At 39.2% G+C, this 144,179-nt stretch overlaps 4 protein-coding genes and 4 pseudogenes across 8 annotated transcripts in view; 4 read left to right on the top strand and 4 right to left on the bottom strand.

Moving 5' to 3' along the window:
* Positions 1-24,880: 24,880 nt before the first annotated feature.
* On the top strand, positions 24,881-25,717 carry LOC143556987 (chaperone protein dnaJ 20, chloroplastic pseudogene; annotated as a pseudogene).
* Positions 25,718-45,698: 19,981 nt separating this feature from the next.
* On the top strand, positions 45,699-47,206 carry LOC143556986 (uncharacterized). 2 transcript variants are annotated; one of them, XM_077046167.1, is made up of 2 exons: positions 45,699-45,816; positions 46,042-47,206. In XM_077046167.1, the coding sequence occupies exon 2, from the start codon at positions 46,045-46,047 to the stop codon at positions 46,933-46,935; it is 891 nt and encodes a 296-aa protein (XP_076902282.1). In that variant the 5' UTR covers positions 45,699-45,816; positions 46,042-46,044; the 3' UTR covers positions 46,936-47,206. The 2 variants fall into 2 exon arrangements, with proteins under 2 accessions (XP_076902282.1, XP_076902280.1); XM_077046165.1 differs by having other exon boundaries at positions 46,034-47,206.
* A 1,437-nt stretch (positions 47,207-48,643) lies between these two features.
* Positions 48,644-52,249, top strand: LOC143557003 (cyclin-C1-2-like). Its single transcript, XM_077046179.1, has 9 exons — positions 48,644-48,767; positions 48,858-48,964; positions 50,069-50,108; positions 50,688-50,732; positions 50,924-51,042; positions 51,143-51,257; positions 51,446-51,490; positions 51,599-51,746; positions 51,872-52,249. The coding sequence occupies exons 1-9, from the start codon at positions 48,736-48,738 to the stop codon at positions 51,974-51,976; spliced, it is 756 nt and encodes a 251-aa protein (XP_076902294.1). The 5' UTR covers positions 48,644-48,735; the 3' UTR covers positions 51,977-52,249.
* Positions 52,250-52,410: 161 nt separating this feature from the next.
* LOC143557001 (serine/threonine-protein kinase MHK-like) lies at positions 52,411-56,922 on the bottom strand. Its single transcript, XM_077046178.1, has 18 exons — positions 56,711-56,922; positions 55,980-56,321; positions 55,822-55,900; positions 55,590-55,658; positions 55,365-55,454; positions 55,144-55,282; positions 54,955-55,057; positions 54,783-54,835; positions 54,602-54,668; positions 54,398-54,506; positions 54,135-54,200; positions 53,954-54,022; positions 53,812-53,872; positions 53,303-53,407; positions 53,146-53,177; positions 53,004-53,049; positions 52,856-52,931; positions 52,411-52,738 (listed from the first exon to the last, which is right to left on the bottom strand). The coding sequence occupies exons 2-18, from the start codon at positions 55,985-55,987 to the stop codon at positions 52,618-52,620; spliced, it is 1,293 nt and encodes a 430-aa protein (XP_076902293.1). The 5' UTR covers positions 55,988-56,321; positions 56,711-56,922; the 3' UTR covers positions 52,411-52,617.
* A 5,553-nt stretch (positions 56,923-62,475) lies between these two features.
* On the bottom strand, positions 62,476-128,614 carry LOC143557002 (chloroplast envelope quinone oxidoreductase homolog; annotated as a pseudogene). Its single transcript, XR_013139492.1, has 4 exons — positions 128,549-128,614; positions 128,312-128,453; positions 63,338-63,429; positions 62,476-63,263 (listed from the first exon to the last, which is right to left on the bottom strand). The product of XR_013139492.1 is annotated as a chloroplast envelope quinone oxidoreductase homolog (transcript).
* Positions 68,089-70,221, bottom strand: LOC143556985 (chloroplast envelope quinone oxidoreductase homolog; annotated as a pseudogene). The gene is made up of 4 exons (XR_013139487.1): positions 70,162-70,221; positions 69,929-70,070; positions 69,736-69,827; positions 68,089-68,789 (listed from the first exon to the last, which is right to left on the bottom strand). The product of XR_013139487.1 is annotated as a chloroplast envelope quinone oxidoreductase homolog (transcript).
* Positions 124,721-127,374, bottom strand: LOC143556980 (chloroplast envelope quinone oxidoreductase homolog pseudogene; annotated as a pseudogene).
* A 14,738-nt stretch (positions 128,615-143,352) lies between the features above and the next one.
* LOC143557000 (peptidyl-prolyl cis-trans isomerase FKBP62-like) overlaps positions 143,353-144,179 on the top strand; it is a 3,770-nt gene continuing 2,943 nt past the window's right edge. The window contains exons 1-2 of one of the 2 annotated variants that reach the window (XM_077046177.1): positions 143,353-143,684; positions 143,758-143,844. In XM_077046177.1, the coding sequence (XP_076902292.1) occupies positions 143,507-143,684; positions 143,758-143,844 (265 nt within the window). In that variant the 5' untranslated portion in view covers positions 143,353-143,506. The remainder of the gene's footprint in view (positions 143,685-143,757; positions 143,845-144,179) is intronic. The other variant, XM_077046176.1, reaches the window with a different exon arrangement.

The following is a 144,179-nucleotide window of genomic DNA, read 5'->3' as shown; positions in this document are numbered from 1 at the left end:
CACATGCTCGTGCATATCACATCTGCCCAGACACACATGCTCGCGCATCACATATGCGCGCAGCGCATCAGCGCGCGGCGCATATCACATGCTCATGCATATCACATCTGCGCATGAAATATCTGCGCGTGAGAATAAAGAGAAGACCTCGCGCATCCTCAGGATGGGCGCATATCACACGTGCGCATAATCAACCTCGTCCTTATCCCAATCAGGATTAGGGCAACCTTGATTGTGCATGTGACATCTGCCCCGATCCGACCCGACCCAGGTACCCGTTTCTCTGACCCGATCTCTTTCTTTTATGATTTAATATTTATTTATACTTATATTTTACTTTTAATAATAAAAATATATATTTCCTTCCCGCCTTTTTCTCTCTCTTTCTTTCCGCCGTCACCTCCCCCTTCCTTCTCTCTTTCCGCCTTCTTTTCCCTCTTGTCGCCGTCCCGCCCTTACGCCTTGTTTCCCTCCTCTTTGCTTGTCCTTTGGTTCTTCCCGCCTAAGGATGTCTGCAGCTCCACGCGCCAGACTCCTTACATGGAAGCCTGCGTGAAGACATCTTGTTCCTGCGATGCGTGAAGAGAACTCTTCTCGCAGCGCGCTAAGAATGCATGTTCTTCCCGCAATGCGCTAAGAATGTATGTTCTTCCCGCGATGCGCTTAGAATTCTAGTTCACGCAGCACGCTAAGGATTTGTGATTCTTCCCGCAGTGCGCTAAGGATTGTTGTGCCAGCCTTCGCGCTCGCGCACTCAGCCTTCTCGCGCTTAACCCTTGTATCTTCTGTTTAAATCTAGCCGTTTGCTTTTGTGTTGTCTTATCTGTTGTGCTGTTGACCTAACCTATCTAATGTCTGAATAGTTACTTTCGGCGCAGCATGCGTACCAACCCCCATTGGTTGGTAGAAAAAGTGACTGACATTATCTTTTGAGATCTGCTTTTGCCATGCTTGACCAGTACCTTTATCTGATCCGCCCATGCTTTTTACTGTTCCCTGTCAGCTTTATCTTGCCCCCTGCAGCTGCCATATCTTTTGATATCTTTACTTTTCAGAACTTTTTACCGTTGATATCTTTTCTTTTACTTTTTGAGATCTTTTCCCCCTTTTTTCTAGGGTTTGTGTCTCCTAGGGTTTTCCTATAAATAATAATAATATTTTCATAACACATCACACACAAACACTTAATCCCTCCTGTTCTCTTGCTCCTTGCTCTCTCTGCCGTCTTCCTCTCTGCCTCCGTCTTCCTCCCTGTTCTGCCCTGCTTTTCCGGTAATATATATATATTATATAATAATTTACTTATTAATTATGCTAACTTATTATCAAGACTTAAAACAGATCGTTAAAACAATAATCTTATTTATAGGTTAACTTGTGCTTGTTTAAAGTTGGTTCTTGCTTTATCTTACACCGCATCGTTTATCAAGTGAGTTATCTCGTATCTAATCCCTTTTTATTTTAAATGCTTTGGGATGTTCATGTGTTCATACAAAACTTGAGTCTTAAACTGTTTATGAACTTTAGTCGCGCAGTATCACATGTGTTGAGGACGTAGACTTGGCTGTTTATTTGTATGTGTGGATCATTAACCGTCTTGTCGGTCTATTCCGCAGTTTTCATGGTACCATTAGATGAACACGGGAGAACATTCGTTTATGATTTTCTCTTTTGTTACACTTGCACAGTTAATCTTGTTTGTGAGCTCAATTGTGAGCACTGGCAGTCTTGTCTCTTAGAGTTGGTCCCGATCAGATTACACCCTTGTTGAAAACCAGACATACACATGTTGCGCGCAGATTTTATTGTTATCTATGTATTGTATTAAACTTGATCTCTCACCAACACGCAAGTGTTTGACGTTTATTTTAACACATGTTCAGGTTTGCAGTAGCTGTTTTGGAGCTTGTGGACACGTAGGACGTTTTTACTTTTGGACCTAGAATTAAAATGTATCAGGACAAGTTAATTATGTTTGAATGTTATAATTTATAATATATTGATTTATGTTTGATTTATGTTCTTTATTTTCCCCGCTGCGCGTGCGCGATAAAATGTGTATTAATAAATATTGACACCAATAGTGTCGCGAGTAATGAAGCAATATGTGGCGCCCCGATGTATAATCCGCCTTTGGTCGGGGTGTTACAGATTGGTATCAGAGCTCGTTGACTTTAGGATAGGTGGTTAGACGTAACGGCCTAGAATACCTAAGAGTCCCTTCTCGCGCCTGAGAGAAATCTCATGTTTGCGCGCTTATTGTTAATTACTCGTTATTTATGAATATGCTCGCACTTGCGCAGTATATGATTTTATGTTTTATTTCGCGATATTTCGATTTTGGTTGAATTTCGATTTTTATTGATTTTACTTACATATTCGTTTGTGGGATTTGAAAATCCGAAAAGTCATGGTGATACATGAATAGTTGATTTTCAATTTCCATTTACGATTATGTTCTGAGGTTGGAGACTTGAAAAGTCATGGTGATACATGAATTGTCAACCTCCAATACTCATTTTCTTGTATATTTTATATTGAAGATTGGAAAGTCATGGTGATACATGAATCGTCAATCTCCAATACTCGTTTACTCGTATATTTTAAATTGGGAATTCGGAAAGTCATGGTGATACATGAATTGTCGATTTCTGATTCGAATTTGTTACCTTTATTAAGTCTGCAATTAGGGTCATTTATTTTACTTTAACTTTTGATAGCATCTAACTCCGTGAAACCAAGCTTTATAAGATTAAAACTTTGCGCTAAAACCAAGATATTAACTAAAATTAAAATTTTTATAGAATGCCTCCGCTATCTCGCCGATTTCAGAGAAGAGAAGCCTCGCGCATGCGTAGACAGCAACGTTCCCAGGAAATGGCCGCCGCAATAGCCCAAGCTTTGAGCCAAAACAATACCAACACCTCGAGTTATAACATTAAGACATTTAATGCGGGTAACCCTCCAAAGTTCACAGGTCTCGAAGGAGCCACCGTGATGCTCCAGTGGCTCGAGAAGATGGAAAACACTTTCCTCCATACCCAATGCCCCTCAGACAGACGAACCCTGTATGCTTCCAGTGTCCTGGAATCTAGAGCGCTTACATGGTGGAATGGAGTAGCTCATGCGCGTGGCGCAGAGGCTGCTTCTAGCATGACATGGGAGGAATTCAAGGAAATTCTGACGCGAGAATTCTGCCCTCCCAACGAAATTAAGCGCCTAGAGGAGGAATTTTGGAATCTTAAGCAATACAGCGGTGAAGCGCGCGAGTACGCGACGCGCTTCCACGAGCTAAGCTTACTGGTCCCTCACCTTGTTACCCCTTCACGCCGAGCAATCGAGAAATTCCTTGGGGGTCTCCCCATGGAAATTCAAGATTCTGTATGGGCCAGAAACCCAGTTACCCTCTCTGACGCCATTGAGTTGGCCGCTGTGCTCAGCGACAACCATGTCAGAGCAGGAACTCTGTTCCTGCGGGGAACTGAGAAGACCAAAACCACCAAAACTGTCCCTGAACCCGCAGAAACCAAACCAGAACCCTCAAACCGTAACAACCTCAAGCGCAGGCGCAAGGCCTATGCGCTTACCAGCCCACCCATAGTCCAGCAACCCATTTACCAACCCCCAGTTTACGCGCCTAACCCACTGTCAACCTACCCAGCACCTCCTGCAGTCCATAACTATGCCTTAACCAATCCAGCACTCCCTGCCCCGCCAACTAAGAAACCTTACACAGGAAACCATCCCTTTTGCCCAACCTGTAGACTCCACCACCCACCTCAAGTCCCATGTCGACTTTGTACCCGATGTGGCCGCGCTGGTCACCTTGCAGAAAACTGTAGAGTCCCTCTCGCCAACCCAATTGCGCCTACACCACCAGTCTACCCGCAGAACCCACAACCAACCTACCAAAACCCACGACCCAGATCGTGCTTTAACTGCGGTGATCCCAGTCATTTCCGGAACGCGTGCCCGAGACTGCAAGTGCAAATCACACAAGCGAATCCGGTGAACCAGATTTCGAACCAAGTGACGCGTGGACGAGCTTTTAACATAACCGCGCACCAAGCGCAAGCGAATAATGACGTAGTTAATGGTACATTTTTACTTAACGGATTTTATGCTTCTGTACTTTTTGATACTGGCGCCGATCGAAGCTTTATCTCTCGCGCCTTCGAGCAGAAGCTTGCGCGACCGCGCAACGATTTAAAAGAAGATTTTTCAGTTGAATTGGCTAATGGTGAAATTATTTTAATTAACTCAGTGATTAAAGATTGTACGCTTAACCTTAACGAAAACGATTTTCTGATTGACCTCATCCCCATGCCTCTTGGAAGCTTTGATGTTATCATTGGTATGGACTGGCTTACGCATAATCGCGCCGAAGTTATTTGCGCCAAGAAAATGATTCGCATACCTCGAGAAAATGGTGATCTTCATATCTACGGCGAAAAACCCTCCAGTGGTCTTAAGCTTATGTCTTGCGCCGAAGCCCAAAGGCTCATGCGGAAGAAGTATATTGCATTCCTAGCCCATGTGGTTAAGCCTGCTGAAGAGAAGAAGCTTCGCGATATCCCTGTTGTGCGTGATTTCCCTGAAGTTTTTCCTGATGATCTTCCTGGTATCCCTCCCGCTCGTGAAGTCGAGTTCCGTATTGATCTTGTCCCTGGTGCTTCCCCCGTAGCTAAATCTCCTTATCGTCTTGCACCCGCTGAGATGCAAGAATTGGCCAGCCAACTTCAAGAGTTGACTGCTAAAGGATTCATTCGCCCTAGCTCTTCGCCCTGGGGTGCTCCGGTGTTGTTCGTTAAAAAGAAAGATGGATCGTTTCGCATGTGTATTGATTACCGCGAGTTGAACAAACTCACCATTAAAAACCGGTATCCCTTACCGCGTATTGACGACCTCTTTGATCAACTCCAAGGTGCCTCTTGTTTCTCGAAGATTGATCTCCGCTCTGGTTATCACCAGTTGCGCATCCGCGATGAAGATGTTCCGAAGACTGCTTTTCGAACTCGTTATGGCCATTTTGAATTCTTGGTCATGTCCTTCGGTCTAACCAACGCACCCGCCGTTTTCATGGATCTAATGAACCGGGTGTGTAGGCCTTTCTTGGATAAATTCGTGATTGTGTTTATCGATGATGTTCTGGTGTATTCTAAGACCAAGGCCGAGCACGAGCAACATCTTCGGTTGGTGTTGCAAAAGCTTCGAACCGAGCAGCTCTATGCTAAGCTTTCCAAGTGTGAATTCTGGTCTGATGAAGTACAGTTTCTTGGCCATGTTGTGAACAAGATGGGTATTCATGTCGACCCATCCAAAATTGAAGCAATCAAGAACTGGATTACGCCATCCTCTCCTTCTGAGATCCGTTCCTTTCTAGGCTTAGCTGGTTATTACCGGCGCTTTATTTCGAACTTCTCGAAGATCGCTTTGCCTTTAACAGCTCTGACGCACAAAGGTAAACCGTATATTTGGGGCTCGAAGCAAGAAGAAGCCTTTCTGACGCTCAAGCGTTTGTTGTGTAAAGCTCCTGTTCTTGCGCTACCTGAGGGTAATGATGATTTTGTCGTGTATTGCGATGCCTCCAACCAAGGTCTCGGTTGTGTTCTTATGCAACGAGGCAAGGTTATCGCTTACGCATCAAGGCAACTTAAGGTTCATGAAAAGAATTATACGACTCACGACCTCGAACTTGGTGCAGTTGTTTTTGCCTTGAAGATCTGGAGACACTACCTTTATGGTACTAAGTGTATCCTCTACACTGACCATAAAAGCCTTCAGCACATCTTTGATCAGAAGGAACTTAACATGAGGCAACGCCGATGGAACGAACTCATCAGCGATTACGATTGTGAGATCCGGTATCATCCTGGTAAGGCTAATGTGGTAGCCGATGCGCTCAGCCGAAAACCCTGCCAACTTAACTGTATCTTGCCGCGCACCCAGCTTCACTTCGCGCCGATTCAAAGCAACCTTGAATCGCGTATTCGTGACGCGCAGCGCGCATCCATCAGTAATGGTGACCTTCGCGCAGAGTTAGCGTGTGGCGCGGAAGCACTTTTTGTCCCTAATCTGAGTGGAATTCTCTGCTATCTCAATCGCATCTGGATTCCCTTTGATGAGAATCTTCGCGCTGATATCCTGAGTGAAGCGCATAAATCTCGGTATTCTATTCATCCTGGCGCTGATAAGATGTACAAGGATTTGCGCATAACTTATTGGTGGCCCGGTATGAAAAAGGATATTGCTGTGTTCGTAGCTAAATGCCTGACTTGTTCTAAAGTGAAAGCTGAACACCAACGCCCATCTGGTTTGCTCGAACAACCAGAAATTCCTACGTGGAAATGGGAATGTGTAGCAATGGACTTTATTACCAAGTTACCTTTGACAGCAAGCAAGCATGATAGCATTTGGGTAATAGTGGATCGATTGACTAAGTCTGCTCACTTCCTGCCCATTCGTGAAAACTACCGTGTTGAGCATCTCGCGCAGCTTTATGTCAAGGAAATCGTCTGCCGCCATGGTACTCCTTTGAGCATCATATCCGATCGCGATGGCCGATTTATATCTCGCTTTTGGAAATCTCTCCAATCTGCGCTAGGAACTCGCTTGGACATGAGTACGGCATATCATCCTCAGACTGACGGTCAGTCTGAGCGAACTATTCAAACTCTTGAGGATATGCTCCGATCTTGTGTTCTTGATTTTGGAGGTAATTGGGATTCGCACCTGCCTTTGATTGAGTTCTCTTATAATAACAGCTATCATTCCAGTATCGGTATGGCCCCATTTGAAGCACTTTACGGTCGTAAGTGCCGCTCCCCGATTTGTTGGAGCGAAGTGGGAGAAGCTCAAATCACAGGACCCGAACTTGTTCAAGAGACAACTGATAAAATCGCCAAGATCCGTGATCATCTGCTGACTGCCAGGAGCCGACAGAAGAGTTACGCAGATCGTAGGCGAAAGCCTCTCGAATTTCAAGTTGGTGATCTTGTTCTCCTCAAAGTGTCGCCTTGGAAAGGTGTTGTCCGCTTTGGGAAGAAAGGTAAGCTTGCTCCTCGTTATGTTGGTCCATTCAAGATTCTCGCGCGTGTGGGAAAAGTTGCCTACAGACTTGACCTGCCGCCCGCGCTCAGTAATGTGCATCCAACGTTCCATGTATCCAATCTCAAGAAGTGTTTAGCTGACGAGAACCTTCACATTCCACTTGATGAAGTTCAAGTTGATGAAACTATGCATTTCGTTGAGAAGCCTGTTGAGATTATGGATCGCGAGGTTAAGCAAACCAAGCGCAGTCGTATCCCTATCGTGAAAGTTCGTTGGGAGTCCAAGCGCGGAGCCGAGTTTACATGGGAAAGGGAAGATCAAATGAAGATCAAGTACCCGCACCTGTTCTCTGCGCAACCTACTTCGAGATAAATTTCGGGACGAAATTTCTTAAAGTAGGGGAGACTGTGACATCTGCCCCGATCCGACCCGACCCAGGTACCCGTTTCTCTGACCCGATCTCTTTCTTTTATGATTTAATATTTATTTATACTTATATTTTACTTTTAATAATAAAAATATATATTTCCTTCCCGCCTTTTTCTCTCTCTTTCTTTCCGCCGTCACCTCCCCCTTCCTTCTCTCTTTCCGCCTTCTTTTCCCTCTTGTCGCCGTCCCGCCCTTACGCCTTGTTTCCCTCCTCTTTGCTTGTCCTTTGGTTCTTCCCGCCTAAGGATGTCTGCAGCTCCACGCGCCAGACTCCTTACATGGAAGCCTGCGTGAAGACATCTTGTTCCTGCGATGCGTGAAGAGAACTCTTCTCGCAGCGCGCTAAGAATGCATGTTCTTCCCGCAATGCGCTAAGAATGTATGTTCTTCCCGCGATGCGCTTAGAATTCTAGTTCACGCAGCACGCTAAGGATTTGTGATTCTTCCCGCAGTGCGCTAAGGATTGTTGTGCCAGCCTTCGCGCTCGCGCACTCAGCCTTCTCGCGCTTAACCCTTGTATCTTCTGTTTAAATCTAGCCGTTTGCTTTTGTGTTGTCTTATCTGTTGTGCTGTTGACCTAACCTATCTAATGTCTGAATAGTTACTTTCGGCGCAGCATGCGTACCAACCCCCATTGGTTGGTAGAAAAAGTGACTGACATTATCTTTTGAGATCTGCTTTTGCCATGCTTGACCAGTACCTTTATCTGATCCGCCCATGCTTTTTACTGTTCTCTGTCAGCTTTATCTTGCCCCCTGCAGCTGCCATATCTTTTGATATCTTTACTTTTCAGAACTTTTTACCGTTGATATCTTTTCTTTTACTTTTTGAGATCTTTTCCCCCTTTTTTCTAGGGTTTGTGTCTCCTAGGGTTTTCCTATAAATAATAATAATATTTTCATAACACATCACACACAAACACTTAATCCCTCCTGTTCTCTTGCTCCTTGCTCTCTCTGCCGTCTTCCTCTCTGCCTCCGTCTTCCTCCCTGTTCTGCCCTGCTTTTCCGGTAATATATATATATTATATAATAATTTACTTATTAATTATGCTAACTTATTATCAAGACTTAAAACAGATCGTTAAAACAATAATCTTATTTATAGGTTAACTTGTGCTTGTTTAAAGTTGGTTCTTGCTTTATCTTACACCGCATCGTTTATCAAGTGAGTTATCTCGTATCTAATCCCTTTTTATTTTAAATGCTTTGGGATGTTCATGTGTTCATACAAAACTTGAGTCTTAAACTGTTTATGAACTTTAGTCGCGCAGTATCACATGTGTTGAGGACGTAGACTTGGCTGTTTATTTGTATGTGTGGATCATTAACCGTCTTGTCGGTCTATTCCGCAGTTTTCATGGTACCATTAGATGAACACGGGAGAACATTCGTTTATGATTTTCTCTTTTGTTACACTTGCACAGTTAATCTTGTTTGTGAGCTCAATTGTGAGCACTGGCAGTCTTGTCTCTTAGAGTTGGTCCCGATCAGATTACACCCTTGTTGAAAACCAGACATACACATGTTGCGCGCAGATTTTATTGTTATCTATGTATTGTATTAAACTTGATCTCTCACCAACACGCAAGTGTTTGACGTTTATTTTAACACATGTTCAGGTTTGCAGTAGCTGTTTTGGAGCTTGTGGACACGTAGGACGTTTTTACTTTTGGACCTAGAATTAAAATGTATCAGGACAAGTTAATTATGTTTGAATGTTATAATTTATAATATATTGATTTATGTTTGATTTATGTTCTTTATTTTCCCCGCTGCGCGTGCGCGATAAAATGTGTATTAATAAATATTGACACCAATAGTGTCGCGAGTAATGAAGCAATATGTGGCGCCCCGATGTATAATCCGCCTTTGGTCGGGGTGTTACAGTGCACGTCAGACAACCTTCCAGAAGGCATCTTTTTAAGGAGAAAGAATATGCTGATGTTGAGAGCTGCCAAATGAAAGGTCGACAACTCAGCATGACACATGTGTTACCACGTGATTACAACCAACGAGAAAGCGCCAGGTGTCCCAGAGGACACGTGGCGCAATGCGATTGGAGGAAGCCAACGAGGTTGAGCCCAACCGGTGGTAACCCTAGCACTATAAATACAGCATCAACTCCACTTTGATGGGACATTCATACTCAATCATTGACAGTTACAAGCAGTGATCACACATTCAATCATATTGAATCACATTCATTCACAGTCAGTTACATACAATCACACAGTCTCACAACCAAAGGGTATTGAGCAATTAAGCAAATACTCTTGAGATTCTCTGACACATTATTATCTTCTCCACAAATATACTGATTCTCACGCCGGAGGGTTACCCCAAAGAGGACCCCTCTGTCCCTTTCTGAGGGGTAAGTAACGGCGCTGTTCATTTTGTAGGTGGAAGAACACTGATCCAGAGGAACCATCGGTGAAATAGTATAATCACACCCGAGGAAAGTAGATCTGCTACCAGTGAGTAGATCCACGTTTCTTCATTGGCGCCATCCACTGTTACAAACGGCAATCAGATCTCATCAGATCTATAAAAAAAAAAAAAATCAATCACCATGGTTTCTGGAGTTCGTAACGTTGATCAAGCTCTGGAGGATATTGAACGTGAGGGTGTTAACGACGGACAGCAGGTTCTGAGGGTTCCGCGTGATTCTACGCGTACCACCAGCAACCGTCCCTTCGTCACAACCCCTCACGGCCAGACTGAAACTCCTCCAGACGATCTCACGTTACAAAATATGGCCGGCGCGAAGCTGAAAGGACCAATGGGTCCAGAAGATGAAGCAAATGATCCGAATGAATGGCTCATAAACGAGCAGCGGCGTCTGATTGAAAAGTACAACGAAATGGTCAAGCAGAAGAAGCTAGCCGACCAAACACAAAGGCAAGCTTTTGATAAGCAGACTACAAAGAGGCCGCGCGCGCCGGAAGAAGGACATTCTGTTCACACTGCACACACTGAGTTCAGTGATGAAGAAGTGCATAGCATGAGGAAGACACGGGATACTCATGCAGGAGGCTCACAGCTCCGCGCGCCTGTGAACATGGCGCCTGGAGCCAGAGCAGATCTGGATCTGCACATGCCGTACAGCCCACCGGTCAGAGGGCAAGTAGACGTAACCACGCCCTACAGACCAGCCATCCTGGTAAAACACTCAAAGTTTACTGCGCGCATCGCGCAGGCTCCCATCCAGCACAAGACAAAGATGCCAAGTGGTCTGGGCAAATATGATGGCACAACAGATCCAGATGACTTTTTGCAAGGTTTCTATAACACGGGAAACCTAGAGAGCTGGACGATGCCAACATGGTGTCATATGTTTGCTCGCTGCCTCGCGGGCGCAGCGCGGGTATGGTTCGAGAGCTTGCCGACAGGGCAGATTGATGGGTTTGAGGAACTATTAGAAAAGTTCCAAGCCCACTTCGTACAGCAGCGCAGGCACACGCGCGATCCTGATGACATCATGCACTGCATACGCAGGAATGATGAAACGATTGAAGATTACATCACTCGTTTCAATCAGGAATCCCTGGCAATCGGGGGTATAACTGAGCAGCTCCTGCGCGTGGCCTTTATACAAGGCGCGCGCAGTGATCAACTCCGCCGGGCTCTCGTAAGCAAAGATGGTATGCCCACCACGTGGGCCAAGTTAATGGAGGCATCGCGAGTTTTCGCGAGAAATGAGAAACAGATTGCCCAAGATAGGGCAAGAGAAAGAGCGCATCAGGCAGAATCACCGCGCAGCAAAGAGAAGAGGGCCAAACAGAACTCTGTATGGTCCAGGTTGCAGCCAACAAGTTTTTCTTCCGCGGAAAAACAAGCGCAACCAACCTCACCACAGCCCCAAAAAGAAGTTCGTAATCGCGGGGAGGGTGACAAGAGGGAGGGCGGCAGAGATCCTAGCAGACCTCTGCCAAGAATATGGACGCCCCTCACTAAAACACCTTCACAGGTGTTAAGTACTGAGAATGTCCAATTCAAGCCCCCCAAGCAACTACACTACAAGGGACCGCAAAACAGTGGCAAATATTGTGAATTTCACAGGTCCCCGGGCCACAACACCGACGCATGCCATCATTTAAAGGATGCGATCGAGAAGGATGTAAAGTCAGGCAGGCTGGCTCACTTGGTAAAAAACCAAAGAATAGAAGATGAGCAACCGGAAGGAGCCTCTGCCAGCAAGAAATACAAAAGAATCTGTGTGGCTGAGGGGGGACGACAAGGGCAGACGTCAAAAAAGAGAAGCGCACGGAGATTGGCGCGAGCAGCAAGTCATCTTCCCAAGAATCAGGGGAGGCCCTTCAATAAGCAGTCCTCTCGTCATCACCACACACATTGCTCATTACGAAGTGTCAAAGGTCCTGGTGGACACTGGAAGCGAATCTGACATTATGTATGAGCAGTGTTTCAGAAAGTTAGACCCGGCAGACCAAGTGCGGCTCGAAATTGTGAACGCACCAATCTGTGGTGTCTCAAATGAAATCATACATCCCCTAGGCCAGATTCAGTTTGAACTAACTATGGGGGATGATGAGCACAAGCGAGCCGAAGTTGTCAACTTCTTGGTCTTGCCCACCACGTCATGCCACAATATGATCCTGGGTAGGGGAACGATTGCTCAATTTAATGATGTACCGTCGCCAGCGCACGGCGCATTGGGGTTCCCTACACCAACAGGCGTAACATTTGTTTACCGCGATCATTTGTGCGCAGTGACAAGCACGCCGCGGGAAGGGAGAATGAAACTTCCAATGGCTGACAATGCGCCAGAGAAGTGGATTTTAAACCCAAAATTCCCAGAGCAAACGGTCACAATTAGCGCTACCATTTCAGACGAAACGAGATTGAGAATGAAAAAGTTGCTCACAAAATACACGTCGGTTTTCGCGTGGCAACACTCCGATATGACGGGGGTCCCGCGAGACTTGGCGCAACATTCTCTTAACACGTTCAAGTCGGTGGAGCCAATTGCTCAGAAAAAGAGAATCATGGGGGATGAAAAGGCGAAGGCCATGAATGAGCAAGTGGAGGACCTGTTGCGCGCAAACATCATCCGCCCGATCCGATACCAGACATGGGTAGCCAATCCTGTGATGGTAAAGAAAAGCAACGGGTCATGGAGAATGTGTATTGACTTCAAGGACCTCAACAAAGCATGTCCGAAAGACTGTTACCCCCTCCCAAACATCGACGCAAAGGTGGACTCCGTGGCGCCATTCAAGCTCAAATGTTTCCTGGATGCCTACAAAGGCTATCACCAGATTCAAATGGCACCACAGGATGAAGACAAGACTGCCTTCAGAACCGACAAGGGTGTTTTTTGTTACACAAAAATGCCCTTTGGTTTAAAGAATGCGGGCGCAACCTATCAGAGACTTATGGATTCGGTTTTCAGTGAACAAATCGGAAGAAATCTAGAAGTCTACGTTGATGATTTGGTGATCAAGAGCAGGGAGGAGAGACAAATGCTCAAAGACATCGAGGAAACTCTTCAGCGCCTAACGGAAGTTAACATGAAGCTCAACCCGAGCAAATGTACTTTCAGTGCAGAAGAGGGGAAATTTCTTGGTGTAATGGTCACTAAGGATGGTTTCAAGGTGAACCCTGAAAAGGTGGAAGCCATCCTTGACATGCCTTCACCATCCACCATGAAAGAGGTTCAGAAGCTGAATGGTAGATTGGTGTCAATCAACAGGTTCCTAGCGAACCACGCCAGCAAATCTACTCCATTCGTTAACACCTTGAGGAACTGTTTGAAGAAGAGCCAATTCAAGTGGACGCCTGAGGCTGAGCAAGCTTTCACTGAGATAAAAGAATGTCTCATAAAGTTGCCAGCGCTCACAGCTCCACTTCCTGGCGAAACCCTTACATTGTACCTGTCAGCTGGAGACCGCGCGATCGGCGCAGTATTATTGGTGGATCGCAAGGGGATCCAAACGCCAATATACTATGTGAGTCGGGTGCTCACAGACCCTGAGACGCGCTATTCCATCATGGAAAAGTTAGTTTTGTCACTAACACACGCGTCGCGCAAGCTCCATAGATACTTCAATGGTCATCTTATTGAAGTTCTGACTGGTTACAACATCCAGCAAGTCTTGCGACGCCCCGCGCTCTCCGGAAGGCTGACAAAGTGGGCGCTGGAATTAGGTGAACACACGATCACTTATAAGCCCCGTCCAGCGATAAAGGGTCAAGTTTTGGCGGATTTCATCACGGAAATCCCAGAGGGAAAGATTGAAGAAGCTCAGCGCGAGGTAGACCCTCCGCGAGCAAATGATGAAGAAAATGTTTGGAGGCTATTCACTGATGGAGCCTCCAACAGCGAAGGGTCCGGCGCAGGCCTCAAACTGGTGGACCCTGATAATCATGAATATACTTATGCTATTAGGTTGGACTTCAAGAGTACCAACAATGAGGCTGAGTATGAAGCCCTGCTGGCTGGTCTGCGCATTGCGCGCAAGTTTGGAGTTAAAAGGCTAGAGGCCCATGTTGATTCTTACTTGGTAGCTGCTCAGGTCAACGGCCTATATGACGCCAAGGAGAACACAATGCCTCCATATCTAGAGCAGGCAAAAAAGTTCGTTGAGCAGTTTGACTTCTTCAGAATCATACACATCTCGCGCAGCGAAAACAAGTCCGCTGACGCGTTGAGTAAGATGGCATCAACTAATTTTGATCACTTTGGCAAAGATGTCAGGGTGGAAGTGATGAGCAACCCGTCAGTACAAACGCAATCGGTCCTTGTAATTCATACAACCCCTTCATCCTGGATAACTCCAATAATGGAATTCCTGAAGGAGGGGACGTTACCGGATGATCGCGCACAGGCGAGAAAGATAAGACACAAGGCGCAGAACTATGAACTACTTGATGGTACATTATATCGGCGCTCTTATCTTGGACCGCTCATGAAATGCCTGGATGCTGAAGAAGCAAGCTATGTGATTAGGGAGATTCATGAAGGAATCTGTGGAATACACGCTGGTCCGCGCATGGTGGTTGCCAAGGCAATGAGTTCAGGCTACTATTGGCCAGGCATGTACTTGGATGCGCTAAAAGAAATCCAAAAATGCAAGGCATGTCAGAGCTACGCGCCAAACACCATGCGTCCAAAGAACAACTTGATTCCAGTGACCTCCGCATGGCCTTTCCACAAATGGGCCATTGATATTGTGGGGCCCCTGCCGCAAGCGCAAGGGCGGGTGAAATTTTTGGTAGTGGCGATAGACTATTTCACAAAATGGGTTGAGGCCAAGCCACTAGCAAAAATCACAGCTGAGGCGATGAAGCAATTTATCTGGAGCCACATCATTTGCCGTTTTGGCCTTCCTATGGAAATTGTGAGCGACAATGGCAAACAATTCACTGACAGGAAGATATCAAGCTGGCTCAAAGAATTGCACATCAACCAAATCTTCACGTCCGTCTACCACCCTCAGGGGAATGGCCAAGTGGAGCGCGCGAATCAAAGTTTGCTAAATGGGCTGAAGAAAAGGTTGGAGGGAGAATCCCATTCTTGGGTCGAAGAGTTACCTAATGTCCTGTGGGCGCACAGGACATTAAGCAAAACTAGCAATGGCGAATCCCCGTTCAGCCTAACCTATGGGACAGAGGCTATGATCCCAGCAGAAATTGGATGCCCATCCCATAGGGTACTCATGATGAGCAAAACTGATAACGAGCGCGAAAGAAGATTGGACCTTAACTTGCTTGAAGGGCGCAGAGAAGCGGCTATCATTAATGAAGCCAGATACAAGAAAAAGCTGGAAAAATATTATAATCAGCGCGTTAAAGAGTGCCACTTCAAGAAAAATGATTTTGTCCTTCGAAACAATGAAGCTAGTCGCGCAATACCCCCAGGAAAAATGTCCCCCAATTGGGAGGGACCTTATCAAATTTCAGAAGATTTGGGGAAAGGCGCGTACACTTTAAAAGATTTGAATGGAAAAAAGATACCGCGCGCGTGGAACGCGGCACAACTTAGAAAATGCTTCATGTAAAAAGTTCAAATATGTAATCAAGGCTTTTAAGCCATCATTAATGATGATTCGCGCTATCTTTCAATATTTGTCGCGCTATCTTTCAATATTTGTTCTATTACCTTTGCATACATGTTTCACACTTCCTTTATTAATTTGGAACAATATGACAACACTATATTGACTTCAAAGCAAAATAAAGCGAAGTAAAACATACATGCGCGAGCCTTAGCTCAAACGCGTTAACGAGTCTTAACTCTAAAACGCCAGGGCCTTAGCCCAAACTTACGAGCCTTAGCTCAAACACGTTAATGAGTCTTAACTCTAAAAACGTCAGGGCCTTAGCCCAAAACAAAGAGCCTTAGCTCAAAACACTCACAAACATCCATCTTACATCCCGCGCAGCCTGATCATAAAAATCCTTAAACACAACTAAGGCAAAGTACATGCCATATCATGTTAAGGTCTCAGGTCGAGGTCGTGCGCGGAATCATAGTGGATATCTGAGTAACACACGCTGACATGTAATGGCTAAACTCATACTTCCATATAAATACCGCGCGACAACGACGCGCAAAAAAGAAATAATGAAAAGTAAGCGCGCATGTCAGCATGAGCAAGATACTGCGAAACCACAAACAAAATAGAACAGAGGTTAAGTGAATAATTTCCTTACAACCTTGTTCTTATTTTAACGTGCAAGCATATCTTATATCTATACAAGCAAACATGAAGAGATGAATGGAAATGCGCAAGATGTGAAAAAGAGAAAACAAGTTTCATTCCATTGGATTGAAATTTACAAGTATGATGAGTTACAAATTACAAGTATAAAAAATTAAATATGTAAAATTTGATGAAGGGCTTCTCAAGTCTCCACGTCGACGTCAGCCACTTCATCACCTTCATCATCTCCCGCAGCATCTGACGCGGCCTGCTCCTCATCTCCGAACTGACCATAGTCAAGTTCTTCCTCCTCATTGGAGTCTTCTATCACGACGGTGGCAGGAGCAGATTTATTCGCAGCGCCAGAGCCGCTGGCAGGGGCAACACCCCCCGCGCCACCATCATCGCCACCAGCCCTCTCGCATTCATCGAGCAACTTCTTTAGCGCGCCGAGGTCGGGCTGGTCAGCAAGCGCAGCTATCTGCAAAATCATTAGAAAAATATTGAATACAAAACACTTGGAAAAATTAGTCAACTAAAACTCATTAAGGTCAAGGTACCTGCATAAGGATGGGGATGGGAGTATTCATATACTTTTCCCCCACCGCGGCCATGTCCGCGCAGGCCGCGTCGCTCTTGTAAGGGTACTCGGATGGGTTCTTCTTCAACATGCCATAGTCATACCCATCCGTAAACCCTTCAGCTCGGCCCACCAAGCGCGCGGCGGCATTGCAGTCCATCACAAGGGCCTGAAACTCGGCGGAATATTTCATCGCCAAAGCGCAGCGAGTTATGCCCTGTGACACCGGCCATTGGCGATCCTGCGCTAGGCCAGCAACAGACGTCTCGAGGACAGGAACCTGGGAGTTTAATAACTCAACAGTTTCCTTAGTCTTTTGTAGCTTCTCCTTATCAGACGCTGCTGCCGCCAAGATTTTTTCTTTTTCCGCCTGCGCAGCACCAAGTGCTTCCTGGCTGGACGCCGCCGTCGCCAAGGCCTCATCTCTATCGGCCTGCGCGGCCGCCAAGTCCCTCTTCAGGCGCGCAACCTCGCTCTCCAGTGATGATTTTTCAGTGATACTCTGGACGATAGCTTGGTCACGCGCCTCAGCCTGCTGTTCCAAGACACGCACTCTGCGCGCGTACTTGGCAACTTCGGCCTCCGCCAACTGCTGCTTCTCCCGCGCAGCTTGGAGCTCATGCCCGCGCTTAATATAGGCGGTGTTGGCACTTGCTCTATTTTCGCTGAGCTCCGCCTGGAGTTTCTCAGCTCGTGCGCGAGCATCAGAAAGGTTCCAGGCAGCCACCTTAGCCTCTTGCTGGGCTGCCACAAGAGCATCGCGTACTTTAATATAATCGCGATGAAGCTCTTGGGAGGCAGCAAAGAAAGCTGACCCAGCGAAAATGTGATCGTTGAGCAAGTCAGCGCGAGTGCGCTCCTCCTGATACCTCCTTTCAGTAGGAGGCACGGCATGAGCCCAGAAGTCCTCGCATACGCCCATGGATTGGAAGGAACTTTCTTCATTAATATTCCATCTCGGGCGATAAACGTGGTCACCATCCTACAAAACACAAGAAATGTTCTAAGTCATAAAACATACTTATATGGAGGTACGCGCAGCGGAGCAACAAATTAAAACATACCTGCGGGGATGAAGCAGAAAAGTCAGCGCCAGCCCCACCAGAAGTATGCGCTGCGAAGACTTGTGGCATCGCAGGGCTGGCGCGGTCTCCCAAGGAGCCCTCAGCTTGAGCCCCCTCATCCTCCTCATCTTCTTGAATAGGCCTCTTCTCCTGCGACCTGGGGGGCTCCAAACCAGCCTCGCGGAGAGGGCTGCGCGTAAGGAGGAGGCGAGGGAGGTCTCGACGCCGCCAGTTCGGCGCGCAAAACGGCTTCCTGCTCTTTTGTAACCCCAATAAGGGGAGAATCAGCACTAGCAGGAGCAGGACCAGAACCAGCGGCGCCGCCAACGGCGCCAGGAGTGTCGCCAGCAACTTGTACGCCAACTACAACTCCTATGAACAAATCAACAAGGAAAAATGGTTTATGACTGAATCCAAAAGAAAAATAAAGAAGACAAGTGTGCAAAACATACCTTGGCGCAATTCTGTTCGCGCGGCGAACATCGCCATAAAATTCATTCTACCCTTTTCAGAGGGTAGAACAGGGGACTCCGAAGCAGCCCCCGGCGCAGCCTCAACACCTTGTGGCGCCTGTGGCTCATCTCCTACCGTCGCCGGTTCTGCAAACATTCAAAGGAGGAAAGGTTTAATAACAATTCAGCCAGATGAAGATAAATAAAGTATACCTGTTGCAGGCGCGGCACTGCTTCTCTCTTCAGCCGCGCGAAAGGAGGAGGCGACGCCACCATACCTCAAGTGGACAGGAGGTCTGCCCACTCTCACAGGCAGGGAAGCTAAAGAAACCTTTGTGGTAAACACTTGGGTTTCCTTAGGTCCCTTCGTTTGAGCATGGGGATGAGCGACAGGGGTGTCATCTTTCTTCTGTTTCTTACTGGCCCCTGCGCCAGATTTCCCCTTAGCTTTGCGCTTTAGTAGGGGCGCCTCCTCTTCCTCCTCCTCCTCTTCCGCGAGCTCTAGCTCGTAGTTTTCAAGCGCATCTACAAAAACAACCAACAGAACTGTTAATAAACTTGGGTATTCTGAAGGAATGAGCATAAGTGCGAAGGCTTACCAGGCGCGTCACTGTCAAAGTCAAATTCCAGATCCACTGGGATGAACATGTCATCGAAGCGATCTGGGAAACCAACTTCCCCAGCGCCAAGCGCGACGGAGCCACCCTCCACTTGTTCATCATAAAGCGGCAAGGACATAATCCTTGGTGACTGCGCAAAAACAAATCAAGTGATATCAGCAAAAGAATTATGTTCGATCAGAAAAAATAAATAAACCAATGAAATAAACTTACACAACCCGTCGACTTGGATAACGGGCTCAAGCGCGCTATCGGCCCAAAGCTTACTCATGCCGACCCCAACCAGCGCCTCCTCGCAAATTTTCTTCGCGGGGGATGATTCGGCGGTCAGTTTCTTAACCCAGGCGCCAGTTGGGTTCTTGAGGACACCCTCATCCGCAGGCGCAGAAAAGATAGAGCGCATGGTCATACGGATGGGGATCACACCAGCCCTTATGTAAAAGAACCTCTCAGACCAGTCATGAAGGCTCTTGAATGAAACAGTGGAGCACTTCACCTTCTGACTGCGAGGAATGAAAGAGATCCAATTGTCCTGGATCTTGGGCTTGTAAAAATATTGAAAGCGCCGAGGAGTGGGTTCCTCGCGCTGGGATTTGCACATGAACTCAAAGTGAGTCACGCGCACGAGTCCAAACGGATGGACTTGGGATATATGAATCCCATAGAACTTCAGCAGTGCACCCACAAACCTTGTCATCGGGAGACGAAGGTTGCAGTGGGTGAAAAAGTGGCTATATAGGGAAATATAGCCGGCAGGCGGGTCCGCCGCCGTTTGCCCGGACCTAGGCAACATGCAGCCAAACAGGGTGGGAAAGCCCTGAGAGGCGATGAGGTTGTCGAGATCGGCCTGCTTCAATTTGCAGAGGATTTCATTCCACCTTTTGGTGGCCTTGGTCCTCCCTACTTCCTCCGATGTGGTCTCAACAACCCTCTTCCCTTTCCCCTTTTGCTTCAATGTCGACATCACCACAGATTTCACACGGCGTCTTCGAGAGGCAACAGAGGTGATTGAGGGGCTAGACGAGTCTGAACTATCAGACATACAACTGCAGCAGCAGATAATCGAGAAATCGAAAAGATGAAAACACTCAATTCAGAATATGAAAGGCAGAAACTCGAAAATTATCAACAATGAAGATGAAGATAAAAAATTTCCTAAGGGCCTCCTTTTATAGGCCCAGGAGAGAGAAATGTGGCAGCTGATCGGATTTCACGCGCCCCCACTCGCGGGTGCAAGCCAACGAGGGCGCGACACGTGTCCCTAACACTGTTGAGGGGACATAAAATTGTAACCGACCTGCCACGGAGCAGAGACGCGCCCCCACTCGCAGGTGCTAACCAATGCGAGCGCGACACGTGTTCAAGACAGCTGTGTGAGGGGACGTGAAAGGCAACTGTAGCACCTCGAGCACACGAAACGTCTGACATGTTTGCGGCGCACGTCACCACCAACTAACCACGTGTTCGACCCGTCGTTTTCAACCCTTCGTTTTCAACCAAATGGATAGAAATTCGCGCAACGATGGAAGCAACCAGGAAAACGACAAAACCCCGTTTAAAGACAAAAATCAGTAAGTCTAATATCCATCTTACCGCGCTCGCGCGAGATAAGACACACATTAGACTGGGGGGGCTTGAAGAGGTATGTACCCGCCTCAACACCGAGCAAGGCGGGTCAACCCACAAGATAAAGACATTATGAAGACACAAAGCCAAAACCTATGCGCATGGCGCATACAAAACATCCTCAGGCATCATATGCCCAGGCACACATATGCTCGCGCATCACATATGCGCGCGGCGCATCAGCGCGCGGCGCATATCACATGCTCGTGCATATCACATCTGCCCAGACACACATGCTCGCGCATCACATATGCGCGCAGCGCATCAGCGCGCGGCGCATATCACATGCTCATGCATATCACATCTGCGCATGAAATATCTGCGCGTGAGAATAAAGAGAAGACCTCGCGCATCCTCAGGATGGGCGCATATCACACGTGCGCATAATCAACCTCGTCCTTATCCCAATCAGGATTAGGGCAACCTTGATTGTGCACGTCAGACAACCTTCCAGAAGGCATCTTTTTAAGGAGAAAGAATATGCTGATGTTGAGAGCTGCCAAATGAAAGGTCGACAACTCAGCATGACACATGTGTTACCACGTGATTACAACCAACGAGAAAGCGCCAGGTGTCCCAGAGGACACGTGGCGCAGTGCGATTGGAGGAAGCCAACGAGGTTGAGCCCAACCGGTGGTAACCCTAGCACTATAAATACAGCATCAACTCCACTTTGATGGGACATTCATACTCAATCATTGACAGTTACAAGCAGTGATCACACATTCAATCATATTGAATCACATTCATTCACAGTCAGTTACATACAATCACACAGTCTCACAACCAAAGGGTATTGAGCAATTAAGCAAATACTTTTGAGATTCTCTGACACATTATTATCTTCTCCACAAATATACTGATTCTCACGCCGGAGGGTTACCCCAAAGAGGACCCCTCTGTCCCTTTCTGAGGGGTAAGTAACGGCGCTGTTCATTTTGTAGGTGGAAGAACACTGATCCAGAGGAACCATCGGTGAAATAGTATAATCACACCCGAGGAAAGTAGATCTGCTACCAGTGAGTAGATCCACGTTTCTTCACTCTTTTTGGTATTTTTAGTAGAAAAAAAATACATGGAGTGGAGGAAGATGCGGCTGATGTAGATGAAAGAAGGAGAAGAAAGTTTTTGGAAAATAATTAATTTAGAACAAGGCTTTTTATGAATTAAATCATGTATAATAATAATAATAATAATAATAATAATTTTATTATTATTATTATTTTATAATTTGTAAAATCCACATAGACAAAAAGTGTGGTGTCTAGGTGGCGGTTGGTTGGGGTTATCGACTGAGACGTGAGGATTAGGTTGGACCCAACATGGAATTATTTGCTGGAAAGAAAATACTATTTTGAAAAAAAAATAAATATCTAACTTTGTGTAGAACGGCAAATGCTTTTCCTTCCATCTCATCAAATTACATGTACACTGATACACACATGTCGGTACTGTTACAAAAACTTATTTTGTAAGATGCATGAACATATGCATGTGGATTGTTTTATAAGTAAATGCTATTATGTCTGTATCCATTTGTGAAATTGGGTAAGTAAATGAATGTCTGATCAAAAGTATTTACACAACATTTGAAACAAATTGCACTTTAGTTACGTCCTCATATTAAATATCAATTTCATTATATATTAATTTTATAAATAATTGATATATGCACAAGTTTTTTTTTTTGAATGGCTAAATACACTAACATTCACTGACATAACAAGAAAACTAGACAGGAAAAATGGTAAAAAGTTACAAAATCAACATAGGGTTTTGTAATTAATTAGCTAAATGATTCTACTATTAAAGCAAAAAAACGAGTGATGAACCATATACAAAACTTATTTGAGTGTAAAATGGTGAAATAATTTGTAAGAATTATTTCATAAGTTGATCTATTTATATTTTGATATTGATTATATATTATTTGTTATTATTTTAATATAATCATAAATGTGTAAACTGTAATGCTAATAGAGTATCAAAGGTGAACAACGTCTTTAGATAATATTATTGTTTCAACTAGGATTTTTCGTACCATAGGACATTTTGTTGCTGATGCCACATTCTTATCCATGTTCAATAACGAGACAAAAGCCAACTTGCAATATTGCAACAATCGTGGGCCTTGAGGCTTATTTAATAAAAAGATTTACTTTTCCTTTATATAATTGTGTTAGTTGTACAGAACCTTAGTTCATAAGGTTTCTTTCATACAATTAATTTAGTTTCCTGTGTAGTATAGACCAATTTCAATTAATCAAAGACTCAACTATGTTGTGTGGACCTTGTTACGATCCTCGTTCGTAAATCAAATGGTTCAAAGAAAATAGACGGAAACCAGATTAGAAAATAGAGAGATAACAAGACTTAAATTCATATTCTTCATTCATAATTCATATGGAAATTACATAGTCTTTTATAGACATATAAAGAAACTACCAAATTATGCACTAGGCCATTATACTACCCATGATCACCTAAAATTAGTAAACAAACTACTAAATTAACTAACAACTAAATTAGTGGAAGAATAAACGTGGGAAGGCACATATCAGACCCACGCGCTCTGCTTGGAGATGAAAGTTAAAGATGACAACGGCTTTTGAGTGAAGTTGTTCGTGCAAGATGCCATGGAGGTTGGCAGACACACACACAGCGTAAAACATAAAACTGCAGACGCTTAATCGTAAATAAAAGACCTTACTACAAAACTTTTAAATCTTTTACACTTTTACATAGTTATTGTGAACAAAATGATACATGCCTTAACTTATTCTAACTTTGGACAGGTAATTAGTAAAAATGTTTTTTTTTTCCTTTTTAATTTGTGAGATGTTAGATTTCTATCCATTCGAGCTTTGTGTCTTCCACTATGAGCATCACCATCCACCAAACACTTCATACCAAATTGGCCACCAACACCTCCCTTTGTTCGCCCTTGTCCAAGATGATGGATACATAAAGTTTCGTTTATTGGGTTAGTAAGTTTCGGTTACCAACAACTTTTTTTTATTGAACCCTGTCGAGTAAACAAGATAAAACCATATTTCAATAATAACATAGTATTTAGGGATGACAACGGGCCGTGCTCGGGTCGGGTAATTCTAATCTCATACCCATGCTCGACTGTAAAATTCAGTCACAATCACGGCTCATTACCCATCGGGTATATGTCGGGTAACACCCATTAGGTATACCCGTTAGTTTGTTAAAAAAGTTTCTTAAGAATTTTCAAATATATTTTTTTTACTATTATAACTTATATATTTGTTTAATTATACATGAACAATTGTTACAAATTTTAAAATATAACGCATTACGTATATATTAACGTTATCATAAATAAATAATTACTTTAAAATTTTATATAACGTTATTGTAAACTTCATAACATATAAAATATGAATAATAATTCTTAAACACATCTTAAATACAAAATACATTTTTTTCGTATAACGAACCTACAAAAATGAAGTGTTATTAGAGAAAGGTTAAGAAAAAAGTAAAATTATTAATTAAAAATTTTCAGGTTTATAATTCGGGTATATATCTCGGGTAAACGGTATGTGTTTTTGGGTAGGGCTGGGTATCATCAAATCCCATACCCATGAAAAATTTTCAAAACTAATTCAATACAATACTTGACCCAATACCTGTGCGGGCTTTGGATATACCTTTCCAGGATGCTTCGGGTATACCCGTCAAGCTCGGGTTATTTTGCCATCTCTAATATTATTTGTGATGAGACTTCCTCCTGTCTTGATTTGTAGTTGATACATAATCCAATGTGAGATGAAGGAAAACACTTTATAAGGCACTCGTAGTGGGCGACATTAATTCTGTGGGTGAACACCCCCCATGCGATAAATGGGGCGATGGGGGGAGGGGTGTTTTTTTTGTCACTGGTGATTGTTTGAATAATATTATTGTATTTTTTTGTATGTGGTATATATATTACATATATATGTGTGTGTGTGTGTGTGTGTGTGTGTGTGTGTGTGTGTGTTTTAGGCTATAATATCACTACATCTCTAAAATAAAAACCAGACTTTGTTGATTGGACGTCACATAACACAAAACGTCTCATTTTATAGCCCCTCAACTACACATGACGGAACGTTAACAGATGCAGATACTAAAAAAAATATGTAGATACTAAAAACCTTATAACTATAACATGTATTGTTGAGAATCAGAATCTTAATTGAAATAGAAAAAGAAAAATATAATAGATCCTTCGAAACCTTCTCGTGCGTCCAAGCACTAAAACGGCGGTCATCACACGGTAAACACCCAATGTATTTCAAATACCATTACTTTTTTTTACATGACGTAAAACGGATCCATGTCAGCTGTCCTCCATTTTATCACCCACTATAAATAATAAATAAACAAACCACACACATTATTCTCAACACACAAAGCTATAATGAACTCCAATTCATTTCCATCATCAACTCAAACCCTCCTAAATTCATCAAATAAGCCACCAATTTCATCCATTAATCCATCAAACCCTTTACTCAAATTCAAACATACCCTTGTTACAATATCTCCGATTTCGACCCGTTCACCAAATTTAACCACCAAAGCCTCCGCCTCTGCTGTTTGCAAAACGGCAGAGTCGGAGACTTTGTACGACTTGCTGGGTATTTCGGTGAACGGGTCGTTATCTGATATAAAACACGCGTATAAAAAAATGGCATTAAAGTACCACCCTGACGTGTCGCCTCCGGATAGTACGGAAGAGTACATTGTCAGGTTTATTTGGGTTCAAGAAGCGTACGAGACGCTATCTGACCCGGAAGCTAGATCCATGTACGATAGTTGTATGGCCAAAGGGTTACACTACACGTTTTCGGGTAAGAAGGAAACCCGGTTTGACCCGAGATCCAAGGATAAAAAATTGTGGAGGGAGGTGTGGTCGGGGCAAGTATCGGAGCTTTTGCGAAGGAGCGGGTCGGGTTCAAATAGAGTGAACCGGGCTGGGGGAATGTCGTGGGCGGCCCGGGTCCGGAAGCAACGGAGCGAGTCATGTGGGTCGGATCCAGACCCGTAAGTACTTGTTAGATTTTTGTTAAGGATGTGACAATGTGAATACGTGAGTGAAGAAGTAATGTCCGGTAATATAATATTGGTCGTAATTTAATTATAGTCAGTTTAAATGTTATTCTTAATAAGTTATTTATTTTAATTTCTTCTTCAAAATATATAAATTTAAAATGGTGGCGGCGCGGCTTGTTGTCTGCTTACACGTCTTTATATTGTAATCTGATATTTTTTTTAGGGAAAATTTTGGACATAGTCCAAAATAAAAGAGAGATTGAAAATGGTCTAAAATGTGTTCCATTCTGAAAATAGTTCTTTCAAATCTATCTCTCACGTGAGATTGGATTCGTGACGTGAGATTTGGGTATCCTATCACACACTGACACGTGTCATTCCACAGATAAAGTTTCATAGAAATTTGACTTGGCCGATAGTTTTTAATGAAAATAGTTTTCTGAAAAACCATAGGTTTGGAATGAAAGTTGTCCGTCACGTGAAGTTTCGAAAAAGATGATTTTCGCGTTTTTTTGAAATGCTTCTCCTCGGACGCATTCCAAATGAATTTCGTCTATTTTTGCATAAAAAGACGTGTTGTCAAAAAAGATAGATTTTGTTACAAAGTATTTTAATTCGCTGGTTTTTTGATGAAACTTATCTGTTTTTGCATAAAAAGAATATATATTAGAAAAAGTAAATTTATCCACCTATTGTCATCATTCACCACCCACCGCCATCATAACCACCACCACCCACCGTCATCATAACCACCACCGCCCACCACCATCATCCACCACCACCACCACCCACTATCATCATCAACCACCACTGCCCACCGCCATCATCCACCACCATCACCACCGCCGCCATCATCCACCATCGCCCACCACCACCACTGCCCACCGCCATCATCCACCACCACCACCCACCGCCATCATCCACCACCATCACGCACCGCCATCATCCACCACCACCCACCACATTCTTAACACTTGCCATATTTTTAAAATTTTTATAAAAATCATATAAGGAGATTAAATTCGTTGGAAAATTATCGTTTTTTTTATTTTTTTGAAAATCATTTAACAAAACTAAGTTCACTGAAAAAGTATCGTTTTTTTCCATCTTTTTTGAAATTTCACGTAGTAGACGAAATTCATTTGGAATGCGTCCGAGGAGATGCATTTCAAAAAAGCGGATAACGAAGACTTTGAAACTTCACATGACGGACAACTTTCATTCCAAACCTATGGTTTTTCAGAAAACTATTTTCGCTTGAAAACTATCTGCCAAGTCAAATTTCTATAAAACTTTATCTGTGAAAGGACACGTGTCAGTGTGTGATAGGATACCCAAATCTCACGTCACGAATCCTAATCTCATGTGAAAGATAGATTTGGGAGGACTATTTTCAGAATGGAACACATTTTAGACTATTTTTAAACTCTCTCTTATTTTGAACTATGTCTAAGAATTTTTCCCTTTTTTTATGTATAAAGGATATAAATTCTCTAAACAAATATACAAGACTTACAAAAGTCTTCGCATTTGGTTTATTTAGGTGGTAAGGTAATTTTATATCTATCGTGTTTGACTTGACAAAACTCTAATAAATGCCTTCATAATTGAACGTGTTCTAGAAGTATTTTAAATAAATTATAAATATATTAAAAGCTAATTTTCATTCACTCACTGATTTTACTATTTGCCACTAAAAAAACTATTTTTATTATTCATCAACTCACTAATTTTACTATTCTACAAATTTGATTATGAGCTACACGTTATCTGACATCTTGCTTCACCAAATTAAAGAAGTCATATTACTATTCCATAATTTTGATATTTCCACCATTTCAACACAAAAGAAGTCACAGCCATACATGTGGTTATCTTGTCATTACCAAAACATCAAGACATTCTTCACCATTAGACTATGTGTAATGGGACGATAAAGGAAGGGTGCGAATTTGGGCTTTAACATCACTACACTTTTAAAATGAAAATCGACATTCTGTCAACGTGACCTCACGTGTTGAAAATCCTTCCATTTTGAAGCCCTCCACTACACGTAGCCTTTAATAAACATTTAATATATGAGTGTTTATAGAATAGTTGTGAATAGTTATGAAATGTATTAGTGTTTTTTTTACATATTTTATAGAATTGTTTATTCTTCAAAAAAAAGTTATAAAGGTAGTAATAACTATATAAAAAAATATTATTTAATTAAAAAAATTAATTATTTTTAATATAATTATAAAGATATAGAGGATCTCTTCGGTCTAATTTAGTGACTAAAGGTATTGATGTTACTTTATCCCCCTTGTGTAATGACGGAACAAAATATGTCCATGTGTTTGGGGATTGTACGTAGCGCGGTAAAGAACATTTTGATTTTGGTTGAAAGGTGGCTCGATGTACATTTGTCAATTTTAAGATTTAATGGATTTGGTAGACAACTCTTCGTTAAGTGTAGCTAATAAAGAAGTTGCAGGTTCGGTCATATATGTGACTTGGCAGGCTATTTGGAAGCTTCGGAATGATTTGATCTTCTTGAAGAGTCGATTAAAAAACTCGTGGTTGTTTGATGATGTTATATGTTTTTCTTTCTATTGATTCTCGAGTAGAAACAATATGTGTAATGTTTCTTGGGCAGAGTGGATGAAAAATTCCATGTTTTTTATGTAGTTTTTTTCTTGCCCGTCTAGCTTCTGGCTGGACGGTGTTTTATAAAATTTTACCGTTCAAAAAAAGAAGAAGAAGAAGAGGATCTACAGGATGTTCAAAAACTCTGCCAGCCAACCAGGTGTTACCCTCGCCGCCATCACTCTTTTGTTGGAAATGCAAGTGATTTCGTCAAGTTTGTGCACGATCAAAGAGATCTTCAAGCAAGGTCGACCCATGGTCGAGCGAGCTGACCGGTCAACCGAGGCACCCCATTAGTACACCTCAATTATTTATATACTTTTTGTTATCGATATCATAGTGCCTGCAACCGAAATCAACCGTTCGACTTACCGTCTCAACGTATGGAAGTGATAACGCTAATGTTTTACCACCGCCCAGGTTTTATCGGCCCATCTTGGTACAACGTGTCAGGTAAAACACAATGTGTATAATAATTATGGACCTACAATATTAAGGTTTTACCACACCCCAAGTTTTATCGACCCATCTTGATACAATGTGTCAGGTAAAACACTAGGTGTATAATAGTTATGGAAATTTATTTTGCCTTTTCATTTTACCCAAAAGATTTATTTAGAATAAGTTTGTGTAGAGGTAAAAAGGAATTTGACTTGAAAGACAACATATAGTAGTTACAGATTATTTAATTTGCTTCCTCTTTTTATGGTTTACCAACATAGCTGAGTTTGATAACTTTCTTTTATTGAAATAGTGAAAATATTAGGGTATAGGCCCGTGTTACATCCGAGTGAAAAAATATATTAATAAACATAATAAATTTAAACAACAAATTCAAGAAACAAAATATTTCTTCAAACTTTCGGATCAAAAGTTAACCGTTTACATTGTCTATATATTAAAAGTTACAATAAGTTAATGTACACCGAACTACCAAAATACGTCAACAAAATACCTAAACATGTTCTTACATATTAAACCACCATCAACGTCTTCAAACATTCTACCAAAAGAAACTCATTGTTGCTAAACCATCTGAAAATTTATTAAAACAATAGCATCCAAATTAAATATACAATTAACAGAATAACATGTTTAATAATGAGTAACATTTCAACATTAATAAAGTTGTTAAATACAAGTAAAAAATCTAAAAGTTTCAAAATAAACTAATTAGAAACTCAAAACAGGTATGGGCATTTACTACTTGTGTTAACCTTAACAAAATAATCAAAAGTCAGTTATATAAAATATTTTTTTATATAAATAGACTATAGACTATATTAAGTTTGAACATGTATTACTATATTACAAAATCTATATAATATAGTTGAGGATAATAAACAAATTCTACTCCTAAAAGTTATTGAAAGTGTGTTACCTTAGACTTCATCATCAGACTCAAAAAATTATGGAAATAAGTAACAAACAAATTAAACGTTATTCGATACGGCGTAAAATAAAAATAAGATACTTTAAAAAATGTAATGAATAACTTACAAAAATAACGGTGCAAATATCGCATATATTATTGAAATCTGTTGCTTTCAAAAACTCATCATCAAGAGATTACAACATCTACACTGGAATTGATTTGCGAACGGTGACATCATTAGTGTTTAGCAAACCCAACAAACTACAAATTATTAATTTACAGATTTCAACAAAAGTAACATAATCTTAAATAGTAATCACAAAAATTATGAACAAAAAAACAATAAGTACAAATTTTTTATATACCTGTTTTTGTATTCTTGTATTTCAAATAAAAAGTCGTTGATAAACAAACGGCTCACATTAAATCCAAAAGAATTCGACACATATACTTTCTCTAAAAAAATTAATAATTATTGAATGAAAAATTAGTTTGAAGATGCGGCATTTAAAGTTATATGTGTTTGAAAACAATAGCCATAATTACCTTTAGTATCAGAACCGGTGTAATACTTGCCTCTATCAAATTGCAGTAGAATAAGGGTCTGGCCTTTCTCAAAATGATCAATGACATAATTGGACAATTGTAAGTGTGAGATATACACAATTTACCCTGAAATAAGTTACATGTTAAATAAATTATGGTAAATAAGTTATGTAATACTTGCCTCTATCATATGTTTAGAAACATTCTAATTATACACATTATATATTATAAAGCTTATATATAAATTATGCATAGAATATTCCGGATTGTATATTTATAACCTTCAAAAATAAACAAACAATCATAATGTGCCTTGTATAATAAGTTTAACAGTTTCCTTGTATAAAGTTTTTAATCGATCATTTTATAATTTTATAAATATACAGTGAATATTCCGGAATCATATAATTAAAATCTCCAAAAATACACCAAAAAGTAAATAATATAAATAATATCATAAATAATATTTCCTTGATTATCGTTTTTATAGTCAAAGTTTTTAATATAATTTAAATTTCAAATTATGTAAAGATTTATTATGTATATCAAACAAAATTACAAAAGATTTAAACTTTTAATTATAACCGATTACATTTAATTTACAGTCAAACAATAAATTAGATTTGTAAATATTATATAAACTGATTAAAAAATTATAATTTCGGAATATTAAAGGGTAATATTATATACGAATTAAATAATTTTAAAACAATTTATTGAAAAAATCATAATTAAAAAAAGAGAAATCGAACTTTCGGATTTAGGATTCAAGAAAATCAAAAATTGGCCAGAAAAATAATCAATATCTATCGTTTTTTTAGTCAAAGTTTTTAATATAATTTGAATTTCAAATTATGTAAAGATTTATTATGTATATCAAATAAAATTACAAAAGATTTAAACTTCCAATTATAACTGATTAAATTTAATTTAAAGTCTAACAATAAATTAGATTTGCAAATATTATATAAATTTTAAAAAAATTATAATTCCGGAATATTAAATGGGAATATTATATATGAATTAAATAACAAACAATTAGAATGTCTTGTATAATAAGTTTAATAGTTTTCATGTATAAGGTTTTTAATGAATCAGTTTATAATTTCATAAATATAAAGTGAATATACCATAATCATATAATTAAAACATAAGAAAATAATCTTACAAAATAAATAATATAATAAAAGCATAAATAATTTCATTGATTATCATTTTAAAATCAAAGTTTTAAATATAATTTGAATTTCAAATTATGAAACACATGTCAAATAATAAATTAGATTTTACTAACTATTATAGTCAAACTTTCAATTATAACTGATTACATTAATTTACAGTCAAATAATAAATTAGATTTGAAATTACTATAAAAATTGTTGAAAAAAATTATAATTCAGCAATATTAAAGGTCAATATTATATATGAACTAAATAATTTTCAAAAAAAAATTATTAAACAAATTATAATTAAAAAAAGAGAAATTGAAGTTTACAAATGAATAAGAAATTCCCGGAAATTACCTTGTTCAGATTTAGGAAAGAAAACAATAAGAAATTGGTCGGACAAATTATAATAAATACGAAATTGTATGCAACATATGATGGAAAATTACCTTGAATATATTAACCGAAAAACATTTCAGATTTACGATACAAATGAATCAGAAATTGGTTGGAAATTACCTTGTTCAGATTTAGAAAAGAAACAATAAGAAACTGGCCGAAAAAGTTATAATAAATACGAAATTCTATGTGTAACATATGATAGAAAATTACCTTGAATATATTAACCGGAAAACAATTCGATATTCAATCTTGTCTGATCAACCATTAATTAAACAGACAAATCCTTATTGCATCGTCCCTGATGAATAATCAATTGAACGGACACGACAGTATTGGAGAAATCCTTATTGCATCGTCTCTGATGATTAATCAATTGTTGTTAGATATTGTAGATGTCGGATATGAGCGGCCGAAAATTAGGGTTGATATGTTCGTGAGGTTGTTAGAGAGAATAATGAGTTTAGGAATTGAGTGTGGATTATGAATGTTTGGGCTGCGTTTAATGTTTTCAAATTTAAGTGGAATAAAATAAAAGATAAATACGTGGAAAAAATCAAAATGGAAACATGGTGATTTGGCAACATAGGTGGACAGCTTAGTTGATTGCCATGTGAACCAATTATAATGCTTTAATAGTATTGTTAGATTGGATGGCTGAACGGGTAACTTATATTCTTAGAACAAGTTTAGTTTCACGCATCAATTTTGTACACAGTCTTGGGAGATATTATTAGACGTTATTAGTGTGAGTCACGCTAATTAATAACGTCTAATAATAATTTCGCCCTTTTCTAAAATTATTAAGTCATAGGAAAGTATCAAACGGATTTTAATTGAACTCAAACTAGCATAATTGGAATCGTTACGTCGAACTCTACGATATTAGATTTTAGGTTTTCACTTTTCGATTTCTACCTTGTAGAGTTTATAATTATTATCTAGATGATTGTGTTTTTTTCCTTGTTTTGTGTTATATCAATCAACATTGTGTTATATTTGTTTGACATTGTTTAGATTTTTGTGGTCCGTTATATCGTTATACCCTTTTCAGATTTAAGTGACTATATATAATAATTTTTTTTTCGAAAAGTTAACTTTTATAAAACAACCAGAAAGGCAACGGACAAGCACCCTCCACAAGCCGGAGGACAGCCACGGACCCACTTAAATCACAACTACATAAAAGAAAATTTACACCAATTTAACCAATTAATTTTATCTTTTTTCGATCTAGTGTAATACCATAAGAAACCTAGAGATTTGATCTCCACAATTATTGACTCGATCTTGATGTCTTTCTTTTCAAAAATTCTTTCGTTCCGCGCTTTCCAAATACTCCAACAAGCAACTATCATGATCTCGTGGAACACCTCCTCCTCCGTTTCCCGTATCCCACACAGACTTAGACAACTCCAGAACATCTCTAACTAAGAACCCAAAAAAGGCGGAACTTTGCACCAACTTCTAACTTGATCCCACACAATCGATGCTACCGAGCACACAATTGTTAAATGGTCTATAGTGTCCAGCCCAATATCACAAAAGAGACATAAACTTCTCACACCTTGAATTTTCCTTTTGTCTAAAGCCTCCCAAGTTGGAACTCGTTTCAACTCCGCCCTCCAAGCATGAATATTGCATTTATCTGGGACCCATTTACTCTATTTCATAACATAATTATTACTTGAATCTCTGTCCTTCTCTGCAAGTTTTTAACCGAATTTACTGAAAAGACTCCAAACTTATTCCCGAGCCACCCCCAAGAGTCTGGGCCATCAACACGATCAGCAACAATCATGAGTTTAAAAACTTGCTCCCACACTAACCTTCAGCAACAATCATGAGTTTAAAAACTTCCTCCCACACCAACCTTTCCACCTGAGTAGTCGGATTTCTAACCCACTCCCAAGCCCATCCGAAAACTTAAGCCTCATGTATCAATCTCTACTTATTTTATTTATTATCAGTATATAAAAATATATCATAGCTAGTGAAAGGTTGTTAACGAACACTACATATCATGCCTAGCATTATTAGTATGTGTTGAAAGCTAATCACTCTAAACAGATCTGAATTTACATGGGAACACATAGTTGAGTGTAAATTATATTGTCCCCTTATATTATTGATTTTTATGGTTTGGGACAAATTATAGTAGGGATGAGTTTTTTTTCTAAATACCCGTATCCGTACCCGTACCTGTTTAGTACCCGTACTTGTACCAGTATGTGTCTATTGGGTACGGGTATGGGTACTCAAATTTACAGATTATAGGTACGGGTATTACGGGTACTAGTACCCGTTTAGAATATGTAGGGGCTTTTATTAGGTTTCCAACACTTATGACTTAACTTTCAAGCGGGATTTTCAAGACATAATATATATTAGTTGAATAAGTTCATTCTCAATTTTATATGTGTATATTCATATATTGTGTATTCGTATATTTTTATTTCATGTATGTGTAATTTTGTATATAATTAAATAACATGTATTAACTTTCTCTCTTGTTTTTATATATAAATTGAGGAAACAATAAACTAAGAAAAGGAAAAGGGAATCAAGAATGGATTTTATATTATGGCTGATGTGTTTCATTTTTAGTTTTGTATTATGTTTTGATTGCCGTATTACGGTTTTGGTATTATAGATAATTGATTGTCAGTATCGTATTGTTACCGATACCTAGTTTAGTGGAGATATTTAAAAAAAAGAGGTACCAAAGCGAGTACCGTACCCAAAGTACCTGTATCCGTACCCTTACCCGTACCATATATTCGGGTACGGGTATGGGTACCAAGATTTACGGATTTTAGGTACGGGTACTTTCGGATACAGGTACGGGTATAGGTACGGGTACGGTCCCGATCTCATCCCTAAATTATAGGGTTGATCTCTATATCATGTGGTTTATAGATTTAGTATTTTTTTATAATCACTTTTCGAAAAAAAAGTCTTTAAAGAAAATAACTATTTAACATTATTATTATTATTATTATTATTATAGAAAATTATCAATTTATCAATTATATAAAATTTAAAAATACTCATTACTCATCATCTCCTCCCTAGCCATTTGTTCCCTAGCCACTCCCAAACCTAGCATCCCATTCCTTTCTTCGACATACCCATTCGTCTCACGCAACTAGTTATGGATTATTATTTATTCTTTTTGAAACTGTTAATTTCATTAAATACGGCTTGCAAGGCGCTAGGAATCAACACAAACAACAAGCTTACAACATAAAATTACACTGATTTTTTCATAACACACTTTGAAACGCAGATCGATATTTTGTTTTAAAGATAATCCAAAGATTTAATAGCCTCAAATGAGATAGATGAAAGGAATCCGACACCACGTGCTAATGATTTTCCGAATCGCAGTGGCAGAATGGCAAGCGGTAAGAAAATGACCGCTTGCTTCCTCAAATTCTCCACACATGTTACAACTTGCCGGGCTCACCGGAATATTTCTATTACTTAAGTTCACAAGAAGACAACTGGCCTCACCGGAATATTTCTATTACAAGTTCACAAGAAGACAACTGACAACACGCGTACGACAATAAACTCAACTGAAGACGTACAACCACCGTAGCCAAGGAAACAACACTATGAAGCTAAGAATATATAGTTGGTGAATTTGTTTTGGTATTTTTTTAAACGACCTGTTTAAACCCGACTTCATTTTAGTCTGAATTATTATATTACCCTAAGAAAAAAAGATAATAAGTGAACCAGATCCGTACATTAATTAAATTAGATATGAAACGACAAAAATCCGCTTAGATGGGTGAGTAAACGACAAAACACATACGACCATCAAAGGCAAAACTCAATAATAATACTGAAGAAACACTAATTGACCCCGGGCAGATTACGGATAATCTGGGGGTTAAATAGATGTTTCCCACGAGGGTTTAGGTCCGGCAAAGATGGTTCTTCTGATGACCTGCAAAACAGACACCGTGAGCTCGTCACTGAGAAGGGGGGGGGTACCTCCTTGTGACCACCCTCCGGCGTGAGAATCAGACTAGATTGCTCTTGAATAAAAGTGTATATTAAGAGATTGCTAGAGAAGATAAGATAATGAGATGATATCAGATAATGTGTCCATACCATTCCAAGGTGTTGGAGTATTTATAGCCGAAGGTAGGTTTCCAAGAAGGTACAGCCGGCTGAATAGTATTCCTGTTCTGCCAACTGTGGGCTACGCACATGCCATGCTGGTGGTTGGTGGGTAGGCAGCGGCTGATAGTGACCAGGCCGGCTGTGTACTATTCCTTTTCCACCAACTGCAGGCTATGCACGTGCTACGACAGGTTGGTGAGTAGGCAGCGGCTGATAGTGACATTAAGTAATAGAGCATGCTGCTCGTTGTACTGTTGTCAGTGAGCAGTCTTAGCTTTAGTCTGATCTTTTGTCCATACCTCGTCAGGTACAGTACAAAAGATCCTCCAGTATCATACGGACTGGCTCATTTGGGCGGGAGTTTTCCCGGCTTTGTGCGGGAGTATTCCCGGCTTGCTCACTCCTTCTTCAGGTGACATTACTGAATTATTTAAGAGTTAAGTGCCTTGTGCATGTAGCCTTGCTGCGCGGGTAGCCTTCCCTGATGGCTAGTATCCGTTGCTGCGGGAACAGGCGGAGTACGTCGACCATTGGGAGGCTTTCCCTGCGGGAACAGCTTGCGTACTGCGCGTAAGGACGTCACGTCTCTGAGCATGGTGGGTCCTGCGGATCCAGTTGGTTTCTGCGCAGACGTCTCTCTTCAAGGTGAGTCTTGCGAGTTTAGCCTTTGCGCAGACGTCCCTGTTGAAGGTGAGTCTTGCGGGTTCAACTGCGCAGACGTCCCTCTTTGAGGTGAGTCTTGCGGGTCCAACTGGGCTCTGCTGGGACCTACCTCTTCAAGTCCCCCCAGTCCAATGTTCTTCTCATGAATTGTTTATAAGTGAGGTGAACTTTTGGACTTAAGCAAAGGGTTTTGAAAAGGGTTTAGTTTTAAGGTTTTCCATGGGGATTCTTCCCGCGGAAGTCCTAATGTCACGCAGAAATTCCCGACTTTTCTGCTTGATCTTTGGGTATGATGCGGGTAGGTCTGTAACATCCTCGCAAGTCAGGAGCGTTGAGTTCCACTTGTGTAGATTCTCCATGAGGTTTTGGTAGTTTTGAACATAGTGATCAATTATGTTAAAACAACCAATTCCATCTTGGAGCTTCAAACAATCTAGTTCTCGACGTTCCCGCTATGCGGGGATGTTATTCCCGTTTCCGCAAGCATGGCCCAGAAGATCCTTCTTGGTTTCAATTCCCTGCGGAGTGCTAGGTATGTGAAGGGTTTCGCCTTGACACTGTACCCGCACTCGTCTTATAGTTACTTTACTTCCAAGGTATTCCTGGCTTCAATTCCCTGCGGGTGCTAAGTATGTGAAGGGTTTTGCATTGACACTGTACCCGCACCCGTCTTATAGTTACTTGGTTGCCGAGGTATTCTTGGCTTCAATTCCCTGCAGGTGCTAAGTATGTGAAGGGTTTTGCCTTAACACTGTACTCGCACCTGTCTTATAGTTACTTGATTGCCAAGGTAAGGGGTATAGTCCCGCTTACTTTTGAATCTTTTTGAATCTTTTTGAAATTCGAAGAGTTGGTGAAAGGATAAGAACAGTCCAAACTGTTGAAACGTCGTCCGTCGGTTTCTTCTGACAGTGTTAGGACGTGCAGGAAGTTATGGCGACGTGACAGTATATGGTCATTCCAGACGCTTTTTCAGGCGCGTGGGCGCGAGTTTTCGGGCGCGTGGCCGCGAAGTTTACGGCACGCGTCCTGTCAACAGTTGTTGCCAGCTTGCATATTCCACGTGTCATAGTTTCATTGCACCTGCGCTTTCCTCTCTCTTCCGCATTAAATTCATCGCATTCATTGCGATGAGTATATAAAGGGAGGAGAGGATGCATCTCAACTCACAGTTTCACCTCTCTTTTATTTCTAAACGATTTCCGGCGAATACTCTAACTTTTCTGTCGAGCATTCTCCTGAAATCGTTCTTTACATTCAAAACATGTCTTCTACTCATGATCCTGAGGTTACTGTCGAGGAGTCCGATGTATACCTCGAGAATCCATCGTCCACGTCGGACAAGGATGACAAGAGTACTGCCGGCTAGTGCCAATGTGCTCTTTCCGTCGACGCTTATCGGTACATCGTCAGGAAGTTCATGCTCGAGCCCTTCGAGCCTGAGTTTCCTGAGCCACACCAGACGGTGTACGATGCCCCCAAGGGCAAAATAGGGGTGTATGCTGCATTCTTCATCTATGGGAATCTTAGGTTCCCATTGACGAAGTTTGTGTACCGTGTTTTGGAGAGACACGGTGTACATCTGACGGAGGTACACCCAATGGCGATCGCCAAGATTCGCCATTTTGAATGGGTGTGCCTCATTCTGGGCGTGGAGCCCCATGTTGACCGCCTGATGACCTTCTATTCCTAGAGGTGCATCCAGGGGTGGTATACCTTGGTCACTCGGATCAAGGGTTTGAAGATCTGCGCTACCGAGCGCAGTCTTCGGTCTTAGAAGCGGAAGTTCTTCTATATCTCCGCTCGCGTCGTCCCCATAGCAATGACGTTCAAGAACGGGAGAGCTCTCCCGAACCTTCACGCCTCCAACTACCAGGAGACGGAATGGTTCTCCAAGATTTCCCGGATCCAGTCTCCGGTTTACCGCTTTGCGGAGTCCGGGATGGTGATGCTCGGTATGAGCCGGGTGTGGAAGGATGCTGAGGCGGAGGCGCCACAGGTTCCCATCGTCCTTGAATACGGTTTGAACTCTATCCCTCACGGTATGCTCCGTCTTCTTTGCTGATTTAGAGTTTTTCTTCTAACTGTTTCTCTTTTTATTTCAGAGGGGAATGACTTACAATCACTTCTGCATCCGCGGGAGGCTGGTGGTCCCACTCGGCTGGGTACTCGTGCTCTTGATGAGAACGAGTTGCCCATCCTTGAGCAAACGGCGGATCGGTTTGTGGAGGTCTACCCGACGGGCCACCCGATTCTGACCGCCACGCGGCCAGGTAAGGAGTTATTTAACCCTCGCCCTGTCAATGCTCAAACCTCTGCTGGAATTCCTCTAATTTTGTCATCTTCTGATGAGGAATCCGCAGATGGTCCTTTCTTCACGCGGAAGAAGAAGGCTGCTGGCGGGAAGGGTAAGGCGAAGGTTGCCTCCACTGCCGATCAGGGGAACCGGTCAGAGTCAGAGACCGAGAGTGAAGAGGTGGCGGGGAACCCTGGTGGTGATGAGACCACTGTTCCGGAGGTTGAGACAGCTGTCACCTCCGGGCAGCCTAGTACGACGGTGACCGGCGTGAAGAGGTCGGCTCCATCGGGTTCGTCCCCGCCTATTCGCACCTTCAAGCTCAAGAGGACTCGTAAGTGTAAACTTTAACTTTAACTTCATATCTTTCCGCCATTATATTTAAATATGTTTTCATGCAGGCGTGGATGCAACCGCATTCCAGGGTGGAGCGGGGAGGAGCACCTCTCGACCCATGACGGTAGGTTTGGTCAACCTACCCGAGGCGATGACCCAGGCGACTGCGCCTGCTTCAAGTGTTGGTTTAGTTGCTCACTCGGTTGAGGCAACTGTTCCAACTGTGACGTCGTCTCCGCCGGCTGTCAGTGCCATATTCACTGATTCCTTCACTGAGTCGGCGGTGATATTTTCTGCAGGCTCTTCCGCAGCGGCGACCACGGTTGTGAGTTCACCTCCGTTGGTTTCTACGACGGCGGCTTCAACCTTGCCTCCGGCACCGGTGACCACCTCGCCCCCGGCCGGTTCAGCAGGTATGTTTGGGGCTTCTAGCCAATCTCTGCCTCCTTCCCATCTGCCTGACCTCTTGGATGGATATCCGTTAGGTTCGGGTGATGGGTTTGGCGGCTACAGGCCTGTCATCGACCCTACAGGTGTGTAGGGTTATTTTGGCCTGTTATCTTTTTTTTTTATATATATCTCATCTTTTCCTAACTGTTTCTTGTTTTTACAGTGTCGGATTCCAATGAAGTGTATGTTCCACGTTGGAACATCCGCCGAGGAACAACCCTTCGGACGGCTGTGGACTGCGTCGAGTGGGGGCGCCACGCCGCTCCAAGTGGGGCGCTGGGGGAAGCTATGTCGAGCTACCAGGAGGGTAGGCTGACAAACGAGCTTCGAATTCTCCTTGCCCGGATGCAGCCGCGCGTCGAGCTGCTTTGTTGTGAAAACGACAAGTTAAAGGCGGCTCGTATCCAAAAAGTAGCTCAGGCGCGGGCTATCCGGGAGGAGAACAGGAGACTCTCCGCCGTTGCTGCGGAGAAGGAGAAGGCCTTCCAGGCCCTTGAGGTTGAAGTTCAGGCCCGTCTCGAGGCCCGTTCCAAGGCTACCCAAGCTGTTAACGAACAGCTTCGGTTGGCTAAGGAAACTGCGCGGAACGCAACCGAGAGGGCCACCAAGGCTGAAGCTGTTGCGGAGCCTCTGCGCGCTGAGAATGAGGAGCTCAAAGCCCAACTAGAGAGGCTCCAGCAGGCTCATGACGCCTTGGCCATGGAAGACGCCAAGAAGCTTCAAGAGATCTTGGACCAGAGGGGTATGCTTGACCATACTGAGCGTAAGCTAAAGGGCGTTGAAGAGGCTGCTGCTAAGGAAGTGTTGCTTGCCAACCTTAATAAAAGTGAAGCCGAACGCGCCCGTAACCTAGCTCAAGCTGCCCTCAAGGAGGCTCTGGTTACCAAGGAATGGCTTCTACGAGAAGCATTGTCGCAGGTAAGCTTAGCTTCATAACGTCTTTTCGCTTTCCTTTGCACTTAGAAAAGGTTTTGATACTTGGTATTTTTTCTTGTTGTAGGTTGTGCATCGAGTCTTCACGGACACATCATATGACGATGCCATGAGCGCAGCCCTCAACGCTTCTCATGAGGATGGGGAAAAGGCTGGCTTCCTGCTTGGTCTAGGGTTCGTTGAGAAGGGCATCCCGCCTTCCAACTTCCCTCTATATGATGTAGATACTGAAGCTGCATATGACCAAGCAGTGAACCAGTATGCTGCCTTCCCGCATCCGGTGGTGGAGAAGGTGAACGAAGTTGCTGCCGCTGATGATGAGCTAACTATCCTCAAGACTTTCCTTGAACCGCCACAGCCAACTGATGGTGCGGGTACAAGTGGGTTTGGAGGTAGTGGTCCTGAAGTTTGAACCTTGAGACCCCTTTCCCACTGTTAGGATAGGTTTATGTTTTTGTATAGATTTACACTCTTGTAGGCGGGTAGATACCCGGCCATTCTTGTAATACTTGAATTTTTATGGAATATATAAATCTTTGTGCGAGTAGGACCGCCACTTTCACTGGATGACTTGCTTTATAGACGTTATATGACTTGCTCATGCATATTATAGCTTAATTTGGCACTTGTTTTGCCGCATAAACCATATATGATTCGCTCGTGCATACTTTAACTTAGCAAATTTCCAAGTGTTTTGAACAAGTTAACCGTTCGACGCGCGGTTGTCAATATGTTAGTGTTCAGTTTCCTCTATCATGATTGTGCGGGTAGGACCGTCACTTTCATTTAGTGGGATGACCGATCTTCACCTATAACTGACCTGCGTGAAGGTTTGCCGTTTTTTGTGTTTATGCGGGTTTTGCCGCCGTCCACACGCAACGACTTTTCACACTTATTTATGTGGTGAATACCGGCATATCAGTATGTTGAATAAGTTAACCGTTCGACGCGCGGTTGTCAATAGGTTAGTTCGGTTTCCTCTATCATGATTTGTGCGGGTAGGACCGGCACTTTCATTTAGTGGGATGACCCAACTTTACCTATAACTGACATGCGTGAAGGTTTGCCGTTTTTTGTGTTTATGCGGGTTTTTCCGCCATCCACACGCAACGACTTACTTCCCCACTTATGTATGCGGTAAAGACCGGCATATCAGTGTTTTGAATAAATTAACCGTTCGACGCGCGGTTGTCAATAGGTTAGTTCGGTTTCCTCTATCATGATTTGTGCGGGTAGGACCGGCACTTTCATTTAGTGGGATGACCCAACTTTACCTATAACTGACCTGCGTGAAGGTTGGCCGTTTTTTGTGTTTATGCGGGTTTTGCCGCATTCCACAGCAACGACTTCTTCACTTATGCGGTGAATACCGGCATCAGTGTTTTGAATAAGTTAACCGTTCGACGCGCGGTTGTCAATGGTTAGTTCGGTTTCCTCTATCATGATTTGTGCGGTTAGGACCGGCACTTTCATTTAGTGGGATGACCCAACTTTACATATAACTGACCTGCGTGAAGGTTGGCCGTTTTCTGTGTTTATGCGGGTTTTGCCGCATTCCACAGCAACGACTTCTTCACTTATGCGGTGAATACCGGCATCAGTGTTTTGAATAAGTTAACCGTTCGACGCGCGGTTGTCAATAGGTTAGTTCGGTTTCCTCTATCATGATTTGTGCGGTTAGGACCGGCACTTTCATTTAGTGGGATGACTGAACTTCACCTATAACTGACCTACGTGAAGGTTGTCCTCATCTGTTTTTTGTGCTTACGCGGGTTTTGCCGCCGTCCACACGCAACGATTTCTTCACACTTATTTATGCGGTGAAAACCGGCATATCAGTGTTTTGAATAAATTAACCGTTCGACGCGCAGTTGTCAATAGGTTAATTCGGTTTTCTCTATCATGATTTGTGCGGGTAGGACCGGCACTTTCATTTAGTGGGATGACCCAACTTTACCTATAACTGACCTGCGTGAAGGTTGGCCGTTTTTTGTGTTTATGCGGGTTTTGCCGCCTTCCACACGCAACGACTTACTTCCCCACTTATGTATGCGGTGAAAACCGGCATATCAGTGTGGAAAGTTCATAAGTATAAATGTAAGATTATCAGCGTCAATGTGATAAGGAGAATCATTTCCATTAGAAGTGGCTCTGGGCCTTTTCTTTTACAAGTTTGGAATTGATCTACATGCAGACTGTGTAATTGAGCTCCCTTCCATGTTGTTTGGATGGGAGTGCCATCGAGCCGATATGCACTTGGTTCGGAATCTCGTTGTTTACGCAGTATGTAGTCTCCAACATTGAAGCTGCAGTTTCGTGTTTTTCCCAACTGGGGTTCAACACGCATTAGCCTGCTCAGCGTTCATTACGCCACAAGGTGCCTGAGCGTCCCATCTCTGACAAATGCTTCGACGATGTCCTTCAAGTCTACGCATTCCTCGGTGTTGTGGCCTCTTGTCCTGTGGAAGTCACAGAATTTGCTTTGATCAGTGTTTGGACGCTGTCGGATAATTGGAGCCTCTGGCCATGGGAGCCTCTCAGTGGCGAATATCTCGGTGACGCTTTTGGTGAGTGGCGTCCATCTGGAGTTCCGGTTCGACTGCCTGTTGTCCTTTCCGCCTAACCGAGGGTGCGAGCCGGATGAGGTGTCAAAGTTTACCCTTGACTGCCAAATACCTAGCTTCCTCTTTTTGTTTAGTCGGGCGGTAAGGACGTTGTTTTCTCTTGTTTTCTGGGTGTAGAGGTTTGTGCTTTGGGGAAGATCTCTACCCAGTTGCTTTTCCGTTTCCGCCAAGCGTTTAGCTGCTGTCATGATGGCATCCCATGTGGATGGCATGCCGTCTTTACCCGTTAAGGTGCGGATGAGCTCTGGATCTTTCGCGCTCTGGATGAAAGCAGCGCGAACAAGATCTTCGCTAATAGCGCCCAGACTCAGCTTCTTTGAGTTGAAGCGAGTGATGAAGTCTAGCAAAGACTCATCTTCCTCTCGGATGCAGTTGAGGATCTTCCATTGTTCTTCAGTGTACTTTCTTTGTTGACTGAAGTGTTGGCTGAACTTCTGTTGGAAGTCTGCCCAATCGTAGATGTGGTGGACCGGTAGACGGTCAAACCACGCTCTGGCTGCTCCAACCAGCGTCATCTGGAACATATAACACCACGTGGGTTCCGTCCAGTTGCTGACGGTTTCCCCCGCTATGAATCTGTTCAAATGATCGTCTGGGTCAGATATACCATCATATGTGCCTATATTGGACATTTGTTTGGAACTTTTCGGGGCGATTGCTTCCGCAATGTCCCTTGCTAATTTGGACGTTCCCGCATTTGCAGCAGTTGGTCTGAAGGTTTTGGAGAAGTCACGCGGGTTTCCCGCCGCATTCCTTGGTTTGAAGGTTTCTCCGAAATGCCTTCTCGGTTGGAAGTCCGTTTCCTTACGCTTCCATTTTGCTCTGTGGCGAGGGTTTGCGTCGGTGTCGGATTCCTTCGAATCATCGTTCAAGTACTCGTACTCATTGCTCGTGTTGAGCTGTTGTCGAGTGCTTCCGAATTCGTCAGCCTGTTGGATGGAACGTAATCGTTCGTCCAACTCAGCTTGGAATTCCTTTTGACGTGCTTCCGCCCACGCTTTAACTTGTTCAAGTGTTTGGTGGGGGGGTCTCGTCTGTTGTCTTTCCACCTGGGTATCGGTGAATCCCAGGTAGAGGATTGTTTACTGCACTTGCCCCGGCTCGGGTAACCGGGGTAGTGTTCGTAAAATTTACTGCACTTGCCCCGGCTTGAGTAACCGGAGTAGTGTTCGTAAATATTGTGAACTCGCCGGTATTCCCCCCAGTAGCTGGGGTTTTAGTTACCGGGGTTTCTTGGTTACTTGCTGGCCCTGGGACCGGAGTAACGTTAACCATCTTTCCAGAATTTTTGAAAAAACTGAAAAAGAAGTAGTTCTAGCTTTTATGCACGGATGGCGCCAATGAAGAAACACTAATCGACCCCGGGCAGATTACGGATAATCTGGGGGTTAAGTAGATGTTCCCACGAGGGGTTAGGTCCGGCAAAGATGGTTCTTCTGATGACCTGCAAAACAGACACCGTGAGCTCGTCACTGAGAAGGGGGGGGGGTACCTCCTTGTGACCACCCTCCGGCGTGAGAATCAGACTAGATTGCTCTTGAATATAAGTGTATATTAAGAGATTGCTAGAGAAGATAAGATAATGAGATGATATCAGATAATGTGTCCATACCATTCCAAGGTGTTGGAGTATTTATAGCCGAAGGTAGGTTTCCAAGAAGGTACAGCCGGCTGAATAGTATTCATGTTCTACCAACTGTGGGCTACGCACATGCCATGCTGGTGGTTGGTGGGTAGGCAGCTGCTGATAGTGACCAGGCCGGCTGTGTACTATTCCTTTTCCACCAACTGCAGGCTATGCACGTGCTACGACAGGTTGGTGAGTAGGCAGCGGCTGTTAGTGACATTAAGTAATAGAGCATGCTGCTCGTTGTACTGTTGTCAGTGAGCTGTCGTAGCTTTGGTCTGATCTTTTGTCCATACCTCGTCAGGTACAGTACAAAAGATCCTCCAGTATCGTACGGACTGGCTCATTTGGGCGGGAGTTTTCCCGGCTTTGTGCGGGGAGTATTCCCGGCTTGCTCACTCATTCTTCAGGTGACATTACTGAATTATTTGAGTTAAGTGCCTTGTGCGTGTAGCCTTGCTGCGCGGGTAGCCTTCCCTGATGGCTAGTATCCGTTGCTGCGGGAACAGGCGGAGTACGTGGACCATTGGGAGGCTTTTCCTGCGGGAACAGCTTGCGTACTGCGCGTAAGGACGTCACGTCTCTGAGCATGGTGGGTCCTGCGGATCCAGTTGGTTTCTGCGCAGACGTCTCTCTTCAAGGTGAGTCTTGCGAGTTTAGCCTTTGCGCAGACGTCCCTGTTGAAGGTGAGTCTTGCGGGTTCAACTGCACAGACGTCCCTCTTTGAGGTGAGTTTTGCGGGTCCAACTGGGCTCTGCTGGGACCTACCTCTTCAAATACCTACTTTCAAAACCCTAAAAACAAACCTTATAATTTACAAATTCGAATAAATGTTTACAAAATTGTAATACGAACAATACGCAAGGACCAACCATACAATTAACGATAACTCACACACCCACCCACCTCATCCTGCTCTAGAAGGTCTCTTGATTTTCACATTAATCCAATATCAACCCTTTCACCATTTTGCTCAAAATTTAGGGGTTTAGAACAAAATTAGGGTTTCTTTGCATTTGATGGCGAAATCGTAAAAATTGATTGCAAGTTGTTAATCCGTCATCCCCCCTTGAACCGGTATTTACTGATTTCTGATTCAATCGTACTATTTAATTCCATGTTATCATAATTAGGTTTCACTCATTTCCAGTTTCATTTCATCGTTAATAATCGATTCAGTGTCGTTTTGTAACCCCTGGATAATATTATTATGCGAGATTCATGATTTTTCAAATTTGTGATTATTATGTGTAATTAGGATGACATTGTGGAATTGATTAATTTTATTTTACAGTATTAAAGCTAATGGAGTGCAATAAGGAGGAGGCGATTAGAGCGAAAACAATCGCCGAAAAGAAGTTAGAAGATAAAGATTTCCCGGGTGCGAAAAAGTTCACTTTGAAATCGCAAACTTTGTACCCCGGCCTCGATGGCATATCTCAAATGCTAACCACCGTTAATGTATACATTGCTCATGAAAAGAAGATCAACGGTGAGTCCGATTGGTACGCGGTTCTTGATGCAAAACCGTCCGATGACGATGAAACCATAAGGAAACAGTATAGGAAGATGGTGTTGATGCTTCATCCGGATAAAAACAAGTCCGTTGGTGCGGATGGAGCGTTTAAGATACTTTCGGAAGCGTGGAATTTGTTGTCGGATAAGTCCAAACGGTCCGCGTATAACCAGAGAACCAGAGTCCAACAGAAAGTTTCGTTTCAAAGCGCGTATTCATCGTCAGTATCGGTGCCACCACAGTTTGTTAAAGTAGTTCCTAAACCCACTACAAAGCCTAAGAACCCGAAGCCTCCAGCCCAACAAAAACCGAAACCTAAACCTAAAGCGAAAGCTAAAGCACCGGTTCCACCTCAGCCCCCGGTTCCAGCTCCGGTGGCGCGTGCACCAGGTACGTTTTGGACTGTTTGTCATGGGTGCAATATGCATTATGAATATTATAAGGTGTATGTGAACCAAACACTTATGTGTCGAAGCTGCCACAAGACGTTTCGTGCGGTTGAGACTGGTAAACCGGTTAACATGCCTAAAATGAATGGGGGGTCGGGACCAGAGGTGTATAATGCTGTGAACCTGTCTGGTGCATCGAAGGCTAGAAGTTGTGAGGAGTTTGATGCGCAGCGGCTCTGGAAAAAGAGGAAGGATGATGATGGTGGTCAGTCGGGGTCGGGTGGAAAGTGAGGAGGAGCGTTGTGCGGTTGCGAGTAGGGAGCTTGATTTTTTGACATACATGGATTTTTGATCTGGATCTAACTGAAAGTGTTTTGAAGGGTTTATCGGCTATAGTCTTAGACGATTTGTTAGAAAGTTGGCATGAGGGTCAAGTTTTGTAAAGAGATTAGTGCTTTTTGGTGCAAAAGATGCTGTGATAACAAACACTAGTTATGAATGAAATCGATGTCAATTTCTAGCATGTTTAATGTATGTTATTATTGTTAGTGGTGGTGATATGAAAATTTGAAAAATACGTGACGAATTCACTCATCTGACTGTGTATGAATCAGTTGGGATGCGTTTCGTCATCTGAAATGGAAATGAGAACTTGTTTGGGACTGATCCAATTTTGGAACCACATTGAGTGTTATAGTTTGGAAACCTGATTTGTTGAAACCGGAAATGGGTTTTTAGTAAATCCGTTTTGTAAACGAAATTTTTTAGCTTTGACTGGTCCAATCTGGTTTCCAAACCGTTTCGGTTTGGGTCCGAAACCGGTTTGTTCACCTCTAAATTAATTTCCATAAACGACTATTTATCCAGATTTGAGATACATAAACGACTATTTATCAAATCCAGTTTTAACTATCTTTGTAAATGGTTCAAGTTCTGAATATGAATCTTTATAGAATTTAAGGTTTATGGTGATATGAAGATCTCAATGGATTCCCCTTTTCACTAGCTGATTAGGTTCATAGTATTTAAGAGCCTGATCAGTTTGATTTTGTCCAAAGACATCTTGTTTGTTAAAATTCACAATTTGTTCTTATTTTAATAAACTCGGTTTTTAATGATTATAAACATTTCAATTGTATTAGCATTTTTTTTCATTCTATCTTGTTACTAATTTGTGGAGTTACTCATCAAAACAAACAAATCGTTTGCAGGCAACCCTAACCAGCCCAACAAAACTAAACTAACACAAGCCCAAGATAAGTGTTAAAAAAAAGTACTAGTCTACTAGACCTAAACATAAACTAATAACCATAAAGATAAACGAGCCAAGTGACTCAACGGCCCACTAATAAGGGGTCACACGGTTTGTTCAACTGATTATATTAGGTTTTGAAAATCCTGTTTTGAAATGAAAGTCATGAGTGTCAGAAACGTAATAAAAGCCCTTACATAATCTAAACAGGTACCAATACCCGTAATACTCGTACCCGAAATTACCCATACCTAAAATCAGTAAATTTGGGTACACATACCCGTACTCAATAGATATGTAGGGATACAAATACGGGTACATGTACATGTATTCGAGAAAAACCCTATGTGCAACCACTTTGTTTAGTTCCTTTCTGTTTTCAAATACAAACTAAAGATATTACATGGTCCGCTTAATTGGCTGATCAATGAATACATAATCTTATAAATCAATTCATGGATATTAGGCCCGAGGATATATCTTAACGTTCTGGGCGTTAAAGTGAGTTGGCAAGATGTAAACACTGGTATTGATACTCCTATCAAATTGTTTAATGATATTTATTTTTATTTTTTCCGATCAATACAAACACATGTTAACATCCTTTTAAGCTTATCATGACTTTATTTTTTAGGTTTTTTTTTCGTTTGCTATAAATAAGTATATCCGAAAATAGGAACCGGGTGAATACCCGAGATCCATATTTGAAGAAGATATTTATTATTATTATTATTATTATTATTATTATTATTATTATCCAAGGATGGAGTCAGATCCCACTTGACGTTGATTGATTATTCTTCTACTTCTGCACACAATTTCATGCTCCGGCAGCAGCAATGGCCACCGATTTCTGGACATCAACACACTAGTAAGATTATTTACTTTTAATTAGTGATTTATGAGATTAATAATACTCGTAATTTGAAATTGATTGATTGATTGATGTTTGTGGTTGAAGCAAGCAATTAGTGGAGCAAGAAGAAGTAGACGTGGTACACAGCCTTGACAAGGAGAGAGGAATCACGCTTGAAGATTTCAAACTCATCAAGTTGCATATGACCAATTGTTTGTATCTATCTATCTACCTACCTACCTTCTCTTTTTCTCTCTCTTATAATATAATTTTTGATAGTGAGATAATACATACATATATATGTTCATCAATCATTGTCTGTTTAAATTAATTCACTCTTAACTCATAGCTGGATCATCATCAATTTTGCATGATATTGACTTCACTAGCATGTACGAAATTGCAATTTAGGACAGGATTACATTTACATCTCAGTATTTTGTAGGTAGGTAGGTCTGGCAAAAGCTATAGATTTTTGTTAGGTTATAACCGCCTTTCATGGCAACTTCTGATGTTAACACGACGCCAAACTGACTCAAGTTTGGGTTTGACTTTAACATCTTTCATGTCTTAATTAGGTCGACACGTGGCGGTTAAATTCTTGTCAAAACTGGTTAAACCCGTGTTAATGACCGATTTTAACCTGTTTATATTTTTAATTCAAAAGATAAAATAAAATATATGAAATATGCCTTCGTTACGAGTATGTTAAGGTTTATGTATTAATTTAAGATTTTATGAACTTTTGGCAACTTTTTGTTTCACTACATGTGATATTCATTGTGCTTCTAAACAGGTCGTGCCGTGTAACCTGTTTCCAAACAAGTTCACGTTCATGTTTGAAAAACATGACACGATTAGTTATCGTGTCGTGTTCGTGTCTAGAACCATAGGTAAATGCGTCTTATCTGGTCGTGCCTGGCATGTTATGTCAGCCCTACTTTCATATGGAACTGTATTAGAAATGACGGAAATCATGTCATTTATGTTGATAAAATGATGATTTCAAGGTCAAACGTACTTTACACCAAGAGTTTCCTTTCAAGATTTGAAGCATAGATTCCCTATTATGATGTTAAAATCAATCCAATATTAGTTGATACCTTTTCTGAAATGGATGAGTGTTTTTTGTGCAAGTATTTATGTTGTGATTAAGATTTGTGGTGCTTTAGATGAACAATATTTAGTAGGATGAAAGTCTGAAACTTATTAACATTACCTTTGGGTTATATCAAAAAGTGTTATTCCAACTAGGACCTTAACTTATCCTAAATATGATCCAATTTTTTTTCTCATTTTTGTTTGTTTTCTATCAGATATTGCAAGATTGGCCCAAAATGTGAAAGTGAGGCAAAGGTTAGTTTCTGTCTTAGCTGTCAAATATCTTTATGACTCGTAGTTATTAGACATTTATGCATCTAAAACATTCACTATTTCATGAGTACCAATGAGTTGTAATGGGAGAATACATCATATATTTATGTATCACCTCCATCCCAAAATGAGCTGAACCATTTTTTACTCAATATCTCTTAAAGTAAATGCAATTTTTTCTTTAAATCACTGTTTTGCACTTTTGCCCAGCAATAGTTTTTACATAATAGGGCTGCCCCAAGAATCGTTAAAAAAAATTTTGGCCGAAGGCGAGTAAAAATTTGGGCTTTAAGTAAAATATAAATTCGATAACTTATATATAAAAAAAGTAACTAATACAATAGTAATTGTGATTTCTTTTATTAAAAAGGGGTTGGTGTTGTTTCTTTTAATAAAAATACAGTTTTTTTACATATATATGTATATATAAAAAATATATTTTTTTTACGATTTCGGGCCTATCCAGGTGATCAGGCCTGGTACCGTCGACGCCTGTGGTACAAAATTGATATTTTCTTTTATTTCGCTATCATTTTCTCATTGCATCAGTTACTATTTCAGGGTTGTAGCGACTGCTGTAACATACATGAGACGTACTTATACAAGGTATATATACATCAAAACTCTCGTATTTCAACTGTTGTTTTTTCAAAATCATTTTTGTATCTGTCAGATGTTCTTGAAATGAATATGATTAACTGAAACTTACATTGATAATACCCTGTTTGTAAAGTGACTTGCTATGATAATGTTATGTATTAAAAATTAAACAATTGTTTGCATCTATTTGGTTTTAGGAGAAGTATGACGGAGTATGATCCACGCCTTGTGGCACCAACATGCTTATACTTGGCATCAAAAGCAGAAGAAAGCACTGTTCAAGCAAGGCTGCTTGTATTTTACATCAAAAAACTACGTAAAACTCTTTTCTTAAACTCCAGCATAATCTATTTTCTAAATTAGGTTTTAAAAAAGTTATCTTAATAACACCTCACCCGTCGTATTTGTGTTTACAGATTCAGACGATAAGTACCGATATGAAATCAAAGATATCCTTGAAATGGAAATGAAAATTTTAGAAGCACTAAACTATTATTTAGTTGTATTCCATCCTTATCGTGCCTTGTCTCAGTAAGTCTCTTATTGTTTTTGTAATATTTTGCATCAAAATTATTTTTTTTAATAAGGGACAAAGTGTTTCGGGTCAACCGTACCTAGCCCAACAAACACTATAACTACCTCTCTTGACCCGTTATCCAATTCCACGCCCATTTTGCCACTTGTAATTGTGCTCTTATGATATTTGTTTCTGTGAACAGGTTGCTTCAAGATGCAGGGATGAGTGATGCAACTCAAATGACCTGGTAAGATCTCAACTAGTGAACGTTCTGCTAACAAATTGTTTACGCTAGTTTCTTTGATAATGCACGTGTCTAGCAACTAACACAGATATTATGTATTATATTGTTTAGGGGACTTATTAATGACAGCTATAAAATGGATTTAATTCTGATATACCCACCACATTCAATTGCGTTAGCCTGCATATATGTTGCAAGCATGCTCAAGGATAAGGACAACACAGCTTGGTTTGAACAGCTAAGAGTTGACATGAATATGGTACGTGTTTAAACTCGAATTTTCTAAGGATCAACAATTATTTAGTAATTTGTGACGGAAAAGGGGTAATCTGCTCATTGTCGTCTTTATTTCTGTTTCTTTTTTCCCTTTTTTATTGGTGACAGGTGGAGAAAGTTGCGACAGAAATACTAGATTTTTATGACAACCACAAGACAATAACGGATGAGAAAGTAAACGCCGCGATGCAAAAACTTAGCGTGCGAACATAAGAGTAATCTGGTAGGGTTAACTGCAAGTAATCTGTAGCAATTGTAGAGTAGGGTGTGTAAGGATCATAGATAGATTGGAGATAATTATGTTCGTATCTGCATTAGATTGTATTGAATGCTGATACGGGTATATATCACCCCTCATAATATTAGATCATCATGTGTTCATATGTTGCTTGTAATTTAATGATATGTAAACAAACAACGTAATCGTGTACCTTAACTTGAACCGATATGTCAGGTTTTGTAACCATAAATTTGTTTCTTGTTTTATTTGGCTGCTTTGCAATACATATACTTTTTTTTAGCATTTTCATACCAGCCTGTATTAACAAAGATTTTACGTTCAATCGTTTGATATTATAATCTAACGAATAACATGCGTTAACAAATCATGAAAGTATAAACCAAAAATTAAACATGAACCTCAAAAGACCGGGACCAATGAAAATTACATGTACCATGTTGGTGCTTAACTTCTGTCTTTAATCTTTATACATAATTTGAAAAAAAACAACTCCATAATAGTTGGGGACAATGTTCATATGTTCATTATAAACAAAAAGAAAAAAACATGTTTACGGAGATGCCTCACGGGCCGGGCCAGGCCTGCCTCGGTTGAAATTGGTTAGGAGTTGCAGTCAACGACAGTGACCCTGCTGCTGGTAGTGAGAAGACATGGTCAAGAAATTAGGCTGCAAAGATGGCATTCTGAATCCACCAGATTGAGGAACTCCCATTGTTGAATGAGGAATTGTACCACTGAGAAATCATATCAAGAATGATGGATACATAAGCCATGAGATATTACATTTGATCTAATATAATTCAGAATTTACAATCTAATATGTAAAGCTACTGTCATTTTAAACTTCAAACCTGAATGCCAATGACAAGGAAGATTCTACAGGTGACGGAATTCCACGGTGTTCACGGGGGAGGAGTGACCAGAAAACTGCAAAAGAGAGTTGATCACTATTTCCACCAAGAAGCATGGAGAACGACGTTTTGTAGGATAGAAATGTACCTGAGTGTCGTGCTTCATCCTCATAATCTGAGCAAAACATAAGATCCTGCATGAAAACATAAAATCCAGTTATAAAATAATTCGTTTATCTAAGAAAAATAGTAACTTCAAGGCCCGTTTGAACACGTCCCTACAAACTAACCTGTCTTCTGTTTCCAGTCTTATGAACCAAATCTGCAAAAAGAAAAAAAGAAGGTAAAACACGTATCAAACTAATTTCTTACAAAAAGTTGTAAGCTCTATACGTATATATCAACAAGTACTTCACATGCTCTAGACAAAAAGGGTTAAAATGTTACCGATATTGGGCACACTAGTGTTCACTGCTAAGGTCAAGCCCAAGAAACAATCATCCTTTTTATGGCTGGAATCCCAGAGATTTAACTCAAGATTTGGTTGTGATCCTGCAGAATAATCATAATATATCATCATCATACTACAACAATGGCATATTCGAGGGTGAGAATCTCAGTCCATTTACAAAAACAGGTCAGTGCGGTTACGTTTTATCCATATCATGTCTCGTTAACTAAAAAGGACGCATGTCAAGATTCACCCAACAGTGAAAATTAATTATCATTGGGATGACGTTTTTGTGATCATATTACACAGTTAGGCAAAATGATTTTCAGGCCAGACCCGTTTCAAACCGAGGGATATTATTGAAATAATGAAATTTTTGTGATCATATTTTCGGGCCAATCCGTGCAAAAATTACTTTTTTGACCCGTTTCAAAACTGAGGAACCCACCCATTAGTCGACGCCTCTAAATTGCACCAATCAATCTATTTTAAAAAAAATACTCACCGATGCTGTTCATTGTCTGTTGAAGTGGATCCCCAAGTGGACGAGAAATCCACGTATTACCCTATATATAGCATCATGTGAGAAAGTTTAACAATATTCTTAAATATTAAGACTTAGAAAACGCCTTGAACAAACATATTACATAGAAAAACGGATGCTGTAAGCACTCCTCTGCAGTTGGCCTCCTTAATGGGTCCCACCAACACAGTTGCTACATCCCAAAGAAACAAACTCATAAGATGGACATACATAAAATGTAGCCTACTAACTGAACAAGCCAATTAGAAGTTCACATAACACATATTCTATAATATGTTACTCACCTTGATCAAATCAATAGCTTCTAAGCTTGCATTTGGGATCAGGTCAGCGAGATTAGCAGGCATAATCTACACAGGTATCATGAATAAACATGATTAGCATACAACAAAACAGTATTATCATGGTAACAATTTAGATTATGAATGAAAACGCTTTAGTACGCATTAAAAATAGACTCTGGTGATTTGTGACCTCTTTTGACTTATTTCCAAATTAGCATAATTGCCACCTATAGAGATCACATAAATATTTAATTAAGACTCACATCTGAACAACGGATATCCATTAACCGAGCAACATTCCTTGCATGAGGAAAGAGAGTAAAATCTGGTGTGCCAAGAACACAGCATATCTTGTACAACTGATCTATTTCACTGTTCAATTATAATAATAAAGGTAAATACACCTATAATCATCTATAAGGTTTGACTGGAACGGCTGATATCATTCAGTTATCAAGATAAGTCACCTTTCACCAGGAAACATCGGGTACGAAGTGAAAAGTTCAGCGAGTATAGCACCAACCGCCCACATATCTGTTATTATATCACAATGGCATTTAAGTCAACTCATGTGAGGAGAATGACGGGACCCTCAAAATGAAGAATAAGAAAAGAGAAAACGATACAAAAGAGACGCGTATGGCATACCTATGGCAGGAGTGTATGATGGAGATTGTAACAGAACTTCTGGTGCGCGATACCTTGTCAAAGTAGACAATATATACTCAATATAACAGTCATCCAAATTACTATTTGCTAGTATGAATAAGTTGTATATTCTAATAAAAATGAAAAATATAAAAAAGAACAAAGTACTCACCAGCGAGTGGAGACGTAATCAGTAAACGGAGGTGAAGATGACACTTCTCTAGCCAGCCCAAAATCAGCAATTTTAATAGTATTGTCGGTCACCAGCAAATTCTCTAAAATTGTAAACAAATGTTCAATAATTTATTACGTTCAAACGTATATAAACTTTCTAAACAAGATACAAAAGTAGAACTTATACCAGGTTTTAGGTCCCGATGAAAATATTCGCTTTTATGCATATGTGCAAGCCCTTTAAGAAGCTGAGTCATCAGACCCCTTATCTCTTCCTCTGTGAAAGGTCTTTGCCTCTCTCTCATTATGTGATACAAATTATGTTCCTAACGAATAAAGTGTATTATATAAAATATATAAAATACCAAAATAAATAGTAAACCAGTTATATATAATATACTAAAATACCATGTATTCGAATATGAAAAACAATTCATTATTCTCCCTAACAATCTCCTTCAGCTTTACGATGTTCGGGTGATTCAGTTTCCGGAGGGCCTGCATCAAAACCAAAAAAGAAAAGGTTTAATTTTAGTAAATCTTGTATCGTTTAATTTGAAGAAAAATAAAAAAATACAGCGTCATTAGTTTGACGTCACGTAAGAAAGAGTAACTAACAGTAGCATAAAATACCTTAACTTCCCGCAAATTCACACATTCTTCCCAAACATAATACTTCCTCTTCATTTTCTTAACCGCAACCTATGATACACACGATAAGAATGATAAATATATGTACTTTATAAAGGAAAATATAAATTGAATACAAAGTCACACATCCCGTTTTAGAAGTTCAAGATTAACTTCTAAAAAGATTCTTTAAACAAGAATAATATTAGCGATTGGTTAAGCGAAAAGAACTAACAATTTCAGATGTCTCAAGATTGATGGCCTTATATACAGTTCCACAAGTTCCATCTCCAAGTTCTTCTATACATTTATATCTGTAAATAATAATTCATCATCAGAAGCCATAAAAAAGAAAATAAATATATATATAATAACAATATAAATGTAAACTACCTTTCCATTATTGTTACACTAGCAAGTTATTGAACAATTTGTCAATGGACTTCCAAGGTCCAAAAACAGGCTTCTACACTGTTGAAACAGTGTTCTTCGCTCGCTTGCAGATTACCAATACCGACCGAATGTGATTTATTACGCAACGTGTCGCAAAACCCCAACTTTTCACTACAATTAAGCATCAAATTGAAAGCAATCAACATGCTTGAATGCAGCCTCTACAAGCTGCAACCAACTGGTTTCATCTATCATTCACCATTCTTAACCCTAATTCCAGTTCATCATTTATTCAACATGCTTCAAAACCCTAATTCAATTTCTTCATACATTTGTTAACATCTGCACACAAAAAAAAAAAAAAAACTAATAAATCAAAAATTGACCCAATTCATAAAATTAAATAACTTTAAAATAAAATTGACCTAACCCATATAATATTCAAATCTGCAAATAATCCCCTATTCTTAAAATTAATAAAAATTCATAAAAATTAAAAATTGATAAAAACCAAGATAATTAAACAATATAATACTAAAATACAGTATTTTCACCAACAATCTTGGAAAAAAAACAAAATTAAATGAAATTAAAAGACTAAACCCGAAGTAATAATAAGCAGTAAATTTGTAACCAGTAGAATGCAACAAAAATTGAGGCTTTAATCAGTTGATTAATAAACTGGATCGAAAAATCGGGGGAAAATAAAATGCAAATAGAATTAAACTGACCATGAATGAAGGATAAGGTTGAGATCTTGAAATTGATAAGGAGGTTGGAATTGAATGCTAAGAACAAATTCTTATTCTTTCTTAGAGAGAATAATAATAATAATAATAATAATATGGAATGGATTATGATTATTATTATGATTATGGTGTTGGTGTAAAAACAGCCAAATCCGCATAAGAAGCGAAGGAGAAGAACCCAAAGAAATATTATTAATTGAATAATATTATTGAATAATATTATTTTGTGAACAATACAATTCGGTATCGTCAACTATGGGTGTGTTGATGATATTATCCCATTGGTTTTTTGGTTTTCATGAGTTTGCCCCGAAAGTTATTTATTCGGGTTTGGTTGATTTTGTTAAGTTGTAACGTGATTCGCACGTTTGAACGTGAGCTAGGGGGTGTAAATCATGTCGGGTTGACGGTTTGTGGGTTGTGAAACTAGCAAGCAAAATATTATATACGACGTGTTTTAACCCGTTTATCTGAATGTGTTAAACGCGTTGATAAATAGTAATCAATTTGTAAATGTGTAAATCAGGTTGGTGTTTTAAGAATTGGATAAATGAGGCATGTTAGTGGCTCAAAATGTTTAATTAAATAGATTGACGGGTCAATATGTTTAGCTAAATGGGTTAAACAAATCAACCAGAATACAAAAATAAACCAAGTTTTTATTAAAGGTTACATGCCGGAAGTTGTCACTAATTTAACACTACGCTTCACCTATTTTTTTAAATTTTGACTTACTAACTATTGTTACAAGGCTTTATACATGCATCTCTCCCTAGATTCATCATGTTTTTTTAAAAAAAAAGTAAGTTTAACAATTGAAAATTGGAAAATAATGAATAAACCGATTGTTTGGCACATTTTGTGTTCATAATTTGATGTGAAATTGCTTGTGTTTTTTTTAAATTATAAGATAAATAGTAATAAATAGTGGGGGTGTGTATAGGTTGATTTGGGATTGTTAAGGTCAAAAACATAACCATAATTAATATGTCGGTTAATGGATAATTATAACCATAACCGATTCCGTTATGACGGTTTAGGTTAATCGGTTTTGAAGGTTATAAAATGGGCCGGTTACAGTTAATAATAACCAATACAATGTAACTGGGCTTAAACCTTTTGGTACAAACTAATGAATATTGCCAAAAAAAAAATACATGACATAAACCAACAAAATATATAATCCATAATATTAACATCAAATATTAAAAAAAACGTCATTATAATCTAACCATGAAATTCAAGTTAACTCGATACCAAACGTTGAACCAAAAACATCAAAATGGTATATCCGACAATGTGTTTGGTGGAAGTTAATCCTAAACATATTGTCGGTTAGGGATGCACATTTTTATGGTACTGGCACCTAATTGGTAGTAAGTTTTGAGTGTTCGGTAATGGTACGGTTCAGTACAGTACTGGTATTTTCTGAATTTTGCATGAAATACAGGTACCGAACCGAACATTTCGGTACTGGTACCAAATATTTCCGAATTCCGGGATCAGTACCGGTACCATTCCGAGCTCATCCCTATTGTTGGTTAAATAAGTGGGTGGTTCGGTTATGGCGGGTTTAGATTTATCTTTAACCAAATCTGCCCCCAAATTGGCGGTTTTCAAAATTACATTAACCGAACCACCGGTTTTATCGGTTATCAGTAAAAATCAATTCGGTTATGAACGTTAAGATATAACTACAATTTGTCTGAATAATCAAATTTAATATATAACTCTATATTCAGTAATTAGACAATTCTAATTTGTTTATAATTAATATATACTTTATATGAAATAAAAAAATTGTAATTAAACTATAGAGAGAGTTACTACTAGTTTACCACATGTCTTTACTCCTTAACACAATGATGTTCACTACATAAGATTGTGTAGTAAAGTGATATAATTGAAACATAAGAGACTGATTCTACAATCCGCCCTAAGTTAAAGGTCATTTGTAAATATATTGTAGAGCAATGGATATATATTAAGTTATTAATTAAATATTTATACTATTTAAGAGATTAAATATCAGCTTTTAAAAAATTCGAGAATTTGATTGGTTGAGGGGAAAAGTATTCAACACACTTTTTGCTAATTACAATATTACCCCCGAGTTCATGGTACATTTACAGCTGAAGGGATTAAGGAGCATGGAAACGGCCAAAGGCGCAAAACAATGTCGTGTAAATGTGCTTTATGGTTATTAAAAAGCTTTTAATATATCATTCATTAAGTTAGTCGGTTTTTTTTATTATGAATTATTTTATTTGTAACTTACAAACAAATAAACAAATAAGAAGTTTATAATAATAAAACACTTATTGATTTTTTGTTATTTGACATGGTGTTAGATCACGCAATATTTTAATCTAATTGTTGATGTTTAATTGCTTATAGCCTTTTGATTTTTGATGTTTCTGACCTTTTCTTGTTCATGATATCATCATTGTTCATTTGTTCTTATTTTGTTTTGGCCATAGGGATGCCATTTAGTTTTTTTTCTTACTATTTATTACAACATAGTTAATTAGTTAGCATTGTCGTGACACTTAGTTGTGTGCCACTGATCTCATTGTCGTTGTGGCAGTATGATTTTTTCCCTTTTCCTTCTTACCATAGTTTCTTATCGTCTTTGTGGCACTATGATTTTTCCCCTTTTCCTTTTTACCATAGTTTCTTATAACATGATTATGCAACCTTTTTATTGCCATTGCAAGTTGCTTTTTCTCATCCCTCTATATCGACTTTTCTCATTGCATTGCAATTACATCTTTTTTTGTTTTTGTTCATGCCATGCACTTGTGTTTGCACCGCAAATTTTGTTCTACTTTTTATCCTAATCCTAACAACAAATTCATCCATTGTTTCCCAAAAGCTCTAAGTCTCTTCTTAGAATGGGGTGCGGATGAGGACGTGTGATGTGGCAATGAGAGAGAATTGAGGTGATAAAGAGATACGGTGATACATTGTGTGAATCATGAAGGTGATAGAAGACCCCCCCCCCCCCCCCCCCAAAACCAAAAAAAAGGTGGAGAGGAAGACAAAGCAAGATAGAAAAGTGACGTGGCAAGATGGTAGATGCAGGAACATTGCCCATATTTTGTATCGCCAAAGCTTCATCTCGAGTCTTTTATCCTGCATCCACACCCTCGATCAATGAGAATGTCAACAAGACTCTTAACTTGACAAGACTTGCCATTGTGTGCCAAAATACTTGATAATGTGACCTCTCACATCTCTCTTAAGTATGACTAACTCGTGAACACGACAAACAACTGCACTTAACACAAATCTTAGGAATGTTAAAAAAATTTTAAACCGACCGAACTACCTAAACCGAGCTAAATCAGCCGGTCTATCCGAGTTAGATTTATATTGTTTGGTTTATAGTTTGAAAACCAAGTTTCACAATACAATTTATGGTCTGTAAATGTTGGGTAAACTAAAACGGTCAAAAGATGTTAATCAAAAGAAACAAAATATGTTTTCTAATAAAGGTAAAATGTTCGTAAAAAGGTATACCGTTTTATTAAACTTAAAAAAAAATCTAATGGTATGAGTTCGTGTTAAAAAGACCCCGCCTAAACTGATTTGTTTTGACCAATTTACAATTAGTCGACCAACCTTATTGTACATTTGTACTTGATTATTATTTATGTAATAACGGAAAATTACAAAAATAGTTATTTTGACCATTTTTTTTTCAAAACAGTCAACCTCTCTTAGCATACCAAATACTAGTCATTTCTAATTTCAGCCAACCAAAAGGATCACATAAGCTATGCCGGTTAGGTTGAGACGTCTAAGGCTTAGTTGCCGCCGACTTTGAAAATCATGATAAGCATTGCGAGGCCACCATCCAAACAATTAGAGAGAAAGGCATATCAAAAATAGATATTAATATTTAGTTGTCCCTAAAAGCGTGGTCTAAGGCCTAGCCAACATCCAAAAAGTGCAGGATTAGCCGATGCTTTCCTATCCATCTCCCCCAAAAGTTTAGGCTAAATCCTAGTCGTCTAAGCTTACGGAGTTGATATTGTTGTTTCAGCTTGATTGAAATCAAACATGACTATGGTTTGGTAAAATAAATTTGGTGTCAATTTTAGAAACTTTTTTTTGATCGAAATGACTATTTTGCGACTTTCCCCTCATTTTAACATAAAACATATTGTAAATAACTAAAAGTTTTTTTGGAACGGCGAATTTCTTGTGTGTTAGGCCACCGCACTTCTCAATTTGAGTCCCGTTCCCCACTCCGACCAAACTATGTTCTCTTAACCGGGCACGCTGACTATAGAGTCTAGCTTGGGCGTTCCACCGGGAAACCATACCGTCGGCTGCCAATTGACAGTCGTTGAGCAACGACAAGAGCAAAACTCTCTTGCATAACACACGGTGGGATGAAAACCTGGGTGAGTTCTGGATTAGAATTGATAACATCGCAAGGCAAATATCCACCCAAAGTGTCACAAGTGGGGATCCAACTTGAGTATCCAATTTAACTCAAGTCTATTTTAATAAATGAGAAACAATAATAAAATGGGCCAAACACGTTAAAATGTCTAAGACGTGTCTAGTCTGGTAAACCGGATCAAATCGGGTCAAAAGAGTTGTTTTATAACCATTTTAGAAAAGAGTACCAACATGATTCGCCCACCATATTTGCTATTATGGTACATGTCGGCAATCTTGGTTTTTATGATACATACTGGCAATTTCAGACAGAGCCGGTGGTTGTGGTGGTGATGTAGGGGCAACGATGGAGGTGACGACAATTATGGAGTTGGCTGCAATGGAGCTAATGATGGTGACGATAGAGAAGCCACTGGTAGCCAGTGGCGTAGCTTAGTTGGGGGCCAGAGTGGCCTCGGCCCCCTCCGTTTTTTCGCTCGGTGGTGTAAATTTATCTTTTTTCGGTCGGAAATTTTTATAAATAGTGTAAATTTACCCCTTCCGACCAAAATTTTTAGCCCCCCCTCCGTTTTTCGCTCGGTAGTGTAAATTTATCCTTTCTCGACCAGAAATTTTTATACATAGTGTTAAATTTTCTCGTTCACGACTGAAATTTTGAGCCCGGCCCCTCCGTTTTTTCGCTCGGTAGTGTAAATTTATCCTTTTTCGACAGAAAATTTTTATACATTATGTAAAATTACCCGTTTCTGACTGAAATTTTGAGTCCGCCCCCTGTAGTTTATGATTTTTTTAATACATATTGAGTCCGACCCCCTCGGCGTATATGTCCAAGCTTCGCCCCCCTCTAGTTTATGATTTTTTTAATACACATTAAGCCCGACCCTCTCGACGTATATGCCCAAGCTTCGCCACTAAATGTTGTCGTGACAACAACGGCTATGAACTTGTGATCAAAAGGTCACAATTGAGTCATTGGGTTATGAACTATGATCAAGGCCACAAATGAGTCATTGGTGTCGTCAATGGTGGCAAGTGGTCAAAGCGAAAAAAACTACCCAAATTAATCAATTTCTTAAAAAGAACTTATAATCATTGGTTGTTAGGTGTACGCTCAACCAACTCGTTTCAATTCATTTAAAAGTCTTATCCATTTTAGCCCATCATCGAACACTGCAATATATTAATTAAACAATGAGAACATTACAAATTTAAAAAAAAAAGAGAACATTTCACCAACTCACTGCCCATCATCTAATCTAAAAAATGAGAACATTTCACCACCTCACACCTCTACTGATTATAATACAAGAAATATTACAAATTTGCTGCAAATAATGAATGAGATTTAAGTTGCACAATGAACATAACAAACTAACCATATTATAATACAAATAATGCACATCAACAATATTACAAATCCAACATTTCAACTAAGGCTCAACAATAATCTTACCAGTAGCATGCCCACCAATGCTTTTGGCCCAAGCCTCTTCAGCCTTGCTTAAAGGATACTTCGAGTCGATAATAGTTTTCAGTTTTCCTTCCTTCACCAACCCAACTAGGTACTCCAAGTTCTTAGCCTTTGGATACAAAAGAATCGAGGGACTAGTTTCTTCTTCGAGAAAGTGACTTTCTTCACAAAAGCGGTCCAAAAGGCGCGCGAGTCCGGGGCTACGTCTACAACCTTCCCGTTCGGGCTAAGATTCGGCTCGAAAGTAGACTAAGGAGTAGGGGTGGCACAATGGACCACCACATCATATTTCTTATCCGACGGGCCTTTTAGGGCTGCACCTTGTGGGGTCTTGTAATCGATAACCTCGTCAGCACCTAGGCCTTTAACTAGGTCAATGTTGCGGGCCCCACAGGTGGCGGTCACGTGGTTGTTTCCTAGCTTTGCCAGCTGGACTGCGTATTGGCCAACGCCTCCTGAGGCTGCGGTGACGAGGATGTTAGTGGTGGGACCGCTTTTGTCTAGGGTGATGCCACCGTGGTAGGTGAGGGCTTGGAGTGCTGTAAGACCGGCTGTGGGTAGCCCAGCACCTTCAGCTGCTGATACCTCGGGCGGTCTCAAGACGGTTAGTTTTTCACTACCTACAGCATACTCAGATAGTCCTCCGCCTTTCTGTGAGTTTTTGAAAGTTAATAGATAATCATAAGAAACAAATAAGTATAACACAGTACAAACAAGTAACTTACAAAAACATTAAGCATGGACACAACTTTATCACCAACTTTGAAATTATTTACTCCCTGTCCGATATCGACTACCTCTCCCGATACATCAGTGGCTGTTGCAATAAAAATACAAGGGATTCTAGATTTAAAGAACTAAATTGTGTGAGGATGTAAGGTGCCATATGAGTAAGTAATGTGGTTTGATTAACATATGTGTTCACCTGGTATCCAAGGGAATTTGGGTGGGAAAGAGGGCGCAGCATGCCTTTCTGTATCTTCCAATCGACCGGATTTATGCTAGTCGCCTCGAGTTTTAAAAGAAGTTCACCTTTACTCGGCTTAGGAATAGGAACTTCAACATGCTATACAAAAGAAAAGGGTGTGCTAAATTTATGTTAGGAAATATACTAGAGTTTAAGTTGCATCATGCAGGCTAATTAGGGGTGTTAATAAACCACTGAAACCGATTACAAGTAGACTGGTTTGAGATCCAAGTGATTCAGTTTTGGTGGTTTGCGAGTTAACGATTGTTCGGTTTGGAACTTTTATTATCCAAATGTATTATAATTATGAACCATCTGATTATTTTACTAATACAAAATGATGATTTTGAAAGGAATCATAAGATTTACATATTAAAACCATCTCAATTACATGTTAACTTCCCCTTGCTATCTAGAGTTTCATAGTCAATAAAAAACAACAATTTAGCAACAAAAGTTCATATTCATTGATCAACCACTAATTGGTTGATAAATTACACTAAAGCTCAAATCAATTCCACCTAATCATGTTTCTTCTGCACATAAATCTAAATTTTTGTGTATTTATAAGAGCACCTCCAATGGTTAGTTTTTCTAGGTTCAAACCATGCTAAAAACCATCTAAACCATTGGAGAGGTTGGTTCAAACTACAAACCAAGGTTTGAGGTTTGGTTTTTCAAACCAACAAAAACCAACTATTGTGGTCCCCAAGCATCACATCTTTCTTTCTATACACACACATATATATATATCCATATTTATATTTATAAAATATATTACAATATTATACATATATACATATTTTTTATATTTATTTCAAAAATAATGTCTTTTTGTTTGTGTATTTTTTACGTAACGACTAGTTTAACGGTTAAATTTTTTAACGGTTGATTTTTTAATGGTTTTATTATCGATTTTACAATGCTTAATTTGATATTATTATTTATTTTTTAACAATTTTATTATCGATTTACTAATTGACATTTTAAATTATGTAATTTTTTTGTTTATCTATTTGTTATATTTTAATTAATCTACTTTTTTCTAAAATTTTATTATATTGCTATTTATTTAAGTAAAAATTATAAAAAATAAATATTATATAGTATTGTGAAATTCTTATTTAAAATAAATGTAAAAGTAAGTGATGATGTGTAAATGTAAAGATTGGTTTGAGAAGATGTATTGTTGGAGTAAAAAAGATGGTTTTTAAGAAAGATGATGTGGCAGTGATGTGGATGGTTTGAACAAAAAATTATTGGGGATGGTCTAACCAATTAAAAAGTGAAACAACTTCCTCTTTTGTTGGACTTAATTGGATCGAGTACACATAAACAGGCGGGTTTCGTGACCCAACTCCGGGACATGACTCTTTTATGTTTTATTAATTATTAAGATCAAAACCACGCTTTACAATTACCAAGGCCATCTATTTTTTTTGAATGGGCCAAGGCCATCTATTTAATAAGGGTGCAAACGAGCCAAGATACTCGCAAACTACTCGAGATCGGCTCATTAAAAAGCTCGATCGAGCCGAGCTTAATCGAGCCCGAGGCCGAGCTTCACTTATCAAGCTCGAGTATGCTCACAAGCCTAAACGAGTCTAGCATATGTTTAATTTTTTAAAATTTTAGAATATTATATTTAATATTTAATCATTCTTAATTAATATACATATAATGTTATGAAAAAATAAATAAAAATAATTAATAACGTATATTATGTTATACATAAAATTATATAGAAAAAAAATATGAAAAATTAAAAAATAATTATAGTTATATGAAAAATAATTGATAAATAGTAAACGAGTCAAGCTCGAGCTTGAAAATTTGCTCACGAGCCGAAACGAGACAAGCTCGAGCCTTGTGTAAGTTAAACGAGCCGAGCTCAGGCTCGGCTCATCTCGTTTGCACCCTATTATACTTGCAAACTATACTAAACCTACTCAAACACTTGTCTCAAATATAATCTATTACTAGCATTATCTCTACTGGTTAAATCAAACTAGATTAAATTAAAGTATTAAACAAAACTCTTCAAGTTTCTTTAACATTTTCCCTTAATCTTGAAACTGAGTCGTAATTTTTAACCCTCCTCTTTATCAGTTTATTCAGTTAGACTAAGCAGCTAGAGATTCAAACGTTTTACAAACACAGAGTCTCAAACAGTGCATATATAATATCAATATCTACACGATCATATAAACTCATAGGTTTAACGGAAACCATTTATACCTTAAGATAGGAATCGTACTGAACCGCGTGCATAAGCTTATCCGCCATAGTTACTAACCCAGGTACAGATAACAATAAACGATTGAGATATAATATAGCAATTGAAGTGTGAAGGTAATAAGCATCATCGTCGACGTTACGCTAGTGATATATATATATATACATATATATATATATATGTATGTATAATGCCGTTGAGGCTACTGCTAAGTTTTTGCGTTTGTCCTTCGACGTGACCGACTCACATCCACCAGAACGTACCAGACCATACCAGAGTAGATAATAATAATAATAATAATAATAATAATAATAATAATAATAACAATAATAATAATAATAATAATAAAAATAAATAGTTCACACGTTTCGATCATTTTATGTTTACCAATTTACTTGTTTAGGTTTTCTTGGCTGATAATTCATGTGTTACACATATCGAATTAATAAATTATTTAATAATATTTTCACATGTAAACAGTTATATATAATAATTTAATATATTTAGATAAAAAACAAAAATACATGCCAAGCTTTTTTCGTTAGCTGCATGTGAAATAACCAAAAGAATCTCTATTATTAAAAAAATTTTAATATAAAACCTTGGGACCATTTAAAAGTTAAAAGTTATATTAATGAAAAAACTTGCTAAGCTCGCTTAAAAGACTAGATCTCTCTTATATATTCCTCACCTCCTCTCCAAGTCGATGGCGGACTTCGTTATTCTGACCATTTGCATTAATACTATTCAACATCGAAACAACCCTAATTCGTGGCATGCACCCACTATCATTTGTCTTCACCTTGTGTTTGCTCATCTAACCACTAGAAGCCTGAAGACTTTCTTTCTGTCATAACAAATTTTCAGTGACGTGCACCCACTTTCTAGATCCAACAAAGACACCACCAAGTTCAAAATCTAATCACACCACTATGTCTTTTCGGCTATGGCAGTCATGTAGTGTTCTTCAGGTTATACTTGCTTAATGAATTAGCTGTTGATAGTCAACAAATGACCGTTAGACACAAAAAATAAAAATAAAAAAGAATATTATGAAATGTTTAAATTTGGGATCTAAAGCGCACCTAAATATTTTTGTTTTTACTGAGTCTCGGATAACTACTAATTCAATGAACTATAAATAGACCTCTTCACAATTAGACCTAACGTATGGTTTGAGACTTTGTTTGGGTTGAATGGAGGCAAGAACGGTCTAAATGTCTAATTGTGATCACCCAAAAATCAATTCGAAATATACTATATGTTAAAAGTAAGGCTATTTTATGCGTATTAAATGAATACTTTAGGCTTTAGAGTGTATTTTATATAGACGCATAAAATTATAAACTTATATTCATAGAAAGAATCGTTTGGCCAAAATTCTCTATTAAGTTCTTACTTGGGGTTTTCATATATCCATTTACTACTTAGAAACCCTAATGTATTACACGGGCTAACAAAATATATTAAATAACTACAGAGGTAATGAATAAAGAAATTCTAAACGATCTTTTGAGGATAAGATATGACTAAAATCAAGTTGGCAAGAAGGAAATCAATTCTCTATTCAAACCTAATTTGTTTCAAACTGAAATCAATTTCTTTGAATTTGCAAGTTATTTGATATTATGATGGGGTGAAAGGTGAAATAAAATATGCGGAAAAAAAGTATGCTAAGACTCATATAATTGTGGCACGTAAAAAACGAGGTATTACCAGTTAGTTTTACTTGTATTTACTCAACTCTAAAGTTTAGGATCAAGAAAAGTTTACTCATCGGATATAGAAGTTAAGTCGCAAATATTTATATACACACACATGCACACGCATTTGTGTCTAACTAATTGACATATCATCCAAATGAAATTAACTAGTTTGTCATTCCTATGCCTAGTGGTGACGATGGTTGTGTCGACAATGACCGGTAGTCCAGTAGTCAGTAGATAGTGGCGATAAACATTGTCAATGAGTGGTGTTGATCTATTTAGAGTTTACACATATTTCAAGCTAACAAGTTTTATACTTTTATGAAGTGACTAAATTATAATACGAGTGATCCAAGTCATCCCATATCACGTTACCTAACCTCATCAATGGGACCACTCACACAGTCACACAACACATGTACTCATTAATATAATAAAATATAAAAATTTTATGCAAAAAACAAGGTCATTAATCATTATACGGGATTCAAGTTGCAAAACAAATATAGCAAATTAACCATGTTATAATACAAATGCACACTAAAAAGTACAAGTTATACATTTCGATTATGGCTCAACAATAATTTTACCAATAGCATGCCCACTAATGCTCTTGGCCCAAGCCTTTTCAGCTTCACTTAAAGGATATTTCGAGTCGATAACAGTTTTAAGTTTTCCATCCTTCACCAACCCAACCATATACTCTAAGTTCTTAGTTTCCGGATATATAATAACCGGGACCAATTTCTTTTTTGAGAAAGTGAGTTTCTTCAAAAGCGCAGAACAATACGTGCTTAGGGCTGGGGTTACATCCAAGACCATTCCATTCGGGCTAAGGTTCGACTCGAAAGCAGACCAAGGAATAGAAGGGGCACAAGGGATCACCACATCATATTTTTTACCTGATGGGCTTTTTAGAGCTTCACCTTGTGGGGTCTTGTAATCAATAACCTCGTCAGCACCTACGCCTTTAACTAGGTCTATGTTTTGGTGCCCACAAGTGGCAGTGATGTGGACGTTACCTAGCTTTGCCAGTTGGACCGCGTATTGGCCTACACCGCCTGAAGCAGCGGTGATGAGGATGTTGGTGGTGGTGGTGGTGGTGGTGGTGGTTTTGTCTAGGGTGATGCCAGCCTGATAAGTGAGGGCTTGGAGTGCTGTAAGACCGGCTATAGGTAACCCGGCTCCTTCGGCTGCCGATACCTCTGGTGGTCTCAAAACAGTCATTCTTCACTTCCCACAACATACTCAGACAGACCTCCATTTCTCTGTGAGTTTATAAATAATATTAGGAAAACAAATAAACATGATTAAAATAAAATGCTTTTATACATTATACGTATGGAAAATCCCTAATTAAGCAGTCTAAGAATATGTATGGAAAATCCTCAAATTAAGCAGTCGACCAATCAAAGTTTACAAAATGCAAAACTAACACAAAAAGTTACTAAACGAAACATGTAATTTTCGGGTGAAAATTCTACTCTCGTGGACACACTAGGTACAAGATGCGTGTTCATTATTGCAAAAATTTTTACCATAAAAATTCTTTTGGCGAAACTGCCCGCCATGTGACATTAACGCTCAGGCATTCCGGCAGCGGCTCACAAATATTCCCAACACCAAATAAATTTTAAATTTTTTTTTTTTGACTTTTTAGTTAATTAAAAGTCACTTTTTATTATTTTGAAATTTTTACCTGAATGGAATTTAGTTTTCTTTATATATATTTACATCGTAAATTAAGTGAAAACGCTAACAAAAGTGTTATTTCTGACCCGTTCTAAATCAGATCTCATCCTTTTTTATTGCCCCCCCTCCCCCTCTCATAAAGTTTATATATCCGCCACTGGGCAGAGGTCGCTCACTCGCTTGTGCCATTAGTGGACTAAAAGCATCCACAATGGGGTGTGAAACCCAAAGTTTGGATGATGTAGATGACTTCAAACAAGAGAGATACCAACTTTTCTTGTTGTGGGCTACAAGTTTGCTTCGCAAAGTTTGTGACTACAAACTTCATCCAAACATCATAAGTGGCAACATGTGGGGAACCACTCTCTCAACCACACACACACATATATATATATACATATTATTTTAATATTATGTGATGAGTTTGTGGAGGTTTGTTGTTGTAGATGCTCTGAGCAAGTCAGGTTGTAATCACACACACGTGTATGTGTGTGTGTGTATATATATATATATAAAACTTACAATAATGGTAGTCATGGAGACAACTTTATCACCAACTTTGAAACGAGTTATTCCAGGCCCAACATCGATCACCTCTCCTGCTACATCAGTTGCTGCATTCATGCAAGGATTCTAGGTTTCAGGATATAAGATTAAGACCAAAACATAATGTGAATGTGAACATGGTTTGATAATTAAGATGCATGCTCACTACCTGGTATACAAGGGAATTTGAGTGGGAAAAGCGGACGCAAAATGCCTCGCTGTACCTTCCAATCGACCGGATTTATGCTAGTTCCCTCCACTTTTATTAGAAGTTCACCTTTAGATGGCTTAGGAATAGGAACTTCAACATGCTATATATACAACATAACATGTGTTGGTATATATATGATTATGATATCGAACATTAAACACAAAGCATGCATACAGATACAAGAACTAAACCTCAAGATCAGCAACTCCATAGGAATCATACTGAACAGCGTGCATAAGTTTACCTCCCATAGTTGCTTACATACATCAATATTCTTATATTCATTTCCGTGGACGATATATATATACACATATAAAGCTGTAAACGTACTGGTGTTAGCGTTTGTTGGTATTCTTATAAAGAACTTAATTGCCGACTCACCATCCACTAGATTATAGATAACATTATACATTTCAAAGTGGAATATATATGTTAATCAGTTTATTTCGTTAGCTAGCAAAGAATCAGACTGGCTAAAGCTAAACAAACAAGAAGCTAAATGAAAAACCTTACGAAGTAATTATTTTTTATCCAACTTTTACAAAATACATATTGATGAAAAAGTGCCATATTTGGACAGTATGGTAATAAAAGGTGCGTAATTAACAAGAACGAAGAAAACAAACAATATGGCTAACACCCAATATTATTAATTGATCAAGAAATCTGACTAAAAAACTTGATACAATGTCTCTACCCTTTAAACACGGTATATATAAACTAACCTAAACGCGTTAGAATATATTTAAAACAAAATAATATCAACGTAATAATTATCTCCATCTAAACCTTAAATAGATTTTCCATAAAATAATTATCCATAAATAACCAGATTAACTTGCACGCCAAGTTAATATCCTAGCCGTTCCACGCACCAAGCCACGGACCGACTCGGGAATTCCCAACAATCACCCCATGAATTTCTGAGTCGTATAAGGGAGATCATTCATCTTTAGAAAAGCTTGCATCTCCTTGAACTGCGCGAGAGCAAATAGAAACTGTATATTCTCGATTCGTGCTTCCGGGCAAACACTTTGTCATAGTCAATCCCGGTTGTTGCACGCATCCTTTCACCACAAGCCTTGCCTTGTGTTTGTTTATCGACTCGCCGGGACTCCGTTTTACTTTGAATACCCGTTTACCAATTGGTTTAACTTCTTTTGATAACCCCGTTAAACTCCGCATCTTGTTTTTCTCGAAAGAATCGATCTCGGCCCGCATCGCTTTCATCCACTTGGGTTTCGATTTCGCTTCATCAAAACTACTCAATTCATCATTCAATAACACTAGTATTTCTTTGAGTTCTTCATTGGAATACCTTACTGCAGTTTGCGACGGGAATTCTGCTGCTAGCGACACTTTCATTGCTGCAGTTAGCGACAATTTCATCATTATTGCTGCTGTTAGCGACTAAACTGCTGCTGTTTGCGACAGTTTCATCGTCGCTATTGCTGCAGTTTGTACATGAAGCGTCGCTACTACTGCTGTTAGTTTGGGTTGGGTTCGGTTTCACTCATCCAGATCCGACGTCTATTGACCCGCAAACACCGGAGAACATACCTGGTAATCTTGCTTGTAAACACGTTGGGTTCCCAATATTTAGTCGGATTTTATAAAGCATCTTGGAGTTCCTCGTGACCTTCATTAGTAACCTTCCACTACTATCGTGCATCGTTAAGTAGTTACTCCTCATCCGAATATCACCACCCGACTCGGTTGCTTGACCCAAACTAATCACATTACATTGCAAACCCGGAATATAATAAATATTGGTCATCAATTTATGTTCTCCACTTTTACCTTTAAAAACAATCGAACCCTTCCCTTTGATCGGCACACACGAACCATCTCCGAACCTTACTCGTCCGTCTATTTGTTCATTTAGTTCCGCAAAATATTCACGGTTTCCCGTCATATGGTTACTCGCACCATTATCTAAGTGCCACATGTCGGTCTCGCCCGAATCAGTATCGTACTTCGTCGGAATTACTTTATCTTCGTTAAGGTATATGGTTTCCCGAACACCTTCCATCATGAAAAACGAAGCATCTAAACCATTTGTTTTATTTTCTTCTATTCGGTTTAGATTTACTTCATCTTTCCGAAATCGGTCGGGGCCCTCGAGACAAAGTGCCCAAATTCATCGCACCTGTAGCATTTAATATGTGACAAATCTCGTTCCATACCTTTTCCTTTCTTATCATCTCGACCGCGTCCCCGTCCTCTTGAAGCATAGGATCCTCGACCTCGACCACTTCTAACCGGTTCAGAATTGGAGAACATTAACCGACTTTGACTGCTCTCGGTTTGAAGATTGTCTTCTTTTATTCTCTCTTCATTGGCTTTTAATCGACCCACCACATCATCGAACCCAACCGTCTTTAAATCTAAAACTTGCTCAAGTGATTCCACAATATGAATAAAACGTCTCGAAAGACTCGTAAGGAACTTTTTTACCATATTTTCTTCCGAGAATATCTCTCCGAGCGCGGCGGCTTTTGACGAGTAACTCGATAACGTGGCTGCATACTCATCAATCGTCCTTGTTTCATTCATCTTCAACCCGTCGAACTATGACGTTAGGGTTTGGAGCTTCGCTTCCTTCACCCGTTCTGCACCTAGATGTCGGGTCTTTAACGCTTCCCACATCTCTTTCGCCGTGCGCAGATTACCCACTTGTAAAATCCGTGCTTCAGTGATCGACTGAAAAATCAAAGCGATTGCAATATTGTTTAGTTTTGCATCGCCATTACCCGGATCGATCATGTCCCACACGCCATGCACATTCATCAGCACGCGCATGTGCATAGCCCAAACCGTGTAATTCGTTGTTGATAGTTTCGGAGATTGAAACGAGTTCGGGTTCGTGTTCGTTTCTTTTGCCTGTTGATCGCCCATCGTATGACTTGATTAAAACTGATTTCGTAAATCAATATTTCCTTGGAGCCTTTTCTTTTTTTCTTTCTTTCTTTTTTTTTCAAATCGGAATACAATAGATAAATAGTACCTTCCAGCCAATACTTAACTTGTGCAAAAAAATTATTTTTTTGAAGCTTTGACTTTTGTAATACCTTCTCGTAATTCTCATAAAACCCAAGAAATCCACAGAATACGAAAACTACTCCCAACAAAAATAACCGATCGATGAACCTCCTCGTTCTTCCGATCCCCGCCGTTGAACTGGATAAGAATATTACGACTTGACCAAACCTCCTTGTCGATCACGACTTTGATCGATGTCTTGAGTCTTCAGTCTCCTACTTATCGATCACCACCAAGAGCGTAACCGCTCTGATACCAATTATGGTAATCAAAGGTGCGTAATGAACAAGAACGAAGAAAACAAACAATATGGCTAACACCCAATATTATTAATTGATCAAGAAATATGACTCAAAAACTTGATACAATATCCTTACCCTTTAAACACGGTATATATAAACTAACCTAAACGCGTTAGAATATATTTAGAACAGAATAATATCAACGTAATAATTATCTCCATCTAAACCTTAAATAGATTTTCCATAACATAATTATCCATAAATAACCAGATTAACTTGCACGCCAAGTTAATATCCTAGCTGTCCCACGCACCAAGCCACGGACCGACTCGGGAATTCCCAACAGACAGTACTTTAGTAATTAATTAGTATAGATTATGTTGGCCAATGGACGACTCACGAAAACACATGAATCTTTAAAAAAGCCCATGGCCGTAAATCTTTTATCGAACCTGGCCTACAAATGTTCTAGAGATTTGCGTACGAGTTTAAATAATAATTTTCTTTACAAAATTAAGAAAACCTCAACAATTATTATTATTATTATTAGTTGGACTGTCCGGGATTGTGTTATCCTGGGCAAGTTGTGGGGAGAGCCGTACTAGGTGAGGCAAGGAGTGTACAGGCTGTATGCGAGGCGAAGACGATGCTGAAAGAGACGGGATTAGAAGATGCCTCTCTTTCTTATGTGGGAGGTTTGAAAATGTTGATCTCTTTCAAGAATCATGCACAAGCAAATGATTTCTTGTCCAAGAGCGAAGCTGTATGGAAGAAATATCTCTCCGAGGCGTCGATGTGGAAGGGCCAAGAAGTTCCATTTGATCGTGTGGCTGGGCTAAAAGTATTGGGTTTACCAATAATGTTTAAGGATAGCATAATTTATGACAAAATTGGCGAGTTGTTCGGTGAAAGGGTCTGTCCATCCGAGTTCTCTTGGCAAAGGTCAGATAATTCTTCCGGAGAATGCTTTGTGCTCCAAGGTGGTTGGTTCTGATGTAGAAATTATGAATGGTGGTAATAAAGCATTTAGTTCGGGGAATGTGGGGTCTCCTAGTAAGTTGAAAGCCGTAAATGAAGGTGGGCCGATGTTTTACTCCTGCATCACGAAAACGGCCCAGAAACACCCGAAGCCCAACTTGGGAAAGCCCATTGTATGGAACTGATGTTGAAGGGGGGGAGGGCAGATGGAATTCCTTTCCCTAATTTAGAAAAAGAATTGGGTGAAGAGAATACTAAGGCATTGGAACCTGATGGTGAGGAGACTTTGTCCTTGAATATTAGGGATGAGGTTAATCCTATGGAGACTCAAGCGGAAATAGAACGACAAGGGAGGGTGGCTGGCCATGAGAATAAGTTGGAGGCTGAGGTATGTGAAACAATTAAAGTTGTGAATGACATTGGGGTTGATTTACAATATTTTCGTGACCAGGTCCGATCGGTTATTATTGGTGAGGGCGGATATGAAAGTTCCTCATGAATTATTTATCGGTTAACATTCGGGGTATTGGCGAGTCCAAGAAGGCGGATTGGATTCGTAGTTTAAAAACTTGCAATGGAGTACACTTTGTAGCAATACAGGAAATGAAGGCTAAAGGTTTTGCGTCTTTCTCTTTAAACAGATTTTGGGGAAGATCGGTGTTTGAATTCGACTCGGTTGATGCGGTTGGTAGATCGGGTGGGGTCATTAGTATTTTGGACCCTACTTACTTCCTTAAAACTGGTTCGGTAAAGCATCGTAGGTTTTTGGTTACATGTGGGATTATTAAGCCGTTGGGTTGTTGTATAAGTATTGTTAATGTGTATGCTCCGAATGACCCGACGGAAAGAAGGATTCTTTGGTATGAGCTCTTAGAGGTTAGAAGATCGATTTCGAGGATGTGTGTGTTTCTCGGCGATTTTAACGAGGTTCGGGGTCCAGAGGAGAGAAAGAACTCGGAGTCCGTGTTGGCAAACGCCACTGCTTTCAATGAATTCATTGATAGAGCTGAGCTTGGGGAGTACAAAATGGGTGGTGGGGTATTCACGTATGTTTCTGACAAAGGGGATAAATTTAGTAAACTAGACCGGATCTTGGTTTGTAAGGAGTTCATGGGTAAATGGCCTCTGGCGTCTGTAACCTTGCTTGCTAAGGATTGTTCGGTTCACCGACCTCTCTTGCTCAGTTCTGTGGATTCGGATTTTGGTCATATTCCGTTTCGTTTTTACAACTCATGGCTTGAGCTTACGGGTTTCGAGGAATTTGTGGTGGTGCAATATAGCCGGTTTAGGTTTGGGGGCCCCGCGGACCTAGCACTAGTCACGAAACTAAGATGGTTGAAGACCCAAATAAAAGGATGGTTGTACAGGTATAAAAAACAGAAGGAGGGGTTGTATAAACTTAAAAAGGAAATTTTAAGTATGCTAGAGTTGGCAGCGGAGAATGGAACACTGTTGGTGACAGATTTGGAGCTTAGATCGGAGTGTTTGGCGTTTGTAAAGGAGTTCGAGAGGATAAAATTCCAGGATCTCAAACAAAAGTCTAGGGTAAAATGGGCTATAGATGGAGATTAGAACTCGAAATATTTTCACAGCGTGATAAACGCTAACCTTAGTAGTAACCGGTTGCATGGTTTGTTAGTGGATGGGGAGTGGGTGTCGAACCCTGCTTAGCTAAAAGATTTAGTATTCGATCGCTTCGAAAAAAGATTTTTTGAGCTGGTAAAAAATAGGCCACCGATATCCTTGATGAACATCATGAAGCTAAATGACATGGAGGCGGGTTCGTTAGTATCCCTGTTCTCGCTTTCTGAAATAAAGGAGGCCGTGTGGGATTGCGAGGGTGACCGTGCTCCGGGCGGCCCGGACGGGTATAACTTCAAATTCTTGAAACGGTTCTGGAATTGCTTTCAAGAGGATTTTTTGAGGGTTTTCAATGAATTCTTTGATGCAGATTCCTTTAGATTCGGGTGTTTACCTTCATTTATCTCCTTAATACTTAATTGGTTGCATGAATAAGGTAATTTCTAAGGTTTTAGTGGGCAGATTAAAAAAGGTGATAGGGGGATTAATTTCGAAGGAGCAATCGGCTTTTATTGCTAACCGGAGTTTCCTGGACGTCTCGCTTATTCTCAACGAAGTGGTTGCATGGTTGAATAGAACAAAAAAAACGGGGGATGATCTTTAAAGTGGACATCGAGAAGGCGTATGATTCGTTGAATTGGGGGTTCTTAGACGCGGTTCTTGAACAAATGAATTTACCGGTAAGGTGGCGAAGATGGGTAACGACTATCCTTTCAGCGAGTAGGGCTTCGGTGTTGGTAAACGGGTCGCCTACCCCGGAATTTCAATGCTCCCGGGGTTTACGACAATGGGACCCGTTGTCCCATTTTCTTTTTGTGATAGCTATGGAAGCTCTTTCTTGTTTGTTGAAGCGGGCAATGGATACGGGGTTGTTTTGTGGGTTAAAGTGTGGGGCGGAGGGCCCGGTGTTGTCTCATTTTTTGTATGCGGATGACGCGGTTTTTGTTGGGGAATGGAGTCTTCATAACGCTTTGAATCTGAGTAGAATTATTAGATGCTTTTACTTGGTGTTGGGTCTGCGGGTGAACCTCTCGAAGTGTCGGTTATTCAGTACTGAAGAAACACTAATTGACCCCGGGCAGATTACAGATAATCTGGGGGTTAAATAGATGTTTCCCACGAGGGGTTATGTCCGGCAAAGATGGTTCTTCTGGTGACCTGCAAAACAGACACAGTGAGCTCGTCACTGAGAAGGGGGGGGGGGGGTACCTCCTTGTGACCACCCTCCGGCGTGAGAATCAGACTAGATTGCTCTTGAATATAAGTGTATATTAAGAGATTGCTAGAGAAGATAAGATGTGATAAGGTAATGTAATGTGTCCATACCATTCCAAGGTGTTGGAGTATTTATAGCCGAAGGTAGGTTTCCAAGAAGGTACAGCCGGCTGAATAGTATTCATGTTCTGCCAACTGTGGGCTACGCACATGCCATGCTGGCAGTTGGTGGGTAGGCAGCGGCTGATAGGGACCAGGCCGGCTGTGTACTATTCCTTTTTCACCAACTGCAGGCTATGCACGTGCTACGACAGGTTGGTGAGTAGGCAGCGGCTAATAGTGACAGGGGTTGTTGAGTAGGCAGCGGCTGATAGTGACCAGGCCGGCTGTGTACTATTCCTTTGTCACAGTGAGCTGTCGCTGCTTTGGTCAGACCTTTTGTCCATACCTCGTCAGGTACAGTACAAAAGGTCCTCCAGTAGCGTACGGACTGGCTCATTTGGGCGGGAGTATTCCCGCCTTTGGGCGGGAGTGTTCCCGGCTTGCTCACTCCTTCTTCAGGTGACATTACTGAATTATTTAAGAGTTAAGTGCCTTGTGCGTGTAGCCTTGCTGCGCAGGTAGCCTTCCCTGATGGCTTGTATCCGCAGCTGCGGGAACAGGCGGGGTACTTCACCATTGGGAGGCTTTTCCTGCGGGAATAGCTTGCGTACTGTGCGTAAGGACGTCACGTCTCTGAGCATGGTGGGTCCTGCGGATCCAGTTGGTTTCTGCGCAGACGTCCCTCTTCAAGGTGAGTCTTGCGAGTTTAGCCTTTGCGCAGACGTCCCTGTTGAAGGTGAGTCTTGCGGGTTCAACTGCGCAGACGTCCCTCTTTGAGGTGAGTCTTGCGGGTCCAACTGGGCTCTGCTGGGACCTACCTCTTCAAGTCCCCCCAGTCCAATGTTCTTCTCATGAATTGTTAATAAGTGAGGTGAACTTTTGGACTTAAGCAAAGGGTTTTGAAAAGGGTTTAGTTTTAAGGTTTTCCATGGGGATTCTTCCCGCGGAAGTCCTAATGTCACGTGCAGAAATTCCCGACTTTTCTGCTTGATCTTTGGGTATGATGCGGGTAGGTCTGTAACCTCCTCGCAAGTCAGGAGCGTTGAGTTCCACTTGTGTAGATTCTCCATGAGGTTTTGGTAGTTTTGAACATAGTGATCAATTATGTTAAAACAACCAATTCCATCTTGGAGCTTCAAACAATCTAGTTCTCGACGTTCCCGCTATGCGGGGATGTTATTCCCGTTTCCGCAAGCATGGCCCAGAAGATCCTTCTTGGTTTCAATTCCCTGCGGAGTGCTAGGTATGTGAAGGGTTTCGCCTTGACACTGTACCCACACTCGTCTTATAGTTACTTTACTTCCAAGGTATTCCTGGCTTCAATTCCCTGCGGGTGCTAAGTATGTGAAGGGTTTTGCCTTGACACTGTACCTGCACCTGTCTTATAGTTACTTGGTTGCCGAGGTATTCTTGGCTTCAATTCCCAGCAGGTGCTAAGTATGTGAAGGGTTTTGCTTTAACACTGTACTCGCACCTGTCTTATAGTTACTTGGTTGCCAAGGTAAGGGGTATAGTCCCGCTTATTTTTGAATCTTTTTGAAATTCGAAGAGTTGGTGAAAGGATAAGAACAGTCCAAACTGTTGAAACGTCGTCCGACGGTTTCTTCTGACAGTGTCAGGACGTGCAGAAAGTTATGGCGACGTGACAGTATATGGTCATTCCAGACGCTTTTTCAGGCGCGTGGGCGGGAGTTTTCGGGCGCGTGGCCGCGAATTTTACGGCACGCGTCCTGTCAACAGCTGTTGCCAGCTTGCTTTTTCCATGTGTCATAGTTTCATTGCACCAGCGTTTTCCTCTCTCTTCCGCATTAAATTCATCGCATTCATTGTGATGAGTATATAATGGGAGTAGAGGTTGCATCTCAACTCACAGTTTCACCTCTCTTCTTCTTCTAAACGATTTCCGGCGAATACTCAACTTTTCTGTTTAGCATTCTCTTGAAATCGTTCTTGTTTACATTCAAAACATGTCTTCTCATGATCTTGAAGTTACTGCTGAAGAGTCGGACGTGTATTCTGAGAACCCGACGTCCACTTCTGATAGGGACGATAAGAGTACTGCTGGCGAGTGCCAGTGTGCTCTTCCCGTCGACCAGTATCAGTACATCGTCAGGAAGTTCATGCTCGAGCCTTTCGAGCCTGAGTTTCCTGAGCCACACCAGACGGTGTACGATGCCCCCCAAGGGCAAAATAGGGGTGTATGCTGCATTCTTCATCTATGGGAATCTCAGGTTCCCATTGACGAAGTTTGTATACCGTGTTCTGGAGAGACACGGTGTGCACCTGACGGAGGTACACCCAATGGCGATCGCAAAGATCCGCCATTTTGAATGGGTGTGCCTCATTCTGGGCGTGGAGCCCCATGTCGACCGCCTGATGACCTTCTATTCCTGAAGGTGCATCCAGGGGTGGTATACCTTGGTCACTCGGATCAAGGGTTTGAAGATCTGCGCTACCGAGCGCAGTCTTCGGTCTTGGAAGCGGGAGTTTTTCTATAACTCCGCTCGCGTCGTCCCCATAGCGATGACGTTCAAGAACGGGAGAGCTCTCCCGAACCTTCACGCCTTCAACTACGAGGAGGTGGAATGGTTCTCCAAGATTTCCCGGGTCCAGTCTCCGGTTTACCGCTTTGCGGAGTCCGGGATGGTGATGCTCGGGATGAGCCGGGTGTGGAAAGATGCTGGGGCGGAGGCGCCACAGATCCCCATCGTCCTCGAATACGGTTTGAACTCTATCCCTTACGGTATGCTTCGTCTTCTTTGCTGACTTAAAGTTTTCTTCTAACTGTTTTTCTTTTGTTTTCAGAGGGAAACGACCTACAGTCGCTCCTGCATCCGCGGGAAGCTGGTGGTCCCGCTCGGATGGGTACCCGTTCTCTTGATGAGAACGAGTTGCACATCTTGGAGCAAACGGCGGATCGGTTTGTGTAGGTCTACCCGCCGGGCTACCCGATCATGAGCGCCACGTGGCCAGGTAAGGAGTTATTTAACCCTCGCCCTGTGAATGCTCAAACCTCTGCTGGAATTCCTCTAATTTTGTCATCTTCTGATGAGTAATCCGCAGATGGTCCTTTCTTCACGCGGAAGAAGAAGGTTGCTGGCGGGAAGGGTAAGGCGAAGGTTGCCTCCACTGCCGATCAGGGGAATCGGTCAGAGTCGGAGACTGAGAGTGAAGAGGTGGCGGGGAACCCTGGTGGTGATGAGACCACTGTTTCGGAGGTTGAGACAGCTGTCACCTCCGGGCAACCTAGTACAACGACGGTGACCGGCGTGAAGAGGCCGGCTCCATCGGGTTCGTCCCCGCCTATTCGCACCTTCAAGCTCAAGAGGACTCGTAAGTGTAAACTTTAACTTTAACTTCATATCTTTCCGCCATTATATTTAACTATCTTGTCTTCACGCAGGCGTGGATGCAACTGCATTCCAAAGTGGTGCAGGGAGGAGTACCTTTGGACCCACGACGGTAGGTTTGGTCAACCTACCCGAGGCGATGACCCAGGCGGCTGCGCCTGTTTCAAGTGTTGGTTCAGTTGCTAATCCCGTTGAGGCAACTGTTCCAACTGTAACATCATCCCCGCCGGCTGTCAGTGCGATCTTCACGGAATCCTTCACTGAGCCGGCGGTGATATTTTTTGCGGGTTCTTCCGCAGCGGCGGCCACGGTTGTGAGTTCACCTCCAGTGAGTTCACCTCCGATGGTCTCTACCGCAGTGGCTTCGACCGTGCCTCCGGCGTCGGCGACTACCTCGTCCCCGGCCGGTTCAGCAGGTATGTTCGGGGCTTCTAGCCAATCTTTGCCTCCTTCCCATATGCCTGACCTCTTGGATGGATATCCGTTAGGTTCGGGTGATGAGTTTGGCGGCTACCGGCCTACTGTCGACCCTACAGGTGCGTAGGGTTATTTTGGCGTTTTTATATATATTTTTGTTTTTTATCATCTTTTCCTAACTGCTTTTTGTTTTTGCAGTGTCGGATTCGAATGAGGTGTTTGTTCCGCGGTGGAACATCCGCCGGGGAACCACCCTTCGGACGGATGTGGATTGCGTCGGGTGGGCGCGCCACGCCGCCCCCAGTGGTGCACTGGGAGAAGCTATGTCGATCTACCAAGAGGGTAGGCTGACAAACGAGCTTCGAATTCTCCTTGCCCGGATGCAGCCGCGCGTCGAGCTGCTTTGTCGTGAAAACGACAAGTTAAAGGCGGCTCGTATCCAAGAAGTAGCTCAGGCGCGGGCTATCCGGGAGGAGAACAGGAGACTCTCCGCCGTTGCTGCGGAGAAGGAGAAGGCCATCAAGGCCCTCGAGGTTGAAGTGCAGGCCCGTCTCGAGGCCCGTTCCAAGGCTACCCAAGCTGTTAATGAACAGCTTCGGTTGGCTAAGGAAACTGCACGGAACGCAACTGAGAGGGCCACCAAGGCTGAAGCTGTTGCTGGGCCTCTACGCACTGAGAATGAGGAGCTCAAAGCCAAATTAGAGAGGCTCCAGCAGGCTCATGATGCCTTGGCCATGGAAGATGCCAAGAAGCTCCAAGAGATCTTGGACCAGAGGGGGGTGCTTGACCACACTGAGCGTAAGCTAAGGGGCGTCGAAGAGGCTGCAGCCAAAGATGTGTTGCTTGCCAACCTTACAATGAACGAAGCCGAACGCGCCCGTAATGAAGCTCAAGCTGCCCTCCAGGAGGCTCTGGTTACCAAGGAATGGCTTCTACGAGAAGCGTTGTCGCAGGTATGCATAGCTTCATAATATCTTTACGCTTTTCTTTGTACTTAGAAAAGGTTTTGATACTTGTATTTTTGTTTTGTAGGTTGTGCATCGGGTCTTCACGGACACATCATATGACGATGCCATGAGCGCAGCCCTCAACGCTTCTCATGAGGATGGGGAAAAGGCTGGCTTCCTGCTTGGTCTAGGGTTCGTTGAGAAGGGCATCCCGCCTTCCAACTTCCCTTTATATGATGTGGATACTGAAGCTGTATATGACCAAGCAGTGAACCAGTATGCCGCCTTCCCGCACCCGGTGCTGGAGAAGGTGAACGAAGTTGCTGCTGCTGATGATGGGCTAACCATTCTCAAGACCTTCCTTGAACTGCCACAGCCAAGTGATGGTGCGGGTACAAGTGGGTTTGGAGGGAGTGGTCCTGAAGCTTGAACCTTTAGATCCTTCCCACTGTTAGGATAGGTTTATATCTTTGTATAGATTTATATTCTTGTAGGCGGGTAGATACCCGGCCATTCTTGTAACAGTTGAATTTTTATGGAATATAAATCTTTTGTGCGGGTAGGACCGTCACTCTTGCTTTATAAACGTTATACGACTTGCTCATGCATATTATAGTTTAATTTGGCACTTGTTTTGCCGCATAAACAATATATGATTCGCTTGTGCATATTTTAGTTTAACTTAGCAATTTCTTAAGTACTTTGGATAGGTTAACCTATCAACGTGGCAGATAATAGGTTAAAGTTTTGCTTCCTCTTTCGTGATTGTGCGGGTAAGACCGTCACTTGCACTTAGTAGGATGGCTAAACTTTACCTATATCTGACCTGCGTGGAGGTTTTCCTCATTTTTTCCTTGAAGAGATTTTCTAAGTGTTCTGAATAAGTTAACCGTTCGACGCGCGGTTGTCAATAGGTTAAAGTTCAGTTTCCTCTATCATGATTTGTGCGGTTAGGCCCGGCACTTTCATTTAGTGGGATGACCGAACTTCACCTATGACTGACCTGCGTGAAGGTCTGCCGTTTTTTGTGTTTATGCGGGTTTTGCCGCCTTACACACGCAACGATTTCTTCACACTTATTTATGCGGTGAAAACCCATATCAGTGTTTTGAATAAATTAACCGTTCGACGCGCGGTTGTCAATAGGTTAGTTCGGTTTCCTTTATCATGATTTGTGCGGTTAGGACCGGCACTTTCATTTAGTAGGATGACCAAACTTTACCTATGACTGACCTACGTGAAGGCTTTCCTTATATTTTCTTTAGAAATTTGTCGTTTTGTGTTTATGCGGGTTTTGCCGCCTTCCACACGCAACGACTTGCTTTCCCACTTATGTATGCGGTGAAGACCGGCATATCAGTGTGGAAAGTTCATTAAGTATAAATGTAAGACCATCAGCGTCAATGTGATAAGGAGAATCATTTCCATTAGAAGTGGCTCTGGGCCTTTTATTTTACAAGTTTGGAATTAATCTACATGCAGACTGTGTAATTGAGCTTCCTTCCATGTTCTTGGGAGTGTCATCGAGCCTTTCGAGCTGATACGCACTTGGTTCGGAATTTCGTTTTTTACGCAGTATGTAGTCTCCGACATTGAAGCTGCAGTTTTATTCGTGTTTTCCCCAACTGGGGTTCTACACGCATTAGCCTGCTCAGCGTTCATTACGCCACGAGGTGCGTCAGCGTCCCATCTCTGAAAAATGCTTCGACGATGTCCTTCAAGTCTACGCATTCCTCGGTGTTGTGGCCTCTTGTCCTGTGGAAGTCACAGAATTTGCTCTGATCAGCATTGTGACGCTCTCGGATTATTGGAGCCTTTGGCCATGGGAGCCTCTCGGTGTCGAATATCTCGGTGACGCTTTTGGTGAGTGGCGTCCATCTGGAGTTCCGGTTCGACGACTGCATGTTATCCTTTCCGCCTAACCGAGGGTGCGAGCCGGATGAGGTGTCAAAGTTTACCCTTGACTGCCAAATGCCTAGCTTCCTCTTTTTGTTTAGTCGGGCGGTAAGGACATTGTTTTCTTTTGTTTTCTGGGTGTAGAGGTTTGTGCTCTGGGGAAGATCTCTACCAAGTTGTTTTTCCGTTTCCGCGAAGCGTTTAGCTGCTGTCATGATGGCATCCCATGTGGATGGCATGCCATCTTTACCCGTTAAGGTGCGGATGAGCTCTGGGTCTTTTGCGCCCTGGATGAAAGCAGCGCGAACAAGATCTTCGCTAATACTACCCAGACTTAGCTTCTTTGAGTTGAAGCGAGTGATGAAGTCTAGCAAAGATTCATCTTCCTCTCGAATGCAATTGAGGATTGTCCATTGCTCTTCGGTATACTTTCTTTGTTGGCTGAAGTGTTGGCTAAACTTCTGTTGGAAGTCTGCCCAATCATAGATGTGGTGGACCGGTAGACGGTCAAACCACGCTCTAGCCGCTCCAACTAGCGTCATCTGGAACATATAACACCACGTGGGTTCCGTCCAATTGCTGACGGTTGCCCCCACTATGAATCTGTTCAAATGATCGTCTGGGTCGGATATACCATCATAAGTGCCGATGTTGGGCATCTGCTTGGCACTCTTCGGGGCGATTGCTTCCGCAATGTCCCTTGCAAACTTGGACGTTCCCGCATTTGCAACAGTTGGTCTAAAAGCTTTGGAGAAGTCACGTGGGTTTCTACCCACGTTTTTTGGTTTGAAAGTTTCTCCAAAATTCCTTCTCGGTTGGAAGTCCGTGTCCTTACGCTTCCCTTTCGCCCTATGGCGAGGGTTTACGTCGGTGTCGGATTCCTCCCGATCATCGTCCGAGTACTCGCACTCACTGCTCATGTTGAGCTGTTGTCAAGTACTTCCGAATTCTTCAGCCTGTTGAAGTGAACGCAAGCGTTCATCCAACTCAGCTTGGAATTCCTTCTGACGTGCTTCCGCCCACGCTTTAACTTGTTCAAGTGTTTGGCGGGGGAGCCTCGTCTGTTGTCTTTCCACCTGGGTATCAATGAATCCCAGGGGATGATTGTTTACTGCACTTGCCCCGGCTCGAGTGACCGAGGTAGTGTTCGTAAAATTTACTGCACTTGCCCCGGCTTGGGTAACCGGGGTAGTGTTCGTAAAACGTGTGTATTCGCCGGTGTTCCCCCCAGTAGCTGGGGTTATGGTTACCGGGGTTTCTTGGTTACTCCTTGGCCTGGGGACTGGAGTAACGTTAACCATCTTTCCAGAAGTTTTGAAAAAACTGAAAAAGAATAAGTTCTAGCTTTATGCACGGATGGCGCCAATGAAGAAACACTAATTGACCCCGGGCAGATTACGGATAATCTGGGGGTTAAATAGATGTTTCCCACGAGGGGTTATGTCCGGCAAAGATGGTTCTTCTGGTGACCTGCAAAACAGACACCGTGAGCTCGTCACTGAGAAGGGGGGGGGTACCTCCTTGTGACCACCCTCCGGCGTTAGAATCAGACTAGATTGCTCTTGAATATAAGTGTATATTAAGAGATTGCTAGAGAAGATAAGATGTGATAAGGTAATGTAATGTGTCCATACCATTCCAAGGTGTTGGAGTATTTATAGCCGAAGGTAGGTTTCCAAGAAGGTATAGCCGGCTGAATAGTATTCCTGTTCTGCCAACTGTGGGCTACGCACATGCCATGCTGGCAGTTGGTGGGTAGGCAGCGGCTGATAGGGACCAGGCCGGCTGTGTACTATTCCTTTTTCACCAACTGCAGGCTATGCACGTGCTACGACAGGTTGGTGAGTAGGCAGCGGCTAATAGTGACAGGGGTTGTTGAGTAGGCAACGGCTGATAGTGACCAGGCCGGCTGTGTACTATTCCTTTGTCACAGTGAGCTGTCGCTGCTTTGGTCAGACCTTTTGTCCATACCTCGTCAGGTACAGTACAAAAGGTCCTCCAGTTGCGTACGGACTAGCTCATTTGGGCGGGAGTGTTCCCGGCTTTGGGCGGGAGTGTTCCCGGCTTGCTCACTCCTTCTTCAGGTGACATTACTGAATTATTTAAGAGTTAAGTGCCTTGTGCGTGTAGCCTTGCTGCGCAGGTAGCCTTCCCTGATGGCTTGTATCCGCAGCTGCGGGAACAGGCGGGGTACTTCACCATTGGGAGGCTTTTCCTGCGGGAACAGCTTGCGTACTGCGCGTAAGGACGTCACGTCTCTGAGCATGGTGGGTCCTGCAGATCCAGTTGGTTTCTGCGCAGACGTCCCTCTTCAAGGTGAGTCTTGCGAGTTTAGCCTTTGCGCAGACGTCCTTGTTGAAGGTGAGTCTTGCGGGTTCAACTGCGCAGACGTCCCTCTTTGAGGTGAGTCTTGCGGGTCTAACTGGGCTCTGCTGGGACCTACCTCTTCAAGTACCAAAGTGAATAATGAAGAGGAAATTCAGTTAGCGGAAGTACTTCGATGCAAGGTTGGGAAATTACCTTTTCTACATCTTGGTCTTCAAGTAGGTAAGAATATGAACGGGATTGATGCATGGGATCCGGTCGTGGATGTGTTTAAAAAACGGTTGTCTCGGTGGAAGGCCAAGAATTTATCATTTGGAGGTCGGGTCACGGTAATTAAGTCGGTTCTAAACGCTTTACCGACTTACTACTTTTCTTTGTTTAAGGCGCCCGAAGGGGTGGTTGAGAAAGTTGAAAGATTGAGAAGGTTATTTTTTTGGGGAGGATCGGAAGAAAAGGCGAAAGTTAATTGGGTGGCGTGGGACAAGATCGTGTCTCCTGTCGAATATGGGGGCCTTGGTCTCGGTCGGTTGCGGGATGTGAATGTGTCGCTTCTTACTAAGTGGTGGTGGTGGTTAAAAAATGAAAGAGGTAGATTGTGGTGGAGGGTAATTTAGTCTTCTCATCATTCGAAGAGGTCGTGGTCGGCACTTCCGGCTAGGTTATCTACTCCGGGTCCTTGGAACCGAATTATAAAAATTGATTCCGTTTTGAAAGAGTCTGGGATAGATTTAAAGAGTTGCATGATACATGAAGTTAAGAATGGACTAAAAACTTGGTTTTGGTTAGATTCTTGGATAGACTCTGCTCTCAATTTCCTAAGCTCTTTGCATTGGAGGTTCATAAGAATTGTGTTTTGGCCAATAGATTGTATATGATTGATGAATGGATTTGTGGTAGTTGGTGTTGGTCAAGACAGCCAAATGGTAGAGAGGAATTAGAGGAGCTGCATGGTCTTCTTCAATTATGCCAGAGAGTAGTAATTAAACCAGGGGATGATCGGCTGGTTTGGATGTGCGCGGAAGAGGGCGGGTTTTCGGTCCGGTGTATTAAAGAGACGTTGATAGAATATAATTATTCTACCCCTGAGTTCTTGTTTGATTGGAGCAGATTAGTTCCTCGGAAGGTCAGTTTTGTCGCGTGGCGGGCGCACTTGGGGCTGTTACCAACATTTGTTGAGTTAAGTAAAAGGAATATTCCGGTTCGCTCAAAGTTGTGTCCGATTTGTGGGGAAGTTGAGGAGTCGGTGGAGCACATTTTTGTTTCATGCGGCATTGCACAATCCATGTGGTGTGTCATTTCTCAATGGTGTAAGGTGCCTACTTTATTTTTGTTTAGTTTTTGCGACCTGTTGGAGATACATAAATTCTCCATGCTTTCGCGCAAGAAAGCAAAGGTGTTCCAAGCGGTTTGTTTGGTTGCGACTTGGTGTTCGTGGAAAAAAAGAAACGATGTTGTTCATAGGGGGATTCACGTTCTTTGATAAGCCTGATTGAGGAAATGAAGGTTATGGGGTTTTTATGGGTTAAGAATAAAGGAAAATTGAAGGGGCTTACGTGGAAGGATTGGTGTATGTTTAATGTGTAATTTTGTTTTTTCTCAAGGTGTTTTGGTGTTCTAGCTTCTTGCTAGTTTATTAATATATATATACTTTGTTGGTCGTTCAAAAAATTATTATTATTATTATTATTATTATTATTATTATTATTATTAATTTTGTAAGGCCATCTATCTCGGCCGGCCTTTTGGAAAAAGAGAAAAGAAACCTAGCTAAGGCAACACTACATTATATTAAACGCCGGCGACCTAAATATATTTACTTATAAATTAGCTGAGCGCAAACACTATTTTAATTATATATTATCTATGAAAATGATATTAGTGATTAGTGAAAGTTTATAGTATTTCATAAAGAATAACTCACACGTCCTATAAACATAGTCCTAAGTATTTACTAATGCCCACTTGTAATTAGAACATTCAATCATTTAAAACAAAAAAAAAGCATCAAGTATGCCGCTACACCACAAAACTCCCAATCGACAATCAAACCAAATTACACACAATGAATTTAGAATGAATAACCCCATATCTTATTAAGTGAAAAAATATAACTCCAAAACTTATTACAAATTCATAACCATAAACACAACTTTGATTATACAACTAGAGATGACCTTGAAATTCTAATTAGACAATAAATAAAACCCAAATGTTAATCTACTAATCTAATTAGTTATCACAAATTAAATACAACTCATTTAATTTATCGCTAATTGATTTAATTAATTGGTCCAATTCCATAACTTGAAACCAACTCACTCGACCAAATATAATCGACACCTTTGTGTTCAAAAGGGACTTACATGCAACGATCACCTTTCTAATTTTCTACTCGAAATATGTGGCTTTTCAACTCCAAGCATGTCTTCTTCATCTTGATTCTCCTGAGGCTCAACATGACCGCTTAAATTAATCTTTGGGCTCCACTTAGTTTTAACGAGCACCTTCTTCTTGTGATCATTAGAAAATGTTCCTTGGTTTGAATCTCTTTCCTTGATTGTGCTTTTAATTTCTTAAACACTCTTCTTTAGACTTTAAATATTGGGCTTCAAAATAGAACTTGGATCTTTCAATCCAATACTTTGTGGATGCCAACCCGTAAAATTCTTCATTACAAACGTGTTAGCTTGTGTACTAGGACTTGCCATCCTGAGGATAATCTTCTACAATAAGTTCTTGTTTCTTGTCACGTTCACTAAAAACTTACATGTATCATTGAATGGTTAGTAAATCATGTTTCATGTGAATGTTGCATCCACTTTCTGTTGTTTGGCCAATATTTAAGATATTGCTTTGTTGGCTCAAGATGTATGCAATGCTCTCTCATTTTCCTTGAAGTAATATCGACCCCTACCTTGTACGTCAACACAATATTCGTCTCCGAATTTCACCTTTCTTATAACCCCTTCATTCAATTCATGGTAATACGTATTGTTACATGTGATTTAATGCTCCATTGCTGAAATACCAAACATATTTCTCCATTGGCTCGGTTTCGAAATGCTTTTAGAATTACCCATTCTTCATTTAGAAAAAAAAAATCACTTCTTAATCATCCGTTATCATAAATAAAGTTGGGTGAAAATCATCAGTTTCAACTAAACTCACTTCTTAGTGTTCTTCACATGCTCCGGACACACTATATGTTTATCACTTTAACTTTCTGAAAAATCATTTTGTTAGGTGTCCTTAACCAGAGTCTAGTTTAGTTTCATGTTTCATTAACGGTCTCATCAAAATCTTATACTAGTTGTCCTCGTTAGTTCAAGAGAATTCAAGTATTCGATGCATAGGTGTCCATGTTTCATTAACTTCTATCTTATTTATTTCGCTACATATTTGCTTGCTTGGTCTAATTATTTTATGTATTAGTTAAAACTAGTAGGAGAGCATGTTAAATTCATAAAAAATGGTGATCACTATGGCAACTAATTAATTATCAGCATCCGTTGTTGTGTTCCTGTGTCAACTGTATATAATTTGGTCGGTATGAAGTTGATGGTTTCATTATAGATATACACGAATTACATATGAAAGTCCACTTCAGTCATACAAACAATCAGCAAAACTACACTCGCAATTAACTCAAATATGGAGAAAAAAATTGTTCATAATGGAGATAAATTACCATCAATTTTACAACCAAAAACTACCGTTATGATTGTTATCAAATACTTGACCTTAAAAGTTACAGGTCCAATAGTTACAATTTATAGACTGTCAAGAGTTCATTAGATTTTATTACAATTAACATTTTGGGTGTTACAACTTCAACTTGTCATACTTTACCTTAAATTAAAATCCAACAAATAAACCAATAGAAAAAGTATACGTTGTTTGACCATTTAAGTCAAACATGCCCGTTGTTAGCTTCAAATTTAATACGACAAGTATATGACTATTAGTGGAACTACATTTGGTTATTAATTTCTAACCATAGTTTAGATGGTTCATTTTTGCCGTTAAAAAAGGTTCAAATGGGTTGTACAATGAAATCAAATGTTCTTAAATCAGATTATAAAAGTAATTTTTCTTTAACCGGTATAAAACGACTCTCAAATCACCACTAACAAACAAATGTTGTAATAAAATCAACAATCATAATCTGTTAAAATTTACCAATTAAACTAAGAGTGTATTAATAAGACTTCATTCTTATATGTATCAAGTAAAACTATAAAATATGTATAAGATTCTTTAAAGTTGACTTTTTCTAGAGTAATAAATTAGTACTAATTTTTCACCTTAAGAAGACATGAGCTTTCAAAGTGAAACCCACCAATCCAAATGAAAAAAAACGACGTTTGGGCCAATGGGTTATGACCAAAACATGTACTTTTATAAACAGGTCAAGACCAAAAACGTATCAAGTCAAAAGGGGTTACGACGGAAATAGATTAGGGGCAAAATGGGTTATGAATCAAATGTGTTCGTATTCTCATCATATTATTTAATAAATATGAAATATTGCTGTTTTATATGTCCGATTTTTAATATAAACAACAAACTAAACCGGTCGCTATGGTTTAAAATTCTTAAAACTGACCGGTTGGAAGTGAAAGTAAAAGACGACCACAAAACCAAACCAATGACCAGTTTAATGGTTTCACGGTTTAAACTTAGTTTTCATTATAAATAAGAAATAAACTTGAGAAATATTTTTACTCGCCTGCACTAATCTGCTAAAAAAATATTTAATCATGTTTTGAAATTTGTTTAATCATATAAGAATTTTGCTTCTTTCCAAGCAAATATGGTATTGAACCCATGATTACCAAACTGCCAAATAAATATATTAACATTAAGAAGATAATGTAAATTTTGACAGCATGAGATAACATTTTTATTCAGTGAGTCCTTTTATAATCAGTATCATTTAAACAAAAAAAAATTACCAGGCCAAAACCAGATGAATTTCAATACAATATTACATAATTCGATTCATCCTTTTAAATTGTGACTCTAAAAACTAAACGACCGATTCTTGCAAAGAAGAACTAAATTGTTGATCTAAAGAATCAGTGCACAAAAACGCAAGGACTCAAGCAGTGATAAACGGAAATTATTTATATTTTATGTTTTTTTGCCAATATTAGAACCTAAGAACGACTTTTCACATATAGCTACAAGAAGTCCTCTTGAAAAATGCAAATGGAGTCTTTATGTAAGATCCCTGTTTAATACATGTGCATCTGTAAAACACCTAACAAAAATGGCAATTGCAGTCCCTCCTTCCACAATAAGCTGGATTGTAAAAGTTGAGCAGTCAACACAACAATTGTCACCAAATAAAAAAGAGATGGTAAAAGTAGCAAGTTACTAACCATTAATAAAACAGAGATTAGGAGAAGAATAAACGTCCTATAGTTCTTTTTCCTAACACAGTTATTTAACCACTGAAACCAGAAACCGTTGCCACGGTATGTTAGACACACAGGATTTTGAAATGAAGAAAATTAAAATATATGTATGGCAAAATTTACTTGCCCTGCAGTGGTGATCAAACCCTTCAACACACTGATTGCAAGTCCTGCAATGCTTACTATGCTTTTCAACCTGGGAAAACAAATATAATTGGGTCAGTTTTGGGTCAAACCCGTGAACATGTTTAGCTAAATGGGTCGTGTTTGGTTAACCTGTAAGGTATCAAATTGGCCAGTGTAACCCATTTAATATATAATTATTTGTTAAGATCTGTTACTTGTGATTACATCAACTAATCAGAAGGTTTATGTCTGAGTTTAAAAGAGAAAAGAAAAAATAGCATCAATTTTATAGTTTAAAGTTAATTGTTTTATATACATTTGAATAAAAAAAACAAAAAAGAATTTCAGGTTATACGGGTTGTGTTCTTGTCAACCCGTGAAAACTCGTGTTGTCACTGTCGTGCACTAACACGATTTTCTGGTTCATGTTGTGCTAGGTTTTCGTGTCAGATTTGTCCCGCCAAAATAACATAATCCAAAAAACATGCGTTTTTTTACCCATGCCCAACCCACCAAAGGTATAGTCAGAGAAATAATATCCCCAGGCACCTCATCACCTCTAGCCATCTATACAACATCACATCATTAATCACTGCAGTAGCCATCTATAGAGCTTGAGAAAACATTTTTTATTCATTGAGTCCTTTTATAATCAATATCACTTATCAAATTAAATTACCAGGAGCAAACCAAATTAATTTCAACACAATATTACTTAATTCTATTCATCCTTTTGAAGTGTGACTCTAAAAACTAAACGACTGATTCTTGCAAAGAAGAACTAAGTGGCTGATCTAATGAATCAGTGAACAAAAACGCATAGAGTAAAAAATTGATCAGATCATTACCAACGAAGAAAATAGGAGAAAAAAAAGACAATTTGCTTAAGAGGGGGCATCAGATCCCTAGATGTGATTTCCGGACTGATGATGCTTCATTAGAAGGTGTAAAATGAAATTAAAAGATGAAGGAAACAAAAATACCATTTTACTGAAGGTGGGGAAAAGCCGGTTGCCATTGCGTCCCCACACCTTTTGAGTTGTAAACGATGACTTCAAATTGCATTGGTGATAGAGAGAGACGATGAGTCTTAAAAGGTTCTACCCCGCCGCTGCCCTAATTGAGTGTCGGTCGTGAGAACCGACGATGACTAAATTGTGAGAACTGGGGATAAGTAAATGACCATAAATGAGCTTTTTATAAATAGAGCTCGAAATGATCCAACTAAAAGTGAAAAAGTGGCTCACCATGGAATTTAATTTGCAAAGATCCATTATGCATCAATTCATAAACAAACAGCCTTGTTTAATGTTGAACATAATATCCCAATAAAGTGATTACATTCGAAAACTGAGTTTTACTCAACATATCTACCTCAGTCTGCAAAAACCAAAATATAACACTCATTATCAAACTCATCATTACGAAGTATCAATCACCAACAGATTATGACCAAAAGATCTTTAATGGCATCACGATTACCACACTGTTACACTATATAGAGAACTACATTACAGGATGCCGAATGAAAAAGCATGCAAATTAAAGCAAAACCCACACAATAGTTGTTTAATGAATCCAGACATACAATAATCACACACACACTAAATCAATGGAATTCCCAAATCAGAACGAAAGAAACTCACCTGTCCATATACAGTCTCGATTCCAATAAAAATCTCAAGACCATGAATCAATTGAGATTTTGCAGAGGGAGAATCAGGGGGTGAGGGAGAGGCATACGCGGTTTAAACAAAATTAGGGTTCATATGAAATTGAATGGAGCAAATGAATGAAGATGATTAGAGCAATGGATGAGCAATCAAATGATGAAACGTAACATCGTCAGAAAGGTGAGTTTGAAGATCTTCTATCTCTATTATAATTATAATGTAATATATAGATTAGTTGTCTAAACAACTTGATTAGTAGGCTAGATATTGACCAAGTTAGTATCAAGATCTTCTATCGTATTCATGGATTAATATCCAATTCTTACCATTACTATATTACATTATGATATTTACTCTTGTCTATTTTGGGCAGTTCAGTTTGTTGGTGGAAATCATTTTTAAAACCCAAATGTGTAAAAATCTTCATTTAAAATATATATTGTTTACATATGTTCAAAGTATAGAGTGGCATTGTTACTCTTAGGGGAGTGCACGGTTTGGTCTATTTGGTTTCGTTTCATCGTGATTAGTGGTTAATTCAATTCAGTTGGGTTAATTAACTAAACCCAAAATTTTAACACAGACTAAATTTTTGGTGACCTTTATTAAGAATTTTACTAAAATCAAAACCATAAACACTATAAACAATTAGGTTATACGCATTAGTTCCAAAATATACATAAAGGATTACTCGTTGACTTAGTTTTAAGTTTTAACAGATTAAGATATAACTGTCAAAGCCAATATATAAGAGAATAAATTCAATTTAAAGCCACTGTCATTCAAAACGAGTTCACATATGTTACTAATGAAATGAAATGTCCGAGATTAAAAATACAATAGTCAACGAAAGTTGGATTAAGATCATTTTTAAGTATCAGAACATAATATCATTAGAAGTAGATGAGTGTTAAGGATAAAAGTATTGGTTATCAGTTATGTTCAGTTATTAAAACTGGCACCGTACCAACAAATAGTTTATTAAAAAATCAAAAACTAACCATCGGTTAATGCTTTAGTACGGTTTTCGCAGTTAACTTGGGTTCGGTTAATTCGGTTTTATTCTTACCCCTCGTTACACTTATAAGCTTTGTTAAATTATAAATGTATTGCACAAAAGTATTGATTGAGAAAGGTTGATTAAATATGAAGTCAAGCAATTGAGGCTAACTATTAATAAGGGGGGAACTTTTAGAGATAGAAGAAAAGTACACAGATCCATTGATAGACATATTTAAGGGTGTTCAAACAAAAAAAGAAAACCGAAATATCAAAAAATCAGAATTATATAAATCTGAATCCAAAAATTCGGATACCTGAATTTCGGATTCAGATTCGAATTTTGAAAACTTTTGGATAGTTCGGATATCTGAACTATCAGAAATATTTTTTTAATTATTAAATAATAAATATTATTTATAAATTTTGAATCATTTTTGAATAGTTCGGATTGTTTTCGGATATTTCAGATAATTTTTGGATATTTCGGGTATCCGAAATATATAAATTTTTTATAATTAATTTTTTTAAGTTCGTATATTCGAAATTCCGGATACAGATTGGGATAGTGAAATCCACTATCTGAAATGTTCGGATATCCGAATTTGAACACCCATAAGCATATTGCAATCATGTTCATATGATTGGGTTTATGGTTTAATTTCTGTGATATGCTGGTGAATCGTTGACTCTAAAAACATTTAATAAATCTTTCTTTAACTGACAAAATAGTTTTCTTGAACAATCTCAGTAGAAACTTCTCTTATTTCTGGGATTTGTACCACTTTCCATACACACACAATTTCGGTTCTCCAGGAACGGACACCCATTGGAGAACTCTTATTATGATCTCTAGTATGTGGCCACGTAGCTTTGATTGATAGACTAGACAAACTATGTTTGGATCCAGACACATGTGTATTCGGACTGAGTTGCTTTCATTTTCTATCTTGTATATAATAGGGATCTCGTAATCCCATAAATCTTTATGTTAGAGATCACGTAATCTCATATAAATATTTGACTGACTTTGTTAAGATAAACAACTCGTTTATCTTGACTAATTTTAAAAAGGTTTAACGTATTCATATGTGATTGTCTGTTCTGAATGATGTGGTGATCTCGTTTGAAAACCTTTATGAATGATTGATGATTAACCTATAAACAAATAGGCTTATAAATACCCGGATCGTCTCTTGATCCGGCTAAAGACCTTTAGTCTGGTTTGATAGCTTTAAACCTTGATTGATCATTTATTTGAATAAAATATTTAGATTTGAAGTCTTTCTCTCTCTCTCTTTTTTTTTTGCAAATCATGTACCGAGTTTCTTCTTCATGAAGAAACATCTATAACAGTTTTCTTTTTCAAGAAGAAACGTTATTGATCTATAACCTTTGTTTACAATTTCTTATGTTTCTTACTCATAAAGAAACACTAATTTGACTATATAATTTTGTATGTAAAAGCTTATGTTTCTTAATCATGAAGAATATCATTTTAACTATTATATTTTAATTTGATTAACGTCTAGGCTATACCCCTGACTAGGGTCTAAGCCATAATAATAAAATAATAACTTAGGCAGAACTCCTACCTTACGCGAGTATTTGGAGTTTATACGCCTAAGCTTGTTCGAGCAACACTTATATTCTATGTCGCGTACTAGACTATATCGTTAGAACTTCGGGTCTCAGCTAGTTGGCCCGCAAAATGAGGCATGACACGCTTCCCGAGGTAATGTGTGTGAAAATGAGCGTGTTTGATGTGAGGAGTGAATGTGCCATGAACCCTTTTATATAGGCTAATTTCTCAGCCCATCGCGGTACGCGATGGCCCCTTTAAGGCAATCATCGCGCATCGTGATGACTCAACATATTCAAATGATGCCATGTGTTGACACGTGGCTTGCCACGTGTCGCCACGTAGTGGACACTCATCAACAGTAATTTATTCTGGTTATCGCGTATCGCGATGGCCTAAGGTTTAGGGTCGTCGTGTATCGCGACACCACTCTTTTAGGGATTTGGTGAAACATCCATTGCGTAACGCGATGGCTTCTTAGTTATTCCCGTCGCGTATCGCGATGGGTTACTATATCATAATTTTTATTTTTAATCCCTTTACTTTAATGACGTGTCATGTCTTGTTCTAACTTTCATTTTCCAAAAAAATAGTGCGAAATCCTGAGCCCGTGCGTGTGCGCGTTGGGTACTTCGCACCCTCCGGTAGGACCACTGGGTGCATGCTAGGTATAAAAGAATATTACTATGAAAACTTCTCTTTTCCTAAAGAGCTTCCAAATTTTTCTTACTTTCCATGTGGGATGAGTTTTGTCTTCTTTATTTATACCCATGTGGAATGCTTACACTTTCTTCCATATTTCCATGTGGGATGGATTCTTTTTCCCATTTTCTTATTATGGGATTGAGTTGTTTTATGGAATATTTTATTTACTTATTTTTTTATTTCCTTTATTTAACCTTTTCTATTACTTATTTTTCAGAATAATTTTACTCCTTCAACTTTAATAAGTTGTCAAATTTGGGTCAAACTTTTGGGGATGTTACATTTCTCTTTGCCAATCATTAAGTTTTCTTCTCCTTTTTACTTTTGGTTTCTTCGGAGTTTGTGTAACAACGAGAAAATTTCGAGTTTAAAGTGTCAACTTTCCAAAGTTAAGGGACTGAAAATGCCAAATTTCAAACCTTAGGGTTTAAAGTGAAAATTTTGTTTTCTTGTCCTATCATGATACACGACGGGACAAAAGACAAGCCTATCGCATACCGCGATGGGGCTTGGTCAAAGTTTCTGGAAGAAGTCAACAGCGATACGCGATCGTTGTTGACCTAACATCATCGCGTATCACGATGACGTGGTCTGACACGTTTTGACACGTGTGCCACGTGGCACACGGTGGCACCACCTGCTGCCACGTGTCACCACGTGAAAACACTGCCACCACGTGTCGCCACATGGCGCAACGGCTGCCACGTGTCGCCACATGGCAGGCCTACCCTGTGACTCATCAGGCCTATATCGTGATACGCGATAGGCCAGCCCAGGGACCCATCGCGTACTGCGATGGGATCCAAATTTTCATCTATAAATAGCGGCCAAGGGCAGCTCATTCTTACATCCCAAACACAGTTCTCAAGTCTCTGTCTAACATCTCTCTACACATCCACAATCATATTAACGATCTGCCTCGATAAGCGTGCCCCGATCTCTCGTTGTGTACCGACGTTTCCTTGAAGTTCGTGCCACCCTCCACCCATAATCGACCAAGAAAGGTGTTGTTCTCGAAAGGCGTACTATAAATTGTCGAAGGTTGGTGTCGTCGTTGGCATACCAAAGTTGATCGAGAAATGAAGCGGCGTTGGAATGTTGCTCGCGTTCCTAGGGTTTCCAATAAGCCAACAAGGTTAGGCGTAACGACAAATTAATATTATATAATATTATATTATAAGGCTTAAGCCTTAAGTCGAGGTTATACTCGATACCTCGATAAAAGGGAAATAAACATAACAGAGAAAAGAATATGAGATTAGATTGTAAATCTGTATATATGTGTGTAAGTATATACGTATAATCTTTGTTATGGAATTATTATTTAAGCAATAATGAATATTCTTAAATAATAAAAGAAAAAGAATACGTTTCTTAGAGAAGAAGAAACATCGGGTTTTTATATAAACTAAAGGTTTATAATTACTTTTAAACTAAACGTTTTCAAGTAAATGAGATGTATGAACTAAAGGTTCATCGAGGTATAAAACAAGACTAAAGGTCTTAAGCCGGATTGTATATCCGACTAACAATATTTATACTCGCACTATAGGTGCGAGATAAAAAGGGAAAGACCCTCGGACGGTGAGTGAAGCCGATCCCAAAGCGATAAGGTGAATACGCCCCCAAACTTTTATAAACTTGTTTTCAAACGAGTCAAACATGTTATGTGAAAATTGTTTACAAAGAACTATGTGTTCCTAAAACCGTTATAAATAAGAGTATAAACCTAGCCCTCAGGCTGTGGTATACGTGTGTCTGGATCCTTACATAGGTGGTACTACGCGCTAGGCACACCGCACCACCCTTGGCCGTAGGACGCTCTCCTGCAGGGAGTACGACCTTTTGTGTATATTTACGGGTACTTAACTAAGTCGAACGTTGCGGTGTTTGCTGAGGTGACCTAGAGTAGAGACTCGAGTTTATAAATGTGTTGTTTTAACTTTGTTATTCCTAAGCCACGTTGGGCCGAGGCAGGCGTAGTCTCGAGGGGTAATAAAGTAAAAGAAACTATTTTTGCGTAAAACAAGTAATCTTTTGAACTAGTTCGGGAATCTTTTATAATCCCGACTTTTGTATTGTAAATATTTATATCTTAAATCCACAAGTTTTATAAAGTCTTCCGCTTACAACATAACTCTGATTTATTACAAATGTGGTACCAACTGTTGGTCGCACTCCTAGGCCTAAGTTGGGGGTGTGACAGTTTGTGCTTAGAATACCATAGGTTCTGAGTATTCTGTATGTAACACCCCGATTGATGGCGGATTATACATCGGGGCGCCACGTATTGTTTCATTACTCGCGACACTATTTGGGTGTCAATATTTAATAAATACATTTCATTGCGCACGCGCAGAACATGACATAAGGTAATATAAATCATATCATAACTTAAAATATTCAAATAACATAATTTGTCTTGTTACATTTTAATCTAGGTCCAAACAAAAGAAAACATCCTACGCGTCCAAGAGATTCCCAAAAGCTACTACAGCAAACCTGAACATGTGTTAAAATAAAACGTCAACACTTGCGTGTCGGTGAGAAATCAAGTTTAATAGATATAAATAGATAACAATATCTGCGCGCATCATGTGTATAACTGGTGTTCAACAAGGGTGTAATCAGATTGTGATCAAGCCTTAGATCATAGCTCATAGTTCAATCCGTGCTCCCAATTGAGCACAAAAACAAGAAAACTGTGCAAGTGTAAACAAAAGAGAAATCATAAACGATAGTTCTCCCGTGTTCATCTAATGGATCCATGAAAAATGCGGAATAGGCCGACAAGACGGTTAATGATCCACACATACAAATAAACAGCCAAGTCTACGTCCATAACACATGGGGTTTTGCGCGACAAATGTTTAATAACAAGTTTAAGACTCAAGTTTGTACGAACACATGAACATCCCAAAACATTAAAAATAAAAAGGGATTAGGTACGAGATTACTCACCTGAAAAAGGTGTGTGGAAAGATAATGCAAGAACCAACTTTTAAACAAGCACAAGTTAACCTATAAATAAGAGGTTATTGGTTTAATGATTTGTTTTATGCCTTGAATATATGTTAGCATAGTAATATGTATCTTTAACAAATTATTATATATTATATATTACCGGAAATCTGGGCAGGACAAGGAAAAAAGACGAAGGCAGAGAGAGGAGGCGGCTGAGGAACAACGGCAGAGGGCAAGGAGAAGAGAGCAGAGGATAGTTTAAGTGTTTGTGTGTGTAGTGTTAAATAACAAGAAAAATAGTATTATATATAGGGAAACCCTAGGGAACACAATCTCATAAAAAGAGGAAAAGAGATCTTCTCAAATCAGACAAAAGATATTAAAAAGCAAAAGATTCCAAAAGCAAAAGATACCAAAAGATATGGCAGCCGGGGAACAGGAAAAAGGGCTGACAGGTTACAGCATAAAGCATGGGAGGAGTCAGAGAAAACACTGTTCAAGACATGCAAAAAGAAGATTTCAAAAGATTATGTCAGTCACTTTTTCTGTCAACCAATAGGGTTGGTGCGCATGCTGCGCCGAAAGTGGCTTTTCGGACAGATGTTGGAACTGACCTAAAGAGCTCAAAAGATAAGATAAGATCTTAAAAGAATACAGGCTGACCTAAACAGAAGAAAAGACTTAGCGCGAGAAGGCTCGAGCGCACGCGCGAGGGCGAAGGCAGACAGAAGACAATCCTTAGCGCGCCGCGGGAAGAACTAAAATCCTTAGCGCGCCGCGGGAAGAACTACCATTCTTAGCGCGCCGCGGGAAGAACTACAATTCTTAGCGTGTCGCGGGAAGAACTACCGTTCTTAGCGCGCTGCGAGAAGAACTACAATTCTTAGCGCGCTGCGAGAACAGTTCGCCTCGCGTATCGCAGGAACAACTGGTCTTCACGCAGGCTTCCTTGTAAGGAGTCTGGCGCGTGGAGCTGCGCAGACATCCTTAGGCGGGAAGAACCAAAGGACAAGCAAAGAGTTAAGAGAAAAAGGGGTTTCAGGCTCAAGGGTTAAGAAAAGGGGCGGGACGGCGACAAGAGAGAAAAGAGGCGGGACGGCGGAAAGGAATTATTATTATTAGTAAGTAATATAAAAATATATATATATATAATTTATTTAATGTTAAATTTTACAAAGATTAAATAATCAAATTTTAAATCATAAAAAGAATCGGATTCGAAAACGGGTACCTGGGTCGGGTCGGATTGGGCAGATGTCACACTGTATTTGATTAACTAGGATTTCTTTCTTCCTTATCCGTGGTGTTAACGGATATGTTTTTGAAAGCTTTAATGAGCTCGCTCAATAAAACAACGAACTCCAAAAGAAGATTTATATTTAATTTATGTTCACGTGTGGTTAGAATCTTATCTATATGGTTAACACATAGGTTAATAAATTTATTTCCTAACGCTAAAATTTAATATTAGGTAATTAAAATACCCATATTGCTTAAACTAGTGGCTCTGATACCACTTCAGCTATCACAACCCCTGATCCTTAATCTCGGGATGGGAGCCGTGAACGTTGAGTGGTGGTATCATTGTTTATTAAAATAAATATGAAGCGGAATATTTTATCAGAATCATAAAATGACCAAAGTTAGAAAAACACCATGATTTTTATTTCATAAACTGGGAATAAAACCCATATTTATACAAACATAAGTTTTATAGGGATAAACCATAATTTACAAAACATGACTCTTTATTCTGCTGACAAGCCACTTATTTAAGCTGGAAGCTCGCATACATCATTCCTTTGTCTCTAACAAGTCACCTGAAACATGTTAAAAATATTTGATCAAAAAGAAATACCGGTGAGAGCATTCACATGTAAATGACATTTTACAGTTATAACATTTAGATGTTTTTACATCTGACTTCTTACAAATTACTTAAATGTACTAGTCACTCGAACGTATCTATGACTGTGGTCATATTACTTATTGGCTAACACTTGTCCAATAAGTAACATATAATAGCCCAGTAGGCAAACATTGTATACAAAACCCCACAATACCAGTAGTAATCATCCCGTAAGTTTACAAAGAGTTAATCAAGGTAATGTACTTTAAAAGATTTTGAAAGCATTATCTATCATGAGTTTAATAGGTTTGCAAATCATCATGACAGTATTGGAAAAATAGTTGTCTCACGTAAATGTGAGTTGTACAAAGACTCGAATGTCTCACCTTGTAAGTTTATAATAAACGAGCGATTACGGGTATTAAACACCTAGATTAAACACAATGTAGCATATTTAAATTAGTATAAACCCAATAAATATAGCGATAATCACGAGATTATAAACTTTACACGATGACACAATGTCTAACCTTGTATAGGCAGAGCCTTCGGATTCGTGTATAAAAGTTTCTTTATCGATCGGAAAGGGTATCGTTACGACTACTCGGGGGTACTATGCCAATATATATGAAAATTTGTGAGAGAGATCAAATGTGGGATGAAAGAATGAAGCCTGGATCCCAACCTATTTATAGGTGAAACTAAGTCAGTTCGCGTACCACGAACCAACACCATGAAGCACTTCGCGTAGCGCAAACGGGACATAGGGTTTTTGAGTCAGCCCTAAATATGCAACGTGGCACGCCATGTGGCATACTACATGTCACTGTTGCGTGACTACCACATCACGTAGTGCGAAGGACTACTTCGCGTAGCGCGAAAGACAAAAGAGTTTCTGGATAACTAAGAGTACTTCGCGTAGCCGATGTATCATCCCTCTGAAGTACCAACATACCACCCAACGGAGATCCCCACTTACCAACCCTCGGAGATATCGCAATACTACCTAACGGGATACCTAACACAAAACCCTCTCCCGTCCTATGCTTTCCTCTCCAATTTACCCATTAAATAAGAACCAAGATCCCCATCCTCCGACTGGATGAAATGCCACTCCGATCAACGACTATGGCATACCGGAAGCTCCACTTTCAACGAAGTAAACTCCCAACCAAACAATGGTGAAGGACCGTCCCGTAAACCTAGAATGAGGGTAATGATGCCCTGTGAAATTTTCTAGATGCCCCCAATAAATAATGAAACCACACAACCCATGGAGGAAGATGGACCGGAGGAAGATGAACCCGAAGAAGAGGAAGAACCTGAAGAGGAAGAGGAGGACCCCGAAGAAGAGGAGGATCCTGAGGAAGAGTTTGAACCGGAAGTAGAGCATCCTGAGAATCCTAATGAGATGTCGACATCATTGGATGATCACTCACTTCCCAAAATCCAAGCTACGGTTATGTGGATCCATATGTTCAATATCTCGAGAAAATAAGGAACCAAGCTTCATCAAGTTTTCCGCAATTCCAAGGTGTGATCCCAACAGAAGAGGAACAAGCTGATGAGATCCGAGAGCAAAACCATGCTGCTAAAACCTATCTCTACCTTGCATCCGACAAGACTTACGTTCCGTATCCAGAACCAAGGAATCACTATAAGATGGTGACATTGGGTTACCTCGAACCACCTCCACAATATGGATACCCCAACGTAGTCCCACAGTCGTATGAAGAACATTTGGATCGCGCTCTACATGAAACCGATGATTTGAGAAAGAAGGTGGCTGAGGAAGGAAAGAAAAAGAAGAACATGGGAGAAACACTCCTTCGCAAATGTGGCAAGTTAACGAAGGTTGTGAAGAAGTTCTTGAAGGATTGAAGACAATGGATATGACAAGGAAGTGATGTGTGTTAGAATAATCCTATGTGTTATATGTTGTATAAATAATAAAGAACGTTTGAAACGTTCTCATGTAATGATAGGATGATCATTATATATATCCGTCAAAACGATATATATATATATATGTTGTAAAATAATATATATATATATATCATTTATGATATATATTAATGTGAAATAAAGACATATGTTTAATAACTGAAATTTGTTAAATTTCAGTTAAAAGAAATAATTAATAGAAAATGTTTGAGCAAAGTAATAACGAGAATGCTCGAAAAGAGAGAGAAATGAAAGAAAAGGGGAAAGACCCCGTGGGAAATCAAGAAGAAGAAATTCCCGAAAAATATATGAATAAAATTCAAAAGATGATTAAGAAAGCGGTTAGGGAAGAATCTGAAGCGAGATCCCAATCTAGACAATCTAGAAACTCTCGATCAATTAATCCTTTCAAATCTGTTAAATCCCGTCCAAAACCGTCTCTTGTTGAGGAAAGTGTTCATGAGTCTAACGCCGATGGTGGAGTTAGGCGAGAGTTCAAGAAACTCAAAATTTGTGGGTGTTCATTCAAAGACTTCAAATACTATGGACCAAAAGAGTTCCATGGTGATAAGGAAGTCATTTCAACCGTGAGGTGGCTTGAGGAAATGGAAACAATTGTGATAACAAGCAAGTGTTCCGACGAGGAAAAGATCCAATATCCTGACCTTATGTTCAAGGGTGAAGCACTTGAGTGGTGAAATGCTTTGTTGATGAGCAAAGGGAGAGAGATGATGTATGGCCTGAATTGGGATGAGTTCAAGGCGTTGTTGATGGCAAAATTTTGTCCCATGCATGAAACCTACCAGATCCAAACGAAATTTCTAAATCTTAAGGTCGTGGAGACAAACCTTCGTGAATACAACACCAAGTTTCACGAATATTGTCGTCTGGTTCCCCAGCTGGTAAATCCTGAATCCATCAAGGTCACCCGATACATTTGGGGATGATGTATATAAAAATATACATCTTTTTAGCATCAAATAATCTCTAAAAACTGCAATTTCTATCTAATAACATAGCATAAAAGGCTACTTATCATAATGAAACATAATTTCAGGTGAAACCAAGCCCCAAACGAAGAAACAAGCAAAAAGACGAAGAAAAACAGAAGAAAACACAAGAAAACAAAGAAACATGCCCCCATGTCTCAAGAAACACGCCCCCATGCTTTTAACACAAGAAAAGACAAAATCTGGAAGCAAAAGCACGGGGCCGTGCTCATCATGCACGGGGCCGTGGATGAGAAAACAGAAAAAACAAAGAAGAATTGAGCACATGTCACTAAAAAACACGGGGTCGTGCCTACCAACCACGGGGCCGTTGCCACCTCACAGAAAAGACAAAACAAATCTGGCACATGTCATAAAAATGCACGGGGGCGTGCTCATCAAGCACGGGGTCGTGCCTCACTATCCATAATGCCTATAAATAGTGGCTCATGTTGCACTCATTTGGTGTGCCTTGAAAAGAATTCTCTCCGTTTTCACTTATAAAAACACACACTAACACTCACATTGAAGATCTAGTGAAGAGTTTGAAGGCTTGGAGGTCATCACCATCATTCATTATCATCATCATCCATCCACCATCATCATTAAGAAGGAAGATTCATCCACATTTTGTTAGATTGTTCTAGTTTAATCATGTGTTTGTTATTATCATCCATCCTAATGTTCATAATAATGCTCATTATGAGCTAAACTCCATTCACCATATAATATCTATGAAGAAGCTTTGTTTTGCTTGATGATTATATAAAACATGTGGGTTATTCTAGTAAAGTACATGGTTATATTACAATTATCTTTTGATGAGAAATGTTTCACCATCTTAAATCATTAATTCAAAGTTGGTGATTGTCAATCCCATTGGCAGTCGTTCATGATCGATTCATGTTCTTGAAAAATAGAAATACTTTGATACATTATAGAAACATGGATCCTTATATTATACTTAGAAATGATGAGATATAAGTTATGATGTATTTCTCTAAACCTTGGTAATCCGAAAATGGCTTTGCTTAGGATATCAAATTAGTTAAAGAAGTCATATGTTAATGGAATGTGTAATTATAACCTACATAAATCAACCAAGGGGAGGTTGTGTGAGTTAACTACAACCACCCGAAGTTGTTAGAATTGGTATTTGAGAAATCGAAGTCAATCCTAATCTTTCTACTTTACGAAACTACTTTCCAACTTAAATTGACATTATTGAAGTGGCATGACATTAAGAAAGGATGGACTTTAAAATGCGCATTCTACCTCCTTCGTGCTAAAGATGCTCACTTAAGGCTTAAGGAGCTATCTATCATATATTATTACGGCAAGTCTACCACATGTTTATATATCAATTATCAATGCTAAAATGGAGTGGATTCTTGATCTTAGATGGTAACCTTCACGTAATTGAACTACTCGTTTAGAATCTCTTGTCTTGGTCACCTATATATTATATATAAGTATTTATAATTTATGAAAAGTTCAAAAATTAACCTCAAAATGATTAAAACCTATGATTAAAATAAAACAACGATTTATCATTAGAAATATTTGTGTCCACGGATCGATACTTGGTTCTTACCAATACTATTCTACATATACGATCGGTACACTTGCCTATTTTGTGTGTGTTTAGTCTTTGTAGAAATCACTTTTATAAATTTAAAACACGATCTTGTGCAAAAGCTAAATATCCAATCCTTTTATATTTTATACCACACGCATGCAACACATAAAGTTTTTGGCGCCGTTGCCGGGGACACGGTACGTTTATAAGAACGATCCAAGTTTTAATTTAATCATTGTCTATAACTGTACAAATTTTTAATTTCTATTTTATTTGATCTTGATCTTTATTTTTTTTACAAAATATTGAAATATATAATTTTAAGGCTAGCCTACTTTTTACCTTTATTTACCTTACCTTACTCTAGCTTAATTAATTTAGACCTTGGTTTAGTTTAAAATAGGATAGCGTAACTCGTAGTTTAATATTAGACTAACCTTTAGGTACTAACTTTAACTAACTTTTACTTTAGTGTTTAATTTTGATTTAGTCTCATGTATGTCCTCTACTTTTGAGCCTGAGCTTGTTTCTCCAATTTCTGAACCGGAACGACTCTTTCGTTGACGAGCACGTAAACGGACAGCAGAAACCGCCGAAGCAATCAAAGACGAATCAGTAGACGCCACCACATCAGGAGAAAATCAAACCGGAGAAATGATGGCGGCCTAGAACAATAAGCCGAACATGAGCCAGTATGCCAAGCCAACTCTCGAAGGCTACGACAATGGAGTGGCTCCACCCGAAATCACCGAAAATTTCGAAATCAAATCAAGCACCATTCATATGGTGGAAAATTCAGTTCAATTCATGGTCTCCTCGACGAAGATCCTATTTCTCACATATCTCGATTCCTACGAATCTGCGGAACCTTTAAAATCCAAAACTGTTCAGACGATCAAATCAAGCTTAAACTCTTTCCTTTCTCTCTAAGGGGTCAAGCCCTAGAATGGATAGAATCTATATCCTCTGGTTCGATCACCACTTGGGACCGATGGTTGAACAGTTTCTCCTCAAATATTTTTCGCATGATAAAACTGTCAAATACCGAGCAAGCATTACCGGATTCCGGACCGATGATGATTAGTCATTACACGCAGCATGGGAAAGATACAAAAGTCTTCTAAGAAGATGCCCACATCATGGACTGAGCGTATGGTTACAAGTACAAACTTTCTTTGACGCACAATGCAGTCAAAACAAACAGGCCATCGACCAGATCGCTGGTGGAGACCTGGGATCCAAATCACCTAACGAAGCATTTGAAGTCCTGGAGAAGGCCGCAAAGAAGAGTTTTGCTTACAACCCACCAAGATTTACACCTACCCAAAAAAGGAATGCACCACGTTGATTCCAACACTCTTGTCACAGCACAGCTTGAAGCTCTTTCCAAAAAATTCGAACAACTTCAAGCCGAACTATCAAAAACCAGACTCACCTGTGACACTTGTGGAGGAAATCATAAGACGAGTGACTGTAAACAAGTCATCATGGCATGGAAGAAGTCGATTTCATCGCTCGACAGAACAACGCTTTCACAATAACTACAATCCAGGATGGAGAAACCATCCGAATTTCAGCTGGAAAGACGAAGGTAACACTCAACCTTTACCCGGATTTGAAAAAAGACCGATGAATCAACCCTTCCAGCCTAAACATCAATTTCAAGATCAAAGTTCTAGTAGCCATCAAAACCCAAGCTACTCTAAGATCGAAGAAATGCTAATCCAACTGATGACCAAAACAAATGAAGCAGAGAAAAAGGCCGACTCAAGAGCTGTTGATATCAACGGAGTGTTTTTAAAACATGAAGCTGATCTCAAAAGTCAACAAGCATCACTTCAGAATATAGAAACTCAAATCGGACAAATTGCCCGACAATTATCCGAAAGACCACCCGGCACTCTTCCAAGCAACATAATAACAAACCCAAATGCAGCAGCCAACGCTGTTACATTAAGAAGTAGCACAACCACTATTGCCTCACCAACTTCAGAACCAGTTATGGAGAAGGAATCCCCTGAGAAAACGCAGGAAAGACTGATCCCGACAGGCACCGTACAACCTAAGGAACCAGTACTAACTTATGTTCCACCTATTCCATACCCTGGACGACGACTGAAATAGGAGAGATTGGAAGCTCAGTACGGGAAGTTTTTAGAACTCTTCAAACAACTCCATATCAATATCCCTTTTGTCGAAGCCATTGCTCAAATGCCAAACTATGCAAAGTTCCTCAAATAAGTGTTGACCAAAAAAAGGAAGCTGGAAGAGCTCTCGCATGTCACCTTGAGTAAAGAATGTTCAGCTATCCTTCAAAGAAAGCTGCCACAAAAAATGACCGATCCAGGGAGTTTTACTATCCCTTGTCTCATAGGAAATTTGTCTGTTAGCAATGCCCTGACTGACCTAAGAGCTAGTATTAATTTAATGCCTTATACGGTTTTTGCAAAACTAGGGATAGGAGAACCAAAGCCCACCCGCATGAGCATTCAATTAGCTGACCGATCTGTTAAATATCCTCGGGGCATTTTTGAAAACATGCTTGTCAAAATTGACAAGTTTGTTTTCCCAGTAGATTTTGTAATTCTAGACATGGAGGAAGACAAAAGTGTACCTCTGATTTTAGGAAGACCCTTTTTAGCCACCGCAAAGGCTATAATTGATGTTTGCACCGGCAAACTCACTCTCAGGGTCAATGAAGAGCCAATCACTTTTGACATAGGAAAATCTATGCAATATCCGCAACATCACGATGACACATTATACTCTGTCGACATAATCGATTCTATCGTGAGTTGCTATGTGCGAAAATCTTCCATTAATACCTCATTAGAAACGCAAATCTTAACTGACACTATTACCAAACCCAATTTAGAAAATGATAATCTCAATAATGTCAATAACTATCAGGATACATCAGAAATAGTATATGAGATTACTGAATGTAATGAAAAATCAAAACCATCAATTGAAGAACCACCAGCTTTAGAGTTAAAAGAACTACCAAACCATCTCAAATACGCCTTTATTGAAAAATACTCTCAACTCCCAGTAATTATTTCCTCTCACCTTTCTAAAGAAGAGAAAGACGAACTTCTTAAGGTTCTCAAAAACCATAAGAAGGCTATCGCATGGAAGATCATGGATATCAAGGGCATCAGTTCCTCCTTTTGTACTCACAAAATCCTCATGGAAGAAGAATAAAAACCTGTGGTCCAACATCAAAGACGTCTCAATCCCAACATGCAAGATGTGGTGAAGAAGGAAGTAATCAAACTGCTTGATGCCGAATTAATCTACCCAATCTCGGATTCACCTTGGGTAAGTCCAATTCAAGTAGTACCCAAGAAAGGAGGAATGACGGTCGTAATGAACGAGAAGGACGAGTTGATACCAATGAGAACCATCACAGGCTGGCGAGTTTGCATTGATTACCGGAAGCTTAATGACGCCACAAGAAAAGATCATTTCCCACTTCCTTTCATCGGCAAAATGCTTGAGCGATTATCTGGGAAAATGTTCTACTGTTTTCTTGATGGATTCTCCGGATACTTTAAAATTCCCATCGCTCCTGAGGATCAGGAGAAAACCACCTTTACATGTACGTATGGAACCTTCGCCTACCGAAGAATGCCATTTGGATTATGTAATGCTCCAGCCACCTTCCAACGTTGCATGGTGGCCATCTTTCATTAAATGATCGAGCACTCTATGGAAGTTTTCATGGACGACTTCTCAGTCTTTGGAGACTCCTTTGATCATTGTCTGAAAAACCTAGACAAAATGTTGGCTAGGTGTGAAGAAGTAAACTTAGTTCTCAACTGGGAAAAATGTCATTTTATGGTCAAAGAAGGCGTCGTTCTAGGTCACAAGATATCCCAAGCAGGACTAGAAGTTGATAGGGCCAAAATATAAACCATATCCAAACTTCCACCACCAACTTTTGTCAGAGACATTAGAAGTTTTCTAGGACACGCAGGCTTCTACCGCGGCTTCATAAAAGACTTCTCCAAAATTGCTAGACCTATGACCAAACTTCTGGAGAAAGACGCACCATTCATCTTCTCTAAAGAATGTGTTGAATCATTCAACATATTAAAAGACAAACTTATCAACGGACCAATCATGACTACACCCGATTGGACCCTTCCATTCGAGATCATGTGCTATGCAAGTGACTTTGCAGTTGGATCCGTACTCGGACAACGCAAAGAAAAACATTTTCACCCAATTTACTATGCTAGTAAAACTCTTAATGATGCACAAGAAAATTACACTACAACATAAAAAGAGTTATTAGCAGTAGTTTTCGCCTTTGAAAAGTTTAGATCCTACCTAGTTCTTTCCAAAACCATAGTATACACCGACCATGCCGCCATAAGATACCTCTTCAACAAACAAAATGCAAAACCCAGACTCATCCGATGGATTCTACTACTCCAAGAATTCGACATTGAAGTTAAGGACAAAAAAGGAGCAGAAAATGTAGCCGCATACCATCTTTCGCGCTTAGAATGCCCAGCTTCAAAAGGACATCACGAGGAAATTATCAATGATAATTTTCCACATAATGTTCTTATGCATATCCAAGCAGTCATGCAGGAGAAAGATGAAAGTCCTTGGTTTGCCGATTTTGCGAACTATTTAGCATGTAGAATCTTAAGGAAAGGACTCACTCATCAACAGCGGAAGAAATTCTCTCCGACCTTAAGTTCTACTTCTGGGAAGACCTTTACTTGTTTAGGATAGGTGCTGATCAGGTAGTTCGTAGGTGTGTAGCGGGAAAGGAGGCCTTAGATATTCTCAAACACTGTCATGAAGGACCTACTGGTGGACACCACGGTACCGCCATTACGGTCAGAAAAGTATTTGATGCAGGATTCTTCTGGCCCACCATATATAAAGACACACATGCTTTGATCCAAGCATGCGATGCTTGTCAAAGAGCCGGAATCATCTCAGCCAAAAATGAGATGGCTCAAAAAGGCATTCAATTTTGTGAAGTCTTTGATGTATGGGGAATAAATTTCATGGGCCCATTTCCTAACTCATTCGGAAATAAGTACATCCTTGTAGCAGTCGACTATGTGTCTAAATGGGTAGAAGCACAAGCTCTTCCCACTAACGATGCTCGAGTAGTTGTACGATTTCTGAAAAAGTTATTTTCACGATTCGGTACTCTGAAAGCCCTAATCAGCGACAGAGGTACCCACTTCTGTAACGCTCTGATAGACAAAGTCTTAGCACGATATGGGGTTCACCACCGACTGGCAACACCATATCACCCTCAGACTAGTGGGCAAGTAGAAGTCTCGAATCGAGGAATTAAAAGGATTTTAGAAAGAACTATATGAATGAATCGCAAAAATTAGGCAGAAAAGTTAGATGACGCTTTGTGGGTCCTCAGGACGGCTTACAAAACCCCCATAGGAACAACACCATTCAAACTTGTTTATGGGAAGGCATGTCATCTACCCGTAGAACTAAAACACAAAGCGTATTGGGCTCTGAAAGCAGTGAATTTTGATCTAATGTCCGCCAGTAAAAACCGAGAAGATAAAAATCACGAGCTCGAAGAACTAAGAGAACTGGCATATGAAAATTCATGGTCTTACAAAGAAAAGACTAAACGTTTACACGACGCCCATTTAAAAGGAAACATGAAATTTCAAGTTGGCGACCGTGTACTGTTATATAACACACGTTTACGTCTTTTCCCAGGAAAGTTGAAATCTCGTTGAACAGGTCCACACATAGTTGAATCAGTTTTTGACTATGGGACAGTTGAGATTTCAAATTCTGACGGCCACAAGTTCAAAGTTAATGGACATCGATTAAACCATACATCGATGGACCATTCGAGACCGTCTCAGAGGTACTAATCCTCCACCAAAACTGTTAATCATATTGGGAGTAGGGTCTGGCCAAGACCCTGATTAAACTAGGCATCGTAAATAAATAAATTAATAAATAATAATAATAATAAATATATAATAATTGTGATTTGGATGTTTGTTAGTTGTTTGTAGTTTTACTACTTAGGTACACTACAGGAAAACGGACAAAACACAGGGGACACTCTGTCGACATTTCGTTAGTCCGTAGGGAAGTTCCTTTACATTTTACCCTCCATACTTCATATGAATCTTATTATTAATCTTTTTATGAATTTTTTCACATTAAGGACAATATGAGATTCAAGTGTGGGGAGGAGAATTACTTGACCAATTGCTTGCTCAACTAATTATAAGATTCTCTAATAACAAAATTTTTGTAGCAAACAAAGATTAGCTCTATAACAAAACCTAAAGAAAAATCCAAGAAATTTTTTTGCAAATAACCAACTACTAATCTACTATAACCAAAGAAAAGTGAAAAAGTAAAAAGAAGTTTTGTAATACCGAGAAGAAATTTATGCAAAATATGGCGTTTATACCCAATTCCTCCATAACTGTGAAATAAACCTCATGCCATATAAATATTTTTTCGGAAGCTTTGAGTGAGTCACATGTTTCGTGTGATTTAGAACTTGTCGCAATTATTCATTTCAAGACCGCACGAAGCATTGTATAAGGAAGAAGGTAATATTGTCACAATCCCATCAAACCATTCTTCAAATCACAAAACCAAAAACCTTACCATACCACTTTATCCCTCTCACCGGTAAATACAAAAACTGGTCTTTTACCGGCAGACCCTAAGGAACTGGAAATGCATTCTTTCGATTTCAATTTCCTTTGTTGCATACATTTCGCAAAAACCTAGGTTGCCTCCAAAACTTAGGGAGAGAATCTTTCTCTTTAGCAATGAGGTAAGGAAAAAGTGGCGCCAAGATGAACAAAGGCCACCATTCTGTGGAATTTCCAAAAACACAATGAAGAGAAGAGCAAAAAGATATGAACAATGCTTAGTTTGCGGAAACTGGTCCCACGAAGGAAGATGTAGAAAAAGTCAAACCCAGTCTCAGCATGAATATACCGAACTAATGAGGGTGGGAGCTATTAGGCTCAAAGCCGAACGATCCATTAAAGTTGGGAGTTATGTTCAGAGCAGGATTGAGGAAGAACTGATCCACATCCTCGACAAAACTGGTCTTGACGATCTGACCTTAAAAGAGTCACTAGTTAAAAAAATAGTAATCGGGAGAAAGTAGCTAACCGTTGAAGACATCTTAAGACTCCCGACAATCAGCAGAGTTGTATTTACCATCCTCATTAACCTAAAACCCTTGAACCACCACCAAATACCCAAAACCAACCCATATTACCTTCTAATCTATGCAACTCTTCACAAAGGTGGAGATTTGAACTTGTTACAAGCTTATTTTCACAGGTTACCTCTTGACTAAGAGTGTTCACATACATACATTACAGGTATGATCAGATATAAAACCAAGAGTGAGTGAACATTGTGAGAACGTGACGTTTTGCATAAACGGAAATTCATAAAAACAAAATCACTTTTTTATATATCAATACATATATTCCTATGATTTAAGGTTGGTTATTTTGTTCCCATTTTCTTGAAACTCTTTTGGGGATGTTTAAGCTATGGTCCTAACTTGCTATTTTTAGAGAATATTTATAAGTAGCTTGCTTGAGGACAAGAAAGGTTCAAGTGTGGGGATGTTTGATATATATAAAAATATACATCTTTTTAGCATCAAATAATCTCTAAAAACTGCAATTTCTATCTAATAACATAGCATAAAAGGCTACTATCATAATAAAACATAATTTCAGGTGAAACCAAGCCCCAAATGAAGAAACAAGCAAAAAGACGAAGACAAACAGAAGAAAACACAAGAAAACAAAGAAACACGCCCCCATGCTTCTAACACAAGAAAAGACAAAATCTGGAAGCAAAAGCACGAGGTCGTGCTCATCATGCACGGGGCCGTGGATGAGAATACAGAAAAGATAAAGAAGAATTGAGCACATGTCACTAAAAAACACGGGGTCGTGCCTACCAACCACGGGGCCGTTGCCACCTCACAGAAAAGACAAAACAAATCTGGCACATGTCATAAAAATGCACGGGGGCGTGCTCATCAAGCACGGGGTCGTGCCTCACTATCCAGAATGCCTATAAATAGTGGCTCATGTTGCACTCATTTGGTGTGCCTTGAAAAGAATTCTCTCCGGTTTTCACTTATAAAAACACACACTATAGCTCACATTGAAGATCTAGTGAAGAGTTTGAAGGCTTAGAGGTCATCACCATCATTCATCATCATCATCCATCCATCCACCATCATCATTAAGAAGGAAGATTCATCCACATTTGGTTAGATTGTTCTAGTTTAATCATGTGTTTGTTATTATCATCCATCCTAATGTTCATAATAATGCTCATTATGAGCTAAACTCCATTCACCATATAATATCTATGAAGAAGCTTTGTTTTGCTTGATGATTATATAAAACATGTGGGTTAGTCTAGTAAAGTACATGGTTATATTACAATTATCTTTTGATGAGAAATGTTTCACCATCTTAAATCATTAATTCAAAGTTGGTGATTGTTAATCCCATTGGCAGTCGTTCATGATCGATTCATGTTCTTGAAAAATAGAAATACTTTGATACATTATCGAAACATGGATCCTTATATTATACTTAGAAATGATGAGATATAAGTTATGATGTATTGCTCTAAACCTTGGTAATCCGAAAATGGCTTTGCTTAGGATATCAAATTAGTTAAAGAAGTCATATGTTAATGGAATGTGTAATAATAACCTACATAAATCAACCAAGGGGAGGTTGTGTGAGTTAACTACAACCACCCGAAGTTGTTAGAATTGGTATTTAAGAAATCGAAGTCAATCCTAATATTTCTACTTTACGAAACTACTTTCCAACTTAAATTGACATTATTGAGGTGGCATGACATTAAGATAGGATGGACTTTAAAATGCGCATGCTACCTCCTTCGTGCCAAATATGCTCACTTAAGGCTTAAGGAGCTATCTATCATATATTATTACGGCAAGTCTACCACATGTTTATATATCAATTATCAATGTAGTTTATTAAACAAACCTTTAATAAAGTTAAATAAAACTCTAAGCGTCGAGACTGCTAGTGGCGAAATCGTTAAGATCTCCGAAGCCCTTGAAAACGGAAAAATCCTTCTAGCTGATTATATTTTGCCTATCTGTTTGTTGCCCATGAGTTTGGCTGGTTTTGATATTGTACTTGGTATAGATTGGTTATCCGATAACCATGCCCGTATCATCTGCAATAGCAAAACTGTTGAACTTCAAGCCCCTGATAAACGAACGATTCGAATTGAAGGGGACAAAGACGCTGGCCAAGTTAGCATAATCTTCATGATAAGGGCTAACAAGTGTTTGAATCAAGGATGCCTCGCATTCATGGCCTACGTCACTGAAGAGTCAAAACCAAAAGAAATCAAGGACGTTCCTATCGTTTCCGACTTTTCTGATGTCTTTCCTGATGAACTCCCCGAAATTCCACCCGATCGTGAAGTAGATATTAGGATCGATCTCATTCCCGGTACTGCTCCGATCGCCAAAGCTCCGTATCGCTTAGCACCAACCGAGATGAAGTAGTTAAAGAAACAACTCGATGAGCTCTTGGAGAAAGGTTTCATTCGACCAAGTTCGTCACCTTGGGGAGCACCAATTCTATTCGTCAAAAAGAAGGACGGATCTATGCGTATGTTTATCGATTATCGTGCGTTAAATAAAGTCACAATCAATAATCGTTATCCACTCCCTCGAATCGATGATCTTTTCGACCAACTTCAAGGTGCTAGCTTCTTTTCAAAAATTGATCTTCGTTCCGGCTATCACCAACTAAAAGTCCAATCCGAGGATATTACAAAGACCGCATTTCGAACAAGGTATGGACATTATGAGTTCACGGTCATGCCGTTTGGACTTACTAATGCCCCAGCCGCGTTCATGGACATGATGAATCGTATTTGCAAACCTTACTTGGATAAATGTGTAATCGTATTCATCGACAACATACTTATTTATTCTAAGTCAAAGGCCGAACATGAAGTCCACCTTCGAACGTTGCTTGAAATTCATAGAACCGAGAAATTGTACGCCAAGTTCTCAAAATGCGAGTTCTGGTTGCACGAGGTGCAATTTCTTGGTCACATCATCAACGTCAACGGTATTCAAGTGGACCCCGCTAAGATTGAAGCTATCTCTAAGTGGGAGGTCCCAAAGTCGCCAATTGAGATTCGAAATTTCTTAGGTTTGGCCTGCTATTACCGTAGATTCATTGAAAACTTTTTCTCGAATCGCTGTTCCTCTAACTTCCTTAACTCGTAAGAGCATCAAGTATGAATGGGGAACAAAGCAACAAGAGGCGTTCGATATACTCAAACAAAAACTCACCCAAGCACCTATACTGGCCTTTCCAGAAGGTACTGAGGACTTTGTGGTATTTAGTGACACATCTCACTCCGGCTTGGGATGTGTACTAATGCAACGAAAGAAAGTAATCGCTTACGCCTCTCGTCAACTCAAAATACACAAAAAGAATTATACGACTAACGATCTAGAGTTAGGCGCCATAATATTTGCATTAAAGATATGGAGACACTATCTCTATGGAGTAAGATTTACCGTGTACACTGATCATAAAAGATTGAAACATATTTTCGATCAAAAAGAGCTTAACATGCGCCAACGACGCTGGATGGAAACTCTAAACGACTATGATTATGAAATTGTTTATCATGAAGGTAAGGCCAACGTTGTGGCTGATGCCTTAAGTCGTAAAGAGCATGAGAAACCAAAAAGAGTTCGAGCATTGCGTCTAGAACTTCAAATTGATTTTTTCGAACAAATCAAATCTGCTCAAGCTCAAGCGTTCAATGAAAACCAAATCTCCGATGAAAAACGCAACGGCACCATTGACTTGTTAGTCAAGGGTGACGATGGCATCCTTAGACTCGGGAATAGGATTTGGGTACCAATCGTTGGGGATTTACGTGAGAAAATTTTGAGTGAAGCTCACAAATCCAAGTACATGATGCATCTCGGAAGCGACTAAATGTATCACAATCTCAAAGCGAACTATTGGTGGAATGGGATGAAAAGGGATGTCGCTTCGCATGTGGAGAAATGCTTAACTTGTTTGCAAGTCAAGACTGAACACCAAAAGCCTTCGAGATTACTACAACAACCCGAAATTCCCGTATGGAAGTGGGAATTAATCACTATGGATTTCATTACCAAACTCCCAAAGACGACTCGACAACACAATGCTATTTGGGTGATTGTGGATCGATAAACAAATTCCGCACACTTCATACCCATCAATGAGTCGTACTCAATGGATAGGTTAGCGCGTATTTATGTGAACAACATTGTTGCTTTGCATGGAGTACCTCCGTCTATAATTTCTGATCACGACAGTCGTTTTACGTTTCACTTTTGGAAAAGCTTCCAACAAGCACTCGGTACAAAGCTAAACCTAAGCACTGCCTATCATCCGCAAACTGATGGGCAAAGCAAAAGGACAATTCAAACGTTGGAAGACATGCTTCGGGCTTGTGTGATTGATTTAGGTGGAAGTTGGGATGACCACTTACCCCTAATGGAATTCTCGTACAACAATAGCTATCACACAAGTATTCAAGCCGCACCATTCGAGGCATTATATGGTCGTAAGTGTAGAACGCCCGTGTGTTGGTCTGAAACCGAAGATAATCAATTGTCTGGACCCGAGATAGTCCAAGAAACCACCGACAAGATTATCCAAATCCGAGAACAACTTAAAACGGCACGTGATCGCCAAAAGAGTTACGCCGATGTCCGTCATAAGCCGTTAGAATTCAAAGTTGGTGACAAAGTGTTAATAAAAGTGTCACCTTGGAAAGGCGTTGTTCGCTTCGGTAAGAAAGGAAAGTTAAGTCCTCAATTCGTTGGACCTTTCGAGGTACTTGAACGAATTGGCACTGTTGCATACCGACTACGACTGCCCGAGGAAATGCAAGGAATACACGTTGTATTCCATGTTTCGAATCTGCGAAAATGCTTGACCAAATGAATCTTTGTTGAAAGACCAATACAAATAGAAGATTCGAAAACAAAGAAATTAAAAAGAAGAACTTTGAAAATTGTGAAAGTAAAATGGGACTCGCGTAGAGGGCCCGAATATACATGGGAACTCGAATCAGAAATGAGAAAGAAATACCCCCACTTGTTCTTGTAAAGCAATCTCGAGGACGACATTTGTTTCAAAGTGGGAAGGATGTAACATCGAGAAAATTTCGAGTTCAAAGTGTCAACTTTCCAAAGTTAAGGGACTGAAAATGCCAAATTTCAAACCTTAGGGTTTAAGGTGAAAATTTTGTCTTCTTGTCCTATCGCGATACGCGACGGGACAAAAGACAAGCCTATCGCGTATCGCGATGGGGCTTGGTCAAAGTTTCTGGAAGAAGTCAACAGCGATACGCGATCGTTGTTGACCTAACATCATCGCGTATCGCGATGACGTGGTCTGTCATGTTTTGACACGTGTGCCACGTGGCACACGGTAGCACCACCTGCTGCCATGTGTCACCACGTGGCAACACTGCCTCCACGTGTCGCCACGTGGCGCAACGGCTGCCACGTGTCACCACGTGGCAGGCCTACCCTGTGACTCATCAGGCCTATATCGCGATACGCGATAGGCCAGCCCAGGGACCCATCGCGTGCCGCGATGGGATACAAATTTTCGTCTATAAATAGCGGCCAAGGGCAGCTCATTCTTACATCCCAAACACAGCTCTCAAGTCTCTCTCTAACATCTCTCTACACATCCACAATCATATTTACAATCCGCCTCGATAAGCATGCCCCGATCTCTCGTTGTGTACCGACGTTTCCTTGAAGTTCGTGCCACCCTCCATCCATGATCGACCAAGGAAGGTGTTGTTCACGAAAGGTGTACTATCAATTGTCGAAGGTTGGTGTCGTCGTTGGCATACCAAAGTTGATCGAGAAGTGAAGCGGCGTTGGAATGCTGCTCGAGTTCTTAGGGTTTCGAATACGCCAATAAGGTTAGGTGTAACGACAAATTAATATAATATTATATTATAAGGCTTAAGCCTTAAGTCGTGGTTATACTCGATACCTCGATAAAAGAGAAATAAACATAACAAAGAAAAGAATATGAGATTAGATTGTAAATCTGTATATATGTGCGTAAGTATATACGTATAATCTTTTTTATGGAATTATTATTTAATCAATAATGAATATTCTTAAATAATAAAAGAAAAAGAATACGTTTCTTAGAGAAGAAGAAACGCCGGGTTTTTATATAAACTAAAGGTTTATAATTACTTTTAAACTAAAGGTTTCCAAGTAAATGAGATGTATGAACTAAAGGTTCATCGAGGTATAAAACAAGACTAAAGGTCTTAAGCCGGATTGTATATCAGACTAACAAATATTTATGCTCGCACTATAAGTGCGAGATAAAAAGGGAAAGACCCTCGGACGGTGAGTGAAGCCGATCCCAAAGCGATAAGGTGAATACGCCCCCAAACTTTTATAAACTTGTTTTCAAACGAGTCAAACATGTTATGTGAAAATTGTTTACAAAGAACTATGTGTTCCTAAAACCGTTATAAATAAGAGTATAAACCTAGCCCTCGGGCTGTGGTATACGTGTGTCTGGATCCTTACATAGGTGGTACTACGCGGTAGGCACACCGCACCACCCTTGGTCGTAGGATGCTCTCCTGCAGGGAGTACGACCTTTTGTGTATATTTACGGGTACTTAACTAAGTCGAACGCTGCGGTGTTTGCTGAGGTGACCTAGAGTAGAGACTCGAGTTTATAAATGTGTTGTTTTAACTTTATTATTCCTAAGCCACGTTGGGCCGAGGAAGGCGTAGTCTCGAGGGGTAATAAAGTAAAAGAAAATATTTTTGCATCAGCGTGTTCACCAGCATTCGTTGCTGACGTATTTTATTTACATTGTGCAGGTGAACAAGATTAGCGCTTGGATGTGTCGAAGTGCTATATTTAAATCCGATGGCTTGGATCTTTTGTTAAAACTTTAATATATAAATGGTGGTGGTTTTGTAATGTAAAACAAGTAATCTTTTGAACTAGTTCGGGAATCTTTTATAATCCTGACTTTTGTATTGTAAATATTTATATCTTAAATCCAAAAGTTTTATAAATCCTTCCGCTTACAACGTAACTCTGATTTATTTACAATTGTGGTACCAACTGTTGGTCGCACTCCTAGGCCTAAGTTGGGGGTGTGACAGTTTGTGCTTAGAATACCATAGGTTCTGAGTATTCTGTATTTGATTAACTAGGATTTCTTTCTTCCTTATCCGTGGTGTTAACGGATATGTTTTTGAAAGCTTTAATGAGCTCGCTCAATAAAACAATGAACTCCAAAAGAAGATTTATATTTAATTTATGTTCACGTGTGGTTAGAATCTTATCTATATGGTTAACACATAGGTTAATAAATTTATTTCCTAAAGCTAAAATTTAATATTAGGTAATTAAAATACCCATATTGCTTAAATTAGTGGCTCTGATACCACTTCAGCTGTCACAACCCCTGATCCTTATATATCGGGAGGGGAGCCGTAAACGTTGAGTGATGGTATCATTGTTTATTAAAATAAATATGAAGCGGAATATTTTATCAGAACCGTAAAATGACCGAAGTTAGAAAAACACCATAATTTTTATTTCATAAACTAGGAATAAAACCCATATTTATACAAAAATAAGTTTTATAGGGATAAACCATAATTTACAAAACATGTCTCTTTATTCTGCTGACAAGCCACTTATTTAAGCTGGAAGCTCGCATACATCATTTTTTTTGTCTCTAACAAGTCACCTGAAACATGTTTAAAAATATTTGATCAAAAAGAAATACCGGTGAGAGCATTCACATGTAAATGACACATTTTACAGTTATAACATTAAGATGTTTTTACATCTGACTTCTTACAAATTACTGAAGTGTACTAGTCACTCGACCGTATCTATGACTGTGGTCATATTACTTATTGGCTAACACTTGTCCAATAAGTAACATGTAATAGCTCAGTAGGCAAACATTGTATACAAAACCCCACAATACCAGTAGTAATCATCCCGTAATTTACAAAGAGTTAATCAAGGTAATGTACTTTAAAAGATTTTGAAAGCATTATCTATCATGAGTTTAATAGGTTTGTAAATCATCATGACAGTATTGGAAAAATAGTTGTCTCACGTAAATGTGAGTTGTACAAAGACTCGAATGTCTCACCTTGTAAGTTTATAATAAACGAGCGATTACGGGTATTAAACACCTAGATTAAACACAATGTAGCATATTTAAATTAGTATGAACCCAATAAATATAGCGATAATCACGAGATTATAAACTTTACACGATGACATAATGTCTAACCTTGTATAGGCAGAGCTTTCGGATTCGTGTATAAAAGTTTCTTTATCGATCGGAAAGGGTCTCGTTACGACTACTCGGGGGTACTATGCCAATATATATGAAAATTTGTGAGAGAGATCAGATGTGGGACGAAAGAATGAAGCCTGGATCCCAACCTATTTATAGGTGAAACTAAGTTAGTTCCCATGCCACGAACCAACACCATGAAGCACTTCACGTAGCGCGAACGAGACATAGGGTTTTTGAGTCAGCCCTAAATATGCAACGTGGCACGCCATGTGGCAGACTACATGTCACTGTTTCGTGACTACCACATCACGTAGCGCGAAGGACTACTTCGCGTAGCGCGAAAGACAAAAGAGTTTTTGGATAACTAAGAGTACTTCGCGTAGCGCGAAGGATCTGAGTTCGTTTCTTCGAGTAGCGCGAAGGAACAAGTTTTTAAAAACAATAAGGCGGCTCTCAAGCAGCGCGAATTGCAAAGTGCGCCATCAAAGCGCTACATTGCATCCATCGCACTTGGCCCAAGCCCGTGCCCGTGCGCATCGGGTGTTTCAAACCCTCTTCTAGGACCATTGGATGCATGCTAGGCATAAAATAATATTACTATAGAAACTCATATTCTTATAAAGAGCTTCCAAATTTATCTTGTTTTCCATGTGGGACAAGAAATTACTTTCATATTTATATCAAGGTGAAAGTATTTCATTTCTTTTCCTCCACCAATATGGGATGAAATTTACTTCTTTTCTTTTGTTCACTTTTCCTTTTTTGTTTATATTATGGGTTGCTATAGTAATAGGGGGTAAATGGGTCGAATTAATAGGTCAACGTTGAACCTAACATAACCTTTTTAGCCAAACGGGTTCACGGTTAAACCAAAGCATGGCCTAAAATAAAAAATACATGTGAACTAAACACACATCACCGATTTCATTTATTATAAAAATTACATTTTATGGATTAAATAGGTCAACCTATGAACATGTTTGGCTGACTCAAAACACGATCGTTTAGCTAAGATGGTTAACATGTTTGACAAAAAATAACCCCCCACCCCCGCGCGTGCAACACGGGGTTAAAACACTAGTTGGAAAATAAATATAAAGCCACTAGTAGAGTAGGGTAATTGGCAAATCTTCTAATTAGTATTTGATTTAAGCCCTATAAAGTGAGTTATATATATATTTCTGGCATATCCCTTCACCCAAAATAAAATTTACAAACAAAACTCTAAAAATTAAACCCTACAGAGCTAGACGTTGTTAAAAAATCTACACTTAAATCAATAGTTAGATGGAATTCTCGTGAGTTTTCTTACAAAGAATGAGATTTTTAATATTTTCTTCACACACCTACCCTGTTATGATATATAATGTAGAGGGTCCTTTTTGAATTTATATTTCCACTTAACTAACCAACTCTTTATACCATCACTAACATTAGTATTAACACCATTAACATCATTGTTCTCTCCTTTCCTATCTTACAATTTATACCAATGAAGAGTTAGAGATCTATCTGATGGGACCCTCCTTGGAACCTCATTAATATCAACTAACACCCGGCCTATGGTCTCACCACCTAGTAGCAAAAACCCATTATCTTATTTATGAGTTGTAACATTTGATGGTCTCATCTTAGTGCTTTTATTTGGTTGTTCTTTAATGAATTTAAACTCTATAATATCACCACCTTTGCATTCCAGATGACAAACCCAACCAGTATCTATCCACTTAAATTGTTTTCTAATATGAGGAATTCCATCCCCAATTTCAGTAGAGTAATAAGCCATTTTGATTATCTCATGATTACCCATTTTTCCAACTTTTAACGTAACATTTGATTCATTTTTAGATTCTTTTGGAATTTTCAATACTTCAATATTAGTAGGTTCTTGAATCTTATCATGGATTTCTAATACATCATCCCCAAACAATTCTTGAATCCCATTACCTAAAATTTCTTTTATCTTGCTATTAACTTCCTTAGGCATTTCATCAAACACCTGGGATGCAATCTCAATTTTTGTAGATTGAGAAGAATACGGTTATTCAAAACCCTTTTCATTAACACTAAATATAACAAGATTGCTTTTATGTTGTAAAGTACAATTTACCTCAAGATCTGATGACATTCTATGAGTTGTACCATGAACTGAAACCCCATTTAGAATCCCTTCTTGTAACCTAGCCATAGACATCGTTTTCTCTAAACTTAAACCTATTTCCAAATTGTGATGAGCCATAAGCATATCACCAATTCCTGGTTTAAGACCGAAAATGAAGCAATACACCGCAAAATCTTCAGAAATTTCTTCCGAAATTTTGACCTTATTAAGCAAGAACTTGAATTCATCATAATATTCATCAACTGTAACTTCTTGGCTTAAGGACATGAACTCGTCCATGGTAATCTGCTTGTTTTGATTTGTTGATTGTGTAGAATTGAATTACAACAAACGTAATTGCTCCCGCCAATAGAAAACTGTTTCCTAACCCTCAGGTCAAGAGGAAAGATAGCTCTAATACCATTGTTATGATACAATTTGGTAATCAAGCACAAGATCGATAAAGAGAAGAAGAAGCTAAGAGGAGAAGAAGTAATCTCAAATTCATCGATGCCCATTCTCATTCATTAGGTCGATTAAGTACAAACCAAACTATCAACAGTTACAAATTAGACCCTTGACTATATAACAATTTCAAAATGGACCCTCTACATTATATATCGTAAAACACCCACACATATATGTTTTTCATCCTTGTTTTCTTTCTTTTTGTTAAATGAAATCATATTTACACTTTTTTTTTATTTTCTTTTAATAAATTTGAGAATTTTACGGATGTTACAACATCATGGTGGCTATGAAGGTGACGACGGCGGTGATAGTAGCAATGGTGAAGCTGACAACAATAGGAAGCAAAAATGCCAGTTAAGGTGATAACAATTTTGGTGATTATTGCGACAGAGGTGATAACGATTGTCAGCAGATAAATAACGGAGGTAAATAGTGACGATGGGTGGTACCGTCCCGTTTACACTTATTTTAAATTAACAAGTTTATTAGGGCCATCATATCATTTTATTGACCAAAATCAACCCATTTGCAAGAATAATAACAATGATAAATAAATAAATAAAAGAGAGAGAGAAAGATGGACCAAATTTACCCACTGTTTTTGTGAATGATCATAATAGTCTGGCTGGTAGAGGCTCAACCAAACTCTTCTAGGTCTTATTACCTAACCTTGTCAATGGACCACCTCACACATGTACTCATTAATATAATAAAAGTCTTTTATTTGAAAAAAAAAACGAAGGGTTTTGAATGAGATTATACTTGCACAACAAATACATAACAAGTTAACTATACTATAATACAAATCATGCACTTACAAAACTTAGAAGTCACATTTCAACAATAATTTTACCAGTAGCATGCCCACCAATGCTCTTGTCCCAAGCCTCTCCAGCTTTGCTTAAAGGATATTTCGAGTCGATAGTAGTTTTAAGTTTTCCTTCCTTCACCAATGCAACCAAATACTCCAAGTTCTTTGCTTCTGGAGACAATAACATTGGGACCAATTTCTTCTTCGAGCAAGTGACTTTCATCACAAGGGCCCTCCAATATGCGCTTGGGCCTGGGGTCACGTCTATGACCTTACCATCTGGGGTAAGGTTTGGCTCGAAAGTAGACCAAGGAATTGGAGGGGCACAATGGATCACCACATCATATTTCTTACCTGATGGGCTTTTTAGAGCTGTGCCTAGTGGGGTCATGTTGCGATCCCCACAAGTGGCAGTGACGTGGTTGTTGCCTAACTTTGCCAGTTGGACCGCGTATTGGCCTGCTCCGCCTGAAGCTGCAGTGATGAGGATGTTGGTGGTGAGGCTGGTGGTTTTGTCTATGGTGATACCAGCGTGATAAGTGAGGGCTTGAAGTGCTGTAAGACCAGCTACTGGTAGCCCAGCGCCTTCGGCCGCTGATACCTCTGGCGGCCTTAAAACTGTTAATATTTCACTACTCACAACATATTCCGATAGTCCTCCACTTTTCTGTGATTTTTGAAAACAATCATGAAATAAAAATAACAAAATTTGTGTTATGTGTATATAAAAACCATTAAACAAGTTTGTTATTATATATATTTTTTAATATTTGTTAACGGTTTACCTATACATGAACTAAACGTGTGTAAGTATATATAAAAATGATATTTGTATATTTTTTTTTCTAAAAATAATATTGATCCTTTTATATATAACACAAACCGAACTACATCTGGATAATGGGTAAGCGAGCAACAAGTTGCGCCGCTATCCCCTTTTGAATCGCAAAGCCTATTCTACTAAATATAAATCCTTGGTTCCTCGGGCTCTGCGAGTCACTGTGGACCACCTTCTGCACCCGCTTCAAGAAGCGAACCGCCTCGGGAGCTAGGGATCCAAAAGTGTCGAAGACAAATGGAATGAACACGTGCTGATTCTCCAAACACGATGTCTCATGCTTAGCAACCTTCCTAGACTCCGCTCTCAAAACCGCCTGTCCCGGTACGAAGCCACTTTTTAGAATTTAAGAAGTTACACACACATATCATCATTACAAAAGACTAACTTATTACGGGCATAAAATGAAGAAAACCTAAATCGCTTATTTTTTCTATCATCGATTAAAATTTTTAAAAACTTTTACTTAATACTTACATACATATGCTATTTTATACACATAAAAAAACATTAATATGTTATGTTAAACTTTTACTTTTGACATACTATTTTTTTCATATGTTTTAATTTTCGTTTTAAAACGTTTATCTACACGTTTGTAATTGTTTGTAGGTATACGCGATGGTTATGTGTATGGAATATCTACATATGTTACGCATATTATTGTTTATGTATTTCTTTTAATAATTTTAAAATAGATGAATAACATTGCATTCTAATTGTTTTTATACTTTAAAGTTTTTGTTAAATTCGAAAACGGAATAACATTAATATTTCTTTCGCTCCCCCCCCCCCCTAAAATTTTTTTACCATTTTAAAATGAGTTACTCTAGGCCCCACATAAACACTAGGTTGTTTACTAGTCAAGCCAAATCGAGCGAATACTTGCTCATTGTTTGGATTTTTTCAACCGAACCGGAGAAATTCGAACCAAGTGAAAATCAAAACGAGCCAAAATTGAATCGAGTAATTTTTGATCGAACATCTAGTGATTTTCAAGCATTATTTATTTTTTTACTCTAGAAATTTCAATTAGAAATTTATTTCTTTTTCACAAGGGTTGTTCACGAGTCGAGCCGAACCGAACAAAGGCTTGCTCATTGCTTGGATTGTTTACAACCAAATCGAACGACTGAAATTCGAACAGAGTGAAAATCAAAACGAGCTAGAATTAAACCGAGTGAAAAACAAAACGAGCTAGAATCGAATCGAGCAATTTTTGATCGAACATCGAGTGATTTCGAGCATTAATTATTTCTTTTCACTCTATAAATTTCAATTAGAAACAAGTTTGAAGGCTATAAATAATATATTTTGTAAACAAATTAGTAGTTTTTAGACAAACATATAATATGTTGTAAATTTTTAAGAGAAAAAAGTTTGAAGTAAGATATAATGAACATGTAAACAAACTTCTTGTATTCTGAAAATTTGAATCGAACTAATGAAACTATAAAATTGACGGAAACTACTAATAATACTCGAGGTATGATGTATGGTTGTATGGTAACGAAGAGGGAATCGAACCCTACTAATATTCGAGAACTAGGGAACCGAACCCTACTAATATTCGAGGAAAGAGGGTACCGAACCCTACTAATATTCGAGCAAGTGACTTTCATCACAAGGGCCCTCCAATATGCGCTTGGGCCTGGGGTCACGTCTATGACCTTACCATCAGGGGTAAGGTTTGGCTCGAAAGTAGACCAAGGAATTGGAGGGGCACAATGGATCACCACATCATATTTCTTACCTGATGGGCTTTTTAGAGCTGTGCCTAGGGGGGTCTTGTAATCAATAACCTCGTCAGCACCTAGGCCTTTAACTAGGTCCATGTTGTGATCCCCACAAGTGGCAGTGACGTGGTTGTTGCCTAACTTTGCCAGTTGGACCGCGTATTGGCCTACTCCGCCTGAAGCTGCAGTGATGAGGATGTTGGTGGTGAGGCTGGTGGTTTTGTCTATGGTGATACCAGCGTGAACAAAATTTGAATCGAACTAATGAAACTATAAAATTGACAAAGATTGACAAATTAAGACTATGAAATTTAAAAGATTTATAAATTTTTAAATGAGGACAAAGTGGTCATTTTAACATTAATCTTATATGTGTTTGATTTTTTTTCCAAAATAGTTACAACATTACCCCTTTAACTTTAATAAAATTTTACAAATTTAAACAATAATTATAACTTTAGTCCTTTATCTTTTAAGTATCTATTCTTCATAATTTCATTTTTAACCCAAATACCCCAACGATTTTTTAACGGTTATAACTTTTTCATACGGTAATATTATTTTTTAAAAATTGCACCATAAAAACGAGCATTTAATTCTCTTTAATTTGAGTATGATATTGTCATAGTTTCTTTACAGTTAAAAAAATAAAATTTTACATAAAGTCGTTTGCCGTCCGGTTTTGATGGTATTAAATTAAACCATGAGCCAAACCATTATTAACGATTTTTTGTCACTGAAAATTGAAACTAAACCGTTGAAAATTACCCAACAAAATCAAACCATTAACAATGGTTAGGTTCCGTTTCGTTTGTACTTTGATATTAAAATGAGTTTAAAATAAGAATTATGAATCTACCTATATCAATAAATGGTTTCACGGTTACAAACGAAACGACGAGCACCCATAAATCTATAATGTGATTACCAATGTCCGCATTTCCCGATGCATTGCATGGGCACCATCTAGTATAACTATATAATTAAGACCAAAACATCATCATGTGAATGTGGGTTAATTTACATATATACAAACCTGGTATCCAAGGGAATTTTGGTGGGACAAGAGGGCGCAACATGCCTTTCTGTATCTTCCAATCGACCGGGTTTATGCTAGTCGCCTCGAGTTTTAAAAGAAGTTCACCTTTACTCGGCTTAGGAACCGGAACTTCAACATGCTATATATATACAACATAACATGTGTTAGTATATACTATATATATTACAATGTGAAATAAATATCCAACATAATTGTATGCATGAAGTAGTACACCTTAAGACCAGAAGCTCCTCCTCCATAAGAATCATACTGAACCGCGCGCATAAGCTTTACCGCCATAGCCGGAGAATTGAACAAGTGTGAGTGGAAAGAATTGAATATGCCTTAATAATTATACATTATTGTGGACGATATATATATGCAAAGTGTTCACGTGGGAGACTCTCGTCCACTAGAATAGCATGTTAGATTTAATACATATAGATATAAGTCAATAATTGGTCCTGTGTTTATCAACTTTATTTTCATTGCAAATTATTACTACTTTATTTTAGATATAGCGTATTTCCATAATATATTTTTTTAAATAACTATATGATGTGTACTAATTCCTTGCAATATTTTCTTTAATTCCGTTAATATAAGATCAGTATCGTAACGGTATCGAAAATCGTAAATTTTTAATAAAGATACTGAAATCTTCGGTCCGGTACCGGTACCAGGATGGTACCGGAATTGAAGGTAAAAGAATCGGTAAATACCGATATCAGTATCGATACCGAAACTCAAAACTTTACTAATATCGAATTTGCTCATCCCTACCTATTAATTTGTTTCCGTAAGTTCCATGTAGTAGTCATGGCTTACCAGTCTATAGAAAGATAGAAAGATCTCGATAATCCAAATCTTGTCTTAAGTGTATTAAGTGGATTTTTATATTTGTTTAAATCAAATTACAAAAATCCTTTACAAGCATAGTACACTTTCTAAATCTATCGAACCTCAAAACACTTATTTAGATCATTAAAATACGAAAAAGAAAAGAATTATTGTTTTTATTTAAACGAAATCAAAGCTAGGTCTAATGAATCCAAAATAATGTACAACATTAGTAGATAAATTACAGCTTATACGACGCACAGGTGTAACATTCTACATGACATGCTCTTGAGGTGTGATTGCTATACGTTGAGGGGTTAATTGGACATCCTTGGTTTTTGTTTGTAAACGTACGGACAAGAGAAAAGACAAGTCATTGTCTTATATGTAAACAAAAGAAGACTATCAACGTGCTATCTACTATTATGTGACTGAACAAGACGACAGGTCATGGCATCCTATGTAGCGAATACTAAATTAATATTTCATTATAATTTCTTTTTGTTGCATGCACGTTTTTCTTACGAATGGCGAATTCAAAACAAGGAATGAGTACAATTAAAAGAATTAAGTAGAAAGCTAGATCGTGGCATCTCAATTATTGATGGTTTGAGTAATGAAAACTGTAATCTCACGGACTCGGACCATTTCATCAATCGTTTTTTACCCTATAATATTTTTTACTCTATAATTTAGTTAAAGGATTAATTTCATATATACCCTTACAAATATTATAAATATCATATACACTCAAGCAAAACTTAAAATATCATATATACGCTTACAAAGTAATAAAATATCATACATGTCTTTATAAACTCAATTAAAATATCATATATACCCCTATTAATTAATAATAATTTAATAAATGACCATTTTACTACTATTTTTTAAAATTTTAACTTTCATGCATGCTCATTTTTAACGAATAGACCATTCTATCCCTTCTATTAAATAATGCGTTTATACCCTATGTTATTATTCTAGTTTTAACGACGTTTCTCACCTTTAACGACAACCAAATCGACTCTCGTAACTTCTTCAAAATGGCAAACCATTCGAAGATTTATCGCATCAAATAGCCTACATTGTAATGCCTTTTATCACATCTTATCAAAATAGAGTAATATGGTTGTTTTTTAATTTTTTTAATGAATTTGGTATATATGACATATTAATAACTTTGTAAGGGCATATATGATATTTTTAATATTGCATGAGTATATATGATATTTTCAATAATTGTAAGGGTATATATGAAATAGCCCCTTAATTAAAATTCATACTTTTTAAAATTTAAGACTTATTTTTTAAAATCTCTCACAATCCATCCACAATTTTTATCTTTATCTTACTCACAAACAACAATTTTATTATATTTCTTTGTTTTATACACTCACAATAATTTAGAGAATGATGAATAATAACTTTTTATATATAAAACGTTGGTATAACAATTTTTTATAATTTAGAGTTGGGGAAAACAAATAGTGGATGCAGTAGCGAAGCTTGAACGAAGATGTCGAGGGGGGGGGGGGCGAAAATACACATTACAAAAACCAAAACGGAGGGGGCTGGGATCAAATTTTCAGTTGAAAACGGATAAATTTACACTACGTATAAAAAAAGTCGGACAAAACAGGTAAATTTACACTGTTGTGCAAAAAAACGGAGGGGACCGGGGCCACCCCTGGCCCAACTATCCTTTTGATTAACCAACTTCGATATCATTAGTCGGACATAACATGGCTAAGTTTGATAAACCAAAAATTAAATATGTATATGCATCACAAAGATAGTAGTGTGGCTACACCAGTGTTATAGAAATCGTTAGTCGCTAGTCGGGAGGTGGGTTGGAGACTAACGATTAATTGGATCAGACTTTAACGTATAATTTTCATTTTTACATACATACACACACACACACACACACTCTTTCTATGTAATTTTCAATTTTATATACACAAATATACATTTTGGCCGGAATATCATTAGAAACCGTTGAATTTAAACGGAATCTCATCGGAAAACGCTGATTTTGGGCGGAACCTCGCCATAAAACACCTACCAAGTCCGATTAATCATGATTTTGGTCAGATTTGACCATTGATCGATTAATTAGTCGACTAGCCCAAAATTAATCAATAAGGTGGAGACAAACAATTAATCGGTGTCTAGTCGGATTTTTGTAACACTGGTCTACACAACTCAACATATTAGTTCCTAGAATTATCTAGGAGGACATTCCTTGGACCTCATCTTACCTAACAATGCATGGTCGATATAGTGATAGGTTACTAAGGCACATTGATGGTGTGGAAGTCAAACTAATATACGATACTTTTTTTTATATATAATTTACTATAAAACGATTATAATAAAGTGGCAGGAAAACGGGCAACAAGCTATGCCGCAACTCATATCCATCGTATAAATACTCCCCTTAAGAAAAAGGTGTATAGTTGAATTCTTCGCTTTTTAACTTTATTTTTCTGCATTAAATATTATTTGTGTCCCTTGATAAATAACACATAAAGGGAAACATTACGAGTTAGAATGTTCTGATTGATAAGTTTAAAAATAAACTTTCTAAATGGAAAGCAAACATTGATCAACATGGATTGGTCTAAAACATTAAAAGGAATTGGATTTGGGCAAGGATTGTAATGATGATAAGTAAACTCAACGATGAAAACATAATACCGCTATCGGTTATTAGAAAAAAAAAGCTAGGAATGGGGATAATACTTTTTTGGAAAGACGTGTGGATTGGAGATGGTCTAGTGTGTTCGTAGTTCCATAGATTATTCAATCTAGAGATAACACAAAGATTGCTTCCTTAATGAGAGGTTGGTTGACAAGAATCGGAGAATCCAAGGGGTGGAGGATCCTCAACGTATCGATATGATATCCATTCTCTCTTCTTTTTCCTTGCTAATTACGATGATAAGTGGACGTGCGGGCTGGAATCAAATGATCTTTTCTCGGTGAAAGGAATTATATTGTATCTTGATCGATGGGAGGCTCCGAGTGGTTATTCTCCAACGAGATGGAACAAGTGTACTCCTAGAAAGTCATTTTTTTTTTGGTTTGGAGGTTACTATTGGATCGTTTGTCAATGAGGTATAATTTAAGTTTAAAATGTTTAGATATCCCTTCTATTTATTATCCGATGTATTCGAACTCGGTGGAAGTTGTGGATCATGTGTTTGGAGGTTGCGTTATTGCATTCAAAATTTGGAATTCTATTGCTCGTTGGTTGGATTTGGATTTTTCGGTTAATAAAGGCCCTAAAAGTATTATTGATTGGTTGGATTTAATAGCTGGGTGAAATGGATAAAAAATGTTGTCGAGATGATTATTTTTACCGCTTGGTGCATTATTTGAAGTGCTCAGAATAAAGTGTTTTGGTTTAAATATCAAGAATAGATAAAGTCTCTTTGATTCCATTGTTTTAGTTTCTTTTATGTGGTACTCGTTTTGTTATATTAAGCATCGTATAAATTGGGTGGCGTGGCTTAAAAACCCGTTACTTAGAATGTAATTTTGTCTTGTTTATGGTTAGGAATTTTGTCTTGTTTTTTTATATTTTGTCTTGTTTAGGGGAAGGACAAGAGGGGGAGGGGTCTTCCCGTAACCACCCTCCGGCGTCAGAATAAGTACAGTTCCGACGGAGAGAAAGTACTTAAGTATTTAGAGTAGATAGTGGGGAGTGAATGAATACCTTATGAAGATGACTGAGGGTATTTATAGCCGAAGGGTAAAGAAATGTAATTTGGTCTAGTGTCCATTTCCAGATGATGCTTTCGTAACTGCCTGACAGGGCCGACTTCGAGAAAGAAAAAAATTGGGCCGAAGGCGAAAATTTTTTTGGGCCTTAAGTAAAAGTAGTATTTTGTTGGGTCTAAACAATTTAATTTTTATATGGGTTTACTAGGTTATAATTGGGTGTGTAAAAAATGTTGGTATAGAAATAGAATTAAACATAGCTCAAATGAGAGTAGAACCCACAACCTTTGGGTTGGGAGTGATACTTATTTGCCACTAGACCAACTAATGGTTTTGTAATTAAGTTTAAACAATATATATACATATTGTTTTAGTAAAAATACATATAATTTACAAAAAATAAGTAAAAATTCGGGCCTATGGTGTGTCGGGCCTATGGTCGTCGACCACCCGGCCACACCTTATGGTCGGCCCTGCTGCCTGGACACGTGTCCGCATATGATAGGACAAGCTATATCGGCCATGTGAATGGTTGTAACAACCTGGACACGTGTCTACACATGATGGGACAAACTATTTTGGCCATGTGCATGATTGTAACAATCTCGCCAGCTGTCCTTCTTCTGTTGGCTATTACATCTCGTGTTCTCCAAGAAAGGATTTTGGTAAATCTTCTAGAAAGGAGTTGGTTAATTACAACTGTCATCTGGCGATACCTTCTGGTCATCTTTGCGGGTGGGAATAGTACCATGTGGATAACTTCTGAGGGTGTCAGGATCCTCCCGCACAATCTCTATAGCTTGTCATCGTTCTTCCTTTATTTTGAGTTATGCGGGTGGTTAATATTCTCTGCGGGTGACTTTTGAGGGAGTTCTCTTCACCCGCGGGTGGTCTTTAAGGGTGTTTGGGTCTTTTTGGTACCCTACCTCTATAAAACTAATGTTTATACTAAAAGAAGTATTGACGCCAATGATAACACTGAATAAGGGTTATTAGTAAACTATGTTACTACTGAAGATCACAATTACTATTGGGCTTGTTTTAATACGGAACTCAAGTTACCACTGATGTTTATACTAAGCATACCAGTTACACCAAACAAGCACTTGATACTGAACAATTATTGAGACTAGATTAATAATGAGTAGATTGATCACGATCATGTTAGTGAGACTTAAGAATTATCCACAAACCGACTCAACCGATCCACGACCAAACACCACCAATAACATCCTGTTTTCTAGTTTCGGTTAATAAAATGAAAATATGAGTTATTATGAATCGGGCTAGTGTTGGATAAATGGATATGAGTTATGGACTTGGGTTATAAAGGAAAGACCATGGGCTTAAGCCCATGATCCATAATTATATAAGCCTTAATTACCCATTTAATTCATTCATTTACACATATTTCATACACCACCAAAACACACTCTTAAGCTCTCTCTCTAATTTCTCTCCTTCCTAAAGCCGAACCAAGATAGAAAACCGAACCCGATTACCTTTGATAATGATGGTATGATGTTGTATGAACTAATACCCGTTAGATTTGGTCACGAAATGGCGAGCTAACACCGTTAAAACCGTTAAAGTCATGAGATCCGGGTGGAATCGGGTATAACCGAACCTAAGATGAGCCTAGGGGTCACCCTAGCTCAGATCTGGATCGAACGGGACGAAAAACGGTGAAAAACGGGTGAGATCTCGTTTTTCCGGCGACGACGGCGTCGGAAAAGTATAGAGGTAAGGGAATGTCAGAGAATTTTTTGACATTCTCTGACCTAACCCGAATTCGTTAACGGAGAGTTAACGAACTACAGGTAATTCGTCAAGTTGATTCGTTAACGGAAGCTTAACGAACTAGCCTAATTCGTATGCCAATGCGCTAAGGGAAGAATAACGAACTAGCCTTAGTTCGTATCCAGATTCGTTAAGGAAAAGATAGCGAATTAACCCCAATTCGTTATGACCATTCGTTAAAAGAATATAACGAACTAGAAGGTTCAATTCGTTACTGAGGGGTCATTCGCTATGAGGTTCAATTCGTCAAAGGACCAGTTCGTTATAAGGTCCAATTCGTCAAAGGACCAGTTCGTTATGATGAATGTTAAGAACCAAGTAACGAACTAGAAGTTTAATAAAATGACAGAACAGTCCCTGGACTTAGAAAAGAATGAATTAATTACAAAGAAGCCCTCGATCTTTTAAGTTAGCAAATTAATCATCAACCAGCTCGACCCCAGCCAGGGGATCTGCCCCTTGGACCCTGCTAGGGGCTGCCACCCCTAGACCCCGCTGTTCGTTGAGGGTTATAATTAGACTAGAAACGCGATTTGGGTAGTGATAGTTAATTGATATGTGTAATTGTTATATAGTTAGTCATGCACAGCTAAAGAAGGGAATAACTATTAACGGGGAACGTAACTGCATTCAGGTGAGTTTCTAGCCCCATTCCTTGTTATGTTTTCGGGGTTGTGTGCATACTCGATGTGATTAGTTAATACACTTATCCTAAGTGATATGTGTATGCCATATATGTATCATGTGAAATGTATGAATGATTTCTCGTCGGTACGTGAATGATCTTCGGATATTGCATGTACTGTCAGGTAATGGTTTGATGATATATATATATATATATATATATATATATATATATATTGTAGAGGAAGAATGAATGATGTATGTACGTATGAAACTTACAATTATGTATATAAAAAAGTATGGTATAGACGTATGGAAGAAAGGGTGACCGGACCTAATAATATCCGAGGATGGAGGGTACCGGACCCTAATAATATCCGAGGATGAAAGGAGACCGGACCCTTATAATATCCGAGGATGGAGGGTACCGGACCCTAATAATATCCGAGGTATTAGGGTGAAATGCCCTTTGTAATGTATGGATAGCTATGAATGTGTATCGACGAATGATGAACATGATATGTATGTAATGCGTACATTCGGGCACATATATGTGTATGTAAAGTAAGTTATGTGATTAACTAGAACTCACTCAGCGTAGCTGACTTTTAGTATGCCCGCAAATTAACAGATTGAGACAGCTGGTTTGAGATGGACACATGGCAGGATTGAAGAGGCTGGCATCTGAAGATTGTCATGATGTTTTGAATGTTATAATTTATGTTATGTTTTAAAAGACAAATTATGGATATTTGTAACGAACGGTTGATGTTTTATATTATTTCGCGAAAGTTTTAATTAACTCTGATATTTAGAACTGCGTTTATGAGTAAATCCAACGTCCAATGTAGGGCACCGGTAACGGAGCCTTACACCACCCAACTGGTACTGACCCCAACTACTAAATGGGCTTTAATTTCGACCCGACCATGTTGGGGGTACATGAAAATGCTAGGGATGGCTGATATAAACATCTTTGTAGCCAACTATCAAAGATCAAACATTTTTTGGCAAAAAAAACCCATACACTGTTTTAACAAATGGGCACAGGGGAAGACTACCGGGCGAAGAATTTTATGTCAGAAAAAGTGGGCCGATATAAACATCACACACCAACTCTTTCATACGCATTATCAGCGTGCAAAAACCGGGTGGGCTATGGTGTTAATGCTACATGCATCATTAAAAAACGGGTTGGAAGAGTATCAAAGGACCCGAGGGGTGTTCACGTACATGAAGTGTTGGGGATCTGCAGGGTTTCCCTGAGTGGGACACTGAACCCCCATCTTGTCCAGAAGTAGACGGGATCCAAAAAGCTAAAAAAAAAACATCATCTTCGGGTGATCTAGAAACACCGAGGTCCGATGCTCGAAACTTCAACTTAAATGATGATGATTTCGTTGAATACGAGAAGGAGGAGCTCCCTCTACAGCCTGGTAGAAGAAGTAATGGAAAGAGGAAACAGACAGGGTTATCGGCGACGGGTTTTGAATTGAAAGACGAACTCGACGAAATGAACCGTCAACTCTAAGATAAATTTTCGTTGACGGTTCATTTCGTCGAGTTCGTCTTTCAATTAACTAATGCTGGCACTAAATTATAAATTACAACAAATATTTGGTATGAACAAGTTTTTACAATTAACTAATGCTCCAAGTTGCATTTGATACATCTAATTCTACCTAGAAAAAAAATTTTCAACAAAAATTAAATACCAAATGTTAAGGTATACTATATGTCAGGTTACTCTGGTTTATAAATTGGTAAAAGGGGCTATGTTATTGGGTAATCGGGCATAATATAAATCTCATACCTAATGGGATAGGTACTATGCGTCCAGATGTTTCGGGTTTTCTCATCAGGTTCGAGTTTAATTGTCATCTTTAATATTGATAATATTAGAACCGATACTGCTATTTGTTTTTATGGTTTTTCGATTTATGTAAAACACGTATTGATATCCTTTTTGACATTTCACGCCTTTACATCGAACATATAATACGTTTAACCAACCACGCAGCAACGTACGATTAGAAACACTTGTTATTTGTTAAAAACTAATTAAACACATACAAATATTAAATTATTATTATTATTATTATTATTTACTATTATAATTTTTTGTATATTGTGGCTTTTGATTGGTTTTCAACATAATTGCCCGGAAAACCAAGGTGTAACTTCTATGCGTGTGGTTAGTTGGTTGGTTTGAAGTTTCTTGACGATTAAGCTAAGGAAACCAAGGTGTCACTTCTTCATGTGAATTCATGAATGTGATGTATTTTATATACACTAATATGAACTCAACTATTATATACAGTAGATTTTTTAAAATTATATATGCGTTTTAGTTTCATGTACATGTGTTTATTAATAATCTGATATTAATTACTTTGATTTTGGTCTTTTAAAGTTGACGTTGCTAAGGTATTTTATGCATTTGATTTGTATTTATATATCCGCACAATATACATTTTTAGACAAATATAATGTTGTATCAAATATTTTATCAATATAATGAAACCTAGATAAACCTTAGAAAAAGAAAATCGCAAAAAGAACCTAAAATAGGTTTGCATCTACCATTTTATATGTACAAACGAGACCATGAATAAATTGTTTAACCAATAATAATTTTAATTGTGTTTTGATATGTTCGCTATTTATCGTAAAATCTATAATGCATATACACACACACGAGAACACACAAAGATATTTCATCACGCATGTAAATAATTGCAAAATCGTAATAATGAATTATTTGATATCATTTTACTTTTTTTTTCCTCATTTTAGAATCCTTATAATATTGGTAATTAAATAGACATGGTATCCAAGAAATTTCAACAAACACATATATATATATATATATGTATGTATATTGCATTTTGTCTGTCATTTGTTTGATTTTAAGATATAATTAGTTGACTTGACTTTCTTGTAAACAAGAGAGATTTCCTTTATTGTAAACAAGGTATAAACATAATAATAAAAAGGTTTCATCAAATCTCTCTTAACCTTTTGAATGATGCAACTAATTGTATCAAAAGACAACGTACAAACAAAAATTATTTACAACAAAAAGTTAAAAAAAAAACACAAATTGTTGAAACATATTAGCTCCTATTTTCTTACCATTCTTACCAAAACTCAAGCGTTCTCAGTAACATAACTTTGAGCATCGATATAATTATTCCACAAATCCGTCACCATTGTAGTAACCATCTCCACCGCACTCTCCACAACCGCCGGAATATCTTCCGTCAACCCATCAAACGCGGACTTCATCTTCTCTGCCAGCCCTCCTGCGGCCGCACCAGTTGCGGCCACAGACCCCACAACACTATCTTTAACAAGATCAAAAACCAAACCAATAAGTTCACTTATGACTCCCAAAATAATCTCCAAAAGGTACTCAACACAACTTCTTATGAAACCACCGGTTTGCTCCATCGCAGACTGCAGCGCTTCTCCGGGGACTTTTAACGCTTGGATTGCAATCACAAGGAGGAACGCAGTGCTGCTGAAGAGCAAACGAGATAGGAGGTTGGATGCCAGTGTTATGGTGGAGAAGATGATGTTGAGGAGGATGAGGAGTGCCATTGATGAAAGGTTGAAGAATAGAGAGAAATGAAGATGTTTTAAGATGGGAGAAATTAACTGGAAGTTTGGTTTTAAAGAATATTGAAGACATTGGTTGGTTTGAGGTTGACTTGCTAAGATATTGTAATGTTAGTTGAAATTTCAGTTGGTGTTTCATGATGTATTCAGGAGGAGTATTATATGGGTTAGACTTAGAGGCCAAGACATTGCTTGTAGCATTCACATTAGAGTGTCAATTAAACAAACTTTTATCTTTAAAATTTTTTGAATATTAGTTATGGAAAATAATACAAAGCTAAGTCCTTTTTATTAAGAAACGAAACTAATAAATGGTAGGGACAAAGTTAAATTTTTTTAAAATTCTTTACAAAAATAGTGTTCTTATATATATATTTACCAAAAGTCCAAAATAGTGTTTTTTTAATATTTGCAAAAATGATATAGTTTCATTTATTTTTTATACTTCTTTTTTATCTTTTTTATTCAATCAAGCCATTAGATTTCTATTCATATTTTTCTTCAATCAACACAACTTGTCTAGCAATTTATAATAGCGATTTAAGCTTGAAATAAAACAATATCGAAGGATTTGAAGTTTTAAATCATGGCGACAACGTTCTACTAATACAATTAGGATCAACGATATATTAACGACAGATTGACATATGCAGCTGAAGAGATTAAAAACTACAAAACAGAAGAATTTGAGGTTAAGCAATATGCAGCTTATTTGAAGTCAGACACTATAGAGCAATAAAATATACGCATGATAGAATCAAAGTGTTGGTAAATTATTTGTTATATATAAGAGTCCAAGAAATAATGAAGGGTAGTCACTAGTCAACCCCCAAGATTAGGTAACCTGCTATTACATAAACAATTACTTAATTAAAATGTATTTAATTTGAAGCATATATAGAATGGTTTTCAATCAAATATAGTTATCACCACCCGATAATGACATGGATCCACTAGGCTGAAAACTGGTTTTAACGACTTAAATTTGATATAGCATTATATTATTTTACATACATGATCACAGATTATGTTATCTTTTAAACTTTATATGAAATTTTAGTATTTTGGATAGATATTTTATTATTTTATTTTCAATTATGATATATTAGGGAGCTTGTTTGGCAACCTCTGGATCAAGTTAAATCCGTAAGAGACCTGAATAAGAGAGTTTAAGCCAATAAATCTTGAGTACACCGATGTAGTGGTGATGTGGTGAGTCAAGGATGTGGTGTGTGAGTGGTGGACTCCGGGTTATGAATATATGTGAAGCGATAAAGAATGTTCATTAAGCATCATTTTAAAATTTAATGAGTAAAAGGTTTGCTGACCGATTCAAATATATCCTTCTGATAAACCAAACAAACTTAATGTTGACCGATTCAGAAGTAACATTTTAATGAAATTATTAAACGGCTACCCAATAGCCTATAACATAAGTTTTAATATCTTACAGATTACATATTACTTACTAGCTATTTTTTGCTTTCACGACAAACGGCAGGGAATCCGGAATCACACTTGAAGAAATTGTTGAATCGGTCAAAACAAGAATATAATACGGCTTATTATAACTTTGTTGTTATTTTCACTTTGTATTTAATTTTGAACAAACATCATATGCTCAAATATATGATTGATATAATCAATTTAGTTTCTTATAAAAGATGAACTAATTATCAGGACAGTTGCTCTCGTCTCATGAGTGTTATTTTTGAATGATCAATTCTCTCTACCTATAGTAATAAAACACGGTTTATTATGAGTGCCTGTATTGATAACATAATTATATTATAGGCATCATCAACACACTCATATTATCCGAACCAGTCACATATGTTATAGATTTTCCACTCAAAAACTGGTTCGGAAGCGTAACCGTTTGACCAATAACCGGTTACAATTAGTAACCGATATTTCAAAAATCGAGTATTTTCAAGAACCGAAACTAGGTAAAAACCGGTTCTGGGTTAGGCTAACACAAATAAAATACCGGGTCGAGTAGGACATGGTTCCAAGTATGATCAAGTATCTGACCGGATCGGGTCTGGGTTTTGACTGGGTAAAGGCATAACAAGTTCGGGTTGCATCCATATCCAAATACTATATTTCTAAGAAACTAATGGCTAGTTCGAACCCACGGGTCCGGTAGAACCGGGTTTTCCCCCCACCTCTATTAGGACCCATCAAGTCATCATGCCAATAAAATTACGAAAAATGGCCAAAACTAAATACTTAGGCCATGCGTAACCAAAATTATGCACACCCAAACATTTTAAGCCATGTAACGCATAGTCGGACATTTTGCAAAAAACGGGTGTAGTGGGAAAAAAACCCCAAAACACCACTCACTCACAAAACCCCACAAAATTTATGTTATATACGCATTTAATAGTAAACGCTTGACCCAAAACGCCAAATCAAAAAGCCGGGGATGCCCCAGCGTTTTCACCCAAGACGCCACAACGGTGGCCAATACGGATGGTATTATTTGTTCCAGGTCTATTGAATCGGCCCAATTGTCAACCAGCTATTAAGGCCGAGTGTAGTGGGCGCAACTTTGAGGCGAAATGGGGCGATAAAGGGGTAGAACACCCCCCCGGGAGATAATTGGGCGAAAAGGGGCGGGGTTATCTTGTCGCCCGATGGAGAAGAAAAATAATAATATTATAATAAAATGATCGTTGTCAAACGGTCAAATTTTAAAAAAAATTAAACAATATATATAAATATATAAACATACACCCTTCTTCTCCATTTTATATCCATTTTATACACAAATCATACCCAAATTCTTACAAAAAATAAACAAAATGAATCCTAGAAACAACCCGAACCAACCGAACTACCAACTCCCTGTTTTTGGTCAAGCGTATGGTTCGCAATCGAGCCAACCAAACCAACCGAACTACCAATTCCCTGGTTTTGGTCAAACGTATGGTTCGCAATCGAGCCAACCGAACTTACAATGGAACCCGAGGAACCTGAACCAACCGAGCTATCTGTATCAATTTTCCGACCCGAACCTAAACATGTACGCCAACTATCTCAGCCCCCAAAACACAATGCCGGCGTTCAGGTCTACACCACCGGAGTCGGAGCCGGTGACGGTACCGGATACGCAAACGTCACGGGCCTCCGGTTCAAGCAAAAAAGCCGACCCGTAAACACAAAAAAAAAAACAACCAGGGGAGTCGATGGCGCAACGTGATCCATACAAGCATTGGAGCGAGGAGGAGGTGGCCCTTGCAATGGCCTGGATCGTCATTTCGGAGGATCCCAACGTCGGTAGGTTTTTTAATATTAAGTATTTATTAAAAATGTATTTAATGTTTATTAAAATGTATACTAATTGTGACAAATAATTTTAATTTGTAGCTAACTTTCAAGCCATCGGGGTGTTTTGGAAGAAAGTATTTGAAGCTTGGCTCGAGATAACCAATAAACCCGAAGACTACCGGGGAAAAGAAGCGGTTCAAGCCCACTGGAAGGGGCTTAACGCCGATTGTCAAAAATTTGCCGGCATATTTAATCGGTTGCAGGGGTCCGGCTGGCGTAGCGGGCATAGTGACGGCGACATTATAACTCAAGCCTTGAGCGACTTTCGAGCTCAGGGCCAAACTGTTGAGCGGCCCAGGAAACCGTTCAAGTATTTTAATTGTTGGAAAAAACTACGCGGTTGCGCGAAATGGGCCGGAGCACCAACCGTTCCCGTCGCCCGACGAGCCGGCTCATCCCGACAATCAAAAAGGTCGAAGACATCGTCGTCGACAAATCCGAGCACACCAAACACACCCTCCGATGCTCGTAGCTTCTTCCTGGACGACACGGTTAATTTAGCCGAAGATTTGAATATACCCGATGACGATGAGGTAGAAGAGTTGTTTCGACCACGCGGGAGATCGAGGAAAAATAAGGGGGAAGGTTCGTCGTCAACACAATTCAATACGGAGCCCGTTGAAATAAACGAGTTGGTCGGTCGTTTGGAAACAAATGCCACCGTAATTGGAGCCGACCTTCGAGCATCCAACAAACAACAAGAAAAGCTGAACCAGACGTTCGAATTAAAACAAATGAAAGACGACTACGAATCCCTCAAAGCGGAGGGGTTTCACGAGGATGCCTCATTATTGTTTCAACGCCGACGTAAAAAGATGCGCGAATATTACGGATATTAGTTTCCTTTTTAGTTATGTTTTTTTTTTAATTTTTTTCTTATAATATTTTAAGTTATGCATTTTTTTTTTGTTATGTTTTTTTTGTATTTTAATGCATTTTTATTTAATTATTTAAATAAATTGGTTTTTATTTAATTACATAAAAAAATAAAAAAAAACACTGTACATATACACATGGCCTAAGCTTAGATCTGCAGACGTACTCCCGATGCATCTGGAACAATCCCTATTTTACCCCTATTCAGAACTCTCTAGAACGAATTCATTTACCATTTACCGTCACCCCCATCTATATAAACCCTCACACACTCCATTTTCCTCACGCATTAATCACTTCACGAAGCTTCCTATTACTCTGATTTCGAATAATAATCAATCAATCAATTCTCATCAAACTCACACAATGGAGGACGATTTCGACTTTTCAGCAGCCGGAGCAATGAACGACGAAATGATGGACGATGCGCTGGTGACGGTGAAGGCTGGAGAAGAAAAGGCCATCGGTAACCAAGGTTTGAAGAAGAAACTGATAAAGGAAGGTGAAGGTTGGGAGACACCTGATAATGGCGATGAGGTTGAAGGTATTATTATTATTATTATTATTGTGAATTGATTGTGATGAAAGTTGTTGAATATTGATTTGGTTAATGACAGTGCATTATACCGGAACGTTGGTGGATGGTACTCAGTTTGATTCGAGTCGGGAGAGGGGGACTCCGTTCAAGTTTACTCTCGGTCAAGGTGATTTATAATTGGCTCTTAGATCATTGAATTCATTGTGCATTATGTGAATTATACATATACATTGTGGATAACCTCAATTACTAGTCAATCCTGCGGTCAATCCTGCAATTGCTGATTATTTATATGATCCTACCTGTCTGTTAGTGGCACGAGGTGCAAATGAGCTCGAGATTGGCTTGTTAAAAGCTCGAATTGACCTGAGCTCAAGCTTTTATCAAGGCTCTCATTTAACTAACATGCCCGAGCCTGGGTTTCACATATTGACCACGAGCTGAGTCGCCAGCCTAAACTAGATTTTTTATTAGTACAATTTTTATTATTTAAATTTAATA

The sequence above is a fragment of the Bidens hawaiensis genome, unplaced genomic scaffold (genome assembly GCF_021521415.1).
Source record: "Bidens hawaiensis isolate Kalapana, Puna unplaced genomic scaffold, B.hawaiensis_p1.1 tig00018766_1, whole genome shotgun sequence".
NCBI classification, from domain to species: domain Eukaryota; kingdom Viridiplantae; phylum Streptophyta; class Magnoliopsida; order Asterales; family Asteraceae; genus Bidens; species Bidens hawaiensis.
Note: the sequence above shows the minus strand (reverse complement) of the source record. Positions and strands in the feature narration are given on the sequence as shown.

Coding starts and splice junctions, on each gene's coding strand:
- LOC143556986 (XM_077046167.1), top strand. CDS start 46,045: ATGGAGTGCAATAAGGAGGAGGCGATTAGAGCGAAAACAATCGCCGAA.
- LOC143557001 (XM_077046178.1), bottom strand. Junction 55,659..55,821: donor ATCTTGAGACATCTGAAATT/GTTAGTTCTTTT, acceptor TGTGTATCATAG/GTTGCGGTTAAGAAAATGAA. Junction 55,455..55,589: donor TGAATTTGCGGGAAGTTAAG/GTATTTTATGCT, acceptor GTTTTGATGCAG/GCCCTCCGGAAACTGAATCA.
- LOC143557003 (XM_077046179.1), top strand. CDS start 48,736: ATGGCCACCGATTTCTGGACATCAACACACTA. Junction 50,733..50,923: donor ATGAGACGTACTTATACAAG/GTATATATACAT, acceptor ATTTGGTTTTAG/GAGAAGTATGACGGAGTATG. Junction 51,258..51,445: donor CCTTATCGTGCCTTGTCTCA/GTAAGTCTCTTA, acceptor TTCTGTGAACAG/GTTGCTTCAAGATGCAGGGA.